Below are 144,179 nucleotides of genomic sequence, written 5' to 3'. Positions count from 1 at the left end.
TATTTGAAAAAATAATGACAGAAAGCTTCTCCGACCTGGTTAAAGAAATATATTTACAAGTCCAGGAAGCACAGAGAGTCCCAAACAAGAGGAACCCAAAGAGGCCAACAGCAAGACACATCATCATTAAAATGCCAAAGGTTAAAGACAAAGAGAAAATCTTAAAAGCAGCAAGAGAAAAGCAGTTAGTTACCTACAAGGGGGCACCCATACGACTGTCAGCTGATTTCTCAACAGAGACTTTGCAGGCCAGAAGGGAGTGGCAAGAAATATTCAAAGTAATGAAAACCAAGAACCTACAACCAAGATTACTCTACCCAACAAAGCTATCATCTGAACTGAAGGTCAGATAAAGAGCTTCACAGACAAGAAAAAGCTAAAGGAGTTCATCACCACCAGACCAGTATTACATGAAATGTTGAAGGGTCTTCTTTATGAAGAAACTAATCTGACAAAAATATCTGACAAACTTAATAGATCCAGAGAGACTGAAGCATGCAACAGACCATCATATTTTAGAGGGAAGAGGGAAGGGGGGTGGAGGGTGGGAAGAGATTAACCAAAGAAGTTATAGGCATATATGCATAACCCATGGACACAGACAATAATGGGGTGAAGACCTGGGGAGTGGATGGTAGCGAGGTGGAGGGGGTCAATGGGGGGAGGAAAATGGGACACCTGTAATACTTTCAACAATAAAGATAAATTTAAAAAGTAGACAGTTAAATATATGAATCTGAAAGTACACATGCATATATGTATTTGTAAATTAAAGAAAGATCATACTATTAAAAAGAATAAAATTTTAAAAAGCATGTCTAAATGCCTTTCCTTAGAAAAATGAAATCCTGCCACCATGAGCTCATGCTTGCCCACCCTTCCCTCTCCCCTGTGTTCATGGAAGGTCATGACCCCTGAGCCCATTCTTCCTCCTCCCATAAGTTGTGCTGTGATCCTGGCAGGTCTTATCCACTGCTGGGGTGGCTCTTTAAACAGGCTGGTCTCACTCAGAGCTCCTTAGCAACTCTGCATCTCAGCCACTGGCATCATCTGTGAATAGACCTGGGACCCTGCATTGTCATCCCCAACTTTAAACTCTATCTGGTTACTTGGCAGTTCTGAAACTTTAAACACTATCATTCTAGTGGTAGCCACCACACTTTGCTTGGACAATACCAAGATGGACAGTTCTTCAATCCACCTGCGCCCTTCCTGCATAACTTCCTTTCTGGGCAGCCTGGACTTCACCAGCACTCTCCACACCCAAGCCCCAAGTTCTCCTTGCAAACCTACCCTACAAAATCCCAACTCTGGGTAACATCAGCTCTCTGCTTTATGCACAAGCACACACACACTGCTTGAACTATCAGAGAATGTGTTCCTAGCACGGATGTGGTGCCACAATAAATCTGTGGCCTCCAGCCACAAATGGCCTCCATGCTGCCTGGCAGTTCTCTGTGTCTCCAGTCCACTCTCTAATTCTCTCAGAAGTTATTTCACTCTGTCTTCCATCTTCTTGTGAGCCCTTTGCTACCACTTCCCCCCACTCCCACCCCCAACTCCTTTTATAAACTTGTCTGCATCCTCACACATCCTTTTCTCTTCTGACAGCACAGAAACAGCCCTGCTGCTCCCATCTCAATGTTCCAACCTGCACTTTGGATCCTGTGTCCTTTCCATTCTTCAAGGACAGTGTCGGCTGAATAATGGCCCCAAAGTAGCAAGTCCTCATCCCTGGAACCTGTAAACGTGACCTTATTTGGAAAGGTCTTTGTAGATGTGATTAAGTTAAGGATCTTGAGATGAGATTACATTGGATTATCAGGTGGACCCTAAATGTTGTCACATGCACCCTTAGAAGAGGAAGGCAAGGATTACCCGGAGTTCCCAGGAGCTGGAAGAGGCAAAGAGCAGATTCTGCTCTAGAGCCGTTGGAGGGAGCAGACCCTGCCAACACCTGATTTCAGACTTCTGGCCTCTAGAACTACGTAAAAATCCACTTCTGTTGTTTTAAGGTGGCCAGCTTGTTGGGATTTATTACAGTGGCTACAAAAACACATATAGCAACTTCATTCCAGCAACTACTCCCTGTCTCTATACTTCATGTCTTTTCCTTCTGCAAGGGAAAGGTGCCTTCAAAGACCTGGCAGCCTGAGGAGTGTGGAATGTTGGAGAAGGCCATGAAGGTGGCAATGTGGGGACAGTCAGGACACTGGGAGGTGAGGAGAAGGGCTGGTGAGACTAGTGGGAGGCAAGAAGGGAGGGAGGCTCTGTCCACACTGATCACTCTCCGTATTCTAGCTGAGGCTCAGCCGGGAATGCAGAGATGAATGACTGACTCTGCCAACCAGCAGTCCACAGCCTGAGGCATAAGCTTATGCACAAAAAGGAGGAGAGAGGTCCAAGGCACCCGAGGGACCTTAACATGTGAGGGCAGTTGGCAGATGTTTGGGCTTTCCAGGGTGGCTGAGAGCGTCCCTCTGGGTAAGCAAGAGTCTCCTGGCCATAGCTTCTTCTGAGCAGAAAAAAAGCAAGAGAATGAAAAAGACAAAAGTAATCATGGAAAACATGCTGAGTGGGAGAATAGGAGCGCGCAAGCCTTGGGGCCAGAAACACCAGGGTTTACGTTTCAGCTCTGCTGGTAACTAGCTAGGGGTTGTGGCAGAATTCTTCAGGCTCAGGTTTCTTTAGCCATGAAAGTATTGGGCTTGATTAGGAATAAACCTAATGTGCAAAGGGCCTGACCTGAAGAGACAGTCATTGAGAGGTAGCTGTTACTATTATAAAGTCACAAAGATCCACAGGTTCTGCTTCTGCCCTGTTGGACATGGGTGATGAACACTCCAAGAATTCATCTACTTCCAACTTAAAAGTAATTGGCACTGCCCTGGCAGGTTTGGCTCAGTAGTTAGAGTGTCGGTTGCAGGTTTGATCCTTGGCCCCAGTCAGGGCTCGTGTGGGAGGCAATCAATCAATGTGTCTTTTTATGTCAGTGTTGTTTCCCTCTCTCTCTCCCTCCCTCCCTTCCTCCCTCCCTCCCTTCCATTCTCTAAAAAAATCAATGGAAAAAATATCCTCAGGTGAGGATAAAAGAAGTACCCACCACCTTGGAGTTATCCCCAACAAACATGAGCTGAACACACTTGATCACATCCATAAGAATGCAGGAGAAATCCCGGCTAACAATGGTGGTGTCCTTTTGTACCACTGGACTATGGCATTTTCACCTTTATCCCTAGAGTTTTCTTCAAAAGTAAGGAAAAATTTCAACTTTATACAAACTCCATGGAGTCATGTCATTCTGATTAACAATATTTACCAGACATTTTCAATACAAAAATTTAGCTATGGTCAGTAGCTTGCACTTAATAATGCTTAAAATAGTATACATGTTTTTGGGGAAAAGAAAATATCCTTCACAGACTATACTTTGGAAACAGATGGCTGTTGGAGCTAGTGCCTCTACACCATTTAAGAAGAAGGAATTGCTCTGGCCAGGTGGCTCAGTTGGTTGGGCGTCATCTCATGCACCAAAAGGTTGCCAGTTCAATTCCCAATCAGAGCACATACCCAGGTTGCAGTTTCCATCACCGGTTGGGGCGCATATGGTAGGCAACTGATTGATGTGTCTCTCTCACATTGATGTTTCTCTCTCTCTCTCTCTCTCTCTCTCTCTCTCTCTCTCTCTCTCTCTCTCTCTCTCTCTCTCTTTAAAATCAATAAAAACATATCCTCGAGTGAGGATTAAAAAAATAATAAAATAAATAAATAAAAAAGAACTACTGCAGCCCCATCCAAAGTTATGCCATGGAGGTTACCATCCTGAAGCTCTGGCACCTCCTCTCTGTCCACACACATTCAACCTTGTGCCCAGATGAAGCACATGGAAGAAAAACTGGTTCTACATCCCTGGGAAAGACACACAAGGAAAACGTTCTACTAAATTGGCCTATGAACTCTCACAACCTGTTTTTCTGCTCTTTTCTGTTTTATAAGCATCTGTCAAAACTTTCTCCTTCTGTCATCACCAGCAGCCCTCAGGCCTGGACATGCCTTCTAACATTTATACTGCTCTATTTGTACATGTCCTTGCAGACTGGTCTCAGCTCATCCAAAAGAGCTAAAATGGGTGGTTGTTGTTTTATGTCAGCCTAGAGGAGTTTCAGTATTTCATCTATAAATTCACAACAGGGAATAAGGCCTAAGGCTAAATGTTAACCTGCTGAATAATGCTTAACTACAGACAAGAGGCACACAGGCTTATTCTCTTCTCCATTAATTCCATCCTTCATATGTCACTCAGTGACAGGAAGGGGAGTTGTGAGGAGGGAGGGAAAGAGGGAGAGGGAGAGAGAATATGACACAGTGTGCACAGTGAAAGGTATCTAAGTCCCTGGGTGGAGAAGTGGTTTGGAAATTATGTCTGTAAGCTCAGAAAGAGAACCTCTATTTACTCCTTTCTTTTCAGTTTACTAAAATTGAGATAAGAATGCCTGGTCATTGAGACCAAAGCACAGAGGGCTTGACTGAAGTAGTGCATTTGGAGGTTTTAGGCTCCATACTAGATTTCAGATACATAAAGATTAAAAACACTGGCAATTCCCAGTAAGGGTAAGATGGTGTTGGCCGATCCCATCCTAGGTAAACTTACCTGTTGGAAACAACAATGCAAATGGCAGTGGTTTTCTCATTAAAAATCTATGGGAGCAAGAATGGAAGTGTACATCTTCAAAATGCTTAAAGTAAAGAATTGCCAACCTTGAATTTATATTTAGTGAAAACGCCCTTCAGTAAGATGATGAAACAAAGACATTCTCAGATGAAGAAAAAGTAAGAGAATCCATTGCCAGCAGACATGGTCTAAAATCACTGCTAATAGGAGTTCATCAGACAGGAGAGAAATAATACTAGGAGGAAACTTGGAATGTCAGGAATGAAAAACAACAAAAATGGTAAATGTCTACATAAATAGAATAGACTATTCTTTTCTACTGAGTTATTTAAATTTTTTGACAGTTTGAAAGTGAAAGCCAAAATTATAACAGTGTCTGATGGGGTTTTTATGTATTTACATGTAATATATAAGACAAGAATAAGGGGGAGGGTAAAGGTACCAATATAGTGGTTAAGGATCCTACATTCAACGTAAGTGGTAAAATATTGATTTTAAGTGGACTGTTAAAAGTTAAATATTTATATTGTAATATTGAATCCTTATGGCAAAACAAAACTATACAAAGAGATATATTCAGATAGTAAATAATTAAAAGACAATGTTGAAAAACAGTCAAGTAACCTAAAAGAAGGCAGAAAAAAGAAAACATAAGAATAAAAAAACATATAAACATAAGTAAAAGAAACCATACAAAGTATGGGCTACAATGGAATTAAACTATAAACAAATAAAACAAAGATAACAGGATAATCTACAAAAATATTTGGAAATTAAGCAACACATTTCTAAATAATGGGTCAAAGAAAACATCTCAAAGAAAATTAGAAAATATTTTTAATTAAACAAACATGATAGTACAGCACATCAACATTTGTGGGATGTAGCTGAAGTAGTGCTGAGAGAGAAATTTATAGCATTAAATGCTTAGATTAGAAAAAACAAAGTTCTCAACTAAATAATATAAGCTTAACCCTTAAGAAACTTGAAAAAGAAGAGCAAAATAAACTCAAAGTAAGCAAAAGAAAGAAAATAATAAATATAAGAGCAGAAATCAATAAAATTAAGAACACAAAAATAATAAATAAAATCTAGCTATTTGAAAAGAGCAAAATAAAACTGATAAACTTCTATAAAGACTGTAAAAAAAAAAAGGACACAAAATTACTAATTTCAGGAATAAAGGAGGAAATATTACAATGAGCCCCAAAGACATTAAAAGGGATAATAAGGAAACACTATGTACAGCTCTACATAAATAAATGAAAAATTTAGATAAAATGGGCCAGTTACTCAAAAATCACAAATTAAATAAGTCACTCAGGATGAAGTAGATAACCTAAATAGTTCTAAAACTGTGAAAGAAATTGAGTATGGTGTCATATGAGTGCTACACTTATTGGGATGATCACTTCATAAGGTCTATAAATGTCACTATGTTCTAAACTGAAAACTAATATAATATTGTATGTCAACTGTAATTGAAAAATAAATGAAACCAAAAAATTGAATTAATAGTTTAAAACCTTTCAAAATGACATTTCTAGGCCCAGATAGTGTCACTAGTGAATTCTATCTAACATTTAAAGAAGAAATAAAACCAATTCTACATAATCTCTTCCAGAAAATAGAAGAGGAGGGAATAATTCCCAATTCATTCTGTGAATCCAGCATTATTCTGATGCCCAAACTAGACAAAAACAGTACAAAAAAGAAATAAACCATATATCAACATCCCACATAAACACTGACATAATAATTCACACTAAGTTATTAACAAATCAAATCCAATAATATATAAAAGGAGTAATATATTACCACCAAGTAGGGTCAGGAATACAAGGGTTACTCAATATCCAAAATTCAATTAATGTAATCTACCACATTACCATCTAAATAAAAAAAAAACAAACATGATCATAAATACAAGAAAAACATTTGACAATATTCAACATCCTTTCATGATAACAACTCTCGGTAAACTAGGAATAGAAGAGACTTACCTCAATCTATTAAAAGGCATCTACAAAAACCTCCTATAATTAACTTCATATAATAATGAAAAACTCTGTGCTTTCCCCCTAAGATGGCAAACAAAGTAAGGACATGACTCTCACCACTTCTATTCAGCATTACAACAGAAGTGCTAGCCAGTACAATAACACATGAAAAATAATAATAATAAATAAATAAAAACTGTCCCTATTCACAGATAACATAAAAATCTCAAGTGAAAAACAACAAAAACAAACCCCTAGAACTAATAAAATAGTTTATCAAGGTCACAGGATACATGGTCAACACACAAAAATCAAGCATATTTCCATATACTGGCAATGAACAATTGCACACCGTTTTTTTGAAACACCATTTGTCATAGTTTTTCCCAAAAGTGAAATACATAATGTTATCAGATTTAGTACATTAAAATATAGAATTTATTATTTATAGAATAATTTTTAGTATAAGCATGTCCCAAGTATTTATACTAAAGTCATTCATTCTTTATCTGAAATTCAAATTTAACTGGACAACTTGCATTTTACCTGGCAACCCTAATTTAGGAATAAATCTAACAAAACATGTATAGGACTTATATGTTAAAGACTATGCAACACTAATGAAAGAAATCCAAGTAGATCTAAAGATATGAAAGACATAATGTGCTCACAAATTGAAAGACACAACATAGTGAAGTTGTCAGTTCTCCCAAAATTGATTTATAGATTTTATACAGTTCCAATAAAAATTCCACCAGGATTTTTTTGTAGATGTAGACAACTTAATTTTTAAATTTATATAGAAAAGCAAAGGAACTAAACAACTTTGAAAAAGAAGAATGCAGTTGGAGGAATTGCACTACCCAATATAAAGACTTACTGTAAAGCTACAGTAAATATAACAATGTGATATTGCTAAAGGGTTAGACATAGATCAATGGAACAAAACAGAAAGTTCACAAATAGACTTCCATAAATTTGGCCAAATGACTTTTTACAAAGATGCAAAAGCAATTCAGTGGAGAAAGGACAGTCTTTTTAGCAAATGGTGCTGGAAAAATTGGACATTCATATTAAAAATAAATGGACCTTGACCTATACCTCATACCTTATACAAAAATTAACTGAAAAAAAGGTGAAGAACCATTGTAGAGGGGCCATTCCATGGGTCCATTCTATGGGGATCATTTCATGGAGACCATTCTATAGGGGATTATTCCATGGAGACCATTCCATGGGGACCATTCTATAGGAACTGTTCCATGAGACCATTCTATGGGACCATTCTATGGAGATCATTCTATAGAGACTATTCCACGGAGACCATTCCATGGGACCATTCTATGAAGATCATTCTATAGAGACTATTCCATGGAGACCATTCCACAGGGACCATTCTGTGGAGACCATTCCTTTGGGATCATCATTATTGCTAAACAATTAGGATAACTTTATATTATCTGTGAAATGGCAGGGTCATATAAATGATATTTGCTATGTATATGTGAGAGCCACATGAGTTGGAATAGGAAGGCATGAAAATCTTTGAACTGCCTGAAAGAAGTTTTGCATTCAAAGTGTTCATAGGGACACCTTGCCCCTATGTAAGAAAATGGGGCATTGAAAGGAAGGGAAGATAAGAAAGGGTAGAAGACACTGTACCTGAAAATACAATGTAGTTTTCCTACAGACACCTTGCCATGAGAATTACCTACCGAGACCACTGAGAAGAGAATATAGAGGGGCTTTGAGACCAGAGGGATCACCAAGGCCTCAGAGTCAGAGAGCCTGGACAAATTAGATAGCTCAGTCCTGTCCAGGTCAGAGCATAAAAAATGGTAACAACAAAAGCAAGTATTCATTCAACAGTATTTATTCAATAAATATGTATTGAGCACCTACTATGGGACAAGCTATGTCCTAGGGACTGAGGACATAAAAGTACCAATCTGAAGTTCATATCGTGGAGTGGAGATGGCACGGCAGCCCAGAGAGACAGACAAGTAAGCTCATAAATTAATAAAGAAAATAAACAGGTGGTGAAGCAGTGAGGGACTGAGGCAGGAGGCAGGGAAGGGCTACTTCACAGAACCTGGGAAGGCCTCTGCAGGTCACAGAGGACTCACGCTCTGAAGTTGTGATGGTGAAGTCCTGGCCCCTCAGGGCGACCAAGCCCTGGATAGGCAGAGCTGTCACTTCCATTTCTGCTAATCAAAAGGGGGCAGAATGGGGAGAAATAGAGAGACTTTGGTGACAGGAGCCCGAGGACATTCCTGTCTGACCTATTATCATTGTCCTTGTGTCCCGTGAGCCAAGGAGGCTTTGGTCTAACTGGTGCCACTTCCAGCAGTGGGCTATGAGGCAGGTGACTCGGCCTCCCTATGCCTGTTTCCCCATCAGAGGGGGCTAGTGACCCCACCCTCAGAGGGTTATTGTGGGGAGTCACTGAAATGTTACACTCGAGCATGTTCAGTGAGCGTCTGCCACTCTGCAGTAACTATCACATCGGCACTCTCTCTATTGGGAAGAATCAATCATAAAGCCTATTCTCCCGCTCGTCCTTTCTACCCGTTCCCTCGCCTGGAGGGCCAGGCGGCCCCGTTCTCCGCAGCCCCGGGCTGTACGGCAGGCGGCTCTGCCGTCGGAGGGGAAGGCTGGGTCCCCCGGCTGCCTCGGACGGAGTTCTCAGAGTTCTCGGTTGGTGCACAGCCGGGGATCCGGAAGGCTTGCACTTGGGGAGAGCGTGCACACACGTGGTCTCGGCCATATGGCTTTCAGGCAACGCAAGGCGGACACTGGCAAGGGGGTGAGTCACACGCTGCTTTGGCTTTGGTGCTCACTGTGACACTGGCGCACAGATGGAAGCGGTGGCACGCCAGGCTATGCCAGCTCCATTCCAGCCCTGCAATCAAGTCCAAATTCCGGTCTCGTCCTGCCTCTCTGGAGCAGCTACAAGCCTTGCTTAAAGGGCCCTTGGTTCCTGTTCACTTCTTAGTAACAGGTATGCCCCTCCTTGTCTCACACACAGCCCATGACAGCTGAGTCACTCCACTGTCATAACTGCCTCCTCATTTTCAAATATCCTCTCTTAAATATACTGTCAGTGACACACCATGGCATGGAAACAAGACAGCAGCCTTAGAAACTGAATCTCAGATCTTGGAACTCCCCTAAATCATGTTTCAGCAAAACATCTACAGAGCCCAACAGATTCTTGACCTAGGAAAACGTCAGCGTGGAGTGGAAGCCTGTGTTCTGACCCCACTGACTAAAAGAATTTCCTCCCTCCTGCCTGTATATCTTCAGAGAAGACCCAGGATTCCAGCCTTGGTGCTGTTTCCTCACGGGAGTTTTACACGCATCTTTTCCATGTCCTTCTCTGCCCTGAGGTCCAGGGGAGCTTTATAAAGTGACCCCGACCCAGCAGCATTTCAAGGTGCTCTCCTAGTAAATGTTCTGGAACGAGGTGGCACCCTTGTCTTGGAAAGATTCCTGTTGGTCAGCATGAGTTTTGGGTCACACTCCTGGAAGGCAGAGGGGAGCAACATTTTCCATTGCAGGTTATTTCTGAAAAACTCCATCTATGGAGGGTGACCATACATCTCAGTTTGCCCCAGACAGTCGTGGTTTATGACTGTTGTTCCCGTGTGCATATTAACAGCACCTCTTTCCCTCTCAAAAGTGTCCGTTCTTACCCTTGGTCTACATGATGGCGGCTACATTTTTAGGCTTCTAGAGCCTTCCTGGCAATTGGCAGTTGTTTATACTTGAATTGTCGACTGGGGGAAAGCCTAATGAAGGCTCTTGTCAGTTTGGGGAGAAAGAATAGGGGACATTTGGTGACATACTCCTCACTGCATGTCACCCTCACACTGGAAATCCCCAGGTGGTTTCAAAGGGCATCTCCCTGTCACCAGCCTTCATGGTTCTCAGAGCAGAGAACTTCCCCAGAGCAGGAAACATCCCTATCACAGGTGACTGACTTGCAAGGAGAGGAGTCAAAGGGTGGGAAGCTCTTGTGTCTTGCTCTCCTCTGCTAACTGGCCGAAGCCTTCCCGGCCACCACAGGACCCCAGAGAGTGGCTCAGGCCTTTCAAGGACAGATCTTTGCCCATAAGACAGTGACCAGGACACTGAAAGAGAAGAGCCTGAATGGGCCCAGTGCCTGCACATGGTAGGTGCTAAGTATTTTTTTACTAAGCTCAACGTTTGTTGACTGACTAAATACATACCTGAAGAAGACAATAACAGAGTAACCAATATCTGGAGCTCTCTTCTGAGCTGAGGGGAAACGCAGCACCCTCATACAGCACTGGAGAACATCACCCCTGCCTCTCTCTCACCCAGAGCTCAAGGAAAATCAACCCTCCAGGCAACAATCCAGGTCAGGGAGGCACTGGCCACCAGCCCCTGCAGCTGTAGGGTGACATGAGAAGCCACGTGTGCACACAGCTGAGTCTCCCATGCTCTGAGCCCAGATCCAGCAGGTGTTCTGATGGGAAGTGGCTGTCCTCAGGACTCTGCTTCATCCCGTCCCCAAGAGGGAGCCAACTAAGGATCCCTCAACTTCCCTGAATGCAGAGGGGTCAGCTTCTCTCTCTCCTGCCCTCTTGGCCTCACTCTTAACTTCACTCTCTCTTGGGCTCTCTCCCAGGATCCTGGAGGCAACAAGGTTAAAAGTACAAAACAGACTTTAAAGCAAAAAGCATTAGCCGAAACAATGAAGGGTAATCTCATAGCGATAAAATGATAACACTCAGAGTTTCCCATTGGGGCTGTTGTTCAGTGCCGTTGGCCATCCATAATGCTATTATAAACGTTTTTGAATGTAGGTCAAAGTTGTTTTGAATATAATCAATTCACCAGGAAGATATAACAGTTTTATGTATTTAATAACATAGCTTCAAAGATATAAAGGGACAGAACTAAAATGATAAATAGGTAAATCCACAAATATAGTAGGAGATTTTTAGATACTTCTCTCTGTAATTGAAAAACATAAAAATCAGCAAAGATATGGATTTGGACAACCCAGTTCATGTCTTTGGAAACAGCTTGGCATTATTTTTAAAATTATGGATATGCAAACCCAGAACTTCCAATTCCAGGTAGAGGCAGAAGAGACACCTGTGCACCATGACTTAGATGCAAAAATATTCCTGACAGCATTGCCACTGCCAACGGCACCAAACAGCAGCCAACTTCCCATCTAGTCAGGTGAATAATAACTGTGGCATGCTCATACTAGAGAATCCTGTACCACAGTGGAAATCAGAGACTAAGCCTGCACGTAACAGCGCGATGACTCTCAAGGGGAAAGGAGCAAGATAAACAAATACATAGGCTATGATCCCATTCCTATAAAGTTTAAAAACAATCAAAGCTAAAGTTTATTGTTTAAGATAAATAAGTCAGTGATCATACTACAAAGGAAAGGGCAGAGCTGGTTCTCACGAAAGTGAGGCTGGTGGTCCCTGGGGTGGGTGGGGGTGACGGGGAGACGCCCACGCGGCAGGATCTGTTCTGCTTCCTGACTAAGCAGCGATGACCCCGCTGTTTCCCCCATAATGCTTTACTGAAAACTGTACATAGACTTTTATGCAAGTTAATGTATTTTGATTATATTTACCAATAAAAACAATATTTGCAAAAAGGTAATAAAGGCCGGGCCCTGGGAGCTGTCCTGCCCAGAGAAGCTCTGCCTTCTCTTCCTCTGCTCCCTTCCCTCACCTGCCTTCCTCCCACCTTCGACCCCTCCCCACCCCCAACTGCACTGCTCCCCCAGCTGGCCTAGGGTGGCCATGTGCCACAGGTCCGAGGTGAAGGCTACTGGCTCTGGCCTCCCCCTATCCCCTGGTGCAGTGCAAAGGCCCTTTCTGGGCAGGAGTCCTATTTCCTCCCTCAGGAAGATTGGGTGTGGGTTCAGAGGAAATGCTCACTCACCCTGCTCAGGTTCTGGGTGCCAGGCCTGCCCCCAGTGCAGATGGAGGCATCCTCTGCAGGGCCCCCACCAGTTTATAGGATCCATGAGGGGCTTTGTTGTCGTGAAAAGCATGCATTTTCCTTCATCTTCCTGTCTTGGGCACATCAAGGGGAGAGAGCACTATGTTGGGACAGAATTCAAAGATTCAGGGTCTTCAACCCTTTGGCATCATCTGTTTCCAAAAGTTAGTACTAAGAGGTGGAGGCAGAAATGGTGGGAAAGTAAAGGCAGGCCTTTGGGATAAAACCTCTGAACCAGGCTCCTCCCATTCCTCAGCCAGAAATACCTGGTCCCTAAAGGTGACCTGGATACATTTCCAGTCCATGCGGGTGTCCCAGCCAGGTCTCTGGACTTCCAGGAGCCACTTTTTCTCTGGTTAGACTGTTGACACCTGTATATTAAATAGATTCCCATAAACAAATATTTTTCAAATGCTTTTAAACCACAAAGAGTTGACCTGAAGCCTGAGAAATTTAAGCCTGGAGCTCAGTTTTCCCCAAAGTGGGAACCTTCCCAACAGCACTCCCCTACAGCTACTGCCCCCCAGTGAGTCACCCCCTTGGGTGCCCGGCCACCTCCCCTGAAACTCTGCAGGTCCCACCGCAGGCCCCAGGGCCCCCCAGACAGGTCCATTGCAAAGACAAGCAAAGAGTTGGCTTTTTTCCTCTCCCAGCTCTGCCCTCCTTCCTGCCCTCGGAAGGAAGGAACACCTGAGCTGCAGAAGAAACAGCTCGCAAGTTGGGAAAAGCTCTCCCAATGGTGAAGTAAATCAAGTTCCACATTGTTCTCTCATAAATGAAGCCACGTCCTCTCTAACCCACAGGAAACTCCACAGCTCCAAGGAAGACACAGTGGGCAGTGTGGCCCTGAGGGGCTCCCCTTGTCCCTCCTGTTCCTTCCATTTGGGCAACTTAAAAACTGCCAGACCCGTCCCTGCCCCCCCACTCCTGCGCTCTCCCACCCTGTCCCTCTGAGGTCTGCCCACGGGCTTGGCCAGGCCTCCAGGGCACTTGGTCCCTCCGTGGCACTGGATACTTCTCCCTGTGCTTTCTAGCAGCTCCTCCCACTGATCCTCCATGGGCATCTCCGCCTGTTCCTTTTCTGTCCCGTTTGTGACTTTTCGTTTCTACTCTGGCCCACTGCCCTGCTTATAGCTGGATCTCCATACAGTAGCCAGGGTGACCCTGTAGAAACAGCAATCAGACCTGGCCGGCCTTCTTCTCAAACCCCCCAGCGGCCTCCTTAAATTTAGAGAATAAGACCCAAAGCCCTCCCAGGAGTCCCCACGCCCTCGACGGCCTGGCCCTGCCTGTGTCTCCCCTCACCCCTTAGCTCTCGCCTTTCAGCCTGCTCCCCCAGGCAGACCAGGCTGCTCGCTGCCTTTCAGTACATGCAGCCCAGGCCCGGCTTGGGGTCTTTGCCTATGGTCCCTCTGCCCCAGGTCGTCCTCCCTTCAGCCTTCATGGGGCTCCCCACTCCCCCTGATTCCCTTCTCTGCTCTAATGAGTCCTCACTAGAGAGGCCTGCCTCTGCTGTCCGTCTGCTCACCCGTGTAGTTCACAATGCGCGTGACGTATGTTACACACTTGCTTACTGCAGCCTCCTGTGGCAGAATGTACATTCTGACGGCAGGGACTTTGTTGGTCTTGGTCGTTTCTTCATTGCTGGAACCTAGCATGCTGGCACAGCAGGCACTCAATAATTATGATAAAAATTATATAAATACTTTAAACATTCTATCTTAAAATATAAAAATACATGGTCATTTATTTGCCAATATTTTGACAAAGAGCCAAAGCTTTTCTTTATTAATAAGGTGTCATCATTGGGGACCCTTGCTGTCTCCTTTTTTGCGTAAGTCACACCTACAGTGTGATCAACCATAATTTCAAATTTCAATTTCCTTTAAGCAACATGAGATCTTAAAAACTCTTGAAAAGCAATTTCAATACAGAATCCTTCCATATTTTTATTTCCCCCAATCTCCGCTACATTGATTTAAAGCAAATCTTTAAGTCAATCTGCCTTATTGAGTCTTTCCAAATCATTCAACTCAGTTTTCAAAGAAGTAACTCTTCCTTTTTACACTCATTATAGTAGTTTACATAATATTTAACCAGTCAACATATATGTAATTAAATCGCTTAAATACAATTGCATGTATCATGGGCATAAGCTAGTTTAGGAACAAACACTACTCAACTCAAAGGTGTGCAGGTGAACTGGAGAGACATACCCCCCCCCCCCCCCCCCCCCCCCCCCGCTCACTACCACCTCCAGTGGGTTTGCTATGGTGAGGTGGCTTAGCAGAGGTCAGAAAACAGAACTTCTGTACAGTAACCCTCCTTTTCCACGAGGGTACACTTCAAGACCCCCAGTGGATGTCTGAAACTGCAAATATTACTGAATCCTATTATATACCATGTTTTCTCGATACATACAAACCTTTTCACTTATAGGAAGCACTTGACGGCTTCTCTTTGGCACAGCCTAATTGCCAGCACCACTACTCTGTGCTTTGGGGCCATTATTAAGTAACATAAGGATCACTTGAGCACAAGCACTGCGATACCACAACAGTGGATCTGATAACTGAGACGGCTACTAAGAGGCTAAGCAGCAGGGAGTGTATATAGTGGAGAGACGCCGGACAAAGGGATGATTCACATCCCAAGTGAGAGATTTCATCATGCTGCTCAGAACAGTGCACAATTTAAAACTTATGAATTGTTTATTTCTGGAATTTTCCATTTACTATTTTTGGACAGCATTGACCGTGGGTAACTAAAACCATGGGAAGCGAAGCTGCAGAAACGCAGGAACCACTCTGGTATACAAACCCCTGATACGTGGCCATCAGATGCACCCTGTGTGGAGCCACGGAGGAGAAAAGCAAAAGCAAAATGAGGTCAGCTGAATGCAACGAGGGCCAAACAGAACCTAGGCAAGGAACTTCCTTCTCCTGGCCAAGGAACGAGCCTCGTGAAAAGGAACTAAAGTTAATATAGAGCCATAATGAATGTTGGATTTCAATAAATAGAATTATCCCACATCATTGGTTAGTAATCTGAACGTAGTTCTCATTCTCTTCAGTCATTCTCAATTTTTTTGTGGTACATTAAATCCTAAGTAAATTAATCCCTTCTGGTATTTCTAAAGACAGGCATCTGAACCCAGCGTGAACCTAACTTCTATCTCTTGCTTTCCTCCCAGGGTAACACTTTGTACAACCCAGATGTCTCAATCACCCCGTTCTTCTGTCCATTTGTCACCTATGGGGTGATGGGCAACCTTGGCCTCGGCTGTGGATCTTGTCCCAACAAGGCTGCCCACTGTGTCCCTCACTGGGACCTCTTCTAATGACCCGCTGCCGGCTGCTGGCCCCGTGGGGTAACTCTCATGCACGTTGGCCATGGGATGTCATCACCCTCCCTTCTCACATGTACGGGCTTCAGGCGCCCAGCAGCTCCTCTCTGCTGAGCCCTGGTCCACCATGCTGCCTTCAGCCCAGGCAGGCTAGGCAACTGAGGCATCCATAACGGTTCCGAAAGTTAAATGCTTATGCCCTGCAGGAACTTTTGTTTATGCACGCAAATGTTTACGACCCTACAGCTTTCAAATCCTCCTTTGGAATGAGAAGGATGGAGGTTGAGGCCAAGATCCTTTCCCTTTGGGCATTCCCACGTATGCTTACGACACTTGCTCTCATCAAGCCATAGCTAAGGTGCAGACCCTCTCCTTTTCTGGTGCCTGGACAAGTCATTTTGTTAAATGCAGATGTGAGCTATTTCTACTGTTTTGACTCACATCATGGAGTCTGTTTCTGAATGATCTAATGATGGTGACGAACAGGGGAGTCTCTGAAACACAGAGGAAGGGACATGCCAGGGAGACTCCATTCATGGGTGAGAAGGGACTCAGGTAGGAGGACAGGTGCAGCTGGCTTCCCTTCATGGGCTGTCAGACCAGAAGCCAGGCGACATTCAAACCACGTAACAGCTCCTCTGTTCTGAGTCATCGCTCCTCATGTGGCTTCCTTTGGATTTGCTTAACAGGAGAATATGCCGTTCAGGCCAGTGCACACACTTGGTCCACTCACAGTATATTTTTCATTATAAAGTAATGAGATGACATTCAGGCCTTTCCATTCCACTCTCAGTATGTGTCTGTCTCTCTGAGACCAATCACCTCAAGTGTTCTGACAAGATAGTTTCCAAACTCTGAAGCTAAAACCAGACCCCAGAGCAAACACACTCCACGAGGCTTCCTGCTGTCTGTCAGCCAGCCCCTCGGGGGATGCTCGCAGCCCTTCCCAGCCTGAGCAGTGCGTCACACCCATGTCCTACAGAACGCGAACACCAGCCTCAGGCAGGTCAGATAAAAGCAGAGCCTTTGGAGGCGAGGCTAGGACAGTGGCTAACCTGAAAGTTCTCCATGAGGTTCTGATGAGCTGCTGGACTTGAGCACGACTGGTTGTGTGTCTCTTTCTAAGGTGAAGATAGAACTCTCTATTCTGGAACCAGTCTGCATAGTCTTCTGATCTGTATTCTACTCGGCATTTGTAATAGAACTAGTTACCATACATTGAGGGCCTAATATGTGCAAACACTATGCTATGCACCTTTATATAGTTTCTGAAAACCTAAAAACAACACTGTAAGGTAGATGTCATTATCCCCATTTTTATTATTTATTTATTTATTCATTTATTTTAAATATATCTTTATTGATTTCAGAGAGAGGAAGGGAGAGGGGGAGAGAGAGAAACAGCAATGATGAGAGAATCATTGATCAGCTGCCTCCTGCACGCCCCCTGCTGGGGATCGAGCCCGAAACCCGGGCATGAGCCCTGACCAGGAACCAAACAGTGATCTCCTGGATCCTAGGTTGATGCTCAATCGCTGAGCCACGCCTGGTCAGGCATTTATCCCCATTTTTAAATGTTTTTTTTTTCTTTTATAGCAAAGAAAGCAGACTCAGAAAGGTTCAGTAACTTTACCAAAACTCACACAGCTGGTTACGTAAAGAAGCCACACCTCACTCCAGGTCTATCTGATTCCAAAGTCCACGCTCTCCCCATGACGCCATGTTGTCTCTTAGCCTTGAATGGTCATAGGAACTACGATTGCAACATTCACATTGGTAATGCTTTCTTCCAGAATTCCATCTACAGGAAATCTGGGCTGGGAACACTGTTCCACCAGAGGCTATTGATGTGAAGATAACTGCCTGTGTTCAACAGGCCCAACTCATTTGTTATTATAATCTAATTTTGTAGAACAGCAAACTAGAGGATAATTTTGAGCTAAATTACATCTATGTTTTTAATCAATAAGCCACATTATTGATTATGTAATAACTGTCTTCTCTGTTTATTTTAATCCTTGAGAAAACAATCACTTCCCCACTAAACTCCCCCCGACCCTGATTTGGAGACTTACTGCAGTGCCTGAATCTAATGAGACTCACCGTGGCATGGTGGAATTAGGTGTATAAAATGTCAAAGTGAACAGTTTTTCTCATTGTAGAAGTAACTCCTGAGAGATAAAGAATCCTTGGAATTACCCTAAATGAGTGTGTGGGGAGAGGCCCCCCCTCCTTCTCCACACCCCGGACTGATGGCCCTTTGACTGAGTCACCAGTGGATTAGCCGCACCAGCTCTTGGTTCCATAATTGCTGGGAAACCAAAGAGCTGGGCTGAGTTAACCAAACACCACCTCACAGGGAACTCAGACTTAGTCACAGGCTGCTCATGAAAGATAATTTCCTTTTATAAACTGGAGAAGGAGGGTCAGTGCTGAACCCAGCGCAGGGGGATATCATCCACAGCGGGCCACAGCCACTTCACTCAGCTCTGCAAGTCTGTACCCCCTCTCCCTTTTGGCACTTTGGGGGTACTCCCAGCCTGAACCCTGAAATACTATTTCATAGAAAGAACTGATAAATTCTATATTCAGTATAGTGCCTCAAGTTTCATGGGAGGTTCTCAACTATTTGTTGAGTAAATGAGGAAGGTGGGGACCTGCGTGGCATGTTCCCAGGACTTTGGTTGGGACTTTTTATACACATATTGCATTATTGCATTATATAAATCTCACAGCAGTTCCCAAGGGAGGGCACTGAGCTCCAAGAAGCACATAGCTAATAAGTGATGGAAGCAATTTTCAAACCAGTCCTGTCTGCCTTTGAGCCTCATACTTTGTTCTTTGTCCCACATACTAAGAGTAGCCCACAACAGGGCCTCTTGTCTGCCCCAAACAGGGGCTCTAATCTTTGCCCCACAGATCTCCCCACATAAGACCTTGGGCTTGGCCCCTCAAGGGTCAGCTCAGTACATTCAATAAATGACCTTCTGTTGCAGGGCACAGTCCACATGCTGCCAAGGATGCGCCAGGCATAGCCCCAGCCCTGCAGGAGGCTGAAGTCTGGTAGCCAGGCTAGCTCAGGTGCACCCCTGCCAAGCACAGCAGGCCAGCGGAGGTGAGAGCAAGCAACAGTCACATCCAGCTGAGGAAAGGGCAAGGTTTCGGGTCCTTGGCTGCCGGCTGGCATTTCAGGTCGGCCTTGAAGGAGGCGTGAGAAATGAGGGCAGAGGAAAGGTAAAGAGTCTCAGGACCCAGGGTGTGTTCTGCTGTGCTGAGCCTGGTTCTCCTGGATCCAAGTCCCAGCTTTGCCTCTTTGTCAGCAATGTGACTGCCAGCGAGTTAACTGACCCAACATCTCCATTTGCTCACCTGTAGAGTGAGATGCAACTTAAGTTCAAGGTTTCTACACTTCCTTCCATGCCACGTACGAACAAGCTGGAGTTCCCGCGGCAGAGCCATCCAGCGGTGTGAGGGTGGAATGGGACAGCGCGGTAAGTGCTAAGCCTGACTCCTGCGTGTAGAAGTCTCCATAAGTATGAGCTGTTGTTTTCATTGTTTGGGGCCCATCAAGCAGTCCAATTTGACTGGAGCAGAGGATGTGGGTACCTTTCCATCCCCAGCTCTTAGCACATTGCTTGGTACATATTAGACCCTCATTATAACATAGTCCCTGAACCTCTCTGCCTCCGGAAAACAGAGGTTAACCTACAAGCACGGGGCACAATGTCTGGCACGTGGCAGGGGCTCAGTAAATGCGATATGAATCTGAGTTCCTCTAGGGTCAACTTCAGGCCGTGCAGAGCTTTCTGAAGCAGCATGGTTCAAGTTTACTATTTCTCCAGCTGAAATCTAGGGCCCACACATGGTTCATGGGATGCTGTGAAAAAAAAATCAATGCCAATATATTCTTTTCTGAAATGTATTACAACGGTCTCACAAGAAGACCCTGAACAGCCCTATCTGGTTATCTGTATTATTTTTCAATTAGGTGCAGCTACTGCACGGAGGACCAGGTTAAACCAGTATGGTCCTGGGCACAGGGCTAGACAGGCAGATCAATAAAACCGGCCGGGGCCCCAGAGAGCTACAAGTGTGGTTTCAGCACATGGTAGAGACGGCATGTCATCAACTCAGTGGGGAAAAGAGGGTGCAGCCAATTAATGACACTGGGAAACTAGCTAGCTGTCTGATTTCCTCCTTCATTCCTTACATCGAATATTCTATGAAGGGCACAGAAAATGAGTATAATAATTTTTCAGTCATTTTATTTTATTTTATTTTAAATATATCTTTATTGATTTCAGAGAGAGGAAGGGAGAGGGAGAGAGAGAGATAGAAACATCAGTGATGAGAGAACCATTGATCGGCTGCAGCCCACAACCCGGGCATGTGCCCTGACCGGGAATCGAACCCTGATTACCTGGGTCCTAGGTCGATGCTCAACCGCTGAGCCACTCCCGGCTGGGCAATTTTTCAGTCATTTTAAAAATCCCAACCTAATGAATACTCAAATTTTTGCACTTGGCAAAAAACTTGCTATGTTTAAGACCAAGCAGTAAAACAACTCGTGCTTAGGAATCCCAATGAGCCAGCCACACGACCCCGCTCTGCACCCCGAACTCCCTCCCTCTGCAGGGGTCATGCACTTGCCGTTTGCCCCAGGACCTGGGTGCTCTCCACCGAGCTCTTCGCATGGCTGATGCTTTCCCCTCCTCCGAGTCCAGCTCAGATGTCACCTCCTCAGAGGTGACATCCTGCCCACCCAGTCTATAGCTATAGGGGGCCTCCCCAGTTCAGTTGCTCTAGCACACTGCCCTGCTCCTTCTGCTTATATGTATCACAGTGTCCAATAATTTTGTCGTGTTCGCCCCATTCAAACCTAAGTTCTGTGAAGGTAGTTAGTCTCACTCACTTTCTAGTGCTGAGCACAAATCAGGTGCCCAATATTTCTCGAATGAGTCAATGAATAAATGACCTCTTCAGTTTAAACATCTGACCTGAATGACCCTCTTTTTCAAGGTGGTTAAGTTTTTTTTCTTTTAACCACAATAGAACCCTCGCTAACAAATCTGTTTCTAATCTTGTTTCATTTTCAAATGTCAGCTCTCCCGTGCTTGCTTTATCTCGTGTAACTTGACTTAAAAAGAAATTTTCCACTCTGGCCAGGGGGCTGGGTTAATTGGAGCATCATCCTGTGCACCAACAGGTTGTGGGTTCAATTCCCAGTAGGGGCACATACCTAGGTTATGGGTTCCAGCCCCTGGCGGGGAATGTATGTGAGGTCACCGATCAATGTTTCTCTCTCTCTCCCTTCCTCTCTCTCTAAAAACCTGTAAGAACATAACCTCAGGTGAGGATTTTTTTTAAAAAAGAAATTTTCCTTGCTGGAGCGCTGTGCTTATATCTTTTCGATAAGGCACTGATCTGTAACTTCAGTAACTAATATGCTGGCAGATTATATTTAATGCTTTGACACCAAAAGATAAGATACTTTTTCTTTATTGACGTTCTGATGTATTCTTACCTGCTGGTCCCACATTCAGGAGTTCATGGTGAACTGACAAAGGGCAAAGGGGCCCCATTAGTAAATGTCCTATCTACAAAGACTGCAAAGGGGTGTATAGTGTTGCTCACTAGGTATGCGCAACACACCCCTTCCTGCTTGTCTTTCCTGTGCTCATAGCAGCATCGGACCCAGAGGCTGCTCCATGAGAAAGGAAATGCCAAGTGCCTGTGAAACGTAATGATGTGGCCTGCTCACAATGCCTCTGACTACCGACATTGGCAGGGCCCAGAATTCCTTCCCTGGTCTTTACCTCTTTCCTCTGGGGCTTATACTGACCTTGAACTTTTGGTGAGGGACATAACCAAAACAATTTTACTAAATAAATATCCTAATATGCTCTCTAGGTGACAGCTCTCCTCAACAAGGTCAAACAGAAGACATGTGATACTGTGTCACACGGTATCTTCCAAAGATGGCCCCACGGTATCCCCCAGGCCATCTGCTCTTCTTGCAGTGTGAGCCTGACATCACTCCCACCTCGTGATGGGATGTATGTCCACTTCCCTTGAATCTGGGCAGACCTTTGGGGCTGCCTCACCCAACCCATATGGCAGAGTGCTGCTGTGTGACATCTGAGGGGAATCACAAAAATGCCATGCACTCCCACCTTGCTCCCTTGGATCCCAGCCACCATCCAGGGAGGAAGCCCAAGCCAGGCCCAGGAGAACGCCACCCCCTATCGCACACACACACCTCCCATGGAAGACCAGGCATAGCTGTGCTAGGGAACAGCTCAGCTGAGGTTCCAGTTGACAGCCCCCATCAACCTTCAGATGACTCCAGGCCCTAGTTGCTAGGTCACTCCCAGCCTGGGCCCTGATATTCAGGAGCTGCGACAAGCTGTTCCTGTTGTGTCCTAACCCAGACAATTGATAAGCAAAATAAAATGGTTAGAATACCCCATTAAACCTCAGGGTAATTTTTTAGGCAGCAATATTATGCAGAAAACTGACTTAAGCTCACTATCACAGTTCAGCATTTCAAGATGCAGTCTAGATGTCCTACGAAACATGATGTTTATTTAAAATTTGAAACATTTAAAACCACCAAGCTCACTAAATAAACATCCAATGCATGGAAAATTATATAGCCATTAAAATAAGTTTTAATGACATAGTGTTATGTTGGTATATTTCTTTAACATATCTTCCTTGAGCTACTCACCACATCTTAGGAAAAAAGCAGTGGACAGAACATACTTCCTGCCCTGAAGAATCCTACAGTTTAGGTGGGAAGGTCAGGGAAGTGAGCAGTCAATTACAGTGCAGGAAGTAAATGCCAGAGGGATGCTCAGGGAAGCACGGACTCCAGGGGGTGATTAAGGGAGCAGCTCAGCATGGCTGGCACCCTCAGGACAGACGGAGGGAACACAAGTAAGAAACCTAACACAAAGTGGGGGGGGGGGAATCAGCAACATTTAGGAAGTCTGAAGAGGTGATCAGGAGATGCGCCCCCCACACACACCTCCCACCACCACTAAGTATCCCCATGGATGGTGGGGTGGGGAGGTGCTGGCAGTGGTTCCAGTTTCCCACCAAAGTGGGATGGGTGTGAGCTATTTTTACTTATGTTTCACCAGTCAGGATGCTGCCGTCAGGCTGAAGAACGGGACACCCAGGAGGCCAGTATGTGAACACACACACCTGCACACGCACTTGCGTGCACACACACAGGAACTATACCAAAATGGCAACACTGGCCGCGTCTTGGTTGTGTCAATTATGGGTGGATTTTTTCTTCTTTATATCTTGTTGCATACTCGAAATTCTCTCTAATGGAAAAATATTTCTGCCATAACCAGGGAGGTAAAAGCAATGAGTGATCATAAATAAAAATTTAAATACTAAATCCTACAAACACTGAATGTGCAAAGGGAGGTAACCATTGCCTTTCTCTTATTTCACATCACTTCATGTCACCTTGTCCTCTCCTTCTCAGGCCACGTCTTGACAGAGCACTCAGCCCCGGGCCTCTCCACACCCTGGTGCACCCACATCTCTCTATCTGGCTTCCACTCCCCTCTCCACCCCAAGGTGAACAATGACCTCCGTACTGTCAAACCCAGAGAACATGTTTTTATCTTCATCTTACTTGATCCTTCAACATTTGATACAGTTGACTACTCTCTTCCCTGCTTCCTGCTAACATCCTCCTGCTTTCCTCTCTCCTGCCATTTCTGTTTCTTGGTTTCCCCTCTCACCTCTTCAGTGTCCTGCGGGACGCCTTCAGGGTTCCACTACACCTTCATCTATGCGCGCTTCCTGGGCGGTCTGAGCTACACTAATGGTGTCAAGGAGCAATTGTACACCAACGACTCCCAAGTCCATCCCTGGTTTCATTTATTCATTCACTATTAACTGAATAAATAAGGAACAAGACGGACACATCCCGCACAGCCTTGTGCTCACAAGTGAAATCTAGAGGGGTGAGGGTGGTCTGCTGGTGGTGGGGCGGGGGCGGCTACAAGCTGGCAGACGGGTAAAGCAGCAGGTACCTTAGTGTGGACCTGCTACAGCGGGGGCACGGGGGGATGGGGACACTCAGAGGGGAGTGAGCCTGACTTTGGAAGATCAGGACAGACTTCCTTGAGGTGCTGACACAAAGCGGAAACTTGAAGGTTGGCTGTGAGACCTCAAGGTAAAGCTGGAGGGCGGGGTGGGTCTCACAGGAGAAAACAGCCTGTGCAAGCGCTCGGAGGGGAGGCAGAGCACGCACGTTATGTTCTAGGGACTGAAAATAACCAGCGGGGCAGAAGCCTAGACTGGGGAGGTAGGGGGGCGCGCGCGCGCGTGCAGATGGGGGGGGGGGAGTAGTAAGAATAAGTAAAAGGGGTGGTCGGCAGCCAAATTATCAGGGGCTTTGTCAAAGCAGTTGGACTTCGCCCCAAGGAGCGGGCTCGCTGGGACGGGTCAGAGGGAGTCCTGGGCGCTCGCCTTCCCCGGCGGAGGGTGGGCTCCGCGGGGCTCCGGGGGAGGCGGGCGCTGCGGCTCCAGCAGCCGGGGCCGCAGCTTTAGCGGCGGTGCCGGGGGGCTCGCGGCTGGCTGGCCGTGCGGGGCGAGCGGAGCGGAACGGGCACCGTTTCCAGTTCCCGACGGGCGCACGCGGGTTCGGACGGCGCCGTGCGGGGCACGGGACGCGGCGGAGGGACGGGCGGGCGCTGGGGCGGGAAGCGGCGGAGCCACTCGGTTGCGGGGGCTGCGGCACAGCCGGCTGGTGCGGCCCGGGAGACGCAACTGGTCCCGGGCTGGAGCTCCAGGCTGGAGGTGCAGGTCTGGCAGGCACCGGAGCCGCGGGCGCGGCTGCGGCTGTCCCGGAGGAGAGGAGCGAAGAGCAAGGGCTAAAGAGAGCGCCGGAGAACACCAGCATTTGGGGGCTGCGTGGAATGCCTCCTCCCGCCGGCTTCCACGGCTGATTTTTCAGTCAGGTCCTGTAGGTTCAACCTCAGTCTCGTGTCCCCCACCTGCCTTCCCAGCGCCGTCGCCTGTCCGGCTCGCGCGCCTTCTCAAACGGCCGCTGCAGTCTGCCCACCGGTCTTCCTCTTGGGGGCAGGAGGAATCGCCTCCACACTGCTACTGACGTGACCCTCCCAAACGCCATCCTGAGACCAGCCATCTACTTACAGTCCTTTAAAAATCCCCTGTGCCCGTTTTAGGAAAATCCAAACTGCTTAGCTTGGGAAATTAGGCCTGTTGGATTGAACCCTACCTACCTTCCTTGCCTCATCCTGCTAACTACTTTGCTCTAACCATAAACCCATGCACTTCCCAAGCTTTCCTGTCACCGTGCCTCCTCCCACGCTGCGTTCATGCCTGGAATCCACCCTCCCCACACACTTCCCTGGATCTAAATAACCGTTACTTCTCCTTGAGGGCTTGGCTCAAGCGGGATCTCCCCGGGAGGCTTTCCCACCTGCAAAGATTTAGATGCTCTCCCTCCGAGCCCCCACATTACCTGTGCTCCCCTTACGGCCCTCAACACTCCGCTCACTGCAATTACTTACTGATTTGACGGTTTCCTTTACTGAACTGCACATATAAAGTCTTACTCAGCTTTGTGTTCCTGGTAACTGGTACACAGGAGGCACTCAATAAATAAGAATGGAATCAGCATCAAACGGCTAACATTTATTGGGCCTAGGATTTGAAGGTGGTCAGTCTGCCCTACAACCTGCACTCCCACCCACTGTGAGCGACCTCTAATAACTCCTTCTCCTGAACCCTAAGAATATTTGACTTTCATCTTTTTTTTAAATTAACATTTCTACATTGTGAGCTTCATGAAAACAGCAATCTTCTTAGCCATTTTATAGCCCTTGCAAACAACTGTTATGATGCTTTTCACTGTGACAGGATGTTATTCAACAGGTATCAAATCACTACTACTCAATAAATACCTAAGAAATTAGTGTTTCTAGACAACACTATCTGAGGAACTGTTGCCATGCAGGAACTGTACTAGGCATATCTTACATGTGTCTCAACTTAGCTTCGCAATATTCCTACAACATAGTATTACTCTGCCATTTTACAAATGAAGCATGTGGGCTCAGGTAAGCCATGCAACCTTCGGCAGGTCCCGAGGCTGAGGAGGGCTGTCTCCCTGTCTACTGAAAGCATATAATTAGCTCAACATACAAAGGAGAAGGCATTAAACATTGTGATCACCAAGTGATTGCCAATTCAGACCTGGATAGGTGCTGGGAAAGATGCCAAGGGACCTGCGTCAGAGAAACATGACATGAGGCCAAAGAGATCCTGACAAGAGAACCCCTGGAGAGGCTGGTAATAAATGAGACCAACAAGCCATCACCCCCCAGGTGGGACTGAAAGGCTGCACTGAAGTCATCCTCCATCTTATGTGACTGCAACTTCTGCATCTGACATTCAGTTTCTGGGACAGTTTCATCAGATTTCATTAGCATGGGCTTTAATCTCTGCATCACTGCAATTAACTTTTCTACATTGTGAGCTTCATGCAGTGACTCTAGCAGTAAATTCACTTCACAAAACTTCTCTCCAAAAATGTTCAAGTTGCCCATCAACTGCAATTTTGTTTTTTAATCCTAAAGTCTCTCCAGGGTCGTTAAAATTCATCTTTCTGTAGATGAAAGGAAGAATTTCATACCAGAGCAAATGATGCAGATACAACTAAGATCCAGTAAAAGCTTTCAAAAGGTGCCCAACATTCTTCAACGAGGCTGCTAATTTTATCTGTCCTTGGTTATTAAATGCCTCAGTCACTGAGACTTTGAGTTCATCAGAGTAATTATCTCAGAAGCACAACAGCCATTGCAACTTGTGTCCAGCCTCAAGTTGTAGTGTCAAAGCTTTGCGCTTGTGGTGCGTAGGAGAGGCTAAAAGGTATATCCTGAGCATATGAATTGATTATTCACAGCCATTATGGCTACACCTCCCCAAACTGCCAGGTAATGTCATTTTATTAAAAGCAAATGCTTGTGTCAGCCGGTATTGCTCAGTGGTTGAGCGCTGACCCACGAACCAAGAGGTTCCTGGGTCGATTCCCGGTCAGGGCACATGCCTGGGTTGCAGGCTCGATTCCCAGTAGGGGGCGTGCAGGAGGCAGCCGATCAATGACTCATCATTGATGTTTCTATCCCTCTCTCTCGAAAATCAATAAAAACGTACTAAAAAAAAAAAAAATAAGCGCTTGCAAACCACCTCTAGTACATTCATACCGTGGAACCCTATGATCTAACCCTAAGCCTAGATTTCTTCCTGGGTTCTGAGCAAAATGCCTCTCCCCGCCTGTGCAAGCCAGAGAAACTTAGGAATCCTTCTTAACACTCCCTTTCCCTCAGCCCCCACCCAGCCCATTGCAAAGTCCTGTCATCCTGAGTCTCATCACATCCATTCTGGCCCCCTCCAAACCATAGCCCAGGATTATCTTCTCAAAGTACAAATTTCCCAATCCTGCCTACTTTGGCATGGAACCATAAACCTGTTCATAACTTTACATTCAGTTAGACAAATTAATGTAATTTCAAACCAGTTCTAATCAACAGTTTAATGTACAGCAAAAAATAGAGTATATATATATGTGCAGGATCCTTGATTACGTTGATCACTGACTTCTGGAATGATAAATTTATGTAACATTGGAAAAATAGGTAAGATGCTTACCTGTAGTTATATTTTCTGAAGCTTTCATTACTACATCTAACAATCTAATCCACTGACATACAATTTTGTAAGTCTACCTTCCTCATCATTCTATAACTTTTTTTCCCTTAAAATAAGTACAAAACTCTGGCAGGTTAAAAAACTAGTCAGTAAAAGTCCAGCTAAGAAAACACTCATTTTTGCAGCTTACAATAAACATTGTTTGTAAAATGGTTTCTACCTGAAGGGAAAAGCTACTGACAAGTTTCAGTAAATAGGTCGAAAACAAGAAAACCAAACATTGCATTTATTATCCCAAAGTGTGCACAGACCTCACATCACTGTCCTGCTCTGGGCTTAGCAGTGAACGGACAGACTTTGTAATGACATGGCCAAGTATAGCAAAATCAAAAGTCCACTTTATTCTCCGCACTTCCCAGGACTTACTGGGACAGGATTACAAAAAGCACAAACATGCAAGGTGAGCAGGTCACCCTTCAATTACTTTTTGTTTTCTATTAAGTTGGCCACAATTCAGAGGTTCCTAAATGTAAAGAACCTAATTTTCTTCAAAGGTAAGTGTTTCTTAGCAACAGTGCTAAGTGCTTTACTTACGTACAGTAGACTCACCCAAGGCCACCGTGCCTACGCAAACTGAAAGCAGTACCACCTCTTCTGCCACCTTTGGAATCCTCAGACTGGTGTTTTGTTTAACCGAGCTCCTTAGACAAGGACTGGTGATGAGTTAATGACAATTTAGATTTTCCCCATAGTAAATAATGCCACTCTGTGTCCCATTGTTTTACAGGATAAAGTACAGTGTGGTGTAGAACTAACGGTGGACTCTGGAATAGAAAATATGGCCAGAGAGATACCAGCTCTGCCATTTACCGTCTTTGCTGCCAAATCTGGGAAGAAGCCAAAAGAGGCACAACCTCCTACTGTCTAAGAAACCCATCTACAAACGGTCAAATAGCATTAGCCTGACACTTTATTCTTAGCACGTCAGCATCTCTCATGGCTGAACAGCCAAGAGCTTTTCCTTGTACTTACTACGGCCTCTCTGCCCTTTCCCCACCTCCGTCCCAATTCAATCCTAGAAGCAAACCATCCTCCAGAGGGCAACCTTTCCAATGCCGTATGTAAAGATAAGTTTTCATCACACACACACACACACACACACCCTGCCCAAGTTTCCCCGTGACCATTTCTTAAATAACTTGGTTTGGGGACAATGCTTCCAACAGGTGAACTCAGATCAGTGGTGACCTTACAGAAAAATGATTCTACAGAACTTCAGATTAAGTTCTAACCCAAGGAGTCCCCAAACTGGATGACTAGGGTTCTCTGGGAGTTTTTGAAGCCAGATTTCTTATCTTCAGTTAATCAAAATCTTGGGGGATGGATCTCAGGAATCTGAGCATTTGTAAAATTCCCCCATGATTTTGCCAATCGTTCAGATTTGGGATTGATTCAGCAAATCAGTGCAGCGGGACTATTTGTCTTGGTCATAAAAGAGTTTTGCTTCTTTAAAAATAATTAGGAGGTATGAAGTTTTGTTACTCAGTTTAATTATAGGGAATATCAATGACGAAAGTGAGGACAAAGGAACCAATTATAAAGGCGAGATGTAGTAAGTGCTATCTGATGCAGAAAAGAATAAAGTCATTTCCTCAGGAATCGGGGGTTCCTAGTAGCTGCGTGAATGAGAATTCCTGAGAGTAACACAGAGTCCTTCCTTAGGGAAACCAGGGGTGGGAGGGGATAAGCATTTTGAAGCAGGCTTAGAAATTCTATACCAAACTATCATGAATTAATATCCTTAAATTCCTATTGTATTTAGTGTTTCTAGTCCCTTTTTGTTTTTATGTTGGCAATATCTATTATTCATGTCTTTTTTTTGTTTATCTTTATTGCTGAAATTATTACAGATGTCCCTTTTATTCCCACTGATCCCCTCCACCCCGCATCCACCCCACCCCCAGGCTTTCCCCATACCAATGTCTGTGTCCATGGGTTATGCTTATAAACATGTAAGTTCTTTGATTAATCTCTCCCCACCCCCTCCCCCCCCTCCCCATCTTCCCTCTGAGATCCCTCAGTCTGTTCCATGCTTCTATGTCTCTGGATCCATTTTGTTCATCAGTTTATTTTATTATATTCCACATATAAGTGAGATCATGTGGTACTTGTTTTTCTCTGACTGGCTTATTTCACTTAGCATACTACTTTCTAGTTCCCTCCATGCTGTGCCAGAGGACAAAAGATCCTTTTTTACAGCTGTCTTCCTTTTGTTAAGTTGTGAGTTCCTTATATATTTTGGATATTAACCCTTTATCTGATGTGTCATTGGCAAATATGTTCTCCCATATAGCAGGCTCCCTTTTTGTTTTGTTAATGACTTCTTTTGCTGTGCAGAAGCTTTTTATTTTAATGCCGTCCCATTTGTTCATTTTCTCCTTAGTTTCTCTTGCACTAGATGTATCAGCACACATATTGCTACAAGAGATATCTGAGATTTTGCTGCCTATTTTCCTCTAGGATTTTTAGTTTCATGTCTTAAATTCCTATTGTACTTCGTGATTCTAGTCCCTTTGACTGTTTCTGATTTCCAGCTTTTCTCTTTGGGCCTAGCAATATGACTGCATTTCCGTGAATGTCAATGATACCTTTCTACCCCACATTTCTCCACCTATTCTGCATTCTGTTTAAGTGTATAGCAGATTTTCCTAGCAAGCTGTTTCCTATGACTCCTCTTAGATGATAAATCCCTCCAGGGCAAAGACTATGCTTTTAACTTTCTTAGTAATGACCTACAGTGAGCATATAAATTTTGGTTATTTGTAAAAATCTTTTGATATTCTCAAACTCTTCCAAAATGTTGAAAAGGAGGGAACACTTCCTATCTCATTCTCTGAGGCCAGCATAACCCTGATACCAAAAGCCAAAGACACTGTAAGAAAACTACAAAGTAGGATCCCTTATATTCATGCAAAAATCAACTAACTACTAAAAGGATACATATTAAAAGGATTATATACCATAACCAAATGGTATTTATTCCTAGAATGCAAGGATGGTTCAATATATGAGAAGCAATAGCTGTAATATACCACATTAATAAAACGAAGCAAAAAAATGTACATGGTCATCTCAATGATATAGAAAAAGCAACTCACAAAATTCAACACCCTTTCTTGTTAAAAACACTAAAATTCAAATAGAAACTCCAACATGATAAAAGCCATACATAAAAAACCCTACAGCTCCATGGTAGAAAATTGAAAGCTTTCCTCTCAGATTGGAAACAAGGCAAGGATACCTGATTTCGCCACTTTTATTAAATGTAGTATTAGAAGGTCTAGCCAGAGCAATGAGGCAAGAAAAATAATAGTCATTCAAATTGGAAAAGACGAAGTTGTCCATTTGCAAATGGAATAATTTTATATGTAGAAAACCCTAGAGTCCACCAAAAACTGTTAGATCCAATAAACAAATTCACCAAAGTTGCAGGATATAAATACAGTACACAAAAATCAGTTATACTTCTATACACTAACAATAAATAATCCAAAAAAGAAAGTTAAGGAACAATCCTGCATCAAAAAAGAATAAAACGCTTTGGAATAAACTTAACCAAGGTGGTGAAACACTTATATACTAAAAACTATAAAACACTGCTGAAAAAATTAAACATGACACAAATAAATGAAGACATCCTGTGTTTATGGATTGGCAGACTTAATATTGTTAAGATGACAGTACTACCCAAAGTGATCTACAGATTCAATACAATCCTTATCAAAATTCCAACAGCACCTGGCCAGGCGTGGCTCAGCAGTTGAGCATCGACATAGGATCCAAGCAATCGGGGTTCGATTCCAGGTCAGGGCACATGCCCAGCTTGTGGGCTCGGCCCCCAGTCGGGGCCGTGCAGGAGGCAGCCGATCAAGGACTCTCATCATTGATGTTTCTATCTCTCTCTCTCTCCCTCTCCTTTCCTCTCCCTGAAATCAATAAAGATATATTTTTAAAAAAAAATCCAACAGCAATTTTTGTATAAACTAAAAAATCTATCCTAAAATTTATATGAAATCTCAAGGGACAGCGAATAGCCAAAATAATCTTGAAATAGAACAGCAAAGCTAGAGGCCTCACATTTCCTGATTTCAAAACTTATTACAAAGACATAGTAATAAAAAAAGGGTGGGCTGACTGGAGTGGCTCAGTTGGTTGAGTGTAGTTCTGTGCACTGAAAGGCTGTTGGTTCGATTCCCAGTCAAGGCACATGCATGGGTTGCAGGTCCAATCCCCAGTTGGGGTGCACTGGGGCCCATGCAGAAGATAACTGATCCATGTTTCTCTCTCACATTGATGTTTCTCTCTTTCCCCCTCCCTTCCTCTAAGCATGTCCCTGGATGAGGAACACACACACACACACACACACACACACACACACACACACACACACATTGATACTTGATGTTTCTCTCTTTCCCCCTCCCTTCCTCTAAGCATGTCCCTGGATGAGGAACACACACACACACACACACACACACACACACACACCACACACACACACACACACACCACACACACACACACACACACCACACACCACACACACACACACACACACACACACACACACACACACACACACACACACACACACTGATACAGACATATTGACCAATGGAATAGAATAGAGCCCCAACTTGCATATATGGCCTACTGATTTTTGACAAGGGTGTCAAGAATATTCAAAGGGGAAAGAACAGTTTTACAAGTGGTGCTCGGAAAACTAGATATCCACATATAAAATAATGAAGTTGGGCCCTTACCTACATTACATACAAAAATTAATTCAAAATGGATCAAAGATCTACATATAAGAGCTAAAACTTTTAGAAGAACATAAAGGAATAGCTTCATGATATTGGACTTGGTGATGATTTCTTGGATATAACATCAAAGACATAGACAACAAAAGAAAAAAATAGGTAGATTGGATTGTATCAAAATTAAGACCTTCTGTGCATCAAAGGATACCATCCATGAGAGAATAAAACAACAGCTCCCAGAATGGGAGAAAATATTTGCAAAACATGTATCTGAAACAGGATTAATATCCAGGATGTATAAAAAACCACCTATAACTCAGCAACAAACAACCCAATTTAAAGAAATGGACAAAGGACTTAGCTATTTCTCCAGTGAAGATATACAAATAGCCAATAAGTACATAAAAAGATGCTCAACATCACTAATCATCAGGGAAATGCAAATCAAAACCATAATGAGATATGACCTCACACCAGTTGGGATGGCCCCTACCAACCCCACCCCCCACCCCCAAAATAACAACAGCAACAAAAACAGAAAACAACAAGTGTTGACAGGGATATGCAGGAACTGGAACCCTAGTGCATTGCTGATGGGATTGTAAAATGGTGTAGCTCTTGTAGAAAACAGTACGGCAGTTACTGCAAAAGTTAAACAGAATTACCATATGGGTCCAGCAATTCCTAGTATATACCAAAAAGAATTGAAATCAGGGACTCAAATACTTGTACAACAATGTTCATTACAGCATTACTCACAATAGCCAAAAGATGGATACAACCCAAATGTCCATGAAGAGATGAATGGGTAAACAAAGTGTGGTATACACATACAATGGAATATTATTGTGTCTTAAAAAATAAGGAAGTTGACACAAACATACCTTGAAAACATGCTAAGTGAAATAAGATGGACACAAAAGGATAAATATTGTATGATTTCATTTATATGAGGTACCTAGAGCAGTCAGATTCATAAAGATATAAAGTAGGAAAGGGGTAACTAGAAGTTGGGGAGAGAGGGGAGTAGGGCATTATTGTTTAATGGGCACAGTTTCTGTTTGGGAAGATTAAAATTCTGGAAACAGACAGTGGTGATAGTGCACATTGTGAATGTACTTAGTGTCACTTAATGGTACAATTAAAATGGTTAGAATGGTAAATTTTATGTTATGTGTATTTCCCACAATAAATAAAATCGTTTGATAATGCCAACCATGGTTAAGAACTTGGCAGTGAGGTCATACTTATCTGAAACCTAGATAGATCTGCAACTTTCCAGCTGAGTGAATGGCTTGGGAAAATTTCTTAACCTCTGAAGAGATTTAGTTTCCCCTTTTGTAAAATAGGGGTACCTCTACTTCATAGAGGCTGTTGTCAAGATTAGCATTTTAAAAGTATAGGTCCTATTGCACTATGAACTTACCAGTGATGGGTTGTTACTTTAGCAGCTCTGAAGATAAAAAAGGCAGTAGGTTATCATAAAAAAAATAAGTGAAAAGAAGTGGAAAAGCTTTAAAATACACGCACAGGTACCAGGTAACAAGGGAACTTTAAAAAAGGGAGGGGCAGTCTTGGCTTTTCAACAGTTCATGAAAACTCTCTTAAATACAGAGAATTTCATTTACTCAAAGTTCAGTATGAAGTGTGTGATACAGATGCTGAGAAAAGAAAATGTAATCTTAGGTCTCCAATGACAGTCTAGTACACCTATTACTGTGTTTATTCTAAGAACACTTTTTCAGACATATGGATAAACAGAAGTGCTTCTACAGGAGGGTGATGATGGATGGATTACATATAATGGAGACACACACAACTATTCAAGTTACTCAACAATAGAACAGGCTTCAAGTACTGAAGAACAGATTTTACAGCAGCAATTACTACACTGGAAGGGAGGAAAAGTGCTAGGAACAGTGACTTTGCAAATATCTCCCCTCAAAGATTCTGTGATTCTAAATTTAAATGTTTAAACTTGGGCTTTTGGGAAAGATAATGCTACTCCATAAAGAAAAATGCAATATGGAATGCTGTTCTGGGAAAATCTCTTTGGACAATAAAAGTAGTAACTTTTGAGCAAAAGCAGTAAGACAATTTCCAAAGAGTGTACTTCTAATTTGCAAATACACTTTAGACAAAAAGGGAAAAAACACACTTAAAACCCCAAGCACAAATAAAACAACTTTAATAGATATTATTTTGTATTTATATAGCGCCTTCTTCAAGAACCTTAGATGCTTTACAGACATTATATCTAATTAATCCCCACAACAACCCTGTGAGGTAGGTATTACTCCCATTTTACAAGATAGGGAGACTGAAGCACAGAGAGGTTAAGTGACTTGCCCAAGGTCACACAGTTAAGTTCACTGAAGAGCCAGGACCTGAGCGCCTTAGCCTCCCAGCTCCCAGTTAAATACCTCATGAGAGAATCTTTAATGAAAAGTATCTTTAAAGAAAGTATCAAGAGTAGTATGTTATGAAAATGAGGTCTTTCTACTGCCATCGAGGAAAGAAAAAATCCTATACTAATGGTTAGAGGCAACAAGACCCATATATTACACATTTCCTTTTCCTTCTGGAAGTTACATGGCTTCTGTCTTAAGTAATCTTCTAAAGGTAAAGTTGCCAAGACAGAAGCCATATGACTTCCAAGTGAGACTTAATTTAGAATATTTACTTTTAGTTACGATAATTTATAGAAATTTTTATTCCAATATACAAAATATGGGACAGCTATCCCAACAATCATGTACATAGACACCAATCAGCCATCATTTACAACTGAAGCCTGCCCCTCATTTCAACCACAGTCAACTGACAGACAAGCTCACAACTGACAGACAAGCTGTCTATATGGGTCGCTTTTCTTACTATACCTGCATTTCCCCCCCAACCCTAACCCTATATGTTTTTGAAGTATGTTGAGTTTCTGATAAGCTTCCAAACATTCTACTTAGATGCAGCTGCAATAAGAGTAAAAAGTAAATTGAGAACCATCACCCCATAGTCCCTCCCCTGACAATCACACTATTAAATGCAGTGTAGATATGAACAGTGTGTGACTCCATGGAACTCAACAAGAATGCCATCACTTGCTTTAATATGAAATTTAACCTTGGCTTTTAACTGTTTTTCAAAATGCACAATGTGAAAACAAACAAAACATAGTATACCAACGCTGTACCTTTATGCAAATGACTTCATCTATCTTTCTTATACATGCTGTGGCCTGACTCACATAAAAACTGACTCGGCTTCACTTTACTCCCCCCTTCTCTGTGCTGAAAGCCACAGAAACACAGCTTTAAATTCCAAGACAATTTGGTTTAAGCCCTCAAAATAAAAATGTATCCAGTTCCACTGCTATGGCCTTCCCCACATTCTTGGTTGTGATTCTCTGTGCAATGTTGGTAAATCAGCCAGGCTATGTGATTTGTACAAAACAATTCCACCAGCCAGGATAAGGCTTCAGAAACTATACCTTAAAAAGCAATTTGTCAAAATACATCACAATTTTCTCCCAACACATCTGTTAAACAGCCCAGTTAGCTAAGTGACCCTGTTAAAGATATGTTCATGGAACGAATAGGTGAAGTCATTTCCTGAGCTAAAAGATACAGATAATAAATGTTAATAATAGCAGCAGACAAAAAGATTCTTTTTTGTTGTTTTTCATAGTCAACAGTATTAGTAAAATAAGTTTAGAAAATTACAGCAATTAAAAAAATTACTGCCTGAAAAGACTCTGATAAGGAATATCCAGGGCCTGATTGCTATTATTTTGAATATATATTCAATAACTTTCCACAAGTGACATTTGGCCACTGTCAGAGAACTTACTGATGCATGAAAAAGTGTCAACTGCAATAATTTACACACATTTTAATTACACACATTACTTCTTAAAACTCCAACAGAAGGGAGTCTTAACAAAGTTAATTTCCAAACACTCTCCCAATAAGATTTGTAAAGGTGGAGGGAGAAAAAGACATGTTTGTGTATTCCTGTTCTACTTCATTAAAAGTTCATTTTCAAAGGTGTTTTCCGCTAGCTACTGCGTTATGATGAATGATTCCTTCTTTCCAAAGTAAAGAATGACCCTGGAAAATAACATAACTGCTATGACATGAATCTTCCAGACATGGCCTCAACGTGAAACATTAGAGTATTTAAGAATTCTAAAGACTGGCAAACCACCACTGCGCCAGAATGTCTTTTATCATCCCAACAGCTATAGGGAATTCCTTGTAGTTTCTTATTTTACTGAAATTAAAGCTGAATAAAATAACTGACTTAATAACTATAACAAAAGACAAATATTTAGCCAGAGATATCAGCTCCTCCTGAAAAAGAATATTTACTTCCTCTCATTGTACTTTTCTTATGGTATCTTACTGATTTAAAACAGAGTTTAAAATTCACCTTAAAAATAGAAACAAACAAAAGGATTAGTTAAACTGACAAAAGCTAATAAAAATATGCTCAAATTTACTGACAGAATCATGGACACTTCATACAATACTTAGACTCTAGCAGTTTTAAGTAAAATAAATAAGAAAAAAATTCTAATTACAAAGCCAGTCTTTCCCCTTGGGGAAACAAAAAGCCACTTTTGACCAACTGTTCCCTACATATACATAGACTGTATATTATTAAAAGCTTCTTTAGAGAAGCAAAACATATTTGTCTTCCTGACACTGGATTCTAATATCTGTTAGTTTTTTATATCAGGAAGGCAACTGCAAGTGTTGGGCCCAAAAGTATTTCTGGTTTATCATTGAAAAGACCACCAAACATTCTTTCTGTACACATTCAACACAGGCAAATTTATGCAGTGTGTTCTCTATCATCTCCTTAAATTATCAATACAACCTAGCACAGATCCCTGTTCTTTCTACTGCACCCAAGGAGTTCAAATCATTACTGGTGCAATGAATAAAGAGAATATGTGTGTCAATTACCGGAAGGCTGCTTTACAGGAGGAGCTGCTCTCTCTGACGCCACTCTCTTGTTGACTGGAACTGCACAGACAGCATGATACCTGAGCAAAGAATCAACTACCATGATGGGAAGAGCTTGTTAATCCAGCCTTTGCTTTATTGTGTGCAAAGTGTGCCACTGCCCCCTGAGCTTCCTGCATTTCTCTTTTCTTGAAAAATCAGTGCTTGATCCTTTCCATAATAACCAGAGAAGAAATGAGGCAGAAATCTCTTCATCACGGCTCCCCTCAATCCCGAGACTGATAGAAAAGGATGTATCCAGACTCAGAGTTCTTTGAGATATCTGATGTCAACCCGTAGAATTCTTCAATAGCTTGTGCATCTATTTTCTGTGAGGCAAAATGTAACATTAGTACATGAACAAGCTCCTTGAACTGCTTAAATCCAATAAAACCTTCAGCATTTCCTAGAAATATGCCTTTCATTTTCTCATTTATAAAATAGCGCTGCACAACCAGAATGGCTTAAATTAAAAGGACTGATAATACCAAGTGTTGGTGAGAATATGGAGCAACTACAACTCTCATACATAGGTGGGGGGAATATAAAATTGTACAGACACATTGGGAAAATGTTTAACATCATCTTTTAAAGCTGAACATACAACTACCCTTTAATCCAGCAATTCTAATTTGTAGGTATCAGCTGAACTATGAAACCACTAATAGTCAACCATTTGGGACCTGCTAAATGACAACCCAAGAAATCAGTGTGTGTGTCCAGCAAACAACTTGTACAAGGATAATCAAGGTAGTTTTATTCATAATTAATAGTCAATAATGGATAAAAAGCCAAATTTCTAACTTGGTATATTTATACAATGGAAAATTACACAGCAATAAAGAACTACTACTACAGGCAACAACAACGAATCTCACAGATATGATGAGTGAAAAAAGCCACCTACAAAAGAAGTTATACTTGATGAGTCCATTTATAGTCAAACACAGGCGATATTAATCATAACAATAAAAGTAAAAGTAGTGGGTTCCAAGGGAAGGCGGGTAGAGGGGAAGAGAGCTGTAGGTACTGACCAAGAAGGGGAATAAGAGAGCTTGTTTGGGTACTGAAAACGTATTATACTTTGACCTGTGTGTGTGCTTGTACACACATTTGTGTGCGTGCGTGCATGCCCATGCAAAAATTCATTAAGTTGTTGCTTAAGATTCGTGCACTTTGCTATAGGTATGTTACAGCTCAGTATATTTCTTCTTTAATAATGAAAGTTTTTAAAAAACTGTCATTGAAAGCTATCCCTTGTCATACTCTAAACACTATAAAGTTAGCTGACAATTCAAGCATTGGGACTAGACGTTAGGGAGTACAAAATAGAAATTAGATTATAATCTGAAGACCTAGACATTTGGCTAATACTCATCACCTGTCATATATGAATGAGAAGCTGAGAGAAAAAAGTGAAAAGTAAAACACATGCACACTTTGAAGAAAAAGAAGAAATAAAGAAACTACTTACTTCTACAATATCGTCATCAAACAACAACCAAAAGTCATGACTCTTAACTATTGCGATGTAATGGCCTCTATTAGGACCACTGAAACAAAGAGAGAGAAAAGTTAATCTTATAAAATGTTTATTATTATTACTCTTCTATGCCCTAAATTTCATGTTCTATAAAGAAGAAAAACCAAAACAGATAAAAATACTCCTTACCTACCCATCTCCCGGCCAAATCAAGCGATACTGATCTGAACTGGCAATCAATTTTAAAATCAAATAATTAGAACTCTACTTTCAGAGGTATGACCAGTATTCTATTTATATAAAGCTAAGTTATTAAAATTCCTTATTGTATTTGTAACAATTTTAATTATTTTTAAAACTAATTTTCAAATTTGCTTCTATGAAAGATTTAAATAAAATTTTCTAGCATTTTTGGTGGGAGGGGAGTCACATCCAGTACATGCTGAGTTAAACTACAGAACAACGCACGTAGTATTACTTCTAAGTCTTATTCCTGTGGCAATAGTTCTTCTCTAGAGGAAAGATCCTATGGGATGCTGGAAAAGGCAAATGAAGACAGCAAATTCATGGTTCTGAACTCAAGCTCAAACTTTATAAACTTCTCTAAAAACAAATGACATTTGCCCAATGATTAATATTATTAGTGCTTTCTTCAAGTTATAATTATTATAATTGCCTTTGTATCTCAATTTTAACAAATCTTAATATATAGAAATCTAGATTTTGTAAAAATAAAGGCGATTATTTCTTTTAAAATAAATTTCTTTGCTTTAAAAAGGACATGGCTGAAGATTTTCAGTCTGACTCATTATAAAAACGTATATGTAATTCTATAATTAATATAACAGAGTTCAAAATTTTTTCAACACAAGTTATGCTTTATGGTGAATACTATTTTAAAAGTAACAAGCTCGGACATTAGAATATGCAACCTACTACTTTTCCCATGTGTCAGATCCTCAGTCCTGTAGGTGAGATGAGTACCTTAGGTTTCAACATGGCACAAGAGGACTTTTTCACTACAGAGGAAAACACCTCAAAACTTTTTTTTTAAAAAAGCTTTTAATGCTAAAATAAGTCTAATTTCTCCATTTCTATAGGATTCATCTAGAAAGTCATGTGTTTTATAGTGAGAAGCGGGAAATGAAAAAAAATTTTTTTCAAGGGGGTGAAAATAAAGAAAAATCACAGAAAGGCTGAGCAACAGAGCCTAAAGGGAAAGGAGGTAGGCAGGCTGAGGATGGGTAGGTATCAGACTGAAAAGGTTAGGCAACTTTTTCTTTGGCTAAGAGCTAGTTTGAAGAACGGTAGACAAAGTTAATTACAGAAATTAATAATAACATGAAGGACTGAGGGTAATATTTATACCCAAGGAAGTTGTTAATCAGGGGTTTGCATTCTGAACATAAAACATGCTCAGTTCAATATGTAAAGACACCTGATGTGTACAAATGACTGCGCTGGCTCTGTGGGGGTTAGAGAGACACCGACAATGTCCTGCCCTGAAGACACTGCCAGTTCAGCAGGTAACTACTCCAAAAGCATATACAGAACAGGATAGAAAAGCAGAGCCACGGGGACAGTGAAACAAGACCTCATCCAGTGAGAGGAGGGGAGAGGACTGAGGAATCAAGAAAGGTTAGATACACAGAGGAGTCTGAGTTTGAGATGAGCTTAAAGTATAATATTTAATAATGCAGCAAACATTCGTTGGACACCTATGATATGCCAGGCACTGGGGATAGAGTGAGCAAACTGGGCGGGTACAGACATGCTAAAAATGAGATTCCCCAATACTCAAAGGATGCAGACAAAGGTAAACCCTTTATACTGATATGAAACGCATCTACAGATAAATTTCATAAATAAAATAAAAATGAAAAAAATTAAAATATTATTAGTGTTTAATGGACAAATTATTTCCTGTTTTCAAAAGTGCCCAATCTCATAAGGAAAACAGACATAAAAATGAATAAATGTAACACTACAAAGCAGTAAGTCATGACCAGCAACACACACCTAGCAGTTACGTAAGCATAGAGGCGTGGCACCAAATGGAGAACGCAGCTGTAGAGAAGAGCGCTGAGGAAGACGCAGGGAGGTGTAATGGGCAGAGCAGGGGACAGGTGAAGGCACAGGGGACCACAGTGAGAGAAAAGGAAGAAGAAACGGGTGGGGAGGTATGTGCGGCAGCTGCTGTGAGGAACTCAAGCAGGAATGCGCCCACTACGGTCAGCAGGCCGGTGAGGTGTCAATGTGCATCCCTCACCCTTCTGCAGCATTCTGACAGCTAAGGTTAGAGACACCAACAGGCGGCAAGACAATGTCACAGTGCTTGTAATGACATGCTTTAATAACTGACTGGCGGTAAGGCTGGGCGGAGAAGCACGTAAGGCCAAGGGAAGGGTTAAAAAGAAAGATCAAGAGACAAGAGGCTATCAGGGGAAAAAGGGTGGATTAAATTTTAAAAGAAGACTGAGAGGGGAGGGGGCCCAGGGTCGTGATCAGGAATCTCAGAGTTCAAGATCTTGCCAGCAGATCAATTCCAAAAGATGGACCAGAATTTAAGTAGGGTAAAACTGTCACTGAATATGAAAAGGCTACAGTTAGGGTGTGAAAGGCTAACATTATTACAGTTGTTAAAACAGTAGCAGCAGTTAAATGCTTTACACTCCCCTTTTAATCCTGACAATGCAGTAAGGTAGCTGGTATTATTTACCTTTTATAGAAGAGAAAACTGACTGCCATTCAGGGAGTTCTGCATGAGGTCACACTGACCAGGAATGGCAGGAGAACTGAAACTAAGGTTTCTCTGCCTCTAAAACCTCTGGACTGAATAAATAAAGGTTCTTTAAGTTATTCCTTATTGTTTTCCTCCGTTCAGATGTCACCACTCTGACTTTAGGAATGGAATGTTCCAAAATAGAAAGATGAGAGAGAAGTATAAAATACAGGGAGACAGGTTAATGAAGTGATGGAGGTTCATTCAGACTGTTATGACAGAGCTGACTGCCAGTTGTCATTACATATTCTGAGCAGAGAGCTGGGAGGGACAGCTAAAGCTGGGGAGGCCAGGGGTTTTTTTAGTTGGATAAACATACTGTTAGTATAAGTTTCCCCAAACCTGGGGTAAACATGAGTGTCTTGTTTTACAATTATTCAGGAAATTCTCAACAGTCAATGAAGACTGTATGTGTATGTTTCAAATATAAATTCTGATTATGTGATGCTCTAAGTAGTTTAAAGTTTTTCTGAGCTATTTTATAAATTAAGTTATAAAGAATGAGACATCACACTAAATTGGCTAACAGGAAATAAACACAATGAGGTAAAAATCAGAAAACTTACCTTTGCAGATTATTTCCAAAGCCATTTTAAATGGTTTTCACAACCATTAACACAATGAACATATCCAATGAATCTAAGAAATAATTTATTTGCAAATCTATTTAGGCACCACCATTTTTACCAAAAAAAAAAGGGGGGGGGGGAGAAAACAGGCCTTAAAGTTCTTAGAGTAATGTTTAAATAATAAGAATAAAATTCAAATCCAGAGGGGAAGGGGGTGAGGAGAGAATAAAGAGGGTAAATGAAGTCAGATTTATGGAGACAGAGGGAGACAGGACTTTGGGGGGTGACCATATGATGGAGCATAGAGATAATGTACTATAGAATTGTACACTTGAAACTTATTATGTTACTAACCAATGTGTCACCCCAATAAACTTAATTACAAATCAAATCAAGGCAATAATATATTTTCATATACAAAAGCTTTAAGGAGGAAATGATAAAATGTATCTGGATGAGAACCTCTGAAGGTCTGGCCCTGGAATCCCTCAAGAACACCCTGAATGCACGCTGTCCACCAACCCGTCCTCCCACTGCCAGGCCCCACAGCTGCAATTACCTTCCACAGTGAACCACGACGGCAACAAGGTCGTACATTCTGTCAGGATTGGTTGCATCGCCCGAAGTGTTAAAGAGGCGAAGTTCTAAAGGAAAAACTACCCGGTAAGAAAGTTTTGTGTATCGATGAAGTTGATCCATATATTTAAATCTCTTCAGGTGTAGAGCTAGAATCATAGGCAGTTTTTTAACTTTCATCCTATTAAAATAAACATGAAAACGAAATTTCATAAAAGATGTATGCTATATCCTTAAAAGAATGATCAAATTTTGTGATTCAATTAACAGAGTTAATGGTCAGCTACTCTGCATATTTCTACCAATTATTTTTATATTGGGAAAGCAATATTTTGAGCATCTTAAGACAACCCTACCCTACCCCACCCCACCCATCGTCACCAAACCACATAAACTGACTGAGCACTCAACATAGCTTCAAAACACATGGGATGGCTGGTCTTTCTTGAGAAATCTTTGTTTCTGAAATATGATAAGGCTAAATGCACATGTCTACGACTGGTGTAGGGAAAATCAGTTCTTAAAAGCCACCAATTCTTTTGGATGTGAGTGGAAACTGAAATCATTGGTTCTATCAATCTATATAATTAGTAACAGACTGAGAGTTTCCAGTCAAGATGGAGGTGTAGGTAAATGTGTTAATCGCACCTTCCCACAACCATGCCAAAATTACAATTAAACTACAGAACTATCATGCAGAACCACCTGAAAGGTAGCTGAAGAGAAGTCCTACAACTAAAGATATAAGAAGCTACATCGAGACCGGTACTGGTAAAAAGGATGGAGACACTAAACCAGCTGGTCCCTCACCCATGTACAGTGGATAGAAATTGGGAAGGATAACTTGGCTGCAGAGGTACCCCCTGAAGAGTAAGGGGTCCCGGCTCCCCAACAGGCCTCCTACAGGATTCCAGTGCCAGGAAGAGAAGTCCCATAACTTCTGGCTGTAAAAACCAGCAGGGATTGTGGCTGAGATGGAGAGCTGCTGAAGTCCCAGACAGTTCCTCTTAAAGGGACTGCTCACAGACTTACTGGGACTTACTCCCTCTGAGCTCCAGCAATGGGGCAGCAGCTCTAAAGGCACCAGAGACACACAGGGGAGGAACTAAAGTGTCTGGCATCAAGGTGACAGCTGGGAGGGGAAGGGGGGGCAGCTTTCTCCCAAACAGAAGTGCTGGCAGAGGCCACTGTTCCTTTTCTGAGACACCCCTCCCAACAGAGCTGACAGATGGCTCCATATCTGAGACTCCAACAACCTGGCTCATACTTTCCACCCTGCCCTGGTGATTCCCTGAGGCCCCACCCAACTTGCAGACCCACCGAAGCCTTTTCCAGTGGATTTTCCATATGAATGGCCTGTCTTGGTTCAAGCTTTGGACTTTCCTAAAAGAACTCTCAAAAAAGCAGCATTTGGCCTCCACGTACCCTATTCCTCTCCCTAAGTGCCCTCAGGCCCGGCACTAGCAGCAACCGGCCTTTCCTGGCCACCTCCAAGCCCAGCACAAGTAGCAGCCATCTGCAGATTGCTTTGTACCTCATGATGGATGGCCCCAGGCAGAACATAATTGGTGGCTGACCTTGGTCTACATCTCCTGGGAGGCCTCAGAGCCAGTGCACCCAGTGGACAGCTTCAGACCACATCAAAGCATCACCCAACCATCTCCACAAATGACACACTCAAGGGGAGAACTCAGTGGGCACCAGAGCCCCTATGAAGTAAGTCTTGCTCCATGCAGTGGTCCCTACACAGCCGATCCTCCACAGTGGTGCTAGCCAGTCCCTGCAGCTGATCACCCTGGGGAGTAAATCCCTCCCACTGCAGTGCCAAAAGCAATCAAGGCTCACTACAACAGGAGGCTTACACAGCCCACATGGTGGTGGTGGGGAGGCACACCTGCAGTGCCCAGCTCAGGTGAAGTGGGAGGCTGTGCCACTGGACCCTACAAGATACCTACTACATTAGGCCACTCTACCACGCCCCAGAGACATAGACTAGAAGCTCTACCTAATACATAGAAACAAATACAGGAAGGCTGCCAAAATGAGGAGACAAAGAAACATGTCCCAAATGAAAGAACAGAACAAAACTTCAGAAAAAGAACCAAACAAAATGGAGATAGCAACCTATGAGATGCAGTTCAAAACACAGGTTATAAAAATGCTCAATGAAGTTAGTGAGAGCTTCAACAGCATAAAAAAGTACATGGAAACCATCAGTCAGAAATGAAGGATACACTAACAAAAATGAAGAATAATTTACAGGGAATCAACAGTAAAGTTGATGAAGCTGAGAATCAAATCAGTGATTTGGAAGATAAGAAAGCAAAAAACAACCAGCCAGGACATCAGAAACAATCCAAAAAAATGAGAATAGTGTAAGGAGCCTCAAGTATACCAAATTTTGCATCACGGGGATGCCAGAGGGAAAGAGACAGAGCAAAGAATTGAAAACCTTTTTGAAAACATAATGACAACTTCCCTAACCCGGTGAAGGATATAGACATATAAGTCCAGGAAGCACAGAGTCCCAAACAAAAGGAACCGAAAGAGGCGCACACCAAGACACATCATAATTAAAGTGCAAAAGGTTAAAGACAAAGAGAGAATCTTAAAAGCAGCAAGAGAAAAGTAGTTAGTTACCTACAAGGGAGCACCCACATGACTGTCAGCTGATTTCTCAACAGAAAATTTGTAGGCCAGAAGGGGTTGGCAAGAAATATTCAAAGTGATGAAAAGTAAGGCCCTATAACCAAGATTACTCTACCCAGCAAAGCTATCATTTAGAATCGAAGGACATATAAAGAGCTTCCCAGACAAGAAAAGGCTAAAGGAGTTCATCATCACCAAACCAGTATTACATGAAATGTTAAATGGTCTTCTTTAAGAAGAAGGGGGGAAAAATAAAAAATATGAACAATAAAATGGCAATAAATACATATCTGTCAACAACTAAATCTTAAAAAACACACAAAATAAACAAACAAAACAGAAACAGACTCATAGATACAAAGAACCCTTTGACCATTGCCAGATGGGAGGATGGGTGAAAAGGGTGAAGGAATTAAGAAGAGTACAAACTGGTTGTTAACAGAATAGTCATAGGGCTGTAAAGTACAGTATAGGGAATATAGTCAATAATATTCTAATAACTATGTACGGTACCAGAGGGGTATGAGATTTATCGGGATGATCACTTACTAAGTTGTATAATATCTAATCACTGGGGTGTATACCTGGAACTAATATACTATCGTATGTCAACAGTAACTGAAAAATAAAAAATGATTTAAAAAAATAGTAACAGACTGTGAACAGGAGACAATGAGAAAAGTGTTAAAGACCATTCTACTAAAGGTGATTGCCAGAGAGAAGAAATCGCTCCATATTAAGAGTAAGACTACGTATATCACAGAAAGAAAATAATCAGGAAATTTCAGGAGTTAAATTTTTAATTGTGAAACAAAGGTTATCCTTCACATTCTAAATAATCTTTATTTTACCCTGGGTTACCTTTGAACTCCTACCTCACCTAACAACAATCTACTCTTTCAAAGGTTCATCTCAAAAGTTACACCCTCTGGCACAAATAACTGCTCTCTTCAATCCTCCATCAGCACTTTACAGATTCATTTACATATGTACAGTTTATTACACTGTAAAGTATTTAGATGATTATGGGTCTTTCTCTTCTTTTAGGGTCTGAAGTGTAGGCAGGTTGAAACCATTTCTTTCATTTTATTTCTCTTCTATCTAGCAACATGACTGGCACATGATAGATACTTGACAAATGTTGCAGAAGTGAATTCTGTATGTGTACAGTGAAGCAAAAACACTTTTCATAATTAAAAAATAAAATTTACTAAGCCATTGTCTCTAAAGAAGTATAAAAAAACACTTTTCAAAATTATACTAAATAAGCATTCTACAGATCTTAAGTGTGGTGGGCAGCTTATTATTCTGGAAATATTTACTATTCTACTAATCTGGCCTGTGAAAAACATTAGCAAAACCAAATGTAAACACTTAATCATTCCTGGAAAGCAATCTAGCAATATGAATTAAAAGCCTTTATGGCCTTTGTCTCAGTAATCCCATTTCTAGAAATTAAATTAAATATATGACAGATAGAAGACTTCTGAGAAAAATTCACTTCTATAGTTATGAAAAACTGAGGAAATTCTCACTATTCAACAATAAAAAATGTTGAAACATATTACAATATAAACATAAAAGAATACTACACAACTTCAAACAATGATGGCGAAAGTTTCTAAATGGCACCGGAAAATACGGAAAGTAAAAAAACAAAACAAGATATAAAATTTTATAACCAGTAATCCAACTTTATATACATCAGACCCATGAAGAGTTGCTCAAACAAATTATCCTTTAAAAATTTCCAGTACAGTATAGATCCAGAAGAATTTTCTCAGCATTAAACAAATAACTTAGATGAAATGGACAAACTCCTTTAAAAAAACACAATTTACCAAAACTGAAAGTAAGAAACAATAGGAAATCTAAATAGTACTGTACCTAGAGAGTATTATGCTAAGTGAAATGAGCCAGTCAGAGAAGGACAAGTACCAAATGATCTCACTTATATGTGGAATAAACAAAATAAACTGATGAACAAAGTGGATCCAGAGACATAGAAGCTTGGAACAAACTGAGGGATCTCAGAGGGAACTCGGGGAGGGGGTGTGTGGGTGGGGAGAGATTAATCAGGGAACTTGTATGTTTATGGGCATGGCCCATGGATGTGGACATCGGTGTGGGGAGGGCCTGGGGGTGGGATGAATGTGGGGTGGAGGGGATCAGTGGGGTTAAAAGGGGGACATCTGTAATGGTCTCAACAATAAAGATAAAGTAATTCTTTTTAAAAATAATAAATAAATTTTTTAAAATTTAAAAATAAATAGTACTGTGTCTATTTGTAATCAAAATCTCCCCCTTCTTCAAAAGAAGCAACAGGACAAACAGCATCACTGGGGAATTCTACCAAACATTTAAGAAAATAAAAACACCTATCTTAAACTGTTCAAAAAAAGGAGAAGGGAATGATCCCCAACTCATTTTTGTGGCCAGCATAAACCCAATACCAAAACCTGACAGAGGTATTACAAGAAAATAAAATTACAGACCAATATCTCTCATTAGATTTCATAAACATGAAAATCATTAACAAAACATTAGCAAATTGGATCCAGCAACACATAAATCCCACTTGGTGCTGATGTAATAATTACACTAAATGAATGGATGATTTCAGTTTAAGGTTCTTTCTAAAAGTCAGTTAACTATAAAAATAAAATGGACATATTCCTCTATATTCCTAAAGTAATAATAAATATAGAAGGAATATTTAAAATTAGTACAGCATATATCTCCTTAAATTTTCTCCCAACTTAAACTTTCCAAAAACTTACACTCATCAATAATGTGATTTTTCAAAACAAGCATATTCTCTTCCAACCTAATCAAACTATTTTCCCATGAGACAGGAATGAGTAGACAACAGGTATTATTTTCTTAGTAAGAATTTACTGCCCACACATTATATACCAGGTTACAAACTCAAATGACTGCAGCCCCTATAATAGAAGATGAGCACAACTTCCTCATTTTGGGTCCTATTGGGAGATTTACCCAGGCAGTGCTCCAGGGCAGACTGAGGGAAGAAGGGAAGGGGAGGAAGCCAGGAAGCCAGGGAAGGGATCGATCACAGGCAAAATCCCAGAGGGCAGCTCCCCCAGATCCCCAGGGTACCCGTGACTGTGAATGTCTCTCAACCATAGCAAGGATAGCTGGGCTTTCATATTCTCTTCTCTTCCTGTCAGTCACAGGTGAAAGAAATTCCCAGAAACTCCCTTCTGCAGTAACCCAAGGGGAGTTCTCCAAAGAGCCAGAAGTGAAAGCAAGTTGCGGGGGGAGAGGTTGACAGTGTGCACCCAGTCCTAACCAGGACACCAAGGAGTCAGCTGCAGGCAATCGAGGGCATCGTGGAATGCAGGCGCAGAGCTGTCTGCTGTTTTGATTTTGTTTTCAAGAATAGTCAGAAACTATTTTTTTAAAAGTAAAATTTCCCATCTGTATAAATTGTGTGAGCCAAGAAAAGAGGTCTGTCTATAGATTGAATTTGGTCCAGGGGACACAGTTTGCAAACTCTTACACAGAGATATTTAGTATCCCAGCACAGGCACAAACAATTTTACTAAATACTGTTAGAGATCTTGACCACACAGAAAAGCTTAAAATTGTACAGACATAAAATTCCACACTCTTTTAAACTGTGTCAACAAGGACTAACTAGGGCAAATTGGGCTGAGGAATGAGAAGGAATATAATGCTATGACTAGATGCACTAGGAGACAGAGATGTGAGCACTGAGAGGAGTCAGACAAGACAGAACCTGACCTCCAGCCTGTGTTATAAGCAAAGGATAGGTCAGTGGATGGCTGAGGTTCATGGAGTGCCTCAACCACAGGTGGAACAGAGTGCTTAGCACTGTCTGGAGATGCTGCTAGGTATGCATAGCATCAACCTGTCAAGACAGAAGGACCCAGAAAACCACAAACACAGGTCAGATTCAGAATTCTGATGGGTTGGGGTAAGGGAGCTATGGTCTGAATATTTGTGGACCCCTCCCTCCAACTCACATGTTGTAATTCAAATGTCCAATGTGATGGTTTTAGTAAGTGGGGCCTTTGGGAGGTGCTTAGTCATGAGGGTGTAGCCCTCCTCATGAATGGGACTCGTGTGTGTATGAGTTGAGGCACCAGACAGCTTGCTGGCACCATTCCTCCCTGTGAGGACACAGTGAGAGAACACTGGCCATTGAACCAGGAAGAAGGCCCTCACCAGAACATGACCATGCTGGCGCCTTGACCTTGGATTTAACCAGCCTCCAGAACTGTGAGAAAGACATTTCCGTTGTTTATAATCCACCCAGGCCATGGTATTTTGTTACAGCAGCCTTGAATGGACTAAGATGGGGGGCGTGCAAGGGGAGGTTGGGATGTGACCGCACTAAGGCAAATTCCTCCTGCTGAAGGATCCCGACGTGATGCTTACTATACAGGACTGGACACAGGACTAAGATACGGACGGACCCAGTTATGAAAATGGAGCAAAAGGGAAGGACTTGATCTCAGGAACAGAAAGAATCTCAATTACAAGATCTAGGGCAGATAGGCTTGTGGCCCTGACAACTTGATGCTGAGCCACCTGGTCACTGCAGGCGTCTTCAATGCCGCATAAGGACAGGTTTGGTCCTAGAAGTGGGCTAAGCCGAATATGGACTCAAGGGAGAGCACAGCAAATGAGGAGGAAGGAAGTGTGTGTGGGCAAGGAGCCAGTCAGGCTGGCTCAGCTCCCAGTCCGCTGTTACCCGCCATGAGAGGGAGAGAGGACAACAGAAATATGACTCTTCAAAATCTCGGCAGCATTCCCACCCCCAGGCCCAGACGACAGGGTAGCTCCAACTGAAACAAAGCCATCAAATCCTTTCTCATTCCAGTTCCCCAGGGACATCCCTCCACTTTCTCCATGTGCTCTATCCTCCCGCTGAATAAAAGTCTATGACTGTTACATCCATTTACCAACCTGGTATTTTTCCTGGACTGTGCTATACACAGTTCAGTAGATATGCTGTATAAAAGGAGTCTATGTGTAAAAAAATTCTGGAAAAAGCTAGATAAAAGATATATTTCTTCTATTCTGTGGGTCTTCTCAGAGTCTACAATATGAAGCATAAATAACTACCAGGAAATTTTAGTATACAGCAAATTAATTTGATCACAGAACACTTATTTTAGGGCATATTAATAACATTTCCAGAAATCATTCTTCAGTGTTTCCAAACTGCATATTTTTAAAGACATTGTCTTTATATTAATTCAAACATATTTCGTGACTGAACGTCAAACCTCACACAAGTTTTTACTGTGGTCAAAACACACAACATAAACTTTACCACCCTGATCCTTTGTCTATTATCCTTACCTAAGGATCTGTATGTATTTAAAGGGCGAGAAGGGGAGAGAGAAAAACATCAGCATGAGAGAGAGAACATCGATCAGTTGCGCCCTGTATGCACCCAGACCAGGGATCAAACCCTCAACCTAGGTATGTGCCCTGACCAGGAATGGAACCTGCAACCTTTCGGTGCACAGGATGACACTCCAACCAACTAAGCCATCCAGCCAGGGCCCATCTTAATCCTTTTTAAGTGTGTAGTCCAGTATTGTTAAATACATGTACACTGTTGTGCAATAGATCTCAAGAACTTTTTCATCTTGCAAACTGAAACTATGCCTACTGTACAACCCCCATTTCTCTTCCCCAAACCCTGGCAACCACCACTTTACTTTCTGTTTCTAAAAATTTGACTACTTCAGATTCTTCATAAAACTGGAATCATATAGAATTTGTCTTTTTTGTGATCGGCTTATTTCACTTAGCATAATGCACTTAAGGTTTACCCACATTGTAGCATGTGACAGTGTGACAGGATTTACTTCTTTTATAAGGCTGAATACTATCCCGTTTTATGTATATGCCACATTTTTCTTTATCCATTCATCTGTCAACGGACATTTAAGTTGCTTCCACCACTTGGTTAGTGTGTGTAGTGCAATAAACATGAGAGTGCCCACATTTCTTTGAAATCCTGTTTTCAATTCTTCTAGTTATATACCCAGAAGTAAAACTGCTCGATCACATGGTAACTTTATTAATTTTTTGAGGACCCTCCATATTGTTTTCCATTAACTGTGGCACCATTTTACATTCCCACCAGCAGTGCACGAGGGCTCCAATTTTTCCACATCCTCACCAAAACTTATTTCCTCTCTCCTTTCTTTATTGTGGCCATCCTAACTGGTGAGAAGTGGTATCTTACTGTGGTTTAATTTGCATTTCCCTGACAATTAGTGGTGCTGAGCATCTTTTCATGTACTTGCTGGCCATTTGTGCATCTTCTTTGGAGAAATGTTTGTTCAAGTCTTTGCCCATTTTGTAATTGAGTGATTTGATTTTTTGTTGTGCAATAGGACTTCTTTATGTATTTTGGATATTAATGTCTTATCAGATATCTGGTTTTCAAATGTTTCCTCCCATTCTGCAAATACTCTGCAAATATTTTCTCCCATTCATGACTTTTCACTGTTTATTGTTTCCTTTGCTGTGCACAAGTTTTTCAGTTTGATGTAGTCTCATTTGTCTATTTTTGCTTTGTTGCTTGTATTTTTGGTGTCAAATTCAAGAAACTGTCAATTTCAATGTCATGAAGCTTGCCCCTATTTTTTTTTTCCAGAAGTTTTATAGTTATAGGTCTTATGCTTAGGTCTTTAATTGATTTAGACTTAAATTTTTGTATATACTATAAGGTAAGGGTCCAACTTCATTCTTTTGCATGCAGATATTCGGTTTTCCCAGCACCACTTGTTGAAGAGACTACCCTTTCCCTATTGTGTAGCCTTGGCACACTTATTGAACATCATTTGACAACGTAAGTGAGGGTCTATTTCTGGGCTCTTTATTCTGTTCCATTGTTCTACATGTCTTTATGCTAGTACCACATTTTTGTTGTTGTTAATCCTCACTCAATGATATTTCTTTGATTTTTTTTTTTTTTTGAGAGAGACAGACATCGATCTGAGAGAGATACATCAGTTGGTTGCTTCCTGACTGGGCCTGGGGATAGAACCTGCAACCCAGGTACGTGCCCTTGATAGGGAATTGAACCTGTGACCCTTTGGTGCTCAGGCTGATGCTCTAACCACTTAGCCACACTGTCCAGAGCAGTACCACACTGGTTTGATTCCTGTATCTTTGTAACATGTTTTTAAGTCAGGGGGTATGAGGCCCCCAGCTTTGTTTTTCTTTCTCAAGATTGTTTTGGCTATTCAGAGTCCTTTAAAATTTCCCATATAAATTTTGAATGTGGTGGTTTTTTTTAAATCCTCACCTGAGGATATTTTTTTCCATTGCTTTTCAGAGAGTGGAAGGGGGAGAGGGAGTGGGGGGGGAGAGACAGAGACACATCGATGTGAGAGAGGCACATGATTGTTGCCTCCCACACACACTCTGACCAGGGCCTCCGGGATCCAGCCTGCAACTTAGGTACGTGCCCTTGGCCCATATCAAACCTGGAATCCTTTAGTCCATGGCTCTAAACATTGAGCCAAACTCCTTTTCAGATTTTTCATTGTTAGCGTACAAAACTGCAACTGATTTTTGTGTGTTGATTTTTGTATACTGCATCTTTTCTGAATTTATTAGTTCTAACAAGGTTTTGTTTAATATTTAGTGATTTCTATATATATAAGATCTTGCCACCTCTGAACTGAGATAATTTTACTTCTTTTCAGATTTGGAAGCCTTTTATTTCTTTTTCTTGACTAACTGCTCTGGCTATGTTGAATAAAAGTGACGAGAGTAGGCATCCTTGTCTTGTTCCTGATCTTACAGGAAAAGCCTTCTGTTTTTCACTATTGAATATTATGTTGGTTGCAGGCTTTTCATATATGGTTTTCATTATACTGAGGTTACTTCTATTCCTAATTTGTTGAATGTTTATTATCATCAAAGGGTGTTGAACTTTGTCAAATGCTTTTTCAACTAAAATGATGTGGTTTTTATCCTTCATCCAGACTGAAACATTTTTAAGTCAAACTGATTTTTCTTTAATAAGAACTATGATCTGTATATTCAACACAATCTTATTCTAAGACGAGAATCTACAGACTTTTAGGGATGATAGGGATCTTAGAAATCAACTAATCTAACTGAGACAGAAAAAGAGTTCTCCACTATCACACCACAAGTTATTGAAGGGTAGATACTCCATCCTAGTGGAAAATACCTAATTTCTGTATTGGTGCCTTTCCATGAATTCATAAATAATTTATTCTATAATACAAGAAATACTCTAAAACCTGTCTGAAAATGTGTGGGTGGGAGTGTGTGTATACATACTAAATATGTTCATCAAAGGACCAAAACAGTGAAAAAAAATGGGAACAATCTGAATTGTTAGATTTAGAGGATTGGTAGATTTAGACAGGTATGATCATACAAAAAACACTACGTAGCACCTTCTTAACACTGATATTAAAGTATATTTTCATTGACATGGTTGTAATTCAGTAAGTGAAAAAAGTTACAAAACTGTATATAAAAAGTTTGATTCCATTTCAAAAATTATGTGTGTAAATACATATGCACTTAAAATATCAAGGATTTATACAAAAATGTAAACATTGTTTTCATGAATAATAATTCTTAAGTGATTTATCCTTGGCTATATTTTCTAATTTCTGTACAAAGAACATATATTCCCTATGTAATTTAATGAAAGATTAATGTTAAATAATATATAAAATCTCATGCATATCTTCAAAACAAACAGCTTGACTCTGTAGATAATTCCTAATTATTCATGTATGGTTACTTGTCATGCTATGTGAAGACCAGCTTATGCTCACAGATGGACCTTCCTCCATCTAGCCAATAAAGTTTGAGTTACATTCCTTTTAGTTACATTTAGTTCTTGACTCTATCTTCCTTAATCAACAGTCTTAGGCACTTTCTACATTTTCAGGATTAATCTAATACATCAGCCCCCATACCTCTAGTAAAACTTATTTGAGGTGCTCCAATCATCTGAAGGGGAATACTGAGCAATCTGTTGATTACCTGTGTCCACTACCAAAGCACTTCCCTTCCCAATAAAGTTTGTGTCCAAAAAACAAAAATATAATTATTTTAAAATCTTAAGTTCTTTCCCTTCCCCCCTTCATGAACATTTCAGTTCAGCCTTTAGTAGGGCCATAAAAGACAGACATCTGTATAGACAGGGGAGTGGAGAAGCCCAAGCAGAGTAAGCAACACATCTCGCCTGTAAATCCATCTGGTCCAGGACTTTTGTTTGCTGAGAGTATTTTTATTATGGCTTCAATTTCATTAGTTGTTATCAGCCTATTCAGGTTTTTTGCCTCTTCTTGATTCAGCTTTGGAAGGTTGTACGCTTCTAGGAATTTGTCCATTTCACTCATGTTGTCCAATTTGTTGCTCATAGTATTTTCTTACAATCCTTTGTATTTCTGTTGGGTCAGTTGTTATATCGCCTCTTTCATTTCTTTCTTTCTTTTTTTTTTTTTTTTTTTTTTAAATATATCTTTACTGATTTCAGAGAGAGGAAAGGAGAGGAAGAAAGAGAGAAAGATAGAAACATCACTGATGAGTCATTGATCGGCTGCCTCCTGCACGCCCCCAACTGGGGATTGAGCCTGCAACCCGGGCATGTGCCCTGACTGGGAATCGAACCCCAATCACCTGGATCCTAGGTCGATGCTCAACCACTGAGCCACGCCCGGCCGGGCACACCTCTTTCATTTCTGATTTTATTTATTTGGGTCCTCTCTCTTTGTTTCTTAGTGAGTCTGGCTGAAGGTGCATCAATCTTATTTATCTTTTCAAAGAACCAGGTCTTGGTTTCATCGATTTTTTTGTATTGTTTTTTTAGTCTCTATGTCATTAACTTCTGCTCTGATCTTTATTATTTCCTTCCTTCTACTTCCTCGAGGCTTTTCTTCCTGTTCTCGTTCTAGTTCTTTTAGTTGCTGTGTTAAATGTTTCATTAGAGCTTTTTCTTGTTTCTTGAGATAGGTCTGTAATGCTATGAATTTTAAGCAACACATCTACATGAGAGAGAATTGTGCATGTATATATGTGAGTGGGGTAAGACTGGTTACCTACAGGAGCACTGACTAAATACCAAGTAAGCAAATATATTAGGATAATGGGAGCCAATTTTTACTGTCAGAAGGGAATTACAAATATTAAAAAGGAAAGAAGTAGAACGAATCCTATAGTGTTGGCTGAAATTGGAAATAATCACTGTGAAATCATAGTTTTTCAATACAGAGAGACAGATCAATGGATAAGTTTAAGTACAGGTGTTTATGGGTATGGATACATGTATATATATATATGTATATACACATCCGCACCTATTCTCTACCTCTGTTCACTAAGAGGGCTCAGGGACTGGGACATCCCAACTGCAATGAGCATCCCTGTACCAAGGTCCTGGTACCCAAACATCATTCCCTCCGTAAAAGGAAACAGGGCTCCTTGGAGAAATGGTGGGTATCAGGGTGGGGGCAAGGAAAGTACAAGATGAGCCTGGAAAATCTTGTCCTAGAAAGTAAAGGAGTGCATAAGAATGATGGGTCATGTCAAAAAGACACAGGAGTCAGCTTGAAGGAGCTCCTACTAGCCAAATCGGAGATAATTTGAACATGAAAATAAATAAATATGGTAATGGATCATAATCCACCGAAAAAAAATAGGAATCTTTGAGTCCACAATGGAGATATTTAGAATTTCAAAATACTGCCACACAAAATACAAATTACAAATGGGGAAAAGTATAGGTTATAGTGGAGAATTCTGGGAGACATCACCGTAATCAAGTGTTCAACGATAACAGCATCAGTAATGGAGTGTAAAGAAAACAGTTAACACAGCAGCAGCCCTCACACAATCCTTGCAAAGAAAGGCCTGCACGCAAAGATGGTCCACCATTAACTACTGGGAACTTAGATTTAGAGAGTAAATTTGTTCCCTAAATGAGAAGGGTGTCTCAATGTGCCAAAATTGTTTGGACAAACAATATGGCTTGTGCAAACACCAGAGGGGTTAAGTGTGTCTTCAGTGTGAATCCACTGGGACAAAACTCTTGGGAGCTTGCCTAGCTTTCCTTGCTGACTGTGCTTTGCCACCTTTCCCTGTAATAAATCTTAGCTGTGAACATGACTGTGTATGCTGAGTCCTGTGAGTCCTTCCAGTTACTACCAAATCCAGAGTGGTCTTGGGGAAACCCGACACAAGACAAATCAAAACTGTGTGCCCCTCAACAGGATAAAATAAAAAGAACACAGTATCACTTCTGTAAGATTCATGTCCCAAATACACAATCCGAACCTAATTTTAGAAAACATGAGATGAACCCAAAGAGGGCATCCTATGTAATTACTAATCTGTAATTTTGAAAAGCACCAAGATTATTAAAGTCAAGAAAAGACTAAGGAACATTTCCAAACGTGAAAGACCAAAGAGACACGAATACTAAATGCAATGTGTGATTCTGGACTGGATCCTCTTTCCTCTCAAGGACATTACTGGGACAGCTGGTGATACTAAAGTCAGGTCTAAGATAACAGTAACATGTCAGTGTTCCTTTCCTGGCGTGGATGGAGATGGCACGGAGGAAAACCTTCCTAGCGGTAGGAAATCATGACATCACACCAGGACTTACTTTCAAATGGTTTAGGGTATAAAGGCATTCTTGCTATTGCTCCTGCAAGTTTTCTCTGAGTCTGAGATTGTTTCAAAACGCAAAGTAAAATACCGGTAGCTCCACTCCTTGGTACCATGCTCCATCTTTACAATGACATATTAAGAAAAGGTATAAAAGCCTGTGCAGGAATTGCAGAAACAAGGGTGGGGCTGAAAAAGGCCCTTTTTCCTTCACCAAGAAAAAAGTTTACATAATCAAGAAAGCTTCCAAGCCAAGTACTTTAACTGTACTGGTTCATGATTATTAAACAATCATTAAGTGCAGGAAAAAAATCACTGAGGTTAGAGTTGACTATCATTTATCTAGTAAATTACTTAATGAGTCTTAACTGTTAATAATAAAATTAAGAATTTTTAGTCAGTGTAAATTTTCATAGATCACTTTCAGCTAGAAAAACCCATCTACAGCATCCACAGTCAAAGAACCACTAAAAACTCCCAAACACTCAATTACCGTTTGTGCGCCTCCTGTTTGCTGCGGCATTCTTCACAGTAGTATTTGTATTCACTGCATAGAGTCTCTGTGTTGCTAAAACCCCTGTATAAAGCCAAAATAAATTTATTTTGTCTACACCAGAAAATCATGTGTTCATTTAGAAATACTCTAAAGATATTCATTAAGTTTCTCAATGAATAAAACTCTACACTTACCTTAAACAGTGAGTAATTGATGTATTTTGTTCCACATCAACAGAAAGGTCTAAAAAATCTTCATCTTTGCTGCTTATCTGTAAAAACAGGGAATTACCTGTGATATTTTCAAATATCAATAAATCAGTTTCAAATGACATAATTAAATGCATTCTAATATTAGTAGGAAGCATATGAAAAATTCTTTTTGCCCAAGTTCAAAAGAAAACGACTTGATTTGGATTATTCAGAAGAACACTGAGTAAGTAACTCTCATTATCTACACAGGCAAAAACTGAAGCACACCTGCGAATGATTCTCTCACTGGCAAAGGCTAGTATGATGCGAAATGCTATTGCTTCCGAAGTCTTGGTGTTATTGTAAAGCATGAAGCAAGCTGTACCATCTGTGCCAATTCTTAAAAACATAAGCAGGCCAAGACTGAATGAGAATGCTTGGCAAAGGACATGACGTGTGTATTGTTTTGTCACTTAAGAAAATAATTTAGCCAAAATGTCAAATCCCAATCTTCACTTATGACCTTTTATTTCTAAAAAAAAAAAAAAAAAATCTAATATAAAATTCTGTTTGACTTATGGGCAAATCACTTTATAAAAAAATGGTTATTACTTATTCATTTGAATTGGATTAGACCAGAACTTTAGACATCAATTTTCCTTGCTATTTCCTCTTCAGTGACTCCATGTCCAAGGAGGCCAGGCACTAGGAGAAAAGTCTAAGTTCCACTGTGCCTCTCCCTCACAATGACTATACAGCCAATACAGGAAATGCTTTCCTGTTTCAATACTGCATTGTTGTTATAAGTTGTCATTAGCTTGTGACATTATGTAACTATATATATTAGAGACTTGTGCAAGTATGAGTGAACAGGAATATGTGTATACACTGCACAGTAACTCATCTGGGTCTTGATTCAGTGAAAAAGGGGGAAAAGGACAAGTAACAGAGGAAAGGGATCATGATGTGTGTAAGGAAAACGAATTAGCCCAGTGTAGGAAAGTGGGTAGGGTGGCAAGAAATAGTATGGGAGAGGCAGGCTAACGCCAGATCAGGCAGGGCTTTATATCAGATCAGCTTTATATCAGATCAGTGTGGGGTTTCTCAAAATGAAGTCTGTAGTTCTCAGACACTGCCTCAGGGGTCTTCATCTTAAATTTTTATTTTTATGATAACATAAAAAATTTTACATCAGGATGCTCTGGATCCTCTGGATGTATTTGAGTTACTATGTTTGTGTTTACAATTGTGTTGGTGCCAGGTGATCACCAAGTGGGGCAGTTTTTAATTTTTAAGTGTTTGTAAACATGTCTGGTTATTGTTGGGCTGCTATGTCCCACTGTGAGGTCACACCCAGTACCTGGGAGATACAGGTCTAAAACTAAGTGAACAAGTCTAACTGGGGAATCCTCAGCACAGGTGGTAATGAAGATGGAACATGACCCTCCCAATACAGAGTGAAAGGCAACCCAAAATGAAACTCTGGAGGATACCTACCTTAAAAGGATAAATGAAAGAAGAAAAGCCAAGTAATGAGACCAAGAAGGAAGCATCACAAAACAGAGAAGACCACCTGAAGAGGGTGTTGTTACAGAAACCAGCCTCCTACCAACCAGGAGAGTAATAACTGCATTACTAAAATCTGCCACACAAGCACTGTCTTCTCCAGGAATCCCATCCCAAACCTTCCCAAACACTTCCCACTCCTACCGGATTAGGTCTACTGTTCTCTGGCTCCATGGCATCTTGTGCTTCCCTACACACTGTACTGGAACTGCCTGACTAGTTGTTGAGCAGATATCACTACTCTGTGAGCAGCTTGTAACCAGAAATCAAGTCTTAATCACCTTCCCCCAACCTCTACCCATCTCTTACTTAGCATAGCCAGTATTTAAATATTTGTGCAAAACAAAATGAAGTTTAGTACTAATGAAGAACCATCCCCTGAATCTGCAAAACGATAGCTTAGATTATGAAAAAATATTCTCTGTTCATATCCTTAGTTTGTGGGAAACTATCTGCAAATATATATTATAAGCCACAGGAGGTCCTAGTGAAGAATGGGTGGACATATCACTATCTACACATTACAAATCAAATTAACAAATATTTAGCACTAACAAGGATGGCTGATATAACTTTCTCCGCATCCCCCAACATCCCCAGTCTACAAAATAAACTTCAAAGTCCTAAGCAAAGCATCCCAAAGGCCTTCATTCAGAATCCCTAATCTATCTTGCCATTTACTGCATTTCTCAATATACTAAGCAAATTCAACTATTTTCTATTTCATTGAAGAAGGTTGAATTATACATATCTTCTAACACAGACCAAGAGGATAAAGGGGGGATAAATGGTGATGGAAAGAGACTTGACTTAGGGTGGTGAATGCACAATACAATATACAGATGATGTAATACAGAATCGTACACCTGAAACACATATAATTTTATTAACCAATGTCACCCCAATTCAATAAAAAATTGAAGTTGATTAGATTGAGAAAAGATGAGCACTGAGCCCAGTCCCTAACAAACACTGACCAGTCAAAGCCATTACTGCAATTAATTGATGGTGACAGCAATGAACAAAGCACACACCAAAGATATCCTTACTTGAACCCAAAAGCACCTTCACAGACTGTTAATGTATATAAGCACTCAGTCATACATTTCACTTGATCTGAAAGAAGCTCACCAATAAAAATTTATTTAGAAGAAATTTTATTTATTTACTACTATTGTGTCCTTCATTAATTAAAATCACAGTATTGACAATGATCGTTCTGCAAGCGCCAAGTTATAGTTAAAAAGATCAATCCATACACACTCAAGAAATCACTCATTGGTGTGGGTTATGATTTTTTTTCATCAAACAAATGGTGTTGGAACAACCTGACATCCACATGCCAAAAAAAATCTAGACACTGACCTTGCACCTTCCACAAAAATTACCTCAAAATGAATTATAAAATGAAAACTATAAAACTCCTAAAAGATTAACATAGGAGAAAATCTAGATGACCTTGGGTTTGGCGAAAACTTTTTAGATACACCACCAAAAGCCTTTCAAAAACACCAGCATTTCCATGAAAGAAAAAAGTTGGACTTTACTAATATTAAAATATTAAAATTGAAACATTAAAAAAAACTTCTAATCTGCCAAAGATACTGTTAAGAGAATGAGAAGGCAGACCGCAGACTGGGAGAAAATATTTGCAAAAGATACCTAATAAAGGAGTGGTATCCAAAATATACAAAGAACTCTTAAAACTCAACAACAGGTAAAGAACCCGCTTTTAAAAATGGAAGAAGGACCTGTACAGAGATACCTCACCACAGAAGATATATACAGATAGCAAGCACATGAAAAGATGCTCTGCATCAGCCATTGGGGGCCTTGGAATGTATCCCTGCAGATATCCGCAAGTGGGTTTTTTCCCCTCTCCAAGTGTATACAGTATGCTTTAGTTTTTATTCCAACCATAAACAATAAATGGGACTGTAGAAAAGGAAAAACAAAATAATATACCTAATACATGGTACCTAATAATAACTAATACATGATTTCCAGACAAGGGTCTGAACTGAAACAAGCTCAAACTGCAGTAAGTAGTTTTCTGTCACCGCAGGTGTTCACATAAGCAGCATTATGAAAATGTGCAGCGAGATTCTTTTCAACTGACAAGTCTATCTTTAACATTTATCCTGAACCTAAGAAAAACAGTTTCCAAGTTCATCTCTCATACTTTTCCTCAAAGAACTTTTATGATAATTAATTAAATTTTTTTCTATACAAAATGTTACAATATACTTACAGTTTCACAAGTAAGACATCTGGTTTCATTAGTTAATGTTCCCTGAAAAATCTCATGAACCCAGGTTGGGTCTGGTGTGCTGTTGTTATTCTCACTGTCAACGTTACCATTCGGGAGACGGCCATTCTGTTTTTCCTGCTTTCTCTCTTCTTGTAAAATGTCAGCAATTGTATTTAATAGGTAATTTAAGAACTCATGGGCATCTTGCTGCATGTAGTTGTCAAAAAGCTCTAAAAATAAACATATATTAGAGAATTACTTCAGAATTAATAACTTCATTAAAAAGCTAAATTTAAAATAGAATATCTAGTAGTCTATCAGAACTAAGTAAAAATGTTTGGTAGTGTTAGAAATTTACAAGAAATAAATATCTTTCACATCTAAAAATTATGACTAAATTTGAGGAAATAAAGTTAAGATGAATGAGAATCTTTTAAAAAAAAAATAGTAATACTAACTGATCCATGAGGAAAGAGCAAAACCTTGCCTCATACATTTTACATAATGTGCTGGGAAGACAAGAAACAATGGCTTTTATTAGCTCATCTAAGCTATTATCCCACAAATATTACAACATAGCAAGTTTTTAAGAAGGTGGACAACCTCTGCCGCTGCCAAGCCAAATATGTAAGAACCACACAGAAAGTATGTCAAAATTATAGATGACTGGGCCATACATCCCAGAGATTCCGATTTACTAAGTAAGTCAGAGGTGAGGCCTGCAACCTGGACCTCCCAAAGCTCCTCCAGGTGACTCGGATGTTTACTGAGGTGTAAGAAATAATAGTATCAGGAATTATCTATTTAATCCAGATAATCTCTAAGGACCCTTCCATATGTCAGATTTTATAACTCCAGGAAATATTCCCTGTAGTTATACAAATGAATAATTATAATGGAAATACTGACAGCTGTGACAATAAATGTTTTACCCAGTGCTTGACGTTATACAACCCTAAAATTGAAGAATAAGGACTTAAGATCAAGTGAGATTCTGCCTCTAAACAACCCTGTGATACTGTCACTGACAGTTACTTTACAAATAGGGAAATGGGATCAGAGAGGGTAAACTCACACTGCCAGGAAACGGCAGAGCCAATATTCAGGCCACACAGTTGAACTCCACCAAGCTGCACACAAAACTTACAGTGTGAGCCAAGCACACAGAGCACCTGCAGCTTGGTCAACAAACACTACGCACTGAAAAATTACCTAGTTAGGAAATTTCGCCTTCAGATCCTCAATGTACATTTAATAAATTCCAGAAAGAGTACAGTTTACATTTTTTAAATGAACAAATACAAATTAAGAAGAAATTTTAGGGAAAGTCTTTCTAAGATGAAAAGAATTTTAAAAATTACATTTTAGAAGAGCTAGAGATATGACTGCATAAAATAAAGTTATATGCATTAGCAATCATTAAAAAGTTAAAAAGAAACAGTAAAATCTGAAAATCATTAACATCTACATACAAAAGAAAATGCAATGTGCAAAGGACTTGAAATAAACAATCTATAGAAAGAAAGTTCAAAAGGTTAAGAAACATGAGAAAACCTTCAATTCCCAGGGTAATCAAGTCTTGATTTTCCTATCTGTTAAATGAATACCATCTTCCTTTGAAAGGTTACTGGGAAAATAAAATGGGAATAAGTGAAAATATTTTTCGGGGAAGTATATGAAAAGGAAATAAAGCATGAATTTAATCTTGGTGTCAAGAAGACCAAATAGCACATTTAACGTGCAAGACTGTTTGGATTCATATTATGGTCGACCTCTATTCATCACATCACAGGCAATTTACTTAACCTTAACCTCTCTGTTGGGCTGCAAATCAAACACAATAATATTAAGAGTGAAACTGAAGTCACACTTCATTTCTCTGCTATAAATTTTTCCTGAGGGATTTGATTAGCCTTAAACAAACACCCTATGTTATTTTTAAGAACAATAAAAGCCCTGAGTTCTACAAATTACTCCTTAGCCTACTGGGACTTACCATCTAACTGATCTCTTTTTAAAATGTATCTTTATTGTTGAAAGTATTACAGGTGTCCCATTTTTCCCCCCCCACTAACCCCCTCCCCTCGCTCCCACCCCCTCCTCAGGCCTTCACCCCATTATTGACTGTGTCCATGGGTTATACATATATGCATAACTTCTTTGGTTAATCTCTTCCCACCCTCCACCCCCCTTCCCTCTTTCCACTGAAATATGATCGTCTGTTACATGGATCAATGTCTCTGGATCTATTTAGTTCGTCAGGTTCTTTTGTTCATTAGCTTCTTCTTAAAGAAGACCCTTCAACATTTCCTGTAGTGCTGGTCTGGTGGTGGTAAACTCCTTTAGCTTTTTCTTGTCTGTGAAGCTCTTTATCTGATCTTCAGTTCTAAAGGACAGCTTTGCTGGGTAGAGCAATCTTGGTTGTAGTTCCATGTTTTTCATCACTTTGAATATTTCTTGCCACTCCCTTCTGGCCTGCAAAGTTTCTGTTGAGAAACCAGCTGATAGTCTTATGGGTGCTCCCTTGTAGGTAACTAACTGTTTTTCTCTTGCTGTTTTTAAGATTCTCTCTTTGTCTTTAACCCTTGTCATTTTAATTATGATGTGTCTTGCTGTGGGCCTCTTTCAGTTCCTCTTGTTTGGGACCCACTATGCTTCCTGGATTTGTAAATCTGTTTCTTTCCCCAGGTAGGGGGATTTTCTGTAATTATTTTTTCAAATAGTTTTTCAATTTTTGCTCTCTTTCTTCACCTTCTGGCACCCCAAGAATATGAATGTTGGGCCTCTTGAAATTGTCCCAGAGGCTCCTTATACTATCTTCATATTTCTGGATTCTTTTTTCTTTTTGCTCTTCTGGTGGGGTGTTTTTTGTTTCCTCATGTTCCAAATTGCTGATTTGATTCTCAGCGTCCTCTACTGTACTGTTGATTCCCTGTAAATTATTCTTCATTTCAGTTCATGTAGCCTTTATTTCTGATTGGTACTTTATTATGTCACTGATGATCTCACTAGTTTTCTTAATAGTCTTCTAAGATCCTTGAGCATCCTTATAACCATTATTCTGAACTCTGTATCTAGTAGCTTGCAGGACTCTATTTCATTTAGTTCCTTTTCTGGAGATTTCTTCTGTTCTTTCCTTTGTTTCTTTGCCTCCACATTTTGGCTGCTTCCAGGTGTTTGTTTCGGTGTATTAGGTAGAGCTGCTATGTCTCCTGGAATTGGTACAGTGGCTTTGTGTAGTAGATGTCCTGTAGGGTCCAGTGGCTCAGCCTCCCCAGTTACCTGAGCTGGACCTTCTAGGTGCTCCCCTGTGTGGGCTGTGTGCTCTGACCTATTGTAGTTGAGCCTTGGTTGCTGCTGGAGTCACTGGGAGGAACTGACCCACAGGCCAATCGGCTGTGAGGAAGAGTTGCAACTACAGCCAAAGAACTGCTGTGCTGGAGATACCTCCTCTATGAAGCAGGATTTACTTCAGTGGAGCTTTGCTGTTCACCAAGTGTGCCCCTTGAGTGTGTCACTCGTAGATGTGGTAGGGTTGTAATCCAGCATGGTCGAGTCTGACCACCAGGTGCACCGTCTCTGGGGCCTCCCGGGAGTTGCAAAGTCAGCTCTGCCAGTGCCTTGCCCAGGGCCACCCAGCATGAGCTACACAGCAAACTGTAGTTGTCTGTTACTTGTGCTGGGCTTGGTGTTGTTCAGGGGAGGCCAAGCTATGAACCAATGCAGGCTGCCACTAGTGCCAGGCCTGGGGCCACTTATCAAGACATATGGGGCACGCTGCTGCTTATTTGAGAGATTTTAGGAAAGTCCTAAGCATAAGGCTGGAGAGGCCACTCGCATAGAAAAGCCACTGGAAATGGCCTGGATGAGCCTGCAAGTGGGGAGGGGTGGGGCCTCTTGGAATCACCAATGCGGGGCCAAAGGTGTGAGTGAGGTGCTGGAGATTCAAATATGGCGCCAGCATGCCGGCTCTGTGGGTGGAGGGCTCGCCAAAGGAGCAATGGCCTCTGCCAGCTCCTCTGTCTGGGAGAAAGCTGCTCCTTCACCTCTCGCCCTGATTTTAGGCAGGTTAGTTCTTCCCCAAATGTCCCAGATTCCTTTCAAGCTGCTGCTCGGCGCTGGGGCCCAGAGGGAACGCGTCTGAGTCCATGTGCAGGCCCGGGCCCTTTAAGAGGAAAGCCTGGGACTCCCGCACTCTCTGCAACACTCAGTGACAGTCTCTGCTGGTTTTTACAGCCTAGAGTTGTGGGGACTTCTCTTCCCGGCCCTGGAGCCCTGGGCTGGGACCCCAATGTGGGGCTGGGACCCCTCACTCCTCCGGGAAACCTGCACCTCGGAGATGTCCCTCCTAGGTTTAAGCCACGGCACTGGGTGTGGGCCCATGGCCATGTCTCTGCGATTCAGCCCTGATCCGCCCATGTCTCTGCACCTCCTACCGGTCTCGGTGTTTTTTCAGTTCCCTGGTTTTAGGGCTTCTGTTCAGCTAGATTTCAGGAGGTTCTGAGTGATGGTTGTTTTGTATTTTAGTTGTAATTCTGATGTGGTTGCGGGAAGCGGCGGGTACAGCTGTTACTACGCCGCCACCTTGTTTCCACTAGCTGATCTTTAATTTGGTATGCCATGTGTCCGCTGGTTCTTGCTCATGAGGGGCAGTAAATCCAAAGCACTATGACACTACTCCCTACCCCTGCTCACAGAAATCACTGCCCTGACACCAAGACAGCATGTACCTCTGCAAAACCTCCTGGCCACCCACCCTATCTCTCTGAGACCAAGCCAAGTCATGCTTGGAACCCTCAGGTGGTTCTGTCATTGGATCAGTCTAGACCAAAGTTGAAATAACAGAAGTCAATCACCTTTAGTCTTACTTCTCAATAGAATAATCCTCCATCCCTGAAATACTGCCCCACCCCTCAACCCGTCTACTGTTCCCTACTACTCTCATTTGCTCTGTACCTTATTTCCTTCCTCAGCCTAGTGACTTTCTTCTTTCCTAACCCTTTATGTTGTTCCTTCTAAAAACCACTTTCTGTTTGAAATTCCCTATCTCTTCAACCTTTGGCATTTTCTCGCTCCCTGCTGCCACTTCTAAACAAGCATACTCTCACTTGCAGATAAAAACTCACCCTCAATCAAAAATGTTTTTAAGATCTGGCTATACTACCCTTCTCCCTCCTATCTCTACAGGTATCTGCCAACCTCCCCTCACTTACCCACAGATGGCCTGACTCATGGTTTCTCTGTCCAGCCCGACTCTTGCACCAACCTTGCCACTTTCAGTGTTTAGGCAGCTTCCTTACTTGCAGATGAACCCCTTAAAAATCAAAAGCTTCCTCTCTCTCCCCTCAGATATAGAACCACCCACCTCAGGAGGTCCATTAAGATAAGGACCGAGTCCTAGCCCATGTTGCCCTGTGGTTAGAGTGTCGGACTGTGCACTGAAAGGTCTCGGGTTCAATCCCCAGTCAAGGGCACATACCTGGGTTGCAGGTTTGATCCCTGGCCTGGTCCGGGCCGTGTGGGAAGGCAACCAATCGATGTGTCTCTCTCACTTCTCTCTCTCTCTCTCTACCTCCCTCCCTTTCTTCTACTCTCTCACTTGGTTGGAGTGACATCCTAAGTTCTGGATGGAGCCTCCCCCCACTGCTTCCTCTAAAAAAAAAAAAAAAAAAATCAATAAAAACATATCCTCCCCAAAAAAGATCAGGACTGGAAGGAAATTATACTAGAGTTGACTAGGGGGCTTAAGAAAAGTGGAAACAAATTGGAAAAGTCATGGAGAGATCTAAAAAAAAAAGGATTATGGGAGAGGACCAGTAAGAAGATTGTATAAACACTGCCTGGTTATGGTGAGAGCTGAATCATTCACTACAGTAGATATCTATCTACATAATGGCTCAATGCCACAATCTAAAGTAGTCTCATTTTTCCCTGTTAAAAAAAATATTTTAGCATAAATGCATGTTTTTCAAAATAACTAGCTGTTTAAGCAAAACTGCAAATGTTTTTGTTTTTTAAAAACTTGAAACATCTTTTTTTTAATGTTCTCTTAACAGAGAACATTGCCTTCACACTCACTGAAATACCTTGACTGACTTGAAAGAGATGGAAATGAGATACAAAGTAAACCAGAAAATACTCTTTAAGTGTTTTGCTGAAATATTTAATATAATATACAGTGTATTTTCTATAAATATAGTATACTAAATATGCCAGAATCTTGCACTAAGAACAGCCACTACAGTTTTAAAAACCAGGACTTCATAAACAACAAAACATCAGCTAAATGGCCTCGGGACAATCCCTGTAAACTGTATTATATTTCATTTTTAAAATCTTGGTTTTCTTATGGTTTGCTTTCTCCTCTGCTAAGTAGCATAATGGGAAAGGTGGACTTCAAACTTGCTTTGGAAAATTAAACAAATACATTAATTCATCCACCCATCCACTCATTCAACAAATATTTAGTAAGCACCTACTATGTGCCAGGGACTGGATTATGTGCTGGGAATACAATGGTGAGCAAAAACAAATGGGTTCCCTCCATCATGGAACTGACAGTCTAATGGGAGAGACAGATATAAAATGTATAAACTCTGATAGTCCTGATATAGCTGCAACATTAATGCAAACAAAAAAAGAAAACAAAATCACTGCTTAAAAATAAGTTTTCTTTATAATTCACAAATAGCAATAGCTTTCATTAAACAAAACATCTTTCATGCTCTTTTGAAGAAAAAACACTGAAATGAATATGGGAAATTATTTACTCAAATATATTTATTAAGTGTTATTTGTGAACTAATATTTCCTCATTTGAGGAAGACCATCACCTGATATATCTATATATGGACACACGCATATTAATTTATATTTGCATCTCTCCACGGCACCTGAGACACTGTTGCGCATATACAGGTTCCTGGAGACCAGGACCCTTTCTATCTTATTCACAGCTGTTTCCCAGAACTTACCACAGTGCCTGCCACACGAGTAGATGAACTTGACATTTTTTGACTGAACAAACTAAAGAGGAACAGGGGTTGAAACAGCTGAAAATGACATGAGAAGTTCAGTAAATATGGCCCAAAACAACAATCTGAACTATGTACATTGCCAAGATTCAGCAAGTTGGAGCACAGCTGTAGATGCCATCTGATCTGATGCTCAAGGCCACCATAAATGATCCCACACTCTCTAGCTGAGTCAACTCTAGCTAACATAATTAGATCACCACCCTGTTTTAACTCTTCCAAAATAATAGAAAGCCTAGAGCAAGTTACTGATTTTAAACAGATGGTTTCATTTCTTACCTAGCTCACTGCTAGCTCAACAGTTTCCTGGCTGATCTCCCTGCTTTTTCTCCTGCTGTCCAGCCTACCCGTTCCCACAGTGGCCACCCAGCAGCCAGAGGGCTCTTTCCCTAACACAGATCAGAACATACCGCCTGCCCATCTGTCCACAACCTTCAATGGCTTCCTGTAGCTTTCAAAATAAAACCCAAGCTCCAGGCCCTTTCTCTCAAACTTTATCCTCATCTTACTCCACCTCCACCTCTAGCCACACTAATTCTCTAGATGTCCTTTAAGCACTTAGGGCAACTGCAATTTCTGTTCTATCTGCTTAAGACAATTTTGCCTCAGATCTTCTAATGGCTTGTTTCTCACTTTAAATCTCTAACACCACTTATCAGATCCCTCATTCTCCACCCCCTTTTCCTGCTTTATTTTTCATCACAGCCATGACACATTACAATACATAACTGTTTATTGTTTGACTTCCCCACTAAAATGTCAGCTACCGGAAGGCAGAGGCTTTGTTTTTTTTCTATATCCCTAGTTCTGCACAGTGCTAAATATATAATAATTAATTCAAACATTCAGCTAGTTTCACATCATCAAAGATTGTATGTGTGGAGCACGTCTGATCACACTGCACTTAGGAGCACTGTGCCACAGTCCTCTTATGCTATGACTGGGTGACACAAATTAAAATTTTAAAAACAAAAATTCATTACTAAAATTAAAATAGGTTCTTTCCAAAGAATATAAAGATGATTAGTTATATAAGGCAACAGTAGTTTAAAAATATGGAGCTAATATCTACTGAGAATATAAAACATGAAACATGGAAGAAAATTGATTTAAGAACAGTGCAACAGTGAAAGTCAGTGGAAATACTGAGATGGGCAACATGTTTTTTGCAGAGATTTAAAACACACCAGAAAAGAAAATCTCAGAAGGAAGTTACGCAATGGATAACCTATGAAATCCTCTTTGATTTGTATGCTCTTCTCTACATAATTATCCAGGAAAAATTCAAAAGCCGAAAATATATTTCAAAACATACTTACAAATGCCAGCAGCATCAAAATAATAAAAATGCTATTCTATTAAATATTATTTCTGAAGCACAGGAACATGAAACAAAATTTATGAGATAGGTCTGGAATGTTTACTCTGGATCAGTCTCATTCAACAAAGTAAGAAGTCTATTGTGCGCTAATTTACTCTGCCTAAACACAAAAAATTCAAAAAATATTTAACAATTAAAACACAATAAACTCTTTTTTATACCAGCTTTATACAAATATATAAAGCCGTGGGTATTTAACTACACAGAACTTTCACAACACAGTAACTTGAACTCTGTGTTCAACATGAGAGTCAATCTAAAATGTAAAGAAATCATGGTACACTTACAGATCATGTTATGGACTGCATGCATTGTGTCACCCCAAATTCATATGCTGAAACCCTAATCCCCAGTGTGATAATATTTGGAAACAAGACCTCTGGGAAGTCATTTAGGTTGAGAGCTGAAATCCTCTCTCTCTCTCTCACACACACACACACTATGATAATACAGCAAGAAGGTGGCCAGCTGTCTGCAAACCAAACCAAGAAGAGGGCACTCATCAGACACTGAATTTGCCGGCACCTTAATCTTGGAATCCCAAGCCTCTAGAAACGTGAGAAATGAATGTTTTATTGTTTAAGCAGCCTAGTCTATTTTCGTTACGAAGACAGAGCACATGTAACATATTAAACAATGAAATTAAAAAAAATATGTCCTATAAATGAAAAGGAAAATAATGTGTGTTCTGTGAGTCTCCTATTCCTGATGTCAACCACCTCTAAAATACTAACCAAAATTGCTGAAACAGGATGGCATGTTCAATTATCATGTACATGAATTTTCTACCAGGACAAAATTTTTAAAGTTTTATAGCAATACAGACTGAAAACACTTGAGTCACTCAATCCGCATTCTAAAAGAGTTAGATTTGGCTTTCTTAAAAACATAAGATACTGTAAGATATGTAATCTAAGAAAGTAAAACATTGTTTAGCTTTCATCAGAAAAACACAAAAAATATAAATTTTTTAAAGCAATAACTTTTTTTTTGCATATGGAGAAAATGAACAAAATCTTTAACATGTGTATCAGATGCAAGAATAGCCTATAGCCATATTATTCCAGCATCTTCTTACGTTTTTAGAAAATATGACCCAGGGTCATCTCAACTCAAGTGATAATGAACAGTGTCAACCGAGTTAAGGGCAGAATTACCCATTGGTGTATTTACTAACCAACATTAAAGACTTCTCAAATCATATTTCTGTGGGTATCTTTCTCTTTGATAACAAAGTTAAACTGAAAATACCACTCAATTTTATATCTACAATGACTGAAATGGCCAACTTAAACAAAACCCGAAGTCTACGTGTTATTTAAACCCCATTGGGGCTTTCTGAGGCAGCACATCATACCAAATAGAACACCTGGGCTTAGATGTCAGGGAGAAGTGTTGGGACCCTGATGAGTTATCTTAACTTCTCTGAGCCTCAGTTATCTCATATAAAGTATAACAATTTCTAATTTATGGGCTTGACTTATTGGCTTGCTGTAAAAATTAAACTAAAAATATTTTAAGAGAGAAAAGGAAAGTGGGGTTTAATCAGTTACTATGTTTAAAAGGAAGGAGAATGACTAAAGCTATCTATCCTAAGCTGGAAAGTCTGATTTATTGTTCTGGTTTTTTCTTTCCTTATGGTGTGACTCCTGGCAAGGCTTTAGCTTATTTTATTTTTTTCATGGATAAAATGTGGAAAAACATGCCTGGTAATACCAGATTATTGCAAGGATCAAATGAGTTAAATACATAAAAGCATTACAAAACAACAAATGAACAATAATGTGGGGGAGTGGGGGACAGACTTCATTCTTAATAGAAAAGCCAAGCAGGCAAAAAAGAGAAATTATAATTTCTCGTTTCCAGGCATACAGAATCTATCTTTGTACAACATACTTCAAACAATCACAGCTCATATTAATTACAATTTGTCTCTTCACTAAACTAGACTTCCTTAAAGACAGGAGCGTCACCTTGGATTCTTTAATGTCTAACATATCACCTGGCATAAAGAAGATGCTCAGGCAATGTTTGCTGAATTGAAGTATGCTATATTTAACCTTCCTGTTTGGTAAGCAAAATATTCACAAGTAAAGGATTACCATTTTCTTTCCGTAATCTTGTTATGAACTTCTTGGGAGGTATTACTCCAACCTTTTTCTTCTGGGTGGCTATGCTATGGAACAGATCCGCTAAGCACGTAAGAAGGTTCTCCTTCTTCCTAGGTTGACTCTTGTACGCTAGAACTTTTTCCCGAAATGGACGACAAAAATAAAGTGCTTGAAGAACTGAATTGCAGTAGCAGGTATTCCCAAACTAGAATAGAAAAAAATTTTTTTGGTTAAATTTAGGACAATACATTTTTAAGAGAAAGAATTTCCATGTGTATAGTTGAGAGAAGAGAAAGAGAAAAATAGGGAATTTATGATCCTCATAAATTAATACCTGAGAATAGAAATAATTATTCTGGCTGCAAACTAGCCATTTTAACATTAAACAGATGCTCTAGGCATCCATTTCAGGTTAAAGTTGAAGGAAAATATATGCAAAAAATCTGACGCTTCTGAAAACTGATTTAAAAAACTATATAGTTTAAATAGCAAGATTAGTTAAGGTTTCATACTTTAATTTTTAAATTCCCATTTTTATTAATAGTATTGGTTGTATACTAAGCATTTTATATATTGTACATTTAAAAATATAACTCTCAAAAATTCTTTAAAAAACATAAAAGTGAGGTGGTGGTGTTGTTTTTTAAATCAGGTTTTTAAGGGCCATCCAAAAATAAACAAAAAAAGCAAGAAAAAACAAGACCCTCTGAAATATTACATTTAAAATGATCAATATGACAGCCTAACAACCACTGAAATGCTAGGTCACTTATTCTTGCTCTATCAGAAAGAAATGACCTGTAGCCTCAGAGTTATACCCTGAACTATGTATGGGTCTACCTCTTATTGGCCATGTGATCTGGAGTATATAACTACACCTTACAGAACTTCAATTTCCTCCTCTTTAGGGAAAACAATCCTACCTCACAGAGGAAATAACACAAAGTTTGATAAAAATCTACTGCCTTCCTTTCCCCTTCCCACTAACAGACACTGGTTCCCAAAGTCAGCTGAAAAAACACCCAACAGTCAATGAATGAGGTCTTGGGGAGTATTCTGATACTGTGCAAAAGGAATGATGACAATTTTCATAGTACCGCCATGGGGTGAGATCACATATATATTAACTTTAAAAGGCTAGGTAAAGAAGAGTGTTTGAGAATGTACAATGTTAAATGTATGTGCAAAAGCACATACATGTTTGCTTATATTTAAAAACTAGGAAGGATAAATTAAAAGCTAATGAAAATAGTTACTTATGGAAAGATGGAAAAGAGTAGAGAGAAATGAAAGTGAGATTCCTGTGAACATATGTTGTTATAAAATATTTATTTTGTATCTATTTTTTTAAATGAAACTTAATGTGTATCAATTTGGTGGTAGAACTACACAGAAAATAATTACTTGAAGTGACTTTAAAACATAATTTTTACTATACATACCACCGAAACACAATCTAAGAATGAAAAACAACCAATCCTAAACATTCAGTAGTCATACTGTTAGAATCAACCTATTTATATTATTTTTAAACTAGTACAGATATACTGTAGGACAAAGTAAGCAAGGAATTATGTTAATATCCTTAGGAACCAAAATTTTTAATGTAAAGGAAAAGCATAATAATACAAGTCATAGAGTAAAAGCCCTATAAATTTAAATTGGAATTAGAAATATCAGTATAAGCTCGTGCCTTTTTGTAAATCTGAGAGACAGTGTGTGTGTGTGTGCGCGTGCGTGTGTGTGTGTGTGTGTGTGTGTGTGTGTGTGTGTGTGTGTCTCTCCAAGGTCTGTCCATTGAAAATGCCTAGCAGAAATAAGCTTACCCACATTGTGGCCTCTAAAAAGCCTTTTCCCACAAAAAGGAGCTAGAACACCTTGCAGATAGGGTTATGCAAGGTCTGGGACAGGAAATAAACAATGTACAAGATCAGCCTAGAGAATCTTTTAGTGGGGATACAAAAGCCAACTTGCATCAAGAGTTACCACAATGAATAAAAAGCACATCAACTACATAAAAATCTATGAATTAATAATGACATTTAAAAAAACACACACCTTCATTAGTCTCCAGTGGAGGTTGTAAACTAACATGATAGAAAAGCAAGTTTTACCTTGCCTTTCTTATAAGAATCTTATTTCAGGGGGCCCTAAATAATCGATAAAGTTCTTGTTTATAAATAATTCCAGCTAATAAATTCAGAAGAAATGGTTGTAAATAATGAATTAGGCAAAGGTTATCAATGGATACTAAAAACATTAGTTTAAAGGTTAATAGGAAACTTTAGAATGGAAGGTTCAGACCTGAAGCCCCAATACATTACAGTATCATTAAAAATGAACAACCAAACTTTTATTCTCATGATGTGATGCATCAAGAAATATACAGCAACTCCAATGAAGTATTCTTGCTTACAAATCAAAACCACTAAACTTTTATCGAGTGTCTAGATCAAATTACCAATTTATAACATATTCAGGAACAGAGGAACAAATTAATACCACAAAAACAGAAATAGGGACATGAGACCCCGTGAGTATATATGACTTCTCCATTCATATTGCCAATCACAGCCAAGAGCTGATTTCATAAAGACGGATGCTTTAAATGCTTTCTAGAGAAATGCTAAAAGAAGTGTATGATGATGATGCATTAATATTATAATAAATATAACTAGGGATATACTTCAATAAAGCTTATCCAGGGACTAAGGACACCTACAGTAGAACCTATAATTGTAAAGATTAATCAATTACTCAGTACTAGTCTGAAAAATACTAGTATTTGTACCACAGTCTAATAACTAACGACCAACGAACTACAGCTCTGTCAATTTAAGAGAGAATACAATCTCCATAACTTGGACATTTTTATTAAAGAATAAGCAATAGGGAACTCTAACAACTTTCACAGAAGAGGTAGATAAAAAGACAGCATCTCACAATATATTAGAAAATTTTTTAATGAAGGCTTGATCTGCTTATTAAAAAAAATCACATGAAGCAAATGGGATAGGCCGAGGAACTAGAGGGAGTCTATATTTTGTATAGAAAGCTGAAAAACTCAGCCCCTTGCTCATCTTCTGAATATAAAGCAAAAGGTAACATTATAATCAATTTTTTAAGGTTTTCTAGTATGGTCTTTGTTTACTTACCTTCATCAGTTCCACCAAATATTAGAGGTTGAAAAATTTCTCCAGAATATGCTAACTTTTAATCTTATTCATAACTCTGAAACTTCTCCTTCAATGTCCTTGCTTTTTAACAGTAACTTTCATTCAATTTCCTAAACCTAAAATTATAGCCTTCAAGTAAATACACAAAAAAAGTGCCTGGAATGGTTTCCTTTATTCTCCTTGTTTCTGAATGTCTAATATCTGAAAAAGACACTTTTTTTAAAAAATATATCTTTATTGATTTCAGAGAGAGGAAAGGAGAGGGGGAGAGAGAGACAGAAACATCCATGATGAGAGAGTCACTGATCGAGCCCGGAACCCGCACATGTGCCCTGACCAGGAATTGAACCCTGATCGCCTGGATCCCAGGTCGATGCTCAACCGCTGAGCCACGCCCGGCCGGGCTGAAAAAGACATTCTTTAGGGTTGAAACCTACCCTGTTTTCTCAGCTGGTTCTGTTGGCTAGAGTTAGAATCAGGGGAAACAAATTTCAAAAGCTGCCACTCTCCTCAGGGCCTAATCATTGATTTTTTTTTTTCAATTGCATGTTGAACACAATGACCTATCCTTGCTTTCTGTAATGACTTTCTCTCTACATCTTAAAAAAATAACCCCAAAAATATTTATTATATCCCCATCAATAGGACCATTTAAATACATATCCCTAATATCTGCATATTTATAAATTCTATATGTACTACAGTGTGTGCACTAAAAATATAACAAATGTGATTAAATGAAGTGAACATTTTAAATTTTTGTCTTACATATACTAATTTTTAAATTTTCACTAAAAATTATTAGTATTTAAGTGAGAGCAATGAAACTGTAGTATGTGTTTTTTTGGTAAACTATGGGTTATAAATTTTAACACAGTGATCTGACAGTCTGGGTTATTTAGGTATGTGGTCTGAATGGCTATCAAAGTTGAAAAAGGTATCTTCACAAAGATACATACACAGATCCAAGTGGAAAGAGTCTCCTTGACGGCATTTACTTTCTAAATTATAGTATTAAATTTTCAATTCTTATCTACCAAATTTGTTTTAATTCATTCAATAACCATCTGCCTCATGAGCAGCACAGCATGGCAACTAAGGGCACCTAAAGCATGAAGCCAAAGTGTCTGCGTTCGATTCTGGTTCTGCTACCTGACCTTGGATAACTATTGAGCAGCTCTGTTCTTTAGCTTCCCACCTGTAAAATGGGGTTTATGACAGCACCTACCTCTTAGAATCTTATAAAGAATTAAATGAGTAATCTGCACAAAGCACTCAGAATAGTTCCTAGAACCTCATCATTACAGTTACTTTGGAAACAACCTTTTAAAGTCATTTGGCCATTCTGAAGAATAGATTAACTGAAATTAAATCATATATCTCTAAGTCTATATTTAAATTATAATACATTGCAATGGCATACATGAATCAGAGAGGGCGATACTATCATCTCTTTGGCACTACTGGAATTGAAGCAACAACACCATTTCACATGGGGATAGAGCATGGATGCCAGTATCATCCATTTATTAAGAATTAGTAAAGTTTAATCTACCTTTCATTTTTAGATAAAAATAAATCTTAGAAATTCTAATATATTTTACCCATACCCCTAAGATCACCTTAGATACTACGTTTAGAGACTAGTGGTTTTAACATTATGTCAACCTTTTTAAAATGTTTAAAAATGCACCACTGTCCCTCAGGCTGGAGGTTGGTGATGGTGCCTGTCCTGTGACCATCCCCCTCTAAGGAAAGGCCTCTTCCCTGGAACCACAGTTTCTGTTTAGGTGGCCCTGTCTATAACATATACCTCACACTGCCAGACCCAAAACCCTCACTACAGCCAAGTGGACCTAATCCAAAAGTGTCTTTCCACATGCTAGTGGACATCTGTCACCTACCCCCCCACACTTACTCCACTGACCCATGCATCCTTCTAGGAACTGACTTCTCTAGGCAAATATTTTAGGGTTGTCTGTCGATCACAAATCCTTTCATAGGTTGAGCACTTGGCAGTGTGGGGCACTTGATCCAATCTAGCCAGAGAACCTGGGCCAGTTCTTTGTCAGATCTGATATGGTTGTTCTCTGGGATCTCTGACAATGTAAACCTCCATTAGCCTATAGCCATCAAAATGATGCAAAAGAAAACAGAACTAAGAGACTTTTGCTTTATCAACTTCATAACTCACAAACAGAAAATTTAATTATTTCTCTCTCCCAGGATCCAGAATTCCAACTAATGACTACTAACAATTCAGGCCTTTTATAAGACAGTCTAGGAACACAATCATTTTATAACAAAGATTTGGGGGGAAAGCACATTTCATGGTAGCCTCACAAATAGACTGAGCTCAACCTACTTATGTTAGGGATTACTGTATTAGAAAATTAACAAAGAACCATACAATAAGACAATGAAAGCAGGCTATTAAAAATGTATCAACTGCACAAAAAAGTAGGAAATACTACTAGTTTAAATCACTCTTTACTATCAACTCTACTAAAGTAAGTACTCATCAGCTACAAGAAACAGGGAAAAAGGGAACCTGGTTTATCAGAGTAAAACAATTTCTTTTCAAAGAATTTAGCTGACTATATAAACAGCTGGCATGCAAGTAAAATATTTTACAGCAAAAGAGAGCTTCCAGAGATTCCTCTGCCTTCTCAGGATTGTTTCTGACCCCCTACTCCATACCAGTATTTCTCCCACTTCCAATAACATCACGAATATTAAGACCACCACACAGGATAAAGCAAAAGGAAATCTCCATTCTATGTAACACGTAGGCTATTCTGATAGACATCAGAATTATCATTCAGTAAGAGTAAAATGCCATAAAAGCTATCATTTGTAAAAATATTCCTCCAAAATAAAAATATTTGCAACTGAAAATGATGGAAAATAGGCTGTCATGAACAATGTTACAGGAACCACGCTGTTAAATTTTCTGCTACGTTAATTAAACTGTAGTTATTTTTCCTCTCTCCATTTAAAAAAATAAAAATCTACTTTCTAACTGCCCAAATATATGTACTATTTCCCAAAGGCAAGTGCTACTAAGTGATTCCACCACTCAAAGGTCGCAAAAAGGGCTCCAATCAGGCATATCTAATCGGAACTCTTTTCAGCATATGCACTTTGTAAAAGTAATTAAAATGAACCTGGAAATGAACTCCAGCTGAGAACAGACTGATGAAAAGAAAATATATGTGTGCTTCATTTCAACAAAACCCAGTGGTTAGAAAAGATTATCCAACCACAAAGTTTCTTAAAGCAGCTACACTCCAGTGTTCTTTGCAACACTAACTACTTACTCGGCAGAGGGCTATAGGGTCAATGAATTTAAAAAGCTGAAATGCTGATCTCTGCATAAACTAAGCGACCCTCCCCTGCCCCCAGAATTCTAACCTTAATTTTTAAGTAACTTCTATAGTATGATAACTCTACAAATAAAAGGGGGAGGGAGGAATAGAAGTGGTAATTTAAGAGATGAAAAATAGGACTTACATGAAAAGGTTAAAAGTACAAAACACAATCGCCAAGAAGCCTGAAGTATAAATCACAGAAAAAGTAATCACTATACCAGTTCGGCTGCATCTACTCTGATCGCCAATTTATTTCTGAGTATAATTCAAGGTGTTTATCAATCTTTCATAGCTGGAGTCCTGGCTACCTTTGAGATCTCAATTCTTTACCATCATAACCAGGCACAGAGATCGGAAACTATGCTTCCACTCATCTGTAGCAGGGATAAAGGCAACGCTTCCTCTGATGGTCTCTTACTAAGTTCACTCCCTTCTGCTTCTTCTGATTTCACTGAATTTCAGTTACTCAGTTTTAGAGAGAAGCACAAAGACCACCTTTTGCATTCAGATTGATCCACAGGGAGTAACAGAAACCCTTTTTGTACATGATCAACACTGGAATTTTGATATTCTTATATTAATTTTAAAACAGCAGAAAAAATATTACAGAATTTTAGTAATCATTTTATGTGATTTTATCTAGGATGTTGTTTTACTTGTTCTGAGGCTATCTGTAAAAAAATTAGACACAAAGTGGAGAGGTTGAAATACAGGATGGGGTAAAAGTAGGTTTACAGTTATGAGTACACAACACACAGAGTTTATTCTTGTGTTATTACTTATTAATAATTGTATTATTTTCCATACGAACTGTAGACCTACTTTTGCCCCAGCCTGTATTTATGCTGGCAAAGGTTAAAGGCAAGACAACTTTCAATATATAATACTATTGTTCTTTTAAAAATGGGTTCTTTTGGGACACTATCAATGGGCACAACTTTACTACAATTCAATATACATATTAGCATTGGAGTCTGAACCAAATAAAGGTGATAGCTACAGTAAAGTAGTAAGGAGACTGAAGCATCTGGGGTCCTGCTATTCCCAGAACTGAAATGAGGCTTCTGATCACTAGACAACTCTGTATGGAAATAAGAACTTATTAGGTACTAGAAGTAGAAGCCAGACTTCTCATTAAACAAGGTAAAGTAAATATACTCATTTAACTCTATTCCCCATGAAACCCTAATAAAGTTACAGTAAAAGAATAGATTAGGGAAAACCTCAAAAGGCCCAAGAAGACAACCACAGACTAGAGATGTCAGTGAACTTACCGAAGATAAAAGGCAGATGGAGAAAAAGTAGAAGCCCAAGTGCCTATAAGGGACAAACAAAAAAAAAAACGAACTGATTCACACCTGCAGACCTGGGGACTTTGCGGGGAGGGGAGGCTGCATCCAAAATCACAAGTCTGGTATAAGTCCTTAAAAGAATCGTTTTGGGTTCAATTGGTTAGAGCAGCATCCCCATACACCAAGGTTGCCGGTTTGACCCCCAGTCAGGGCATATACAAGAATCAACCAATGAATACATAAATAAGTGGAACAATAAATCAATGTTTCTCTCTCTCCCCCCTAAAAATCAATAATGAATGAATAAATAAATAAATAAATAGATTTTTTTTTTTTTTAAAAAAAAAGGACCATTTTGACCCTGACCCCCAGGCATTTAACCTTTCTTTCAACTGAAGGTTTAGGCTCCACACTGACTGGGAGTATGGTCAAGAACCTTGAAGGACTGCAGTGAGGCACTGAACAGGAAACAGAAGATTAAATAAAGGCCCGAATTAAGCCACTCCTAGATGGACGCTGGAGGGGGAAATAAACAGCCCCAGAGAAAACCCGCAGCTACTGAAATTGGGGGGAGGGGGAAGTGAAGGGGAGCTATTTTCTTAAAAGCCTGTTTTGAGTGAAACCAATCATAGACAAGTTCTACCCATAATACCCCAATGAGTTTTTTAGAATTTCACTTTTATATATGAATTAAATTTGAGGAAAGCTTCTAATAGGAAAAGCAGAGTTTAAAACAGGCGGGGCAATGAACTTAGAGGTCTCAGAAACAATCCATTACGTATAAGAAAACCTCAGCAACAACAAAAACTATAAATACTAACCTGAGAAAAATAACAGAAAATACTGCCTTCATGAAACAAGCTCAAAAACAAACATAACATTCTAAGAAATAAAAAGTGCAATGAGCTGGACAAAAAAAGTCGAAGAAATAATCTAAAATGCAGAATTAAAACGGCAGATCATCAAAATTGGGGGGAAAAAAGAAATACAAAGAATTAGTCTAAGTGTTTTAATATGCATCTAACAGTATATCAAAAAACACAGAACAGAGAAATTATATTGATAAAAAAGAAATTATGCAAATAATAGGATAAGAAATGTTCTAGAACTGAGGAAAATGAATCATCAGTATGAACAAGTGCATAAATGCCCAGTACAATAATGGAAGGGAGGAGACCAAGACACACGAAAACTCAGAACATTGTGAACAGTAGATACAGAACATCCTAAATGACCACCTCAATTTATCTTTATTGATTTCAGAGAGAGAGAGAAACATCAACAATGGCAGAGTCATCATTGTTCGGCTGCCTCCTGCAGGCCCCCTACTGGGGATCGAGCCCACAACCCGGGCATGTGCCCTGTCCGGGAATCAAACCACGCACGATCTCCTGGATCCTAGGTCGATGCTCAACCATTGAGCCACACCCCCCCTCAATTTTTTAAATGGGGAAAAAAAGCCATATAAAGAAGGGATCAAGAAGCAGAATGGCATCAGCCCTCTCAAACAGCATCAAGAGAAGCTAGAAAACAATAGAGTAAGGTCTTAAAAATTCCTAAGGAAGGTTATAACCTAAGATCTCATATGTAGCTCTTATAACCAAAAAATTTTTAAATACACAAGATCTCAAAGTTTATCTCCCAAGCACACTTCCTAAAGAAGTTACTGTAAAAGCCAAGGAGAAAACCAGGAAAGAAAACAGGATCTAGAAAACGCAAGACGTGAAGGGAATGTCCAGGTGGCATAAAAGGAATGGTAGGCAAAGGCTGCACAGCAGGGCGGAGGGCTCCACAGAGATGTCACCAGGAAAGGGAGGGTTTGCCTGACTCAGTGGAAATTGATATTGAGAATTTGGTTTTTTTAGTTCTGATAAAGACTTTGGAAAGAATAAATGGGAATTAAGTAAATGGAAAAATAAAGCAATGGTTAATTCCATGTTGGAAGAATGGGGGAAAGTGAAGTTGGCAGGGGATGGTGGTAGATGTAAAGAACTAAATTTCTTATCTACCCTAACAGGAAGTCAATAGATTTTTTTTCTAAATAGCCAGAAACAGAAGTAAAAGTGCTTTATTAAGAATCTAAGGGTAATTCCAGAAGAAAATAGACAGAGGAATAATCAGTAGTCCCCTATGTAGAGGGGCAGGAGGGTGGAGACTGCTGATGCTGATTCTTTGTTATAAGCTTTAAATTTGCAGAGGTGATTCCCAAAGCAGGAGGCGGCATACATGCCACTTCAACTGCTTTCCCCAAATCACACAAGAAATCTATCTCATATATCATAATTACATACTAGCATACTAGTATTTAGTGACACACCAATTTTGTTCAATTTAACTTAATTACCTATATTATCATATATAATATATTTTTTTAAATACTCACCATAGACCCACCTAACAATATACTATAATAGTATAAATGACCCCAACAATTATATAACACAGATTTGTGGTGTTTTCTGATGTTGCAGAAGAGTTAAAAATTCTAAAGCAGGTTTTCCCAAAGTTTTAATAATGTATAATTACTAGAATTACCTCCACAAGGATTGGAGATGTACTTTCCCCCTATATTTTGTACTTTTATATTTATACTAGTAGAACAATGTCAGAGGTAAAATGACAAAGACCCTTCGACACACAGAGACATTTACTAAACTATTTGGACCACCTGTATGTCAACATTTAAATAAGTCTCAAAGAATCGATAGATCATTTGGCCTAAGCCATATGCAATTTTGGTATGAGAAAATTTTGACACAAAATGGGAAAGATCAGGCTTATAAGTAGAAACTTTTCTATTTCTAAGACTTAAGTCACTAGACAACTTTGTTCCCTTCCACTAAGGATAAATGCAAAATTCCCAATCGAGTTTCTTGGCATTAAGTCTACTGATACAAATGAACAAGTTTTCTCTAATAAACTATGAAATGCATTCATCATTTTAAAAACTACTTCTAACCATAATTCTGAAGGCTAAGCATCAATGAATACTTACATTGACTAATCCAAAATAGTGCTCATTCACTGGAAACTGTTCTGGACCAATCTCTTTCTCTAATGCCGAGGCATTGGCGCCCTACAAAACGAAAAACAAAAATCTTAGTATTTAGAGTATTTTCATAACGTTATCACAATAATTTACACATTATGGAGACATCCTTTAAATAACTATGTTCCCTATAACTACCTAACATTATTGAAAGAAAATAAAAAAGGACAGTGAAGAATAAAGGCTTTTAAGAATATTACTAAAACCTAGTTTGCACTCTCATGTAACCAAAGCCTGGATAGATCAAGGAATTATATTCCTAACTTGTTCCTTTTATCTAAGTAATGAATTAAAGACCCTGCTGTATCATGTATTCTAAAAGGAGTTTGTAATCTGATAGCAGCCATCTCAGAGCTGAAATTTTGTGAAATTAAAATGCTTATATTCAGTGGCCTAACAATTCTTTGGCGGTATATACCTGAGAAATTCTCTCACAGAACTAAAGGTGACAAGAATATTTACTAAAGTATCATTGATGATTGCACAGCTGACAGCAATCTCCATGGTCTATAAAATATGATAGCATATTATGTAGTAGAGTCAGAATAAATAAACTAGATTTATATACAAAACATGAATACTTCTCAAAAACAATGTTAAATAAAAAATTTTAAAAATTAAAACAGATTAGCACAAAACTCCATCTTATATGTAACAGCACACACTTTGCCTCAAGAACACTGGCATATGGTTAAGACCACCTTTAGTGTGCAGAAGCCCACCCCTGCTGTCTCTTGACAGAGGTACATTCCTAAACCTGGGAAGCCCAGACCTTTGTTAGACAACACATCCTCAACTTACTGATGGGGCAAGCCTGAAAATAAGTACATACTGATTAAAGGGACCTCCTGCGTTGCTGATCTAGTTCTCCCAAAACAAGGTATTTCCTCTAATAACTTCCAGCCATCCAGCACTGTGTGTGTGTGTGTGTTATTTTTACATAAAATCCTCACACAATCACTAGTTCACAAATACCATTTATTTCTAAATTAGGCTACCAATAACTTTTATAAGAATATTAAATTCAATTATTATAGCAACTTCAAGACCCACTGATGAAAACAGTCTTCATAGGAATGTTGCAAGCCCCACTCCCCATCCCCGCCAGCTCAAGCCTCTTGTCACAAAACTTCCTCACCTATGTTCAAAACTATCAGGTAAGCCCAGATTTTACCACCAACTGTAAGAATTCAAACTGAAATTCTAGTGTAGTGTGTTTGTTTTTTTTTCGCAAATGAGAACAAACTCTTCCCTCTACACAGAAAAAAAGTGCTATTACCCAAAATACAACCTCATACATCTATGTGGAATGATGTCAGTTACACGCACCTTGGGAAGGCATCTATGGCCTTAGAATGAACTAAAGGCAGAACAAGATGTGAACATTCTCTCTCCAGTGTAATTCCAATCACACACCACATACCATGCAGTCTAACCACCCCAGATGTCTCACTTGTCCCCAAATATACCACATATTTTCATGCACTGCTTAGAAAGCCCTGTCCCATCCCCTTGTCCTCAAGTTTTGACTATGTACCAAATTATTAGCCTCTCTGTGCCTCAGATTCCTAACTATAAAATGAAAATATTACCAACTACTTTATACAGTAGCTATGAGGCAGAACAGTAAAAAGATAGGAAAATTCCTTGGCAAGTGAAATAGGGAAACGGAGACAGACAGCTAATTCAAACTGGACTCACCCAGCACCCTGACTCCTCTGCATCCTTCTCCCTTGCACGACCACTCCCTTAGACCATTAAAGCCCTCAGGACAGCCTAGAAGGTGGAGGGTGGAGGTGATCAATGGGGGGAAAAGGGGAACATTTCTAATACTTTCAACAATAAAGATGATGATAGATAGATGATGATGATGATAGATAGATAGATAGATAGATAGATAGATAATGATAGATAGATAGATAGATAGATAGATAGATAGATAGATAGATAGATGATAGATAGATGATAGATAGATAGATATAGATAGATAGATAGATAGATGATAGATAGATAGATAGATAGATAGATAGATAGATGATAGATGATAGATAGATGATAGACAGATGATGATAGATAGATAGATAGATAGATAGATAGATAGATAGATAGATAGATAGATAGATATAGACAGACAGACAGACAGACAGATAGATGATAGATAGACAGATGATAGACAGATGATAGATAGATAGATAGATAGATAGATAGATAGATAGATAGATAGATAGATAGATAGATAGATAGATAGATAGATGATAGATAGATGATAGATGATAGATAGATAGATAGATAGATAGATAGATAGATAGATAGATAGATGATAGATAGATAGATAGATAGATAGATAGATAGATAGATAGATAGATAGATGATAGAGCCCTCAGGACCATGAGGTTCTGATTGGCATCAAATAACCCCAGGAACAAAACCTCCTGTCTGTTGACCATAGAGATAAGACAGAGCTTTAGTCAAACTAGAGATAACATCTAGGCCTCAGATGTGTTTCAGCTCCAGGCCCAGAAAAGCAGCAAAATCAGAGGAAGCTACACCATGGCTGATATCAGGACCAGATGCAATGACCAATGACCCCCTATGCCAGCAATGACCAATCAATAGAGACCACGGCCCATCACTACTCTCTCATTCTGACGAATCATATTAAAAGACACACCTAGAAAAGTGATGAATATTCTACTGAGATCCTCCCCTGAGACTTCCCCTAAAATCCTACCTTTAGAAAACAGATAAAAACCCTACAAACAGGTAAACTCAGCATCTCTAAAGCACACCCACGCCTTCCTTCCTCAGGACTGTATCTTTGCGTTCTTTTCTCCTAAGTTCTAAAGGCCCTTCTTTTGCCTCTTTAACTTGTTTTCTAAGTCCAAGCAGCCCAGCTAGCTCACTTCTGCCTGTGACTTTTTTTCTAAAAGGCCAAGGCAGCTCTCTGAGCAGCCTGCTTGGATCTTCTCTTTGAGCGCACTTTCATTTTACATGCTAAATAACTTCCTCCAGCACTGATGTTCTTGGCTCTGAATTCTTTCTTTGCCCAAACTCAAGAATCCAGGTCCATCAATCACTGGTAACAGATACAAATAATCAAAATTTAAACTTTTGAAAAGGCATCTGGCAGTGGCTGGTACATAAGCAGATGCCCCATAAATGTTGGTTCTCTTCTCCCTCTTTCCATCAATCCCAAAAGGAAAAAAAAGCTATTCTCTTCAGTTAGTAATAAGTATCATCTTCTCCATGCAACTGAGAAATAACTACATGACACCATCTACCGAGTTCAGTTATTATGCTCCTGGACCAACGAGGACAAACTCTCAAATGTTTGAACAAGAACAGCACCGCCAATCCTCAGGGGCCCTGCCCTTTATGCAGGATTCTAGTCTAATTCTTACTCAAGCACCAGATTTTTGGCTGTAGTCTTTCCTGAGAGGCTAATTAGAAGAGGGATCTGGGGTGTGGGAACAGAAAAAGGAGGTGAGGAAGACTGCAGAAAGGAACCAAGTTGTCCTCACCCTCCTTCTTCCTGCACTGAAGCCTAGAGAAGGAAAGGAAGCTGGGCCCTCTGTCCTGACCTGCATGGCAGGGACCCTGAGTTCTAAAAAGGAGAGACAGCTATCATTAAAAAAGTAGAGCCTCTCTTTGGTCTGGCCAAACTCACAAAGTGGTCCCTGAGGTTCCAACACTGTACTCCCCAAAAGCCTAACAAAGAGCAGAACCATAATCCAAGGAGGTCTGGGAAGAGGAAGCTAAGTGTGAGAAAGTGGAAACCACCAAAGACCATCATCATTTAACCTTTCTGGATTTAAGAATCTTCTTTTGCAAAATAAAAGGGTCAGTCTCCTCAGTGATTTTCAAAACCACCATCTCTAAGTTCCTGTTGAGTTTTCAAGAAAACCTTTAAACAAAATAAGGTTTTCACAGCTAAATATGTTTTAAAAATTAAAAGATTAAGTAATTTCGAAAGTCTCTTCTAATTCAACATTCCATCATCTCCCATCAGTTTTCTTCTAAGAATATTATATTAACACAAAACTCCACAATTCAACAGTGAAGGATTATGGTTACAGAGGAAGCAAGGGTAGCGGATTGAAATGGAAAGTACAAAGAGAATGGAATTTACTTTAGGACAGTTCTAAATTAAGGTACGGTGTAGTAGACTATACTTTACTATGGTAACGATGCTTACTGCCGATTCTGTGAATGCAGGACAATTTTCTTATGGCATAGATTCAGGATTTTCTCTGCACAAATTATCAGAGTACATCCCTATCTCTAGCCAAATGCTAACTACAAAGGCAAAGAGTATACTAAGCAATCCAGTTTCTAATGAGTTGTGTTTTTTTTTCATTTAAAAGTGTTTTCAGAGAGAGAAACAAGATGGCAGCATAGGTAACAGCTGCACCCCCCGCCTCCCACAACCACATCAAAATTACAACTAAAATACAGAACCTCTATCACTCAGAGCCTCCCGAAATCTGGGTAAACAGAAGCCCTACAACCAGGGACCTGAAGAAGCACTGAGACCGGTAGGAGGGGCAGAGACTCGGGCGGATCGGGGCTGAATCCCGGAGACGCAGCCGGGGGCCCGCACCCAGTGCCGCGCTTTAAACCCAGGAGGGACATCTCGGGGTGGAGGTTTCCCAGAGGAGCGAGGAGTCCCAGCCCCACATCAAGCCTCCAGCCCAGGGCTCCAGGGCCGGAAGACACGTCCCCACAACTTTGGGCTGTGAAACCAGCGAGGACTGTCGCTGAGGGTTGCAGAGGCTGCGGGAGCCCCAGCAGCTCCTCTTAAAGGGCCCGCGCACGGACTCGGATGCACTCCCTCTGAGCCCCAGCACCAGGCAGCAGCGTGAAAGGACCTGGGACATTCGGGGAGGAACTAACCTGCCTGAAATTGGGGCAAGACCTGGAGGGCCAGCTTTCTCCCAGACTGAAGAGATGGCAGAGGCCATGGCTCCTTGGCGAGTCCTCCCCGCACACAGTGGGCAGGCAGGCGCCATATTTGAATCGCCAGCACCTGACTCACACCTTTGGCCCCGCCCCTCCCCACCTGCAGCTCATCCAGGCCATTTCCAGGGGCTTTTCTATGCAAGTGGCCTCTCAAGCCTCATGCTTAGGAATTTCCTAAAATCTCTCAAACAAGCAGGAGCTGGCCTCAGCGTGCCCCATACCTCTCAGTAAGTGGCCCCAGGCCTGGCATTAGCGGCAGCCTGCACAGGTTCATAGCTTGGCCTCTCCTGGGCTCCTCCAAGCCCAGCACAAGTAGCAGCCAACTACGGATTGCTGTGTAGCTCATGGTGGGTGGCTCTGGGCAAGGCACAGACAGAGGCTGACTTTGTACCTCCTGGGAGGCCCCAGAAACAGTGCACCTGGTGGTCAGACTCGACCATGCTGGACTACAACCCTACCACATCCACGAGTGACACACTCAAGGGGTGCACTTGGTGAACACCAAAGCTCCACTAAAGTAAATCCTGCTCCATAGGGGTGTCTCCAGCATAGCAGTTCTTTGGCTGTAGTTGCAGCTGGTCCTCACAGCCGATTGGCCGGGGGATCAATTCCTCCCAGTGACGCCAAAAGCAACCAAGGCTCAATTACAACAGGACAGTGCACACAGCCCACACAGGGGAGCACCTAGAAGGCCCAGCTCAGGAGACTGGGGAGGCTGAGCCACTGGACCCTATAGGACACCTACTACACAAAGCCACTCTGCAAATTCCAGGAGACACAGCAGCTCTACCTAATACATAGAAACAAACACCTGGAAGCAGCCAAAATGGGGAGGCAAAGAAACATGTCACAAAGGAAATAACAGAAGAAATCTCTAGAAGAGGAACTAAATGAAACAGATCCAAGCAAGCTAACAGATAGAGTTCAGAATTTTGTTTATAAGAATGTTTAAGCTGACTATTAGGGAAATAAATGAGAAAATCGATAACATAATAAAGTACCAATTTGAAATGAAGGCTACACGAACTGAAATGAAGAATAATTTACAGGGAATCAACAGTACAGTAGAGGACGCTGAGAATCAAATCAGCAATTTAGAACATGAGGAAACAAAACACACCCAACCAGAAGAGCAAAAAGAAAAAAAGAATCCAGAAATATGAAGATAGTATAAGGAGCCTCTGGGACAATTTCAAGAGGCCCAACATTCGTATTCTTGGGGTGCCAGAAGGGGAAGAAAGAGATCAAGAAATTGAAAACCTATTTGAAAAAATAATTACAGAAAACTTCCCCTACCTGGGGAAAGAAACAGATTTACAAATCCAGGAAGCATAGAGGGTCCCAAACAAGAGGAACCCAAAAAGGCCCATAGCAAGACACATCATAATTAAAATGCCAAAGGTTAAAGACAAAGAGAGAATCTTAAAAGCAGCAAGAGAGAAGCAGTTAGTTACCTACAAGAGAGCACCCATACAACTGTCAGCTGATTTCTCAACAGAAACCTTGCAGGCCAGAAAGGAGTGGCAAGAAATATTCAAAGTGATGAAAAACATGGAACTACAACCAAGATTGCTCTACCCAACAAAGCTATCATCTGAACTGAAGATCAGATAAAGAGCTTCTCAGATAAGAAAAAGCTAAAGGAGTTCATCACTACCAGACCAGCACTACAGGAAAAGTTGAAGGGTCTTCTTTAAGAAGAAGCTAATGAACAAAAGAATCTGACAAACTAAACAGATCCAGAGACACTGACGCATGCAACAGACAGTCATATCTCAGAGGAAAGAGGGGAGAGGGGTGGAGGGTGGGAAGAGATTAACCAAAGCAGTTATATGCATAACCCTTGGACACAGTCAATAACGGGGTGAAGGTCTGGGGAGGGGGTGGGAGCAAAGTGGAGGGGGCCAACTGGGGGGGAAAAATGGGACAACTGTAATACTCTCAACAGTAAAGATAAATTAAAAAATAATAATAATAGTAAAATAAAAGTGTTTTCAACACTAGAGTTAGATGTAACTTGTGAAAACCAACACAAAGACAAAAATTTGCTGTACAATTTTCAGCATCTTTAGAGTTCTCAAACATAGGCATCCCTTGAAAATTTTGTTGAACCTGATAAACTCTATCATGTCAAATAATGGTCAATCAAGCACTCCAAGATTTAAATTGATCCTAGAACAAGTCAATATTTCCATCCCCACACTTGAGAAATATGATCCCACTAAAATTAACAATGCCTTATGAAATCAGCGATTCTTTACTTGGGGAAAAGATGGTGGTGTGTTCAGTTAAGAATTTCTACCTTAAGGCTTTCACAGGCATCGGTATTCTCTTGTCTTTTCTGAGTACGTGGCATGCATAGAAGGAAGAAGACATTTCTGACTGTATTGTCTCCGTTACTGTAACTTGCACAAAAGGTTATTTTAGACTCTACCTATTACTACAGAATTCATCATGAAAAAGCAACTGGATATTCCTGAACCTCCTGATTAAAACAGCCAAAACATGAATACATTTTTAAATAAGAAAAATAATAATTTACTGAGCTGGTGAGAAAATAATCTACAGAAACCAAAACACGAAGTAATGGGGGAACCCTGGGCGATAAGCAAACACCAAAGACCGGTTTCACATTGAGGCTATTTGGCAACCCTAGTGACCTTTAGCCTCTCCTCTGACAACTGAATGAAATGAAAACAGGAAAACAAGTGCTTTAAAACTTAGGGCCCACCCAAGATAGCGAGGTCTGCAGAAGACCCAGCATGAAGGGCTATGTCTTCAATGTAAGAGAGAAAAAGAAATAATTCTTGAAGGAGACAGCAAGGAAACTTGCCTGACTTGTCCTTGGCACTGGAGGAGGTGAGGCAATAAGTATCTTCCAAACTTTCAAAGCCACAAGTTGGTCCTCATGAAAGTCTGTAACCCAAATTCATACAAGCTGTATGGTCTCTAAAGAAAAAAACCTTAAGCACAAAATGTAATTCAAAGAGATCCTGAGTTAACAGTACCTTCTTCTACCCCACAACTAGCAGAATTATAAATACTCTCTGGAAGACAAATTTAATCCACCCCACAGAGTTCACACAGTCCTGGCTGGGTGACTTGTTGGTCAGAGCATCATCCTATATACCCAAAGGTTGTGGGTTCAATCCCCAGTCAGGAAACCTATGTGAGGCAACTGATTGGTATTTCTCTCTCACATCAATGTTTCTCTCTCTCTCTCTTTCTCAAATCAATAAAAACATATCCTCAGGTGAGGATTTTTAAAAAATGAGTTCCCACAAATAAAATTCAAAGAGATTTTGAGTTCATAGTCAAAAAGTACACACACATAAAAACAAGAAAACAAAGTACCATGAAGAAAAGCCAGCAGAAAGACAGCCAAATGAAACTCAAAGACATTAAATATCAGAACTATTTCAGACATGATATATAACAAGTGCTTAATATGTGCCAAGAAATAATGAGACTCTAAAGTCTAAGCTGATTTTTTTAAAGAACCAAATAAAACTTCTAAATATAAAAATTACAATAATTGAAAGTAAAAACTCAATGGTAACTATGGAGACAGTAAAAAAAAAAAATCACTGGTTGTAGGTGTCAGGGAGAAGGAGGGATAAATATGCAGAGCACAGAGGACTTTTAGGCCAGTGAAAATTCTCTATATGATATAATGATGTTAGATGAGTGTTTTCATACATTTATCCAAACCCAGAGAATGCACAAAACCAAGAGTGAAGCATAATGTAAACTATGGACTTTTGGTGATTATGATGCGTCAATATGAGCTCATCAACTGTAATAAATGCACCACCACTGTGGTGAGGGATTTTGATAATAGGGGAAGCGTGCATGTATGCGGGCAGGGGATGTATTAGATATGTCTGTAGCTTCCCTCAACTTTGCCATAAACCTCAAACTGCTCTAAAAAAAAGCCTTAATAAAATAAATAAAATAAAGGGGGAAAAACAGAAACAAAATGTTTGTGATTAAAAAACAAGGTTAAGATTGGGTAATATTCCTGTCAATATAATGTTAGTAACTAAAACTAAAGTTTTATTAAAATTAGGAAATGTTGTGGATTTTAATTTTACCGAGGTATAATTCACATATAATATTATAATTAGTTTTAGGTGTACAACATAATGATTCGATTAATGTATATTGCAAAGTCATCTCCACAATAAATTTGGTTAACATTACCACAGACAGTTACAAATTCTTTACCTTTGAGATGAGAACTTTTAAGACCTACTCTCTTAGCAACTTTCAACCATACAATACAGTATGATTAACTATAGTCAGCAAGCTGTACAGCACAACCCCAGGACTTACTAATTTTATAAATGGAAGTTGCACCTTTGGCCACCAGGAAATGTTGTTTTATGGCTGTAGAGAGACCATAGTATACTAAAAATAGCCCTGAATTAGCAAAGCTACAGACTTGAGTCTTTCCCGGCTATGCCACTAACTTTCTGTGTAACCGGCAACAGGACCTCAGTTACCATGTATGTAAGACACTGGTATCGACAGCACCTCCCAGGCCCACATTTCTAATTTCTAGCAACATGTGAATCTACTGGCCCTTCCAATGTTTAATGAGAATTAAATATTACCGATAAAATATTAGGCAGTCTATTAAAGGTCAAACATTAACAAAATTCTGAATAAAAATTAGGACATAGTATCAAATCCTCAGAAACAGTTGTCTGATAAGTACCTCCTTAAACCTACCCAGTATGAATTCTTAGAAAGCTGAGAAATGCTTCTTTTTCATGCCAAAAAATTAATCATGCAAGTAAAAGAATAATAAGTTGTAACTAGAAGAACACCTTTGATCTATTATTTTGAAGATACCATCTGCAAATAGAAAAAAAGAAAATAACACTGGGAGATGGCTGCTCCCCATGACATATCTTTTACATAGTCAACCATGGGAAATGCTATCTGACTGCCCTCCATTCTGCCATTATAAGGAAGATGCAAGTTAACGAAAGCAAACTGAAAACCAGGAATGTTTTCAAGAAAGTTAAGAAATCTCCACAATCTAAAGCTAGAATATGGCAGAAAAAAATGGTATCTATGAAGACATATCATTTTGAAAAGCTAATTATGTTCAGTATATACTCTTTAAGAAAATAGAGTATATAGCCTATCAAGAAATTAACAATGATTAAAATGTAAAAAATTGAACATCTATCTAGAAAACGTTCTTATCAAGAATACTTCCCTTTTTTATACTAATTATGGCCAGCTATCAGTTTCATGCAACTTTCTTTTTGTTTAATGCAAATATGAGAAAATACAATGTATTTTTCCCACTTTTGTGTTTCAAATCCTATCTTAAGAGTCCAATATGTATCACTCCCAGATTAATACTGAACAGGGTCACGTCGGGTCAGTACCTAAAGGAGAACTATGGAAACAAGCAGGAAAAGCTTCCCAAAGAGAAGAGAAAAGCAAGTTACTTTCACGCACCAAAAAAAGTTCTCAAGGCATAGAAAGAGCTGATGTGAGAATGTGAACATAACAAAGAGGAAGTGAACAAATCCAGAGTACAGATGTGAGAAACAAGTTTCTACCTCCTACACAAAAAAAGAAACTCAAGGCTGAAAGCCCACAACTGATTGTCTGGGAGACATTGTGTCCGTGAAACTGTATCAAAGACAACAAAATTTTTTATGAAATAACCATTTCCATATCCTAAGTTTCAGACATCATCAAAAGCCTCAAAGCAGTACTCCTTCAAGAAAAGGTGAAATTCATTAAGTATCTGAATATCTAGCTAGCCCTGGGTGAGAAGTTGTAGAACGTGATTTTCAAACTGTAGCACCCAACTACCCTTTTCTTTTTTAGTAAAACAGAATAAATCACAGTACATCTCCCTACTAAGAGTACTCAATGGTTTGTGAAACTTTTGTTCCAATATTTCAGTATGTACAATTATGTCTAACTGTAAAGAAAGAAGTCTATTTCTCACTATGGGTTGAAATTAATAAAGCTGTGATATACAGTGCTGTAAAAGATTTTTTTAAACGCTATGAAAAAAGTGCCAAGTCATAATCTAATTGGGAAGTACACAGTGAATAAAAATCAACTTTTCATGATGACACAGAGGTAGAAAATTAGTTAAATTTAAAGTTATAGAGCAGAGAATAAGCACTGAACTCTGCTACAACATATCATGTACTGCAGGGTGTCAGGACAGGAATAACACTAAGAGCTAGAGTATTTGGGAAAGGCTTCACAAACAGATGGACCTAAAAGAGCCAAGCCTTAATTTTTTTCTTCAGAGGTGTTTTCATTACAGCTTTTCATGTTGGCAAAACGAGAGCCCTGAAGAACATGAGTAGGAACTCGAACATTCCAGCTATAGGCTGTGCAGTACTCTATTTGAAAAAATGACAGAAAACTTTCCCTACCTGGTGAAAGAAATGGACTTACAAGTCCAGGAAGCACAGAGAGTCCCAAACAAGAGGAACCTAAAGAGGACCACAGCAAGACACATCATAATTAAAATGCCAAAGGTTAAAGACAAAGAGAGAATCTTAAAAGCAGCAAGAGAAAAGCAGTTAGTTACCTACAGGGGAACACCCATAAGACTGTCAGTTGATTTCTCAACAGAAACTCTGCAGGCCACAAGGGAGTGGCAAGAAATATTCAGAGGGATGAAAAGCAAGGACCTACAACCAAAATTACTCTACCCAGCAAAGCCATCATTTAGACTTGAAGGACAGATAAAGAGCTTCACAGATAACAAAAAACTAAAGGAGTTCATCACCACCAAACCAGTATTACATAAAATGTCGAAGGGTCTTCTTTAAGAAGAGGCTAGTGAACAAAAGAAACTGACCAACAAATTAGACCCAGGGACACTGAAGCATGCAACAGACTGTTGTATCTCAGAGGGAAGAGGGAAGGAGAGCAGGGGTAGGAAGGATGTATATGCATACATGCATAACTCATGGACACAGACAATAATGAGGTGAAGACCTGGGGAGGGGGCACAAGCTGGGTAGAGGGAGTCAAGGGGGGGAGAAGGAAATGGGACACCTGTAATACTTTCAACAATAAAGACAAATTTTTTTAAAAAAGAAAAAAGCCCAGCCAGTGTAGCTCAGTAGTTGAGCATCGACCCATGAACCAGGAGGTCAGGGTTCAGTTCCCAGTCAGGGCACATGCCCAGATTTCAGGCTCTATCCCCAGTAGGTGGCATGCAGGAGACAGCAGACTGATGTTCTCTCTCATGGATGTATCTATCTATCTATCTATCTATCTATCTATCTATCTATCTATCTATCTATCTATCTATCTCGCTCTCGCTCTCGCTCTCGCTCTCGCTTTCCCTTCCCCTCTCTCTAAAAAAACCAATAAAAACATTTTTAAAAAAATTTTTAAGATTCAAAGGAGAAAAGAAAAACTCTAATGTTAAATTTAATTTGAAAATATCAATGTGAACTGTTGTTTTTTTTAATTTTTCTTGTTATGTCCATTAAAAGAGCCTCAAACCATGACAACCCAATAGCAATGAACACACCTAGAGTCCTTCTTGGTTTCTAAATAACATTCTCCACTAAAAGGAACAAAGACATTTTAGAGAAATGGCTGACTGCAGGGCTGTGGAAAGGAAAGTACAAGATGAACCTAGAGGATCTTATGTTAGAAAGTGTTCAAAGAATGATGAAGACATGACAAAGGGAAAGAGGAGCCAGCTTGAAGTTCACTGGCCAAGGGAGGGATTTGAGCATCAAAATTAGTAATGATGATAATGGAGCATAATCTATTGAACAAAAATAAATGTTCATACTGCTATAAATACATAAACAAATAAAGAGGAGGGAAACCTCTGTTGTAATAGAATGCCAACAAACATATATAGAAGGAATGACAGTCCTAAAACTCACTAGTACAATTTGATGAGGAACAGTATATTTACTTAGTATCAAAAGTACCACCCCCAAAATTAATTACAAAGTAAAGCACAGTAACTTGACAGTGAAGAAACTTGGTGACAAGCCAAAACCAAATGATCAAAGTTAACATCACCAATATCAGAACAAATCAGTATCATCAGATTCCTCCTGAAGAGGACACATCACTGCTGTGGTAGTCCTGCTAAAAAGAATGCATAACCTAAATCTAATCTTGAGGAAATATCAGCCAAACACAAAATTGAGGAACAGTATACAAAATAATTGGCTAGTACTCCTCAAAAATACCAACATCAATAAAGACTGAAAAACTTATTAAAGAACACTAAAAAATTCCAAATATAACACATGATAACTTTTCATTTTATTTTGGACATTATCAGGACAACTGACTAAATTTTTAAAATGGATGATGAATTAGGTAACAGTAAAGGGTTTTGGGTGGTTTTTTTTCCCCTTCAGTTTACTACGTTTATGAAAGAGTATATCCTTGTTCTTGGGAGATGTATGTTGAAGAATTTAAGAATCAAGTGGCCCAATTCTCTAACTTATCCTCAAATGGTTCAAATAAAATCACTGAACCTGTCCCAAGCAAATTCAGCAACATGTAAGCAATTCGTGAATTTGAGTAAAGAATATTTGGGAGTTACCTGTATTATCCTTGCAACTTTTCTGGAAATTCAAAATTATAGCAAAAAGTTAGCAGCAGCCAGTGAGGATCTCTCACTGGCAAAATCTAGAATAATTTGGGCAACAAAAAGAATGATTGTAATTATCAAACCAACTGTAACTGACTATAAAACAATAAATAAAAATCCACTGTGATACTCAAAAGAGAAAAACAGAGTAAAAGAAAGAGAGGAGGAAAGACTCATTCAGAGCATTGGTGTCCTGTGTCATTTACTCTGCCTTTTTAGGAAGAACTGTATTTCAACTCCAGCTAATGTGAGAACTTCATAGAGAAATGTATACTAATAAACATGGAAGGAATAACAGAATTCAAAAAATACTATTTTGAAAAAACCCAAAGAAACCATTCAAAATTGCCATCATCAATGAGTGGGTGCACTGGGTAACAGGATACTGGCAACGCGCCAAACTACTCAGATTACTTGCTAATTGCAAAGTAAAATATTGCATTTAAAATGAAGAGATCTGGTGGTTTCAACTTTAATCGGGACATCGAATTCAGCATCATTAGTAGTGATACGCCTGTCATGCAGCATATTACACATGACATGCTGCAATATGAAGCACACAACATCACTTATAAGGACTCTTGTCAAAAAGTGTTTGACCTTAGTCGAATCAAGCTCTAAGGCATAATTTCTTCTTTATAGTAAATACAAGGGACAGAGGAGCAAATTAAGAGATATCACAAAGAAATGGTCAGACAAATCCAGAAAAGGTCATTATATTGAGACAACCTGTCTTGTCTGTTCAAAATATGAATGTCATAGAAAAAAAAAGAACTTGAGAGACTGTTCTAGATTTAAAAACACTACACAGATATAACACCAACTATAAAGCATGAACTTCAATTGGACTGTTGTTCAAAAAAAACAAAAGACATTTTTAACTTGGGAATTGAAATATGGTCTAAATACTAGATGATATTAAAAAATTACCAGTGCTTTTCTTGGGTGAGAAAATGGAGTTCTTAGAAGTATGCTTACTTTTAGAGGAGCCATCAGGGTCTGCCTACTTAATCATTCCTTAAAATTCAATTCCTTCATCAAATATGTCTACAACTTTTAACCTAAAGGTTAAATTTTTTCACTAGAAGCTAAATCAAGGAAGAGATAAGTATAACTCAAGACTACAAAGAGAAGTTTCTTAATCCCCAGAGAGAAGTGCATGTGTCAGGGGTTTCCAGTCCCTGGCTATCCTTGTCTTCAAGTGACACTACCACTGTGCTGGTCAGACTTTTCCCAGTGTTTTCCCCTTCCCTTTCCACTTACTCTGAAACTGTCCTAAATTTTGACTGGGGATTTTCACCTGCAGTAAGAAGAGAATGTGTAGGCAAATCAAGAGAGATACTATGTTAAGTGAAACTCATTTTGCTGATATAGGGAATTCATACATCGTAATTATGAGTTAACTGTCAGCCATGAAAATACAGAGTTCCTAGCAGACACCTAAAGAGTTGAAGAAGGGAACTAACATTTACTGAACTGGACACCTGATATGCACTATCTTACTCAACAACCCTGAAAGCAGTATTTCTGGACAAGCAGCTAAGTATGGTAGTTATAAACCAAGACTCTGGATTCAAATTTCAGAGACCAAATCCCCACTCTACCAATTTCATTGCTGTATGACATGAGGAAAATTCCTTCAGCTATTTGTGCCTCAGTTTTCTTATCCATAAAAGGTATCAACAGTTCCAACCTCACAGAGTTGTGGAAACTGAGTGAGTTAGTATGGGTAAAGAGCTGAGAATAATGCCAGGCACACAGTAAATACTACCTAATTTTTACACATATTATTTTTGGCCCATATTATAGATAGAAAGAACTCAAAGAGTTTGAGATAATTTGCCCACAGTTGTAACTAATAAACGGCAGTGGGGAAAACCTGAACACAGGCCTCTGTCAAACACAGAGCTCCCACTCTTCACTGTACCTCCCTCCCTTCCTCCCCAAGTCCCAGGGCCTCCTCAAATAACTATAAAAGCGTAAGATATTTCCCAGTGCGTTTCCTTCTTGAAGAATGACAGATAGCAAGAGATGAAATTCTGAGCCACACTTTTCTCCATAGGGCGAAAGCTGCCCCTATGAATGAACGATTTGCCATAATGTTACTGAACTATAGTAACCGCCAGTGTTCTAAAGCACACCTTGTCCATTTGGCTAAGAAACTGAATTTATGGGAAAATGAATAATGAGCTCCAATCAACTAATGTAAACTGGTTCCTACATAACTTCAATTTAATTACTATGTTGAAGCAATTCATTTAGAATCTGCTCATCACTGTGAAATATCATGATCTCAGATTAGTTCCCCCATAGTACTTATCACTATAAAGGGCTAGTTGTCCTAAGGTCCCTTTTAACTCCAAAACTCTACAAATCTGTAACGCCAAACTTTTGTTGTCAATAGAGAAAATGAGAAACAATGAAAACATATTGGTCGTCAAGAGGTTACAGAATAGAAGAAGATAGGAAAAATATCTGTTTTGAGAGCACTAGCATTAATAACTAATTTGATCACCCACCCACAACAGTTAAAAGAATATTTAATATTCCAAATTTTGTTTTAAAAATGTTTGCCATGTGTTCTAAGGACGAGGATAACATACACAAACATGTTATCAATTACTAGTAATTAATGCATTATAGTTAACCTTTAGTATTCTTTTATACATTTCTGTCCATCTCAAACATGTATTCTTTTTATAATCAGTAAAACAATAAAATTTCTCATTAAGAATCTATGTAAATAAGAGAAAATATTACATAGCTGTGAAAGACTGGAGGGTAGGAGGTAGGGGATTGAGCAATTACAAAGATGGGGGGGGGGAATCAAGCAATTAGTTAACTACATCCACTTCCAAAAAATGTCACCCATTATTAGATTAATGCAAAATTAAGTGTAAATTCCACCACTGTAGAGCTCTCATATTGACTTATAAGTGAGGTTAGAGGTATGTAAACTAGTTAAAAAGATACCTAAACTAACCAATTGGTAGTCCCCTTAAAAAAGTACAGTAACTTAAGTCCCTACCTTGTTTCTGAAAGGACTTAAGATAGCAATATTCCTTTAACCCACCACCTGGTATGGGTTGAACTGTGCTCCTCCTCACAAGATATATTGAAGTCTTAACCCTCAGTAGGTCAGAATGTGACCTTATTTAGAAATAGGGTCTTCACAGAAGTTAGCAAGTTAAAATGTGGACATTAAGTTTAGCCCTAATCTAATGAGTGGCGTCCTTAGGAAAAAAAAAAAAATTAACAAGGAAACAGTGACTAAATGACACACTAGATCAGATGGATTTAGTTGACATTTACAGAACATTTCACCCCAAAGCTGCAGAATATACATTCTTCTCAAGTGCACATGGGACATTCTCAAAGATAGACCACACGTTAGGACACAAAACACGTCTCTACAAGTTCAAGACGACTGAAATCATATCAAGCATCTTCTCGGACATTCACATCATGGAATACTATGCAGCTATAAAAACGAAGGATCCCTTACTCTTTGAAACAGCATGGTGGGACCTAGAGAGTATTATGCAAAGCAAAATAAGCCAGTCAGAGAAAGGCAAGTGTCACATGTTCTATGTGGAATCTAATGAACAAAATAAACCAATGAACAAAATAGATCCAGAGACATAGAAGCATGGAACAGACTGACGAATCTCAGAGGGAAGGCAGGGGGAGGGGGGCTGCTAGAAGAGATTAACCTAAGAACTTATATGCATATATGCATAACCCATGGACACAAACAATAGCGTGGTGAAGGCCTGGGGAGAGGGGGTGGGGGTGCAGGGTGGAGGGAATCAATGGAGGGAAAAAGGGACATCTGTAATACTTTCAACAATAAAGATAAATTAAAACATAAGAAAAAATAAAAAAGGATAATTTAGAAGTAGACACAAACACAGGGAAGATAATGTGAAAAGTCACAGGGAAAGACAGTCATCTACAGGCTATCAGAAGCCAGGAGAGAAGCCTAGAACAGATCTCTCTTTAGCACTTTTGGAGTGGGCATAACCCTGCCAACACCTTGAATTTGGACTTCTGGCCTCCAGAACTGTACAACAATAACTTTCCCTTTTTCTAAGCCACCTAGTTCATACTTGTTTCAGAAGCCTTAAGAAACTAATACACTATCCTATAAACTCCATGCAGCTGAACAGCCTCGTATCGACTGCCTTTTAAAAGAGCTAGCAGTGAACAATTTTGTTTGTAGGATAAATATACAGTTAATCTTGAACAACGTGGGGGTTAGAAACCCCCCTCACACAGTCGAAAACCCAATATAACTTCTGACTCCCCAAAAATCTTACAGTTGTTCCTCAGTGTCCACAAGAAATTGGTTCTAGGATCCACCCTGGATACCCAAATCCATGGATGGTCAAGTCCCTTATATAAAATGGCACAGAACAGTGTATACAGTCATCTTCCACATCAGCAGATTCCCAACCGTGCATCAAGAAAACTGGTTTTAATCCACAGTTGGTAGAATTCGCAGGTGTAAAACCTGGAAATAGGGAGGACTGCCTGTGTATTTATCAAAAAACATTTGCATATAAGTGAAACTCTACAGTTCAAACCCGTGTTGTTCAAGGGTAAACTGTACAGTGAAACTAACCTATAGGCACAACAATACACAACTCATGAAAGGAATTTGTACTGTTATTTCATTTTAGTTTGCTTCCAATTTTCTTACTAATGTCTTCTATGAGAATGTTTGTAATATTTAATTATAATATTACTAACTATGTCCCTTATATTTTTAGTTAAGATATAACAAATCTGAATTAATGTAATCATTCTGACTTACAGAGTTGATACATTATACTATAACTGAAATGTCAAAACAAAAACACTTCCAACTAAAAGGTATAGGTGTTTAACATAAGCTAGAATTTAATATGTGTGATAATAACAGACCCTCAAACAGGTACGAGATAATAAAAATGTTGAACATCAAAACCAAAGAGAAAACCTTGAAAGCAACAAGAAAGGATGAGTCACTTATAAGGGACCACCAATAAGATAACTGAATTCTCAGCAGAAACAATGGCAGAGAAAGGAAGTGGGGTAACAACCAAAGTGCTCTCAGAAAAAAAGTCAACCAAGAATACTAAATCTATCAAAGCTTTCAAACTAAATGTGAAATAAAGATTTAAGAAGAAAAAAAAAACTGACAATTTTTTGCTAGCAGTCACATCTTATAAGAAATAATAAAGGAGCCCAGCCAGCATGGCTTAGCTATTGAGCATCGACCTATGATCCAGGAGATTGTAGTTCAATTCCTGGTAAGGGCACGTGACCAGGTTGCGGGCTCCATCTTCTGTAGGGGGCAAGCAGGAGGCAGCCGATCAATGACTCATTGTTGATGTTTCTCTCTCTCTCTCCCTTCCTCTCTCTGAAATCAATAAAGACATATTTTTAAAAAGGAAGAAAGAAACTGCTCTTGTGCCCACCAATTCACCTAGCACAGCAATGCACAGATCTATTGGTTTTTCTCTTTTCTTTAACATGTCTCTTAATCTTTCCTATTCTCTTGATTTTCCTCTAGACTCATGAGCAAAATGTGAAAAATAAAATCCCTAAATGTCCAGGTTTTTTATTTCAACCTATTTCTCTTAAGTTTACTGAGATATCAAATCTAATTATGATAGTTGTTTAATAACTGCAAATCAAAAACCATCTGAGGGTTGGCAATCCTCAAGTTAGAATTTCTTCTAATAATTATCTTTAAACATGAAAAATCTATCTCACATCCTACAAGAATCTCCCTATCTTTCCACTTTGCATAAGAAATATCCCAAGTACGCTTTCCCATCCTTTCTTCCTGAGGAAACACACAGTGTTATAAAGTCTTCTCTCTAAACCCCAAAGATTATCTTTTAATGAAACCAACCATTATTTAAATTATAGATATAAAAGGTTTTGATACATTCCTAATGTCCTAAAATATATTCTACATACTCTCCATTAAGCAAGGCCACACAGTACAGGTTTTATCCATTTTCATGACTTCTCATGCTATAAAGCCTATATTTACTAACTTATCAAAAATTGTAAAAGTATTGGTAGCTAATTTTTCCTTAATGCCCTGCTGCATCTTTTCTCCTGCTGAGATTGGTGGTATGCTAACAGTTCTTGAAATTAAAAAATCACATTTTGCTACTCCTACACTTATAACAGATAATAACCACCTCTTAACATACACTTAGTACAACAGGCATATATGTTTACCAACCCACTCAAACTTCTTTCCAATACTCCACCACAGCCCAAAATTCAATACAAGCATATCAGGAACCAATTTTTTTTTTTAAATCCTCACCCAAGGATATGTTTAATGATTTCAAAGAGAGGAAATGAAGAGGGGAGAGGGGAGAGAGAGAGAGACATCGATGTGAGAAACATCAATTGGTTGCCTCCCTTACGCACCCCAACTAAGGACTGAACCTGCAACCTAGGTATGTGCCCTGATGGGAAATCAAACTCATAACCTTTTTGGTGTATGAGACCATGCTCCAACTAACAGAGCGACCTGGCCAGGACTATCAGGGACCAATTTTAAACATTTAATAGAATGCTGGCTGACTTTTTAAAGTTAAAAATGTATACACACTGTAACAGAGTGAAATGCTTGGCCTCTCTGACTCCATCTTGTTCAAGCGTGCTGTGTTCTTGTATAAAGACAGGCTATCATTAGAGGAATTCTGCTTGTGACTTGAGTTTTTACAAAAACAGCCCCTTGCCAGAAGATGCCTCTCCAGAGGAGATGAGGGAAATTGTACAATAATGACTGTTTATCAAAGATGTGCAAGAGCCTCATGACCTGACTCAAATCAACTGGGGTCAACAGGCTGGAAACAAAGATGTTTCAAGGTCTTCCTGACACCCCTACTGGTGACAAGGTAGGTGTTTGTGGTCCTCAGTCATTTCTTGCCCCTCCCATTTATCCTTCCCTTTCCATAAAAGCAGCCTGAACTCTGTACTTTAGGAAGATGGATTTGAGGTAGCACTAGGTCTCCCATCTTCTCCGTTGCTGCCTTCTAGATCAATAAACCTTTCCTTACTCCAAACTCTGATGTTTTTGAGTTTTGGCCTTTCGAAGCATCTGGCACACAAACTATGGACCAGTAACAACACTGTGGTAGCAGAAAACTAATAGCCCCATCCACCCAAAAATGCCCACATTGTAATCCTTGGAACCTGAGAATATGTTAGGTAACTAATACACACATAAATTTTTTGGTTCATTTTAAACATTACAAATAGAAATAAATGCACTCTAACAGTCCTAAAATTTGAAATTTAAAGTGACTATACTGGTAAGTTCTTCTAGTTTTCTGAATCTTGAAGAAGTTGAAGAATTTGAAGTTGCTTAAGAATTTGAAGTTGCTTTAATAATGAGTAGTAAGTATATGAATTCAAAATGGAAATAAAAGAAAGCCTAGTTTGTCAAGCATTAGTGTACTATCAGTTAAGTCTTATTCATTACAGTTCAGATGCAAGAATTTTCATTATAACCCCATGTATTCATTCACTTGTAATATCATAAAATTACGTTCAGGTATGAAAAAGTCAAACTTTTTGTAAAGCTTAACCTGACAAAATTTATTATTTGGGGAGTAATTTTATTAATTATGAAAATGTTCTGTATATTACATCTATATAGTTTTAAATATGAAATAAATAGATCTACATGATTTCTAAATTTAGAGTATTTTAAAATAAGAAACTTAAGAAAGCAGTTAAAACTCTGAACCCCTAATGAAATGCTGGATTTAGGCAATGATTATCAACAGTTGCTAAAAATCATTAGGTGAAAAGCTGCAGAGGAACTGCCTAATAGTAGCCCCATGCTGACAAACACTTCAACCCACCAAGCAACCTTATCCTCACAAAAAGAGAGGACACAGGCGCCTCCTAATGTGATATAATAGGAAATACACATCACCTACGATATCTTTTTACACCCCAACCCACCTACTCACCCATTCCACCCCTGCAAAACAAAGCAAAACAAAACAAGGAATCTGGATCAAGCCTCTACATCTCCCAGCTTACAGAAAATACAAAGAAGGAATATATGCTAAACAACACTAAGGGATGCAATCAGCAAAATCAGCAGAAAATGAGAAAAGCTAAGGGGCAACCTGACTTCTTCAACAAGATAAATTGTAATTTTTAAAAAGGAGTGGGAGATTTATATTTAAGAAATGTAACAACCAAAAGCAATGTATGAACCCAACCATATAAAACCATTTGAGACAACTGGGCAATTTCAACAATGATTAGATGAGGGTATTAAGAAATTGAGGGTGACTATATGGGGGGAAGGGAACACTCTACACTTACATTAGTAGCAGTATAATCCAGTGGCACAGCAGTAAATGGCATACAGAGAGATCTTGGGCAGAATGCTAATCTCAAATCACTGACTACATAACTGTAGTCTGAAGTAATCTATTTGTCCATCTGATCATTTCCTAACCTATGAAACAGAATACTACTGCCTACTGGTCCATTTCATATATTTTACAGTTGCTGTTCAGAAAAAAAATAATAAAATGGTCTGAAATGCAAATGATATCGGCAATGTTTCTTTACAGCAGGTATTGCCACAAAAGTATATTCTGCATTTTTTTTTTTACCACTGTCTGACCCACAGCAACCATGTTTTGTTGACTTTTTTCAATAAATGTTCTATGAAACCACTTCCTCTGATCCCTTTTCACTTTATGTTTTACACATAAGAAGCTAAAAAACATTAGGAGTGCCATAGTTAAAATGGACCTAAGATTTTTAGACTTTTCTTTCCCTTTTACTACTATGGGGTGTTTCAAAGAAATGAGTGCTCTTTTTACGATCTCTCCCACTTCCCTTCACCCACTGGATCAAAAGTACTTCTTCTGATTATTATTTAGCAAAAAATGAGTTCTACAGGTTACATGAACAACATACACATGCCTTTTTTTAAACTACTAGACAACCTTCATAGATTTTCCTAAATGAATACAAATTCAATAAATTTAACAAGTTTGAGGACAAAATTACTGAAACATTAAACGAGGTAAGCAATTTTTAATCACTAAACTCTTCTCTATTTGTTAGTTTCATTCACATTCTCACCTCCTCCCCAAAGCCGTTTTCCCTTCATCTTCTGTAAATTACTTTTCAAATCCACCAAGCTCCCTCTCCACCACTCCCAAAAGCCTTCTCTTCTCCAGTTGGTCCAGGCTTCACTCCAAGAGCTAGCCTGTCTTCCATTTAAGCATCATTAACACTTAGCTATCAAGTCTGCATCACTCACTGTTCGCCTTGTTATGTACAAGCCTGGTCTTCCCAAACAGACTGCAAGTCCTTTGAGGATAAAAACTGAAACAGCTTTGCATCTCTAGTGTCTAGAACATAACCCTATTTACTGAACACTAATTGATACTGATTGTAAAAATGGATTTGACTGCTCCATTGATGTGACAGGATGAACTGTGCCCACCCCCTAGTAAAGATATTTGAAGTCCTAATCCCCAGAACCTCAATGTTACTTTATTTGGAAACAGTCTTTACAAAGGTAATCAAGTTAAAAGTTCATGCTGGCCCCTATAAAAAGGGTCCTTTGCTCTTTTTGCCACATCTACTGCAAGAATGAAGACCATTCTCAGCAATCAGACTATGTACATCCCAGAAAATGTCAGCATCACTCTGAAGGGCCACACAGTTATTGTGACGGGCCCAAAGGCACCCTGCGGAGGGACTTCAATCACATTAACGCAGAACTCATTCTCCTTGGAAAGAAAAAGAGGCTCTGGTAAGCAAGTGGCGGGAAAATAGAAAGCATCTGGCCACCATTTGCACTATCTGCAGTCATGTACAGAACATAATCACGGGTGTTACACGGGGCTTCCGTTACAAGATGAGATCTGTGTATGCTCGCTTCCCCATCAACGCTGTTATTCAGAATGGTTCTCTTGTTGAAATCAGAAACTGGGAGAAAAATACATCCACAGGGCTCAGGCGTTGCTTGTTCAGTACCTCACGCCCAGAAAGACAAATTGATTCTTGAAGGAAATGACACTGAACTTGTATCAAATTCAGCCGTTTTGATTCAGCAAGCCACAACAGTTAAAACAAGAATATCAGAAAAATCTGGGATGGTATCTATGTTTTTGAAAAAGGAACAGTTCAGCAGGCTAATGAACAAGATATAAGTTGTCCAGCTACAGAAACAGCAAGATGCCGAATGATTCCTCAGATTTATTTGAGATATTTTAAAGATGCAATAAAAGCTACGTATTGATTTTGGGGGAAAGGGAGGCCTTAAAAAGGAGGAAATTTGGACAGAGGCAGACATGCACAGACAGAAAACAATATAAAGCAAAAGAGACACAACAGAGGCAGAAAATGGAGTGATACATCTAAATGCCTAAGATTGCTAGCATACCACCAGGAGCTAGGAGAAAGGCAGAGAACAGACTTGCCTCAGAGGCCCTCCAAAGGAACCAACTCTGCCAACTCCTTGATTTTGGACTTCTGGCCTCCAGAACCGTGAGACAATAAACTTATTTTAAACCACACAGTTTTTGCTACTTTGTTTTGGCAGCCCTAGGAAACTAATACAATTGATGTTTAAGAAAATGAAAAGGTACAAACAGCATTACATAGCCAAACCTTCCCAATATGATAGATACTGAAGATAATGGAGAATTAAAATGAGCCCAGTCTGACCTAGAATGAAGCAGCATAAGGACGAAGGAAAATGTCCACGACACATTAAATGAAAAGAGAAAGTTGCAAATAAATCTGCAGATTTTATTTGGGGGTAGGGGGAGTAACAAACCCACAATACCAAGTTTGCATTATATACAGGAAATGTCTAACCACACAAACGCAAACACACAAACTCTTAACAAGCAATTTACTCTTGAAGTCTTTGTAGTAGGATTTTTCTTCCTTCACATAATTTTGTACTTTTTAAAAAATAAGTGGTTCATTTTTTTAACCTTTTTAAAACACAGAATTAAAAGAAACTGTTTCCAAAAGGTAATCAGATGTCATATTATTTTTTAACAATACACGTAGTTAAACCTGAATGATTTAATTCACTTTTCAATTCTTCAATTTGATAGTTCTAAGCAATTCATTAATAACTGAACTACAAAGGCATATCTACCACTCCACTTCTAACGGCAACCATGTCATTATATTTCAGAGGTAGTATTAAACATAGACTGCAAAAATGACAGAAGAAAAAGAAGGTAACATTTACCAACGACATCATGTCTACCAGGCACATAATTCTGGAGGTTTTACGAATGTTCCATCATTGAATTTCATTTCTCCACTGGGTCATACCTATTCATCTAGCCTTCTCTTTGTTCCAGTAACAAGCAACATTTACAGAGGGTCTTACTAACTTTGATGTCTACCAAAAATGTCCTCTGAACTCTCTTTAATAATCCACTCTACATTTATCATCTATAAATTTACCTAAATCCAAACCCTTCTACAACTTCATTTTTGAGATTTCAATTTGTGAAGTACCTAGCAACGGCATAAAGTAGGGACTCATTAAACGCTAGATCTCTATATAAGTGCCTTGGGAAAGCTAAAAATTTCAGAAGTCACATTCAACTGTACATCTGTTAATATGAACCAAATCATCATTAACACAAAACAGCAAAAACATCACAATTAAAGCAGGCTCTTAGCACTACAATAGTGTAATAACTACAGCTCAGTTTCAGGAGTGAAAAAAAAGATAGGGAATTAAAGCAACTAATATCTGGGTGACAAAGTACAACAAACAGAAAAAAGGCTTTAAGGACACAAGGAAGCAAAAAACGCTCAAAGGGCAGGGCCAAGGTATGCTGGGAAGGAGCAATGACCTGAGCAAAGGCAACCACACAGTCTTTAAGGAACAAAAGCAATAAAAGAAACTACAGAGAACAAAAATTGTGACAGATGGCACTTGTATCATTTTAGTTAAAAAGGGCAATCTATAATGTCTTCAAACAAGAAGAAAATTCCTGATTCAAGCAGTCGCCTTGATTTTGACAGTCATCTCTGCAAGTAGATTCGAGCCTTAGCCTGATAACCATACTTGCACGTTTGCATCATTTTCTTCTTGTTTGAAGACATTATAGATTGCGCTTTTTAACTAAAATGATACAAGTGCACCTGTCACAGTTTTTGTTCTCTGTTTTGTAGTTTGTTTTATTACTTTTGTTAAGCTAGGTTCCCTGTGAGGCAGATGTAAACCTCCTCAAGTTAAAAAAAAAAAAAAAAAAAATGCTGTAAGGACAAATGAAACTACTTTCCTAAGAAACAAATTTAAAAAAAAAAGTGAACTGTCTTTTTAAATAAACATATGTAAATAACAAGAACAAAAATAATAAATTTGCCTAGCAGGATCAAAGCACAGTATAATTTTGGTCTTCTTTTTGATCAATTATATCTAGTTTTGAAGCTCTAACATTTCAAAATTGTCCCAATTTTTGTTCTACTTGAAATAAATAGATCTGAGTACCATGAGTTTGAGGAAATCATCAATGCTACCCTGAAGTCTATCAAATAATGAATGTTGAAAACACGTTTTCTATTCCTCACTTGTTCCTAGATGAACCAAAGCACCTTCCTTCACTCAAGGCTATGAATCTGACACCTTCCAAACATTATATCCTGTTTATAGAAAGAACACCCTTCCCTCTACTACATCAAGATAAATCTTCCTCATGCAAACTTCAAAGTACCAATTGCTACCCCCAAGGTACCACCTTAACCACCCGGCATGTATCTTCATAAAGCAAACTAAACACTAGGGAATCTTTCCAACATCAGGAAAAAAAAAGTGGAACAAAATTCTACAAAAAAAGGTAATAATTTCTTCAAAGGTATAATGGCTAGAAGTAATCAAATATTTAGGCTGAAGTAATCAAATACAAAGCAGAATAAATGTTTTTGTCTACAGGATCTCATATTAAAAACATAATTTTTGCATTCCAAAGAACAGAAGTCTTTTAATTCTCTCCTTGCCCCTAGAACTGACTTCATTGCTTACTCTGTGCCCAGATGATTCTTATTTGAATTACAAACGTTCTCCAGGTAGACCAATACCACAGAAATTCACACAATTTACTCACTATAATTTTAGACCTTCAAAACAAAGTTACTAAAAGGGAATTACAGGAAGGTTGGTAACATCAAAAGTGCTCCCTCACAGCACAAATAATTTAACCAAGAATTGTATGTCAGTAAGAGAACCAAACCCACAGACATGTTATTAGAAAAAAAGAAAAATTTCCATGAACCATAAATTCCTAACATATTAGATTGGAAAAAAGAAAAAAAAAGGTAATCTTAAACTTAGCTTGATTAATTACCTGAGCATCCTAAGACCAGGATCATCACTAAAATACTCATTTTCAAACCTTTAAATAACTACACTTTGTCAAAGGTATCTTGTGAGTCCTGTTATAACTCCCATAGTCCATGGTATCCTAATGTACCTTCTATCTTTTCCTAATGAGGACAAGGAGTCCTACCAATAATAATCATATAAGAATGGTTTTAACTTATATGTACAGCACAAAGGACTTGCACATGTATCCTCTCATTTCATCTGATGGGGAAATAATTAATCCATTTCACAGAAACCAGGTACCTGGTCTAGCCAAGTACAAATAATTAGTAAGTGAAGTGGGTCTCAAAGCCACACAAACAGACAGAAAGTTTAGAAGTTAGGAACAAAAATATCTCCAAATCCTTGTTTAAAATGGAAGGAAAAACGATTTTGTCTCAATAATAAAAGCTGCAACACACTGGCTTGTAGACGTAGTCATGAATTTGGGAGTAAAGAAATCTGGACCTCATCTCTAGTGAGGTCATCTAGTGGGGATGATTTGAAGCTTTTTTTCCAATCTGTGAAAGTGGGGCTAATATTACCCTAAGCTCTCCTAGCTGAAAATGGATCAGAGATGACAGACACGAGAAAGAGTGTGAGCCTAACAAAAAAAGGACTAAATGATTTTGAAATATCTCAAAAAGCAATCTATATATGTACAGTATTTTTAGTTTTCTTAGGTGTGATGTCCATGTTGCGTTGTTATATAAAGTGTCCTTTTGTTTTTAGGCAGGTTTCTTGTTAAGCAATATTTTGTTTTTAATCCAACCTGATAGTTCCATTAATATTATCCAGGTAGCCTGGCTGGCGTGGCTCAGTGGTTGAGCATTGACATAGGATCCAGGAGATAGCAGTTCGATTCCCCGTCAGGGCACGTGCCTAGGTTGTGGGCTCGATCCCCAGTAGGGGACGTGCAGGAGGCAGCTGATCAATGACTCTCTCATCATTGATGTTTCTCTCTCTCTCCCTGAGATCTATAAAGACATTTAAAATATATATTTATAATATAGGTAAATTTGATCCATTTAGATTTATTATTTATTATAATTAATGAAATAGAGCTTATATCTTCCAATTTATTTGGGTTTTCTATTTTTATCCTTTCCTTTTTCATGTTTTTCCTATTTTCCTGCCCTCGAAGCTTGAATGATAAAGTTTGTTTCTGCTGATTTGGAAGCAAAAATATTCATTTACCGTGTAGTGTGTATTTATCCTTAATTTTTAACATATATATAACTTTAAATTCTCTAATACAGTGGTACCTTGGTTTTCCAATGTCTCCATTGAGGAACATTTCAGTTTACGAACGCCGTAAACCCAGAAGTAAATGCTCCGGTTTCCGAAGATGCCTGGGAAGTGGAACACGCCACGCGGCTTCCACTGAGGGCAAGATCCCGAGGCCCGGCTGTTGATGGCTGATCCCTCGGTTTTCCAACGTTTCAGAACTCAAACGGTCTTCCGGAAGGGATCACATTCGAAAACCAAGGTACCCCTGTATTAGGGCTTTTAAGGAACAAGACCTTTAAGAGGTTTTAGCTACCCACTGCATAGTCCTTCTACTCCACCCCATCTTGTTATTGTCATCATTTTATCTGTTTTTAAAAATACAAGTAACTTTTTAACAATGTAATGAAATTTAACAACATATTTTTAGCAATTCCATTATTTCTTTATCCCCACAACTTTCCTCTGAACTTACGTTTCCTACAGCTAAATACATGTTTTATTGATATTTTAATGAGAGTCAATAGTTGGTAAACTTTCTTGGGACTTCTTGATCTGGCCCATTCCTCCTCTCCAGCCTATTTCTCCCAAGACTCCTTCCATGCCAATACAGCTACAGAATCTAAAAATAACACATTATCCTATGATTCTATACCTTTGCTCACATCTGGAATTCCACCTCTTCTTGTCCATACAATAGATGACTTCATTTCAAAAAGTTTAAAACTCTTTTAAGAAGCTTTTTCCTTGGAAACCCTCTTCACTCTCCCAGAAAGAAATAATCCTTTTCTGTTTCACATGCACTTATTACTCACACTAACAGGAAGAAAACCCTCTCATCACACTCATTTGTATTATATGTCTATCCTCCTTTCCAACCTTTTTCTCATCATGGCACACATAGAAAATATTATCTGTAGAGCATACAAGAATATACAGATAAGACACTTCTCACCTAGATGGAACTGGTCAAGAATCTCTGGTCAACCCAGATACCTCCTGGCTGCCCTGGGGCCAAGGGAATTAGATTACATTCTCAGCAAAACTATACCCCAATGCAGGACATGCAAAGTAGGAGCTAAGACCAGAGCTTATTATAGCCATCCCTGTACTCTCAGAGCCCACATATACCCTAATATAATGTAGGGCTCCATTAATTCTTCTGGAAAGTACTTACTGAAGAAAAGGCATTCTTTACAAAAAAACAAAAAAACAAAAAAAGAACAGTGACTATTAGCTTTAAAAAAATAAAATAAAATCCTGGCCGTCATCCCATGAAAAACAGTTATTCACTATCAGGCAGAAGGCTCAGTAGGACACAAAAATAAACCAAAAGCAAGAAGACTCAGACACTACTAAAAAATAGTATGACTTAAAACACTATTCACAAGTAGGAAATGCATGGATGGTTCCTGGACCTATGAAGCATTTCAATAAAAACATCTGTTAGTTATCACCGAAATAAACATCACTTATTTTAAGCTGGAAATACATTTTTATTGACTTGCAGCTTTAGACAAGTGGATTATTACAAAAGAAGATCCTAAGCAAGTTTATAGAAAAAGCTAATGGTCTTTCTTATGAGGCACTACAGAACTTCACTTAATGATGTTCTCTATTAAATGTTTTGTACTTTACACTATCACAAAGTTCTTCATTGGGCACTTCTGTGAAAGCAGTCAAAGGCTTACTAGTTTTTTTCCAAAATAAGTTATGTATATAAACTGTTTCATCTCCTAATACAAATTTTGTGCATAAGGTTTTAAATGATCGTCTTATACATAAGTATTTTCAACAATACTGGGTCTGATTGAGTTTTTAACTCAGCAGCCCAAAACTCTTCATAATATCTAGCATTTACCCGTTTTCCCCCTTAAAGTATTTTACAGATACTGAAATAATCGTCTTCCAGCCCACAAGAATGGGAGAGAACAGGTTTTAGACAAGATGTCTAAAAGCAAGTTGGGTAACTGCGCTGTAGGACAACAATAAAGGACAGAGGCAAAAGGGAATTAAGTGCAATAATATGTCCCCAGTAAACATAGGAAATTCTGAAAGGAAATAAGGCCTGAAGCTGACTTTTAACACACATATACCTCATTCTAACAAAAAGTTGTGTTTTTAGTATAAGAAATATGGTAAGATTTTATTTTAAAATCAGTATTCCCAACTTATCTAAATTTGTAAAACATATTTAGGAATGTCACTAATTAGACCATTTTTGCTCCCTGACAAAAGGAATAAAATCTCTCCCTACAAACTATTCGAAATGGAGAGAAGATAATCTATACTCTTAACTTATGTTATAACCTAATCTTAACTTCAAAGTAAATTTGCTCAGAGGCATATGCTACTAATAAACTGATATTTCTTATGATAAAAATGAACTGAAATAACTGCATCTCATAAAACAAATTTCAATTTGGGTTACTAGTGTTTTTTGAGCTAACATTAATTAGTACTGCCAATGAGTCCTTCTAACCACATTCAGGGGAGCAAATCACAGTAATAACAGTAATAATAATAACAATAACCACCACACAGTGATTACCATGGGCCAGGGACCACTCTACAACCCTATGAACTAGACATTATTTTACCCCCATTTTACAGACAAGAAACTGTGGCACAGGGAAGTAACTTGTCCAAAGTCACGTTCACAGCTAGGGAAATGCGGAAAGGGAAAAAAGAGAACCAATTCAAGTCTTTTTTTTAATGGCATTGGAAAAGAAAAGAATGTCGAAAATGAGTAAATAGCTATGTGAATTAGCCTGATAATGAATAAAATGGTGATTATCACTAATCTTCACTAAATGCTTTTAAACGAAGGGAAATCTATTTACTTTAGACTGTAACTTTCCATAAATTCAATAACACTAAAAAGAAAACTGAGAAACTAGTCATAATTCATATTTAACTATGTCTAATTCCATGCTCCTCATATTATCTAAAACATGATTAGAGCACCCAAAATGATGATGATGATATCAATAATCATTTATAAACTCTCAAAGGATCATAGAGTATTAAGTTTTAAATGCAGAAGGAAATACACATATAAGGAATATTTATTAAAGAGTGTCTAGTCTAATCTCTTTATTTTGCAGATGAGAAAAATCAACTCAAAGTTTAAAAGACTTTCCCATATATATCTGTCAAAATCTGGAGTAGAATTTACCTTCTGGTTCAGCTGCTCTTTTTAAATATCATGCTTTAGAATATATACAATACTATATATAAACTTTCTGAAACTGACCTACTAAAAGAGAAATCAGAACAAAATTAAATTATTTAAATCTGAAAAATGAAGGTTTCTGGAGAGGAATTAATTCTTAAGTAAACAAATGCTTCAATAATCTCCTGAAAGAGTAAAAGTTTCAGGAGAGCTAGAATAATTACAACTTTGGAGGTGGACTCAATCTCTGGGGACTTGCTCAGAAGCCTAGAATTAAACAAGATGACAACACATGTTGTGATAAAGTCTGGCTGAAACTGGCCACACAGCTCATGATAGAGTAGATAATTACTTTAAGATCTATTATAAAAAAGATTTGCCAGAGGTGGAAGGAGAAAACCACCAGCAGGTAAGCAAAGCCGTATGACATAAAAGAAGACCAGAGCATTTATACATATTGCACATAACTAAATATGGTATTTAACTGGATAAAGAAGTTGAAAGGATTAGCTAAAGAATATATATGCATATCCCATGAACTGGGACAACAGTGTGGTGAAGGCCAAGGGAGGTGGAGGCGGGGGTAGGTAGAGGTAGGCAAAGGGGGGAAGGGGGGAGTTTGCAATAATGTCAATAAAATTTTAAAAATAAAATAAAACTAAACTCTTAAAGCATATTAAAAGTTTCAAATCCCAATGGTCTTACCTTTATTTAAAATAACTAGTAAGTGCCTAAGATTAGAATAAGCCCACTATCTCTTATAAAATTCCATTTCTGCTACCCATGTAATTTTATCCTATAATAATCATGAAATAACCTGTCAAGCACTCAGTAGACTATAATGTGCCTTTCTTATTACAGCATCATTTTATAACATTTAACTCACCATGCTAATTCTGAAAGTACAAATTTTAAAACTAACAAGACAATCATTTATAGGGCAAACTAAAAAACAAAATTTGATCTAGGATATAACCTCAATGAAGTTTTATTTATTTTTCTTTATTTTAGTTTCTTTTTTTCCATCACCATTTATTTCCCCTATACCCTCCTCCACCCCATCCCCCAAAACCCCACCCCCCTCACCCCAGTCAACGAAGTTTTTTTAAAAAAGACAAAATATGCTCTGAGAGGTAAAATAAGTTGTTGGGTTTTTTTGCTTCCTTAAGAGTTTCCAAACTCTTTCTTATAGAATATTTTCCAAATTTTCTATAAGAATATATAATTTTTAATGTCCAATATGTATTTTAACCAAATTCAAAAGTTTATAATACTTTATGCTAAAGTTCTCTCCAGTAAGCCTCCTCAAATACATGCTCAAACATTCCTTATGAGTATTTAACCAACATTTAAGTGATAGAAGATTCCTTATTTTTGAAGTTTTCGTCCTTCTTAATATTCACAGTAAAAACCGCAAAAATTAGTAAAACAATGGCAACTCACTTTGAACATTCCTATCACTGAAGCACTATTTTACTAATAAAATATTCATAAAAATTAAGTATTTTACTAACAAAAAAATTAATCTACCCTGTTTCTTGAGACAGAACATGGAATTTTAATATCTAAGATAATATTCTGACTACATGAAAAGGAGACAAGCAAACCACCCCTCTCAACAAACAAGAGCCTTGAGGTTTCTCCTCTTTCCTTTCTTTCTGGAGTGCTCTGACCACACACACATCTTACTTACTGAACCATGCCAGTGAGACTGCAGAAAACACAAACAGCCATCTTCACCTATGACTTTCCTTCCATGACTAGTTTAGAGTTTACCATGCCCAGGGTGCTCTGCTAGATGTGGGTTTGTTCAAGGTAAACCTGTTAGATCCACTGCGCAGTTAACTTGTGGCGTTGGCCTCACTGACACTGCCTTCAAACAGATCTCTCTCACCCCTGTGACTGCAGGTGGCCAGGTAGCCAGGCCCATGCTGCCTCATGATCTACCTACCTTCCCCTGCAACAGCTTCTCCTTTATCCAATCCCCTCCCCAGCAATCCCTTCCCTACAACCACAGGACTCCTACAACCACATAGGAAGAGACTCTAATTATCACAGTGGGAGCTAAGGAACATTTTCAGAGCCCCTACTGCGGTAGTACCTGCCTCCATGTAACAGCCAGGACCCATACTATCACTCTCCAGTCCCTGGCTAACAAAAACAGCTCTGTAACTTCCACCTCAATTTCAAAACATAGGCTTCTCTAAGGTTTTGGCCACTTTTTCCATTATTTCACCATTACTAAGTATAATATTAAGAATTGGGTAGCTACTCTGTACCAGGCCCTGAAGTCTCAAAGTACTTCAGAGGCAAAACAAACACCATGTGATACTGAAAATTTATTTTTCATGGACAAATAACAAGACGCATTTCTAGAGATACCTTTGCAAATTTACTCACTGCAATCTAAACTTAATCACTCATTTGAGTCAGGCTAACTTAAGAAAAACACACTTTTCTAATTTTCACATGTAAGCAGAACAATAGTGATCTAGAATAGATATAATTGAAATATTTGCTTTTAACACAGTTATTTAACCCAATTAAAGTACTGCCAATTTGCCCAGGTACCTTATGTTGACAAATGAAAAAATTATGTAAACTTTATTATTTATAAAATAAAACTTCAATTCATAAGTGTTTCCACAGCTGCTAATTCTCTGAAAACTATCATTCTCTTTAGGTCCAGCCCTCTTCTCTCCACCACTCCACACACACCTCCAATCTCATCCATGTTTAACCAAACTCACTTCACTCAGAATCAAGGACTCTGGGAAACTGTTTTATTACATGCAGAAGTTAGTGCTCCACTAAAGTGCAGAAATAAATGACAGTGCTTCCCCTTAAATCTTCACAATCTAAAAAGCAGATAAGAAAAAAATGTACAACACAATACATATGATAAGTGCTATTGAGATTACAAAAATGCAGTTAAATTATATGAGGATGGATGGGGATGGAGAGGGGTACGATTATTCAAGTAAGGCTACCCGCTTGACAGACAGGTATGAACCTGCTGGATAAGGGGGGAGGGGGAGTGTACAAAGCCTAGAAAAATGCATTTACAAAGGCACAGAGGCAAGTATCTTTGCTTTACTTGATTGTTAATTTTGTAATTCTTAGCAGGTAGGTTACAGTTTTCTTTAAAGGATAAAATTGCAGATTACTTTGAGATATTTAGCAGTGCTTTGGAAGCACATCAAAATTTATTCAAATATAAATATAGACACAATTTAACAATACTTTTGGAATAATCTCATTTGGCCAGGCACTGGTGTTTCTGTATTTGCCAACAACACACACACACCACATGCAATTAATGTCCCAGAGTGGAAGCCCTAGGAAGAGTTTTGGAGTCTACATTTTTTTTTTTAATATATCTTCATTGATTTCAGAGAGAGGAGAGGAGAGGGAGAGAGAGAGATAGAAACATCAATGATAAGAGAGTCATTGATCGAGCCTGCAACCTGGGCATGTGCCCTGATCGAGAATCGAACCCCGATCGCCTGGATCCCAGGTCAATGCTCAACCGCTGAGCCACACCCGGCCAGGCTGGAGTCTACATTCTTGAGATCAGAATGCCACTTACTTATGTTTGATGTGGCAAATCTCTGTGCCTCATTTTCCTAATCTGATTTTTGCATATTTTCTATTTACTAACATGTTCACTTGAATACTGGGCGTCCCTCAACTACAATGTAAACACTGTGAAAGCAGGGGCTGTCTTGATCACTGCTGGATACCCAACACTCAGCAGTCTCTAGCCCTTAGTGGGTGCCAAATGTATACCTGATATACTTGACTGAATGAATGGTTAGTTAAGAGTAACACATCACTCCTGAAGAACTAGACTTTGACAATGAACTATGACCCAACAATCTGTGCAGCTCAGCAATCTGGCAAGATTATCACTTTCAAAGACTTAATTTTCACATTTCTTTTCAAATAGAATAACTGGAATATCTAAAAATAATCCAAATGACCCTCGGAAATCATTTTAATACAGTTCCTGTCATGTCAATGCCTCCTAAAATAAATTGTGAGAAAAACAAACATCTATTTGGGGAAATGAATTCACCAATGATTCATTCTTCAATACGATTCCTGTAATCCTGTAGATCAGCAATTTTCAAACAGAGTGCCCACAAATTTTTAAAACACACAGTATCTATTTTGTCAGGGGCACTGACATCCTTTTCCTTAGATCATCAAATAAAAAATTGACAACAGCCAACACAACAATGTGAATGAATCTCAATCATATCTATTTTTTTGTCAGATCGACAAAAAATATATTTTTTGGTGTGCCAAGAATTTTAGTAGTTTATGTGTGCAATGAGATGAAAAAGGTTGAAAATCACTGCTGTAGATTTTAATCCCAACTGATTTCAGCCATTTTTTAATACTGTTCATTGGCATGCAGTATAGAATCTGCTTCTAATCTAAAGCATCTTGCCGACCTGATTCACCACTCCTTTAAAAAAGGTGTAGAAAATGTACCACCCTTAAATAGAAGATTGCTTGGGGATCTATATGCACTCGAGTGCATAAAAATAAAAAGGCTAGTAAGACAAAACAGAAGGAAAGATTTCAGAATTCTTTAAAAACATAATCACCAGGCCCTCGTTGGAAAGAGTAACTTTTTTCTGTGATGGCCCTTAATTATGATCCTCAGATGTAAGCTCATAAAGAGGTGATGAAACGAATTTGCCCCATCGAATGGAAAATTGTGGTCCTCCTGGCCAAGCACAAAAACACCAAAATTTATACGCACCCACGTTTCCCTTCATTCGGGACTTTTCAACAGGCATTAGCACTTTGCCCTTAAAGTCTATTTAGAAACCCCAATAAAACACAGACCATAACCCTTGCAGTCAGTCCCTGCACAGAAATACTTCAAATCACACACAGATGTGCCTACTATATTCAAGTAAACAAATGACAGGAAAGCTTAAGCTGTTTCCAACATTAACGTAGATTCCCAAAGACAAGACTGCCACCTGGACACAAGGTTGAGAAAGGGAAAGCACGTTACTCTCAGAAAGAGTAGAAATGGAGAAAATTTCCACAGCACTTATTTAAAGTTTCCTCCTTCATGCACACCCCTTTTCCCTAAGCACCGGCTGGGGGACTCGGCCTCGCCAGAGGCGCCGGGACGGAGCCCACACTAGACTTCCGTCCTCTCCGGGTCGGGAGCGAGACCCAGCCTTCCTGCGGGCGGACCACCGCCGCCGCCCGGGGCCACCTCCCGGCTCCGCACGCCGCCAAACGGAAACGGAGCGCGCCGCCCCGTGTCCTTCCACCTCCGACCCCGGCCGCGGCCGCGCTCCACCGCGCGCACCCACAGCCCTGTGCGCCCCGCCGCTCGGCCCCCGCGCCCAAGGGAGACTTCAGCAGTTGAGCGCCAGGGCCCTGAAGACCGAAGCCCGCCCCCCGCCACAGCCAGCCAGGGCGCCCCTTCTCTGGTCACCCACGCGCCGCCTGGGATCACCCGCCGCCTCCCGGTCCCCGGGGGGAGGGGGGCTAATCCTCGCCCGCCGCCGTCCAACCGCCCCTACCCGCCCACCCACCACCTTCAACCCCCAACCCAGGCCCCGCGACGGCCGGAGGGGCGGGGACCCGGGCCCGCAGCTAGCCCGCCCCGGAGGTCCCGGGCCGCCCCGGCCGTCCTCCCGCCGCACCTACCATGGTACAGATGGAGGCGAATTTGGAGACTGTCATTAGGATTTCCATCCGCCCAGCGCCATCTTCCACCCAATCACAGCGGCAGCGGCGGCGGCGGGCGGGAGAGAAGGGGAGCTGGGCCGCCCTCTCGCACCGCAGCCCGCGGGCGGACCCCGAGCCGCCGCGGACCCACGCACCGAGCCTGCTCTGCCGCCGCTGCAGCCGTCGTCGCCGCCGGCGCTCCGGCGCTCCCCACCTCCGGCCCCAGCCCCCGCCTGCTGGCCGCTCGCCCGCCCCCGGCTCCACCCCGGCGCAGGGCGCAGCCGCTGCCTCCGGGCCCGCGCCTGCCCGCGAAGCTGCCCGCCACACACCCCGCCCTGCACGCCGGGGAGCGGGCTCTGCCGAGGCCCTAAAGCCCCGCCTGCCCCGCAGCTGCGCGGCCCAGCGGCGCGCCCCTCCCACCGGCCGCGCGCCGGGCCTCCTCGCAGCAGCCCCGCCCACTCCCCTGCGCACGCCCCTCCTTCCCGCGAGCCGAGGAGGGAACTCCCGAGCCGGCCCCCGCCCCCCGGCGCTCCGCCAGGCGCCGCTTCCTGCCGGCGTCCCGTGCGGTCCTAGAGCCTGCGCGCCAGCCGGAGCGAGCGAGGGGCTGCCGGGGAGGTGCGGGTCGCTGCGGGAGCGAGGGCGACCTACGCAAATCGCGGAAGGGACTGATCCGAAACCTCCGCCGAGGGCGACCGGGCTGCTATTTCCCACTGCTGAAACAGAAAATGGGGCAGTGATTTGGGAAACTGGGAGTAAGCCTGCTTCTGTCCGTTTAAAATAACCCAGGTAATCCAACGTTCCAAGCACTAAACAAAACGCAAGGTGGTTTGTTTCTTTTTACATATATTGGGTGAACCTCCTGAGTCAAAACTCCCTAACTTAGCGAAAGACTAATTGCATCACATGAAGGAGGCAAAGAAGAAACTATGTTTAGCTCTTTGAATTAAGAAGAAAGGTAAGTAATAGTGACAGGGTAGGGGGAAGGGAGGCAAATACCTACCTGTTGGCCATAAATTTAGAATGTTTAGAAATACAGTTTTTAAATATATTTGTTCTGAAAGTTGAGTTGCAGAATAGAGAAGATCTCAACCCAGCAATGATGATGATGTACCAAGACAAGAAGTCTCTCAAGTGAGAAAAATGTCCCGTGAGAAATAGTTAAGCAGTTAGCTAGTGATATAGTTCCTCTTTTCTACTTTTATAAAATTAATTGTACCCTGTTCATGTCAGGCAGCTCAGCTAGATTTATTCCTGTTTGAAAAAGTAGTTCAAGTGAGTAGCATAATTTTTATAAATTATATTGGAAAGCGTGTGATATTTCTCGTTTGGTGAAATGTAATGAGGGGGTGCTTTCCTGGATTCCCCCACTTCAGTGGGCTGAGGAACTGAATTCAGACAAGCTTCTAAAATCAGATATGCTTTACATCATAGGTTCAAAGTATTCAAAATGCAAAGCAAAGCATTCAAAGAAAAATTTAGGTGAAAAATAGATTTCTAGTACTGTACATGAATTCTGTTTCTATAGTGATTTCCATTATAAGCTTGCTTGGAGAAAAAAAAATGCAAATAGAATGTAGCTGAGTCCCATAGTAGCTGGCTTGGTTCTCCAGGCACCTGCCTCCATGTAAATTGAGACCCTCCCTCTTTGCCTGATACCCAAGCCAGTGGCTAGGATCCTGTTTGTCACCACACATTCAGATTCAGGTATGTGGGTGCTTGCCTCCTGTTTCCCGGCCTAGACTTGGAAGTGTCACCCACCTAAATTCTACTTGCTGTGTTCTATTCTACTTAGACCACCAGGGCCTGCCTGAGTCTCCTGCCACTGCCACCATGTTCCTGGGTCCTGTCTTGCCTATTCGGATGTCTACTGTCATCCTGTCCTCGCCACTAGCTATTCTGTTCCAACACACAAGTCTGATGTGCCAAAATTTAAGCCCCGCCTTCACCTGTGCTTCTCACCACCATGCTTGCTTGTCCATGAATCCTAAAATGTCCATGAATCCACATGTCCCTTCATATAGTTCTGCCACCTCTCTTCTACAGGAACAGAGGCCACCAGCTCTACATAAGCTTATGGAAGAACAAGGCCTTTTAAACACGAATTTCTGATAGAATTATCTGGAGTTGTGCTTAGTGTTATAGACATCGAAATTTGCAGACAAGATCATAGAACCTAATTGCACAACCTCACAATGCCTTGTCTCTCCAGCCTGAGGTTAATCAGCAAGGCACAACAAAAAGAGATTCTTCTGTGTGCTAGGTGCTGCTTTGGGGTGTTTTTTTAACCATATATAATGCAGTTGAAGATAAGATTTGGCTGAAATGCCAAACTTTGGCACACAGAGCTTAGAGAGGGCCTAAGAACACAGTTTTTACCTGTGGCTGTAACAGTTTTACGAAGCGTTTGATAGTGCCTAGAGAAAGATGAGTTTGAGTACCTCTGACTTCTTTTGGGCCTCCGTGAGAGTATAAGCTACAAAATAGACCAAGATAACCTCAGGGACCAAGCAAGTAAACGAACTAACCTTAATCCACTGGTCAGCACATTTTAAAAAATTGTTTCATTTGAATACTTTTACACAATCACATACTGTCCAATTCCTTGAAAGCCACCCATATTTTCTGTTCCTCATCTTGTCTCCCTTGATCCACATGTCCCTTCATACATTTTTGCTACCTCTCTTCTCCCTGAAGGCATTTGGGTTTGCACCAGCTAACATAAATGAGTGAAATGTCTGTGACAAGATGGGGAAAGGCGTGGTGGGGAGAGCATAGAAAGGGGGTATAAGGCATCCATAATGACAGATAGTGTTTATTAAGGACTTATCTGTGCACCAAGCATTTTATCAAATCCTCATAAAGCCAGGAAAGTGGTGCTGTTATTATCCCCATTTTCTAGGAAAGAGGCACACAGTGAGGGGGTGCAGAATATGCTATCCCCAAACATACTACTTTAGCATGTTGATTATTTTGAATTACAGTTACTTGAGACAAAGCCGGTGCAAGAAGGACACTCTCAGCCTCCTTCATCCCCCTGAAAGCAGGAGATAAATCTTCCATGTGAAGGGTACCCTTCCTGTACCAGGGGGAGAGAAACATTCTTATCACTTGAGATAGGGAATTCAGGGCCGAGAAAGCTGTATAAACAAACCTTGTTACTTCTCCACTCATTAACTATCCCAAACCCAAACGCCTTTGTTTTGTCAGTTCTTCATAAATGTATTGTTTCTTTGTCTAAAATGTATAAAAGCTGCCTGCTTTGGTCACTTCTTTGAGTCTCAGATTTCTATGAGCTCTTGTACATACCAAATTAAATTTGTTTTTCTCCTGTTAATCTGTTTTATGTCAATTATTAAACCAGCCAAAAAACCTAGGAGGGAAGAAAGGAAAAGTTTTCTTCCCCTGCACCAGGTTGCACAACTAGTAAGCAACAGAGCTAGGATCTGAACCTGGCTCCAGAGGCCACCCTTGTATCCACTCGGCTGCTACACCAGCTCTTCTAAAAGTGCCTCATTCAGATTCTAGTAGGAAGAGCCTGAGAGGCATTGACTCCTTTGGAACTCACATGAAGGTTTTAGCTACAAAATATAATCAAAGAGATATCTCTTTGTCTTACTCTCCTCCTCTGGAAACTAAGGATAATGGTTATGCCTACTTCCAAGGCCAAAACACGAGCATGTTTATAATAGTGCCTGGCCCTCAACACAAGCTAGAGTGCTCACAATAGCTATTCACAGTCAATATTTAAAAGTCAGGGTGGGCAAATACAGCCCTCAGGATACCAGTTTACTCCCTCAGATGTAATGAACCTCTGCTATGTGCCAGGCTCCTAATTCTCACTTTAGATGCATTTTCTAATGTAACCCTTTCAGTGCCCTTGGAGCTCAATCACTTGCTGCTCATTTTTCCACAGTCACCATGGCACTGCCCAGGCAGGACAGAGCCAGGGTCCACACCCAGACACTGACTGCAAACCCGTGAGCCCTCCCCTCCTCTATTGTGCCCATTGACAGTTGCAATGAATCGACCTTCTTGGTGGCATGAATTAACATCCAGCTCAAAGGTAGATGTTAATCCAAACAGTGATTTTTTTTTTGTTGGTTCGAATCAACGAGTCAGCCGACTTACTTTTCAAGGCTGACTTCTGATTCAGATTAGCAAAGTCTGGTCATCTCCACAATGACATAAGACTGATTTGCTGAGCAGGATGGCATATACCTAACATACCTAAAACTTTGTCTTTATTGAAATCTAGATTTAAAAGAAGAGAGCCAAAGGCACAGTCCCAGTATACTCTATTTAAAACTGAAATGCGAGTTCATTCATTAAAACAATTATTATTGATCATCTACACATGACTAAGAGAAATCTTTGCCCTCGGGAAGCACACAGTCCACTAGGGTAGACAGATTCTTTTTATGGAGAATAAGCTAAGAAAATGAACCAACAGCTGTCATCCGGGGGTGGCAGGTAGGGGGGAGGAATAGCTCTGCCTGCAGGAGGGACAGGCTGAGGACAGCTTCAAATCCAGGATAGGATGAACAGTGAGGGGGCAGGGGAAGGCAGTGGCCTCCCAGGCAGAGGGCAAGTAGCCTGCAGAACCCCCAAAAGACTATGGGATGTGTTAAGGCTGCCGCAGAAGGGGTTTTGCAGGGAATTTGTAGCGATGAGTGGAATGTTAAGGGGGCAATCCAACCCACAGTGACATCAGCAAAGGTTCTGGGCCCTGGGATCTCTGCTGTCATACACAGCAGTAGGTGGGGGAGTCAGCCCGGCCTTGAAACCTCCTCTTTGTTCCTCATGGTGCCAGTTTGGATTCCCAGGGCTGCAATGTGTCGAGACTAAACATGGCAGAGAATTTCAAGGAGATTCCCGATTAACAGGTCTATAACTAGGGAGAAAACCTTGACTTCTGGTGAGCACAGAAGCAAACCAGGATATTTTCTTTGTGTACTTGACTTCTCTTTAAGCAGGGGTCTGAGCAGAGGAGACTACCCAGATGCTCGGGAGGATGACACAATCATTCCAATCAAAAGTTGCTGAGCTTAACTTGAGAAGGGAGACACCCCTTCCAGTGCTTTCATTAGCTGCCCCTTTTTTCTGTGAAAGAAGAAGACAGAGAGAGAGAGAGCCATAAAGTGTAGACCACACGGACAACCTCATGTATAAGCACGATCCATTCTGGTCACACAAGCATTCAGTCATGTATATCTGAATTGCATTTCTTTTAGTCAATACATATCTGTTGAATACCTCCTATTTGTGAAGGCTTATGGTAGACACTTAAGGGACAAGAGTTCTGCCTTCAAAGTCTGCCATCTGATTGAGAGAAAGCATGTACCCAAACAACTTTAAATTAGACAAGTGCCATTGTGTAATTTATGCTATTATAAAGGCTAAGGCAAGAGAGTAATTGTTTCTTCTTCTTTTTTAAACTGATTTGAGAGTGAGAGGAAGGGAGAGAGAGAGAGAGAAACACAGATTTATTGTTTCACTTATTTATGCATTCATTGGTTGATTCTTGTATGTGCCCTGGCCAGGGATCGAACCCTTAACCTAGGGGTCTTGGGGCAATGCTCTAACCAACTGAGCTACCCAGCCAGGAATCATTTCTTTTTTAGGCATTGAAAATGATGCCACATACTAGATCCTGATCTACAGGGAAAAGTGGGAAAATCAAAAAGTAACATGATTGTATCTCTGAAAGAGAGATATGTCTGTCTTTGTCTCCTCCTCTGCCTCTTTCCTGTCTTTCTGGCTTCATCTCATACTCTTTCCCCTTGAATCACTGTGTTCTCATCCCACTTGCCTCCAACATGCTCCATGCCTCCTCTGAGCATTTGCACTGGCCATTCCTTCTCCAAGGAACACTCGTGCCCCTTCACAAGGAGGCCTGCCCTGACTCCTGATCCCCTCCTCTCAGTGGGAGCTCCATGAGAACTAGAACCTTGTCTGTTGTAGGGCTCTATCCCAAACGCCCGGGAGGAAATAGTAAGTGCTCAGTAAATGCTTGTTACTGAATGAACTCAAACTGATAATCATCTACGCTGTAAGTATGTACAACTCCAGAGCAAATAAAAAAAAAAAAAGAATTCTGATACATAGAGGTGTTTTCATCTTGACTAATCAACACAATAAATTTGAAGATTCCTAAAGCAGTGACAGATACCCTGCTGCTTCACGGACCCTCTTCAGGTTGGAGTTCCCCATTTCCACCTCAACATTTGCGCAGCTCTCAAGGAAGTGCATCAGAAAAAAAGAAAAGTAATATCTTCTGGACTCCAAAAGGTCTCCAGCACCTATGTCTAACTTCCCCAATCATAACTCATTATGGGCACATTATTGTGTTTTTAGGGGTTTTTTCCTATAGAGACAGCTTCTTCCTTCACCCCGCCCTCTCCCTATTACGTACTTCTCAAACATTTCAGAGTGTTTTTTCTATATGCTTTATGAGTGTAACCATAGGTTTGGAGTTTGTATTGTAAGAATTTAGCTCTAACTTGTGATTTCACTGTCAAATTTGCATATTAGCAAAGACCCACCAGGCCTCCTTGCCACTCGACCTAATTCACCTACCTGGGGCACCACCTAGTGAGGGGCAGTGCATAACCTGAGGCTTTCCTGAAACTTTCCAGCTCATCATCAGTTAAGGCAAATAGGCATGGCTTCCACTTCTTCTTTTTAAAAAAAGCTCTATCAAAATAGCCGAGCATAGCAGTGTTAAACAAAAGCAAAAATCTCAAAATATATTTAGCGTAAACTCCTGTCAGATATATAAGAAACTGTTAATGGTAATTTCCTGTGGTTGAGGACATAGGAATGAGGGAACTGGGGACAAAGGGAAAGTGGGAAGTTTTACTGTATACTTTCTAATACTTTTTGAGTTTTGAATCATGCAAATGTTTATTTCAAAAATTAAGTTGAATAAAATGTTTAACTATTTCAAAAAGTATATTGAACATTTTAAAGCTTAAATAAGAGACATTTATGTGACAATATTTTTAAATTCCAGGCACATTCTAAAGTTTTTTCCTTTTTAAAAGTGACTTCTCAGCATGAGTCTCGTTTAAATCTGAGTAGAACACACCCTTGAACTCCGACACTTCCTTCCCTAGGACTCTTAGAGCTCTTCTCTTCTACTTTCATTGGCTCAGACTCTCCTGGTAAAGAAAACCACAGTCTCTTCACACAGGAATTAAAAGGCAAGCTTTTATTTGCTTGCTTCAAGAGGGCTGTCCATGGGCTGTTTTCTTGCTCTGTCAAAAGGCAGAAGTTTGGGGTGAGAGATGGGAAAGGAAGTGAACCCAGAAATTCTGCTATGTTCTCATGTTCCTGGCACCCCATCCTCAAGGCCCAAACAGAAAAACAAGCAATGTTCACAGTCCATCACCTGATCATATGATCACATGATCAGGTGCCATCAGGTGCCAACACCTGTTCACAGAGCAGTCCTGTCCCTGGCATTTCCCCAGCATGGGAAGCACTCTCATCTTCTTAGGCATTTTTGCATCTTAAACTTTTCTGGGGTTTTTGGTAGAGTTTGTGATTTTGGTTCTTGGGGTTTTTGTTTGTTTTTTGCTTTAGCCTTTCCCAGTTCCCTCTGGTCAGTTCTACCAGGCATGGCATAAGCTGAAATTTACTTTCCTTTTTAACAGCAATTATGCATAGGTGCAGATGTACCTGCTTCCTGGCACAAACCTTGAGGATACACAAATGACAGATTACACCAGAATTTCTTTTAATAGGCCTTCCAGGTGACTGGGAAATGCACACCTGTCTCTCTATAGCTCAAGCCCAGGGCTCCCTCTCCCGACAACCTGGCACACAATGTCCCCAGAGCCACTGCTTCCTTTCTTTTGCTGCCTGTAAGCAGCAAGGAATTTTTTAGTTTAAGGATTCTGTTGTTAATCATTGCACGGGAAATTGGAAATAACAAAAATAATGAATAAGGAAAAGACAAATTTTATTTAAGCTGAGAAGTAAGGGTTGGGGCATGAAACACTTTGGGGTCTCAGATTAAGAATTAGGGGTCAGAAGGCTTGGTTGACTCTCCCCTCCTTCCCACCCCTCCCCCAGGATGTCCAGTTTGTGATCCCGAAGGGCTCTGAACCGCCTAATAAGTTTCCGTTTCCTCATTACACAGAAGGGAATGTCCCTACTGTCGTTGGGAGGGTTAAATGAGATACTGTGCATGGGTACTCAGAACCCCCAGGGCGAGTGAGATCGGAGGAGAGCTCGGCTGGGCACCTAGAATCTTTCCTCCCCTTCCTGAGCAAGATAATTCAGCCAGAATAGTGCGATTGCTTGATTCAGAAAGCGGTGAATGCACAATAGCAACGTGGAAACAATCCAAGTGTCCATCACTGGATGAATGGATAAACAAAATATGGTAAATACGGATAAAGGGATATTATTCAGCCTGGAAAAGGAAGGAAATCCTGACATGTGCCACAGCATGGCTGACCCTTGAAGACATGCTAACTGAAGTAAGCCAGTGGCAAAGGCGCCAATGCTGTATGTTTTCACTTAGATGAGGTACCTGGAACAGTGAAATGCACAGAGACAAAGTAGAATGGTGGCTGCTAGGGGCTGGAGGGAGGGGAGAGGGGGAGTTATTGTTTAATGGGAACATAGCTGCTGTCGAGGACGGTGAAAAAGTTGGGTATAAATGGTGGTGATGGTAGGACAACAATGTGAATGTACTTAATGCCATTAAACTGTATACTTAAAAATGGTTAAAATGGTAAATATTGTTATGTATATTTTACTACAATAAAAAAATAATTTAAAAAAAAAGAAAACAAGGAATTACAGGCAAAACAAAATGCCAGTTTGTTAATTGATGCTGAGTTTCTTCCTCCTCTGGGCACCCAGAGCACCAATCACTTCCATTACATTGACTTGCCTACAGAAACACCTCTTCTGCCATCCAGCCTACTCCATTCTTAGGGGACATGTCTTACATGTGCTTCCATGGCTCTGCCCAGGGATCCCTGCTGCATTCTGAATCACGACTAGGAGGTACTGAGGATACAAGTGCATGGGGCATGCCTGCGGCTCAACATATAATCAGGCCCTGGGTACCTGATTTCCTGCCCACCCGCTTCGGTGCTTTTTTTTCATAGGTGTTCCTGGTTCCCAAGAGACATTCTGACTCCTTTTCCATCTGCCCTGACCCCTTTGGACTTAGTGACTCAGCTCAGCAGTTGGCCCTTGCAAGAGTCAGCTTCCTCTATCTGCTCTCTTGAGTCTGCCAAGCAGCTGAGGACATTCTCTGCTTGTCACCACCCTATGGGAAAAGAGAGCAGAAGCCACCATCATCCATTTTCTAAAAATTTTAGCATCATCCAAATCTCTTTTCCCACCTCTTCTGCCCCCCCTGCAGCCTGGTCATTTCCACCTCGAAGGTGCCTGTTGTATGTATTTTCTACTGAACCCGCCCTTCTACACTGCTTAAGATTAGGGGCCCATAGCCCCCTCGTAGGCCACTGTACCAGCCTCCTGTCTGGTCTCTCTCCTCTAGTCTATACCCCTCCAGATCTTTCTCCACACGCCTGCCAGGGCTATTGTCCAGTCTTGGTGCTCTCCTGCTGAGGAAGCTCCACTGGTGCCCAGTGCTGGAGGACCAACTTGACGTTCTCTGCTTCCCAGAATAGGCCCCTCACACTCTGATCCCCACCTTGACTCCAGCCCCAACCCCCCTAAGGCTGCGCTGCGCTCCTTACTCCAACACAGAAGTTCTGGTTTCCCCCCAGGTGCTTCCACCATTCTCTGTGTTCCCCCAAAGCGCTCCTTCTGCCAAGAGTGACCACATGGCCTGGGTTGCCCAGAACTGTTTCTGTTTACACCTGTTGTTCAGTATATTTACTCCCTTTTTACTCTCCAAAGTGTCCTGGTTTGGGCAACAAGTTATGTGGTCACACTACATACACCCGAATTCTCTACCTGGGAAGTCCCTGCTCATTCATTCTCCACGACCTGCCCACTGCCAGTGCCGGGAAGCCTTGCCCAAGTCCTACAGGGAAACCAGCACTTTCTCCGCCTCTTATATACAACCTCAAGACAGTGGTTACCATGGTGTATTGTTACAAAATTGTTTAAAAGTCTGTCTTCCTTGCTAGACTTCTTGAATCTTACATATTTTGGCATCCCACGCAGAAAAGTCTTTGACATGTAGTAGCTGTTCAATTTAAGTTTGCTAAAGAGAAATGAAAAACTGAATTCATGAAATACTTATTAAGCAAGAATTATGTGCCAGGCACTGTTCTAGGCTTTGGCAAAACAGGTGAACATCCTGTTGACACATTCTGATGGAGTTTACTTTTTAAGTGGAGGAAACAGACATAAGTGAACTTCTAAACAAATCACTGGTCAGGGTATAGGTGTGGGATTTCCCTTGACGAAACAGGCTCACTCCTGGAGCTGGGGCTGAGGGTCAGCTCCCATTGAGGCATAAAGTTGTCTGAGGGGTGAGGGCCACCCTGGTCCAACAGCACTCTGTCAGAGGGAGGAAGCAAAACATGGTGATGAAAGCAGGGTCAGAGAGATGCTATGATGCTGGTTTTGAAGGTGGAGGAAGGGGCAACAGCCAAGGAATGTGAGTGGCTTCTCAAAGCTGAAAAAGACAAGGAAATGAATCTCTGTCTAGAGTCTCCAGAAAGGAACACAGCCCATCCATACCTTCACTTTAGCCTAGCTAGTAGCTAGGGAATCAGCAGTGAACAAGGGAAACAGAATTCCCTCCCTCAGGGAGACAATGGCACCCTCCCCTCTCTGCCTGTTGTAATCCCATGGACTTCAAGCTAAAGTTCAAAGGTCATCTCCTCTGTATAGTCAGCCCTGATCTCTTCAGGCAGATATATTCTCTCCTTAAAACTACTGCTTTTCTCCATTTGCAGTGTTCCTAGAGTATATACCTCCTGAGGAATGTTAACATAAGCAATGTGGAGATGAGTACTTCATCTTTGTAATACCTTCAACATCTTATGGGTTTTTAAAGTCATTTCTGTGAGCTTTCTATATTTTTGTCTTAAATATTTATTCCTACAAATGTGTAGTTTGCTGTTTCTTTTTTGAATGCCATATTTTTGCCATAGAGAAGTTTATTTTGTTTTTTGTGGTCAAAACTTTGAGTTTGTCTCTTTAAAAGTTGCTTTTATGTTTAACCAATTCTTCTTATAGTACAGCATGGCACTACAGAAACTGTATTGCTTCTATATTTAAGAACTACCTGAGTAGTTCATCACCCTATTATTTCAATAACCGATTTTTCTAGTTCTTTAATCCTGCAACTGGTGTTATTTGTGTCATTATAGGACATCAACGAGAAAATAAAAGGTTCGGTGAATTTGCAATATTGGTTCAAAGTTAAAATGTGTAGAATTTATACTTGGCTCTTAATAATGTTTCATCTATAAAACTCAATGAAAAGGATGGTGAGGTTGATAGTCAAGATTCATATAGGAGCATAAAAATTCGTGATAGAATTTCACAGGGAAGGATGGTTTCATCTGGACTGGAAGTTCTCCTTACTAATTGTTCAAATGGAAATGGAGAAGTTTCTTCTTCGTTCAAGAGCTACAGTAAAGAGTAAAGGAACAAATGAGAACACATATTTTCATGGGCCATTTAATCAATAGTGTTTATTGAGTATATGGAGTATAAATTTTCCAAAGGTTGTTAGTATAGGAGATAATTTTTAATGTTAGTTTGTTAGTTTATAAAAGTGACACAAAGAATCTTTTATTTGACTTTATTTATAGTTTAACTCATGTATAATACCTCCAGGTTACTAGCTGATAAATTACTGTATTTTTATTATACCTCATATTTTGTCTCATAATAATTTTGGATGTGAGTCAATAAGACAAGATGTACCTCAGAGTAACTATTCTGCAGAATTATCATAAGCATATGACAAATAAGGTTTTCATGATATCAAAATTCGCAACATAAAATAAAGCGAAAGTCCAGAAGAAGCAAAAACAAAAGTACCAAAAAAGAGTCTAGGATTACTGAACTTCAAAAAGAATTCACCCATCAATCACAATTTCAAAACCCATCAGTGGAAAGAGAGGAAAATTACCCTGAGCAGCACTGCTGAAGGGTGCTCCGAGCATGTGAGGGCCACAGCACCATTCCAGCCTGTTACTTGGCTTTCTCTGCTTCTCCTGTGCCCAGTTCAGCCCAGCTGTTCTAGGTTTCTCTTTCTGTACCAGCACAGCAGCTGCACTTAGCAGGGACTCAGTAAGTAGAAGCTATTCTGAACAGCTTTTTCGCAGGTCCTTGGGGAGCAGAATCAACATTCAAAAAGAGTACCAAGAGTGGGGGGCTCTGGGGCAGGTGTGCACATGCAAATTCTGTGTCCACTATTCTGTGTCCATTGTGTGACATTGAACGTGAGTACTTAACCTCTGAGTGTCCGCTTACTCTCATTTAAAATGAAAATAATAGCAGCAGTAGAGGTTTATGTCATGATTAAATGAGATAAGGTATAAAAAATATCTGGTATATAGTAAGCATTTGGTATACTCGAGCTATTTATGCACAGAGGAGAGAAAAGCACACTCAGTTAGATATTTCCTCTCTGTATCATCCTGTGCAACTAAAACAATATATATATATAAACACATTCTAAGAGCAGCTGAATCAATTAGAATGAGGGTTAGCTGCATGAAGTTAATAAATACCCCTCTCTCACACACACAAACCAGCAGTTTAGAAAAATAGGAATTCATTTCTCTTGCACATAAAATAAGCCAAAAGGTGGGCAGCCCAGAGCTGCTCTAATGGATACACAGTTGTCTGGGTCCGGGCTCACGCTGCTCCCTCCTCCTGCCCCTGCTAGCTCCGCGTCCTGGAAGGTGCCTGACCCCTACAATCTAATCTCCCTTCTCAGGCAATGAGAAAGGGGGGAACGTGGGCATGCCCTTATCATTTAAAAATATTTGTCTGTAGTTGCATCCAAACCCTTCCATTAACATTCCAATGGCCAGAGCTCTCAGAATCCATCAAGCTTCAGGGGAGGCTAGGAAAGAGTGTTCATTCTGAGTGGGTGGAGCCCAGCCAATAATTGGGGGTTCTGGTACAACAAAGGGGACAATGGGCATTAAGGGTTCCCTACCACAGCCTGGTGGACAACAAACTGGCCCTGAGCTATAAATTATAATATTCAAGAGAAACGAGGGCAACCCCAAGATTTATGTATTTGCTTATCTATCCGTTAGGACACAATTGTCAATAGTCTGTTTTATGCTTTAATCCAAAAATCATAACAATGATTATGTTCTCAGCCCTCCTGGAAATGCTTACCAGAGCATCCTTCCCATTCTGACCTTTGAGGCTTAAAGCAGAGAGAAAGCACTTGGGGAGGATTTCAGAGAAAAGCCACCAGGATGACTAATAGCTTGAAACAGTAAGACTTAGAAGGGACCTTTAAGGAATGGGCATGAGTCAGCCGGGGAAAGAAACGGTTAGTGACTAAATAATGATGTCCTGCTACAAAAAGGTCTCTGACACAGAGAAGGAGAGGGAGGAGGCGGATAATCAGGAGGGTGGCCAGCTGTTTATCTTCACTAAGGACTGAAGAGAAAGGAAACGGGAAGAGGGACTTAAGGCGACCTGTAGGAGAAATGTGCTGACAGGATGACTGTGGACATTATACATTGACTTATGCACTTGAATATATATATATTCAAATGTGTATATTTGAATATGCTCCTCCTAAAGGCAGGGAGTGGGAGATTGGATGGGTAGGTGAATGACTTGGACATCTGCAGTTTCCTTTCCTGTGCCTCAGTTTCCCTCATGGAATAACAGTTTTGGAGTTCAGAAAAAGGATACTATGTTGATGGAAAGATAAAGTCTAGTTTTGCACGTGTATGAAAAATAATAACTAGACAATATCAGTATGGTGCACACTGGGTCCTACAAGGAGAAAGGAATTAATTTTCTGTTTCAAGATTCCAGTTGTTAAATTATAAAAGTAATACAATGGCTTTCCAGTCAAGATGGTGCAGTAAGATGCATTTCATCCACTGCAAACATTAAGCAATGCCAAACAAAACATGCAAAGAGAAAATAAAAAAGATATAGCATGGCTCAGAAATGAGATAATTACTTACAAGGACCAAAAACAGTAAGACGGAGGCAGAATCTATGACTTGTGGTCGTGGGTCACAAACAGGCAGTGGCAGCTGAGAATCTGGCTTCTCTAAAGTGCTCTTCCTGAGGCTAACGGCCAAAGCTACACTCACTGCTGAAGCAGAGACCGGGGTATCAACCCTTTTCCTTCTTCAAATCCCACTCACCAGGGGCAACCACCTTTTCTTTTGAGCTCTCCTGGTGGCCACTCTGTAAGGCAAGGACATTGGGGCACACACAGGTCTCTTGCTTACCTTCCCCTTTCCCTATTTCTGTTCAAATCTGCTATTGTTCTTACATTCACCTTCTGTTCTTGAACTGTAAGTAAGTCTTTTGTGATTTGTATATAGGTCCATTGCAAAAACAAGTAATGTGACTGAGTCCATAGAAAGAGTACCTGTCATTAAACTTGTGCCGTGATTAAATGGAATATTTTTCTAAATTCTATATGTAGCTGAGAATCCTGTCATGTTTTAGTTAGCGTCCTGTTTGGAGCATGACTTTCTTATACAGCATTTGTTTTCTCCAAAGTTTCTAAATACTTCCAGGTTCTTAAATATTCAATATGTGTAATGAAATCTATTTTCTTTTTAAAGATATTCTTCTTGGAGCCCTTTCATTTTCTGTTTTAATTTGAACTAACAGCTCTCTAGGCCTGGTACACAAATGACTCCCTGTGGCTTCTTTTCACTTAGTTCCTGGGCCAGTTCTCTTGGTTCTTGGATTCATGTCTCCTTTCTTGGATTCCTTCTTGGTTTGGGAAGAATGCATCCTCAATTTTTTTCAGAAGGGTATATGGAGAGAAATTCTGTGAGTGCTTAGCATTTTTATTTTACCCTCACCTTACTTGTTTGATTGGATATAGAATTCTAGGTTGAAATAATTTTTCCTTATAAACTTGAGTCCTTGCTCCACTGTCTTTCAGTAACCAATGTTGCTAAATATGTTTAGATATATCTGATGCCATTTTATTCCACATTTCCACATGAGGAACTTATTTTCTCTTCTCTGTACAAGATCTTAGCTTTTTCCTTTTTAAATTTGGTATTCTGAACTTTCACCAGAATATCTCAATAAGTGTTGACATATATAGAGTATAAATAGATATATAGATATAGGTATAGATATAGATATATAAAGAGAGAAGGGGGTGGAGTATATATATCTATCTCACACTCCACTCTCACCAGAATAAGAGCTGGGTAAGATTTTTTTCTGTCTGAACATCTGAGTTTTTCTTCAGTTCAGGGAAATTACAGCAGTCCCACCTTATTCAGGGGGGATACATTCCAAGACCCTCAGTGGATACACAAAACCATGGATAGTACTGAACCCTATATATACTGTGTTTTTTCCTATACATACATACCTGTGATAAAGTTTAATTTACAAATTAGGCACAGTAAGAGACTAACAACAATGACTAATAATAGAATAGAAATATTATAACAATATTATATTGTATTGTAATAAAATTACATTATTATATTGTAATAAAAGTTAAGAGAATGTGGTCTTTCTCTTTGATAACCAATCTAATAACCAAAAAGACTATTGAGTGACTAATGGGGGGGAGCACTGGACAAAGGGATGATTCAAGTCCTCAGTGGGATGGATCAGAACAGCATGAGATTTCATTATGATACTCAGAACAGGGTGCAATTTAAAACTAATGAATTGTTTATTTCTGGAATTTTCCATTTAATATTTTTGGACCATGGTTGACTGCAGGTAACTGAAACCTTAGAGGGCAAAACCACAAAGTGGGGACTTCTATACCTTCTGTTATTTCTTTAAAATTTTTCTCTTCATTCACTCTTCTCTCCTCCTGGATCTCCTAACAGATATTATGTCCTATGTTTTATAACTGTCCCTCACTGTTGCTCCATATTTTGGAATATGTCTCTGTTCATATCTGGCAGATCACTATTTGATCTTTTACTCCATTTGATATAGTAGGCAGTTAGACAGACATGAGCTGAGTAGGAACAATAGGCCAGGTACAGTAGATCACCAGGACAGAAAGTCCCGGGTACCTAGCAAAGGACAAATGTAAGGTGGGACTTTGCCCCCCATTGTGTGAACTTTCCTCCCCTATCCTATCACTGGTCACTTGATTTAGTGCCCCCCAACATTTCCTATCACTAGTCACGTGGTTCGGACCCTCCCCTGACCTTCCTTCCGCTGGCATGTCACTAGTCACGTGTAGACCCCCTTAGAGGAAGAACAAGGGGGCTAAAGAATACCCTCATAGGTCTCCCATACAAGCCTTTGCATGACCACTCTCTTAAGCATTAAGCCCTAGAGATAACATCTAGGCTTCAGTTGTGTTTCAGCTCCAGGCCCAGAAAAGCAGCAAGGCCAAGTAGGGCAATGCCATGGCTGACATCAGTGACTAATGATGACCCCCTGCCCTGGCGCTGACCAATCAGTAGAGACCACAATCCTGAAAATACACACCTGGAAAGCTAATGAATATTCTATTGAGATCTTCCTCTGAGACCTCCAGATAAAAGCCCTTAAGGTAAAGGACCCAGCCCTAGCCCGTTTGGCTCAGTGGTTAAGAGTGTTGACCTGCTGGTTGGCATGGCTCAAGTTGACCATCAACCTAGGATCCAGGAGATCGCAGTTCCATTCCTGGTCAGGGCACATGCCCTGGTTGTTGGCTCCATCCCCAGTAGGGGGAGTGGAGGAGGCAGCCGATCAATGACTTTCTCATCATTGATGTTTCTGTCTGTCTCTCTCTCCCCTTCTCCCTTCCTCTCTCTGAAATCAATAGCGACATATTTAAAGAAAAAAAGAAAAAGAGAATTGGCCTGTGGACTGAAGGGTCCTGAAGGGTCCTGGGGTCAATTCTGGCCAAGGGCACATACCTTGGTTGAAGGCTTGACCCCTGGCCCCGGTCTGGGCACTTGTGAGAGGCAAGCAATTGATACGTCTCTCTCGCATTGATGTTTCTCTCTCTCTGTCTTCCACTGTCTCTGAAAAGCAGTGGGGAAAAAATATCCTCAGAGGATTAAAAAATAATAACAATAAAGGACCCAGCTCATGCTCTCTCCCTCTCTCTCTCCCTCTCTCTGGAATATGCCTGTGCCTTTCCCCCTCTCCTTCTCCCAGGCTTGTTTTCTTTGCCTTTCCTTCTCCTAAGCTTCAAGGGCCCTTCTTTCACCTCTGTAACTTGTTTCCTGAGTCTACACAGCCCAGCTGGCTTCCATCTTCTATGTCTCACTTCTACCTCCGGGACTTTCTGAATAAACTTTTGTTTGTATATGAGTCTTGATTCTGAATTCCTTCTTAGCCAGAACTCAAGGACCAAGGTCTAATATCCAGTGCCATTCACCGCTAACATATTCAGTCCTTTTGGATTTTCATTTTAGTAATTATGTTTTTAACTTTAGAGGCTTTTTAATTTTCCGAGTGCTCTTTTTCCATGGCCATCTGTTTCTATTTCCCTCCAATAGATAAATAGAATGTCATTTGGAGCTTAGATTAGAAAGTTGTATTTTAAGTTCTATTTCTTGCATTATCTGTCTCCCACTCTCTGAAGCAATGTGTTCTATTTGTTCAAATTGGTCTTTCACAGCATTAGTTTCTTTTAAATGTCTTATGAGTTTAATTGACGTGGTTATAAATGATGGGATATATTGACGTTTACAAAATTGAGCTTCCTTTGTAAATGGGTAGTCCTATTTACCCAGAAGGCCTCTCCTTCACCCCAGTCTCATGTTCCACCTCCATCAGAATAGGAGGTGAGAAATCTCTGTGTAAATGGGTGTCTCCTCCCACAGACAAGATTCTCAGAATTGCCAGAATAAATAAAATCTCCTCTGAAATTGGAAGCCTTTGCCTGTGGCTTCTTCTGGGGAACTTGAGTCTCTCAGTGCCTGCCCCACCTTGATCCACAGCCCCTATACCTTCAAGGGAGGCATCTCCTAAGATGTAGCTTAGACTTTGTTGGAGGAAGGGTTCATGGGGCTGCCACTAGGGCCAATGCTGCTGCTCCAAATATGTAATGGAGGGGGAGGGGCTAAGTGACAGATTCACTCTGTAGATGGTCCTTCCATTCATCACTCCTTCTTTCCAAACTTGCTGACTCCAAGTCTTGGACTTTCTCCAGAGCTCTGACAGGAGAAACAGCTACCATGTCCATGGTGGCCTGTGGTTAGCACTTTGTTCTGTGATCCCATCTACTTTCTATCATTTTCTCACAGTGTCTTGCCTGTGGATGGTGCTTTCTTATTTTCTAGGCCCATGTATCTTTCCACTATTTTTCTATATTCTTTCCCATTTCAGTGGGATCTGCTTAGCTCTGGGCTTACAACTGGGAAGAAGACAGATACAGCCTCCTCTTGCATGGAGTTTATGTTCTTGAGCAGTAAATAAGCACTTGAAGTTTAACCAACAACTCTTTCATCCGCACAATAAGTATTCAGGAGGGTCTCTCTAACGAGATTTTGGGTAAGAAAAGGCCTGCAAAGGAAAGTGTGTCTAAGCTAAGATCTGAAGATTGAACAGAGATTATGTTGGGGCAAGAGAAAGTATATGGCAAGAATAGAAAGAAAAGAGGAAAAGGCCTTCCAGCCTGAAGAAACAGCATGTGAAAATACATAATCTGTGCAGGTGAGAGTGACTGGCCACATAAAGGTTAAAAACGTCCTTATGCCTATGCCTCATGGGACAGGAAGGGCCCAAACAAGCTGCCTCTGATAGCTGCCCACCCTGCTCACTTAAGATGTTCCCTGTCCTCTGTTTTTATTTCAAAGGATGAAGGGAATCAGCATCTATAAAGAGCTTCTGCTGGAAGTGTTTATGCATATTTTCTCCCCAGTTTTCTCAGTAATCCAGTGAGATAGCCATTGTCAATACTATTTTAGAAGTAAGGAAACTAAGGCTCCGAGTGGTTAAGTAACTTGCCCAAGGCCACATAGCTAGTAAGTGCTGACACTAGGATTTTAATCAGTTAGGGCATCTCTAAAGCCCACATGCTTTTCTACATTAGGTCCCAATATCTATTTTTGTGTGTGTGTGGTAAAATACACATAACAAAATTTATCATCTTAACCATTTTTAAGTGTTACAGTTCAGTGGCATTAAGCACATTCATATTCTTGTGCAACTATTACTGCCACCCATCTCCAGAACTCTTTTCATCTTGGAAAACCAAAACTTTATACCTATTAAATAGCAATTCCCCATTTTTTCACCCCCAACACATGACAACCACCCTTCTACTCTGTCTCTATGAGTTGGACTATTCTAGGGACCTCATAACATTGGAATCATGCAGTATGTGTTATTGTGACCAATTTATTTCATTTAGCATGTCCTCAAACTTCGTCCATAAGTGTCAATATCTTTTTAATACCCTGTACCTCCTGATAGTCTCCAAAAGGAAGAAGGTGCCCCCGCCTGAGCTGAAAAGGGGAGGAATTAGGTTGTGATAAAACTCCACATTAAGGAAACTGTTGAACCATGATGAGTCAGCAAAGGACACTAGAATTTTCAAAACTTCAAATCCTGTGCTCACTAGCATACATGACCGCTGTCTCTATTTCACATTAAACAGTCAGAAATTGTATCATGTAGTGGCAGTAAAACTAACCAATTTGGTCCAGAGAGCTTCCTGCCCAGTGACATGACTCCTAACTAAATTCTATGCCCGAGAAAGGAAGCTTCCCTTCACATGGGAGCAGGAGCCACTTATTCATCCCTTTGTCAGACAAGCACTGTGTCATGTACGAGATGGTGGGTAGCTCCCATTTGCGTCTTCAGACCCAGCCTCCACATTCTCTACTCTGCTTTGTGACCCACAGGCTGACCTGTAGGATTGGCTTTCAGCTGGATTTGGCTAATTGGAGGCACCAGCAGTGAATTGGAGTGTGGGAGTGCGGTTGGCATAATTATTACCTTGGCTTTCTCTCAGCAGGGTTGCTGTGAGTTGGCTGCTCTAAAGGCAACACTTTCTGGCATCTAGAATGCAGCTAATGACCTAGAAAATGCTTTCACTACCCCCTCCTCCATCAGCAAAAATAACTAAAAGTAGTTTGCCTTCATGTGTCAAGGACAGTATTATAGTTTAACTGTCCTGCTTCAGGGCTAAATAAATCCAGCTATCATAATATCTGGAGGGACCTTGTTTGTTTTGATATTCCACAGAACACGACCCTGGGCCATTATACTGATGGCATTACGCTAACTGGGTCCCTAGAACGCAGGGGGCAGCCACCTTAAGCACATTGGTCACACGCATGCATGCCAAGGAGTTGGGAGATAACCCCTCGATGTTCAGGGTCTGCTATGTCAGTGAGGTTTCTGGGGCCCAGTGGTCCTGGGCATGTTGGGATATCTCCTTGCACAAATGAGGCACAGTTTTTGCACTTTGCCCCACATACCACATAGGAAAGGACAATACTTTGTGAGTTTCTTTGGATTTTAGAGGCAACTTAAACCATGTTCTGGTGTACTGCTCAGACCTAATTACTGGGTGACTTACAAGGCTATCAGTTGTGAGTGGGCACAGGAATGAACAGGGTCTGAAACAAATCCAGGTTGCATTAAAGGCAGTCTGACCAGCAGACCGAACAGAGTGGAAGAATCTGTGGCAGACAGATGCCGTAGGGGGCCCCGGCAAGACTCAATGAGGCCCAAGGAAAACCAACTGCTGACATTTTTTACTTGAAAAGCAGCTCCTGACTGTTTGAGAGCCCCAACAGAGATTGAACATCTGACCTTGAATCACAAATGACTATGTCAGTTAAACTGCCCATCATGACCTGGGCATGTTTAGCAGCACTCATTGGAAAGTGTAAATGATGTGTCTGAGACCAAGGTCTGCAGACCTGGAAACCACACATAAACTTCAGGGTCAGGTGGTGTAGGCTCCCATGGTACCTCTTCCTACTGTTTTATAACCCTCTCTCAATACACACCAGTGGCCTGATGAGTAGTTCCCCAGAGCCACTTATAGAGAAGGAAATAGTAGGGCCAGATTTAATAGATGAACATGGAATGATGGAGCCAGAGGTGAGTGATGAGCTGCTCAACTAGAGCCCCACTCAGGGATGGCCTGTAGGAAAGGAGTGAAAGACAATCTTCCCAGTGGGTAGAGCTTCAGGTATTATGGCTGGTTTACTTTGTACCAAGAAAAGATGGTCTGAGGCATGACCACTTAATTTATGGGCAGTGGTTAACAGGTTTACTAGGTTGTTCAGGGACTTGGAAAAATTAAACTGTATGTGACAAGGAGGACTGGGTAAGAGGTATGTGGATGGACTTTTGAAGTGTGTATAGAATGTGAAGATATTTATATCCCATGTAAATGCCTACCAGGGCATCCACTGAGGCTCTCAGTAATCATATTAGTCAGCTCAGGCTGTCATAATAAAATCCCACAGACTGGGTGGCTTAAACAATAGATATTTATTTTCTTGCAGTTTGTGGAGCCTGAAAATCCAAGATCAAGTTGCCATGTTTTCTGGTGAGACCTCTTCTCCTTGACCTGTAGAAGGCTCCCTTCTCTCTGCATCTTCACATGGTCTTTCCTATGTGCATGCATGTAGAGAGTCTCTGGTGTTTCTTCCTCTTTTGTCTTTTCCCATCATTCCCCATTTTTATTTATCTATTTAAAAAATTGCCCCAGTTTTATTAAGATATTACTGCCAGGTAATCTTCCTCTTCTTATAAGGACAACCTATTGGATTAGAACCCCTATCTTATGGCCTCCTTAAGATTCTGTTTCCAAATACAGAAACATTGGGATAGAGAGTTTCAACATATGAATTTTGGGGGACACAATTCAGCCCATAACAATAATCAGGTGGTCAAAATGATCCATCCTGTGCAAATCTGTCTGTCTCTTTCCCTTGCCACCATAGACATATAAAAGTATGCATGAGGCAGGGATGGACACTACGCACAGGCTCAATAGCACACTTTTTCTCTCACCAAGGCTGATCTGGCTCCTGCCAGAGCTGAATGTCCAACCTGCTGGCAACTGATCAACACTGAGACCCTGAAATGGCACCATTGGCCAAGGGGACCACCCAGAGACTTAGTTGCAGGTAGATGACATTGGGTGCTTTCCATCAGGAAGGGGCCAGAATTAGTCTCAGATTGGTATTTGCTCCACATGTGAATTTGCCTTCCCTGCCCCCAGCACTTCTGCCAGCGCCAGCATTCATAGACTTACAGAATGTTGCACTCCTCACTATGCTGTTACAACTCAACAACTCCTCCCAAAAGGAGCCACACTTTTCAGAGATGGTAATGTGACAGTGGGCTCTTGAGCACAGAATTCACTGGTTTTATTACATGCTTCATTCTCTGGAAAGAGATGACTGAATACAATTGTGGAATGGCCTGCAGAAGACAGACATTGTGACAGCTGGGAGGCATAACACCCAGCAAGGTAAATTCCTCCAACCAGCAGCCAGCATCTCCCCCATAACCAGACTGCATTAGTCTGGGAACCAAGGGGTAGACGTAGCAGTGACACCAAATAATCACTGAAAGAAGTCTTGCTTCCTGTTTGACCTTGGGCTTAGAGAACTAGCAGGGATGTTTCTGTCAGGGAACGCACAGTTCATTCAAGTGGAAGTTGAAACAGTCTGGCCCTCAGCCATCTGTGGCTCACTGAGGCACCTCTTGTGCTGGTGGTCAATGGAAAGCGGTGGCAATCCAAAAAGATAGGCTCATCGAGGTCTCAGAGCCTACAGGAATGAAGATTTGGTCTGCCCTAGCAAGTGGCAAAACCCCACTCAGCCTGGCAGAAGGTAAGACGAATGTGGAATGGGTGGTAGAAGAAGAAAGCTGTGGTTATCAGTTTGGGCTTTGTGGCTTGCTACAGAAGCAGGCTTGGTAGCAGTTATGCAGTTATATTTTATGTTAATTATTTTAATTGTTCCCCTCCCTCCCACTTTCTCCTAACCTCCCTCCTCATACCTTATGTGAAAGGCCACTGGCAATGGCTAACATTTTAGATTTCAGTTTGGACTGTGGCTGAATTGAATTCATTGTGCAATGATACAACAGTTGGTAGAACTTACGAGATACCCTGTGCTGGGAAAAGATAAGAGTGGATGCAGAGAGCTCCTGTACCAGATCTTTTCCATTTGCCCCAGCCAGCTCTCTGCAGACCCAGGAGGCTGACCTGTACAGCCCGCAGCAACAGGCTCTCATGACCTCAAGGTTTTAGTTAGGTTCGACCAATGGGAGACATGAGCAGGAGATCAAAGGGTGGGGAAAATCGAAGTTGAGGTAATTATTCCCTTGATTCTCCCTTTGCTGGGTCCCTATGAATCGACTGTGTCCCTCCGTTGTGAGCTCCATACAGCCCTCTCTCTGAGTTTTGGTAACCATTCCCGCCTTTTGTCCATTCACCAACCCTGTTGTTATTAACCCTGGAGTAGTGCATCGCTCCATGTTGCTTTCATTAAACCCTTTGACACAGCCCCTTTGTTAAGCTGCCCTTAAGTACCTGCTTTGAGGGTGCCCTCTGTTTCCTGCCAGGAACTTGACTGATACAACCAGGCCCTGTGCACAGCATTGGAGTTACAAAAATAAAGAACACATAGTTCTCAACCTCAAGGAACTCATGTATCTTATAGAGGAAACATTAAGGGACACTGTTGGCTTAACTGGACAATTATGGCTCAGGGTCTCTTACAATACTGTAGCCAAGATGTAGGCTGGGGGTGCAAGTCATCTGAAAGCTTCACTGAGGCTGAAGATT

At 40.3% G+C, this 144,179-nt stretch overlaps 1 protein-coding gene and 1 pseudogene across 1 annotated transcript; one reads left to right on the top strand and one right to left on the bottom strand.

Moving 5' to 3' along the window:
• Positions 1–33,273: 33,273 nt before the first annotated feature.
• Positions 33,274–120,472, bottom strand: USP12 (ubiquitin specific peptidase 12). The gene is made up of 9 exons (XM_087814441.1): positions 120,287–120,472; positions 83,159–83,239; positions 72,316–72,529; positions 61,799–62,028; positions 57,985–58,061; positions 57,788–57,871; positions 42,950–43,147; positions 39,031–39,109; positions 33,274–37,885 (listed from the first exon to the last, which is right to left on the bottom strand). The coding sequence occupies exons 1-9, from the start codon at positions 120,332–120,334 to the stop codon at positions 37,784–37,786; spliced, it is 1,113 nt and encodes a 370-aa protein (XP_087670567.1). The 5' UTR covers positions 120,335–120,472; the 3' UTR covers positions 33,274–37,783.
• LOC148093768 (large ribosomal subunit protein uL6 pseudogene) lies at positions 106,449–107,011 on the top strand (annotated as a pseudogene).
• Positions 120,473–144,179: the final 23,707 nt, after the last annotated feature.

The sequence above is a fragment of the Miniopterus natalensis genome, chromosome 2, assembly GCF_054644295.1.
Source record: "Miniopterus natalensis isolate mMinNat1 chromosome 2, mMinNat1.hap1, whole genome shotgun sequence".
NCBI lineage: Eukaryota > Metazoa > Chordata > Mammalia > Chiroptera > Miniopteridae > Miniopterus > Miniopterus natalensis.
This window is presented reverse-complemented; position numbering and strand designations above follow the sequence as displayed.

Bases quoted from the DNA above. Each gene is read 5' to 3' on its own strand.
- USP12 (XM_087814441.1), bottom strand. From the start codon at position 120,334: ATGGAAATCCTAATGACAGTCTCCAAATTCGCCTCCATCTGTACCATG. The intron at 62,029-72,315 runs GTAATCCTTTAC...GTTTATTTTTAG, and splicing joins AAGATTACGGAAAGAAAATG to AGCTTTTTGACAACTACATG. The intron at 57,872-57,984 runs GTAAGTGTAGAG...GGCTTTATACAG, and splicing joins TCAATTACTCACTGTTTAAG to GGGTTTTAGCAACACAGAGA.